General features: G+C 48.1%; 4 protein-coding genes and 1 pseudogene across 8 annotated transcripts; 3 read left to right on the plus strand and 2 right to left on the minus strand.

The window, feature by feature from the left end:
- The first annotated feature begins 25,218 nt into the window (after positions 1 to 25,218).
- LOC144110471 (FAS-associated factor 1-like) lies at positions 25,219 to 60,183 on the plus strand (annotated as a pseudogene). The gene is made up of 18 exons (XR_013309848.1): positions 25,219 to 25,376; positions 31,590 to 31,658; positions 36,503 to 36,635; positions 38,060 to 38,145; positions 39,644 to 39,735; positions 42,009 to 42,093; positions 42,721 to 42,810; positions 43,850 to 43,930; positions 44,968 to 45,106; positions 45,531 to 45,598; positions 47,699 to 47,779; positions 48,253 to 48,400; positions 49,903 to 50,039; positions 53,128 to 53,216; positions 53,925 to 54,005; positions 54,677 to 54,787; positions 55,705 to 55,926; positions 60,035 to 60,183. The product of XR_013309848.1 is annotated as an FAS-associated factor 1-like (transcript).
- A 2,443-nt stretch (positions 60,184 to 62,626) lies between these two features.
- On the minus strand, positions 62,627 to 88,766 carry LOC144110470 (tRNA pseudouridine(38/39) synthase). Of its 3 annotated transcripts, none has more exons than XM_077643383.1 (12): positions 88,483 to 88,766; positions 82,790 to 82,905; positions 80,574 to 80,775; positions 77,155 to 77,239; positions 76,021 to 76,126; positions 75,441 to 75,501; positions 72,231 to 72,394; positions 69,114 to 69,273; positions 68,384 to 68,447; positions 67,220 to 67,337; positions 64,122 to 64,307; positions 62,627 to 64,066 (listed from the first exon to the last, which is right to left on the minus strand). In XM_077643383.1, the coding sequence occupies exons 1-11, from the start codon at positions 88,558 to 88,560 to the stop codon at positions 64,157 to 64,159; spliced, it is 1,305 nt and encodes a 434-aa protein (XP_077499509.1). In that variant the 5' UTR covers positions 88,561 to 88,766; the 3' UTR covers positions 62,627 to 64,066; positions 64,122 to 64,156. The 3 variants fall into 3 exon arrangements, with proteins under 3 accessions (XP_077499509.1, XP_077499508.1, XP_077499507.1); XM_077643382.1 differs by having other exon boundaries at positions 62,627 to 62,737; positions 64,192 to 64,307; positions 69,114 to 69,249; positions 88,483 to 88,762; XM_077643381.1 differs by having other exon boundaries at positions 62,627 to 62,737; positions 64,192 to 64,307; positions 88,483 to 88,754.
- Positions 88,767 to 89,498: 732 nt separating this feature from the next.
- Positions 89,499 to 101,103, plus strand: Pgm1 (phosphoglucose mutase 1). The gene is made up of 7 exons (XM_077643380.1): positions 89,499 to 89,816; positions 95,778 to 95,940; positions 97,305 to 97,492; positions 97,968 to 98,533; positions 98,862 to 99,165; positions 99,776 to 99,910; positions 100,853 to 101,103. The coding sequence occupies exons 1-7, from the start codon at positions 89,580 to 89,582 to the stop codon at positions 100,940 to 100,942; spliced, it is 1,683 nt and encodes a 560-aa protein (XP_077499506.1). The 5' UTR covers positions 89,499 to 89,579; the 3' UTR covers positions 100,943 to 101,103.
- Positions 101,104 to 111,341: 10,238 nt separating this feature from the next.
- Positions 111,342 to 111,918, minus strand: Sf3b5 (splicing factor 3b subunit 5). The gene has a single exon (XM_077644801.1). It carries the CDS (start codon positions 111,682 to 111,684, stop codon positions 111,427 to 111,429), a length of 258 nt encoding a protein of 85 aa, XP_077500927.1. The 5' UTR covers positions 111,685 to 111,918; the 3' UTR covers positions 111,342 to 111,426.
- A 345-nt stretch (positions 111,919 to 112,263) lies between these two features.
- LOC144111488 (THAP domain-containing protein 2-like) lies at positions 112,264 to 119,392 on the plus strand. Of its 2 annotated transcripts, XM_077644799.1 has the most exons (4): positions 112,275 to 112,662; positions 113,429 to 113,551; positions 114,296 to 114,376; positions 118,634 to 119,392. In XM_077644799.1, exons 1-4 carry the CDS (start codon positions 112,510 to 112,512, stop codon positions 118,775 to 118,777), a joined length of 501 nt encoding a protein of 166 aa, XP_077500925.1. In that variant the 5' UTR covers positions 112,275 to 112,509; the 3' UTR covers positions 118,778 to 119,392. The 2 variants fall into 2 exon arrangements, with proteins under 2 accessions (XP_077500926.1, XP_077500925.1); XM_077644800.1 differs by lacking the exon at positions 114,296 to 114,376 and having other exon boundaries at positions 112,264 to 112,662.
- The last annotated feature ends 1,752 nt before the right edge of the window (positions 119,393 to 121,144 follow it).

Below are 121,144 nucleotides of genomic sequence, written 5' to 3' on the forward strand. Positions count from 1 at the left end.
CGCGTCATAGAGAGAGCGGTGCTCAACCCTGAGGTTGCTCTCTTGACAGAGCGGTTAGATCGCTTAGAAAAGCTGCTATCTCAGCAGGTGGAACGCCAGGTTGAAGCGCGCGCTCAACAGTGCCCATTCGCTGGAAACCGGAGACCGCCACAAAGCTACAGGCGCGGTATGCGAGATTTTGAAGAAATCGTATGCTTCGCTTGCCAGGGTCGCGGACACATCGCCAGGTTCTGCCAAAACGTGCGCCGTGGGGAGCCACAAAGAGAAGCAGGCGAGACACGCCCTAAGCAAGCCTACAGCGGGGCTCCAGATACCGAGACAAAAAACTAGTTAGTCCTCCCCAGCCTGAGGAGCGTGGGGAGGGAGCAGTGGATGATGAGGTGGTGGTAGTTTGTGTGGCCGACGAGGCATGCCCTGTTGTGCGTTGCAAGTTAAATGGTTGTTGCATGGAATTGTTGATAGATACGGGGTCAAAGGTGACATTGCTTAAGGAGAGCAGTTTTAACACGCTTCGAAGGAAGGGGGACCGCGAGGTGTTGGAAGCGTCTGGTGGTATGGCAACCAAATTTGTAGGCATAACGGGGGATCCTCTTGGCATAAGTGGACTCTACCGGTTACACTTCTCTCTCGGCGGAATTGCATTGGAGCACCCCTGCTACGTATGCCCGGACACGGTGTCTCTGCCAAACGGAGTGTCAGGTATATTAGGGCAGGATTTTTTGAGAAAAGGGAAGGTAGTAGTCTCATTCTCTGAGGAAGAGGTTAATGCGGGCGGCTCAAAAGTTCCGTTTTTGAACAGGAGAGGGGCTGAGATTCGCATTACCGATATTGACACCCGTCAAACAGTGGGATCATTGGAGAAGGTATATTCGCGGGTTGCCGTCCGGCTGGTCGAGGAGGCGGTCGTCCTTCCTTGGTCGGAGAACATTTTGTACGCGTTTGTGCCTTCAGATGTAGAGAGCGGCGCCGTGGGAGTGCTTGAGCCGGTCGACTCTCTCAGCAATGGCCTGAAGGCAGCCGCGTGCCTCGTGACAGTTAATGACGCCCACAGAGTGCCCCTACGGGTGGTTAACTGTAGCCAGCAGCCACTGAGCCTTCCCAAGAACAAAACATTGGCTTTCTTCACCTCTGCGATAGAGAAACGTGAACCCACCGATACGGTACTCGCAACTGTAGAGCATGCTAGTCCTCCGGCTGCTCCAAAGGTGTCATTCGATCTTTCTCACGTAAATTCCAGGGAGAGGGAGGCTCTGGCTGGTTTGCTGAACGACTACTCGGAGGTATTCGCCGCGTCCAACCTGGATTTGGGCTGCTGTGGCGTTATAAAGTACAGGATAGAAACCGGCACTTCATCGCCCGTTTACCAGCGTGCGTACAGGATTCCTTACTCCCAACGTGGGGAGATGGAGCGGCAGGTGCAGGACCTGATTGATCGCGGCATTGTCGAACACTCAAAGTCACCCTGGGGAGCACCAGCACTATTGGTGGAAAAGCCAGATGGCTCGTATCGATTGGTAGTGGACTACCGCAAACTAAATGCCGTAACTCGCATCGATCCATACCCCATCCCCAATATACAGGAGACGTTTTCTCAGCTGGGCTCTGCCAGGTACTTCACGGTAGTGGACATGGCGGCGGGATTCTGGCAGATAGCAATGGATCCGGCAGATGCCGAGAAAACGGCATTCAACACGCCCTCAGGGCACTATGAATGGAAAAGAATGCCGATGGGTCTGGCCAACAGCCCTGCTGTCTGGCAGAGAACCGCTGATGTTATCCTGGCAGGTCTTCTGGGGAGGCTGTGCTTCGTGTATATGGATGACATTATCATATACAGTGACAGTTTTGAGAACCATTTGCGCGATATTGAGCAGGTTTTGGTGCGACTAAGAGGAGCGGGTCTCAAGCTGAAGCCCTCTAAGTGCCAATTCCTCAAAAACGAGGTGAAATACCTCGGGCACGTTGTTTCAGCTGACGGCGTGCGACCGGACCCTGAGAAACTAAGGTGTGTCTCGGATTTTCCATCCCCGACTAGCGTCCGCCAGGTCCGGCAGTTTCTCGGCCTGATCGGTTACTACCGAAGGCACATAGAGGAGTTCGCCAAGCTCGCTAAGCCGCTCACCACCTTAACAGCCAAAAATGTCGCCTTTCGCTGGGACGAAAACGCGGAGAATGCTTTTGGGGCCCTGAAAGGGAAGCTAATGAGTGCACCGCTGTTGCGCCCCCCGGATTTTAATTTGCCCTTCGTTATGGCCACAGATGCGTCAAAGTTCGCAGTTGGTGCCGTGCTATCTCAGGTTATCGAGGGCAAAGAACATCCCGTTGCTTTTGCTAGCCGACAGCTGAGCCCCACAGAGCAAAAGTACGGAGCTACGGAAAGGGAGTGCCTCGCCGTTGTCTGGGCAGTAAAGCACTTCAGATGCTACCTTTACGGCCGCAAATTCAAGCTAGTCACAGACTGCCATCCTCTGAAATGGGTGATGAGTGTCAGGGACCCTAGCTCGCGACTCGCTAGATGGAATCTACACCTGCAGGAATACTGCTTTGAAGTTGAGCACAAGTCAGGAAAGACACATCTGAATGCTGATGCACTCAGCCGCACAGCTGCCGTGGCAGCTATAGATGAGTTTGTCCCCGTAGTCGACCCCGCCTAATTACGCACAGAGCAGTGCAAAGATCCTGACCTGAAGCGAATAATCGAAAGCTTAGAGGGCGCACCGTCTCACCCCGAACAGCTAGGTTATTTCATTGACAAAGACGGCACCCTGTGTCGGCGCACGAGGCCAACCAGGAAAGGGAGACCAGAGAAAACCGCTTGGGAGAGAGTCGTCATACCTCGGTCGTGGACAGAAAGGGCTCTTCGCGCGTTTCACGATGCGCCATGCGCCGGTCATTTTGGCGTAGCGAAGACACGCAGGCGTGTGGAGCGTTTGTACTTTTGGAGTGGCATGCGACAGGATGTTAGAGACTACTGTGCGAAGTGTCATTCCTGTCTCGAAAGAAAAACACCCAAGGGACGAAGACCAGCTCCAATTCAGCCGTTCCCTGAGGTTTCGGCTCCCTTCGAGCGGACAGGTATGGACATAATGGGCCCATTGCCCACGACCACTTCCGGAAACAAGTACATTTTAGTATTTGTCGACCACCTTTCAAAATACGCGGAAGCGGTAGCACTCCCAGATCAGAAGGCAGACACGGTTGCAAGAGCATTTGTCGAACAGATCGTGCTCCGACATGGACCCCCGAGGCAACTCTTGACAGATCGGGGAACGAACTTCGTGTCGCAGCTAATGAGGAGAGTTTGCGAGCTGCTTAAGATCGCTAAGAAGCAGACAACACCGTACCATCCGGCTTGCAACGGCGCGGTGGAGCGACTGAACCAAACCGTGGCCGGGTTCCTGTCGCATTTTGTTTCGCGCGACCAGCGGGACTGGGACTTGTGGCTCTCGTATGCAATGTTTGCCTACAATTCCGCAGCACACGAGAGCACGGGCGAATCGCCATTCTTTCTTCTCTACGGCCGAGACCCGGACCAGCCTAGTGAAGTGCCAGAGGGCCCCCGTTGTGTCCCATACGCTTCACTGGACGACTATAAGGTTGAGCTAGAATCGCGCTTGCAAGTGGCGAGGGACATCGCAAAGGAGGCCTTAAAGAAAGCGGCGAAGCGCAGGAAGGAGGTGCACGATCGCAGTGCTAGAGACGCGCCGTTTAATGTGGGGGACAGCGTGTACATTGAAAACTGCCAAAGGCAGAATGGGCTAGCTCGTAAGTTCCAGACGAAGTGGAGAGGACCGTGCGAGGTTGTCGAGAAGCTTTCTCCGGTAAACTTCAGAGTCCGAGACGTGAACCGGCGCTTGATAAGGATACACGCAAATCGCCTCAAGTCGGCACCGGTTCAGTATTCACGAAATGAGGAAAGGGAAAGCGCGGATTTTGATGGGGACAGAAGTGAAGCGGAGCGCGCAGATAGTTCGCAAGAAACGCCCTCTCCTGCATTTGTTCGGCAGGCGCCAGAGGTGACGGCCGGAATGCCACCGGATTTACTTCATGCATTGCTAGAAGAAGAAGCGCGCGAGGTTGCCGCGCAGATAACGCCAGGAGAGGCTCCTGCCACGAGCCCTCGCGAGTCCCAAAGCAGACAAAGGGTCACAGACTTACTTAGTATGACTCATGAAGGCCGATATCCGCTGCGAAATCGGAAAGCTAAGTCGGACTAATGGCGTAAACAGAGCGGAGTTTTGAACTGGTTAGAATTGTGTAATGCCACAGCTCATAACATTGCTATGTGCTTATATGTTAAGTTATCGGAGTTGGTAGTTAAACCTTTCTGTCATTAAGTAACACCTTCACAGGAGAGCATGCGGAGCGCATGCAGAACCTGCCCTACTTCCTTTCGTTATCTATATTTTTGTCTGTGCCGTGATCGTGCTAGAAGTGGGAGCTCCTTTGTAACTGTGGTAAATTTATTTCGTCCAGTTTGGACTAGAAAGGAGAGGCTTGGGTGCTGAGTTTCATGTTTATCTGTAAAAGAAGATCAGTGCTGCCCCTGGAGACGCCAGTTATGACAGCGGAGGCATATGGTGTTGTGCAGTGGTGTTGAGTGCAGCGAAAAGTGTTTTGTCGGACGCACTGTGCGAGGCGATTCAGAAAGACAAGGGGAGCTGCAGGGACTCAAATGTTCGGAGAACATTCTTCTGGAGGGTGAGCGAGTGTGACATTCCTTGTGTGCTACGAGGTACATTCCTTGTGTGTGCTACGAGGTACATTCCTTGTGTGTGCTACGAGGTACATTCCTTGTGTGTGCTACGAGGTTCCGCGTTCCACGGCGCGGCGTAGACGGAGACCCAGATGACAGCGGCATCATCAATTACCCAGCCATGCACTTTGAGTGACGACCAGAACGAAGGGGTTTAAGCCCAACCGGACCCAACCGGACCCGCCGCCGCCGCCGCGGGGAAACAGGCTTTATCCTCCCCAATTGGCGTGGCGGTTTCAGGGGCGGCCCTCCCGGGCACATTCCAGGACAAGGGAACTGTCAGCGGGCCAGAGCGCGCCTTACCACAGCCGACGCTATGCGCTACCTCGAAGTCAACCTTCTTTCCCTCGGACTCAACACGTGAGGGGGTCGAGACAATAAGTGCGGTGGTATGTTTGTGCGCCCAAGTGAAAGCCCTAGCCCCCCCTCCTTCCCCTCCGGCGTGGGCGTCCTCACCCTAGGGAGTGTGGAGAAGAGGATATAAAAATCGAGAAGCAGTACGGAAGAAGAAACGCTCAGGACGACATCGTTCGCCAAGAGGGCCTTCAGCGCCGAAGCCCGACGGCGTGCAGCTTCTGCCAGCAACCGCTCGAGCCCAACTCCGGAGCCACTCCATCGCCCCCATGAAGTCGTCGGCACGTAAGCTCGGACGCCCCAGCCTCTGATGTATAATCTTAATCATGTGTAATTATTGAATATACCTGTTTGTTTAAACTGAGCCATACGGTGTCTCTTTGCCTCTCCGTCCCGTGTGGACCTGCGCATTATGGGGGTCATCACACTGGTGAGGACGGTGGCAGAGCTGGGCTTGTTGGGTGCATGTTGGTCATAGAGCGGGCGGCTGGAACTCATAATGATGATGGTAGAAACAGGGGTGGGCGATTATGCTGGCTGGTAGCGCTGGATCTGATGAACGATATTGCGCACAACTGCCCGCATTTGCGCACCACGCGTGCCACTCGCAAAAATGATTCGTATGAGGTAGAAGAACAGCGAGTTTGGATCGGTCAATTATGAAACAACAGCGCTAATAAGGACGGGGACGAAGGTAAAGACGGCACAACGAGCGCTTACTCTCAATTAACTTTATTTGACATCAAATGATATTCATACGCATTAGCGTCTGGAAAATTGTATGAAAGGAAGCAGAAGTTCAAGCTGAGAGCTCAGTGGAATGTATATGTGGTTTGTTGTTGTTGTTATCTATGACTTCGCACTAATTCTTCCTTTTCCTTTCATGCAATATTTCCTGACGCTCATGCGTATAATATGCATTTCATATCAAATAAAATTAGTTGTGAGTCAGCACTCTTTGTGTCGTCTTTACTTTCGTCCCCTTCCTTATTAGCGCTGTTGTTTCATAATGGTTCGGGTGATATTTGAATAGGTTAAGGTATATAGTCTGCGAAGTTCCGGGCCATGCAGATCGGTAGGCGATCGCTACATTCTATCGGCGTTCTGACGGCGGGCATGTCAGAAGTATACGTAGCGTGAACGCCTCAGCATCGCGCCCCTTCGAATTATGGGCCAACGCCTTGGAGCATACCCTGCAGACCCAGCCAAGAAATGTACCCCGACGACAAACTCACCAGCTATGCCGCCTACAACCAACCGGTGGCGCCGGATCTCCGCCCGAGCACCGCCACACTCGTACACCCCAACCTCACCGCCAATCAGCTCGATCTGACTACGCCGAAGTCCCGCACACTTTTGTGAAGGCCCTTCCCAACAGCCGAACCCGATCCCCGCTTAACATCCTAAATCTGTACATCCCCCCAAGTGACAAGGGCACCAAGGTAGCCACTCTCCTCCGCAAGTCCTGTGCGGCAACGTGGAATGAGGTGCTACTTATAGTGGGCAATTTTAACGCATCGCACGCCGAGTGAGAATAGGTATATCCCTGCAAAGCCTGCAGTCGCAAAGTAGAGAAGCTGTGGGAGACAGCCCAGACGCTGGGTCTCACGCTACTCCTCAAGCCCCACCGACTCACCCGCTTCGGCAGCCGCCGCGGTGGATCAGTGGTTAAGGCGCTCGGCTGCTGGCCCGAAAGACGCGGGCTCGATCCCGGCTGCGGCGGTCGAATTTCGATGGAGGCGAAATTCTAGAGGCCCGTGTACTGTGCGATGTCATGCATGCTAAAGAATCTCAGGTGGTCGAAATTTCCGGAGCCCTTCACTACGGCGTCCCTCAGCCTGAGTCGCTTTGGGACGTTCAACACCCATACACCATAAACCATCACCCGCTTCGGCGACAACGTCACGCAATACAGCTGTCCCGAATCTCGGTATGAACGTAGGTAGCGATCACTATGTTCTCAGGACTACCTTTACGGCCACACTGAACAAGGCCCACCGTCGCACAGTCGCACACACCAACTGGGACGTTTTCTGGTACGTCAGAGCTGAGCGTCCGCAGAGCCCCACAAACGGCCTCGACACATGGAGAGACACTGCTCCACGGCGCCGCTAACGCCACCTACATGGCTACCCAGAAGGAGTATGGCGCTACCACCGACGTCATACTCATGCATATGTAGGAGGCCCAGCGCAGCCTTCACGCTCGCTGGCTTCGACGCAAAGACAACCGCCCTCTCAAGCTTCGCCTCACTCGCCTCGAACGAGAGATCGAAACCTGCTCTGCCAAACTCAGTCAGGAGCAATGGCACCAGACTTGCGACTACCTCAACAGGCAGTTGGGATGCAAGAACACGTGGTTTCTGCTCAAGCACCTGCTTGATCTAACACATGCCAGGTCTGCATCCAACAAGAATCTCAACCGCGTCATACACGCGTTTCAAGGCACCAATGAGGAACTCCTTGTTACATTGAAAGACAAATACATCGATACCTCCACCGACATTCCCATCTTATCGAAATACACGGGATCTAAGAACCCAGACATGTACAGATATATCACGGCGTCCAAAGTCCACGCCGCCCTCAACCACATCAAGACTACCGCGGCTGCCGGCGACGATCGCATCACCAAGAAGTTCCGCAACCTCGACGACCATTCGGTCAAAGCACTTGCGGACCATTTCAACCACCACTGGCATGAAGGTCGCCTTCCATACTCCTGGAAGCATGCCAAGGTAATCTTCATACCCTAGCCATGCAAACGACTCAAGCTGGGCAACCTCCGGCCCATCTCGCTCACGTCTTGCCTGGGGAAGGTTATGGAGTACGTAATTCTACACAGATTTCACACCCACATAGACAAGGAGGACCTATCCTCCCCACCACCATGAATGGTTCTCGGGCTAGACTCACCACCAGGAAATCATGTGGCGGATACAACACTACATACTCGACCCGGGTCCATCCGGGTCACACGTACCATTCTCGGCCTCTACGTTAGGAAGGCTTTGGACAACGTGTCGCACGTCTCGATATTGACCAACCTCTCCAAAATGAATGCATGCACCCGGCACCCGCACCTACGCCCGCCGCGGTGGCGCGCTCGGCTACTGATCCGGAGTACCCGGGTTAGAACCCGACCACGGCGGCCGCGTTTAGATGAAGGCGAAACGCAAATGCGCCCGTGTGCTGTGCGATGTCAGTGCACGTTAAAGACCCCCAGGTGTTTGAAATTATTCAGGAGCCCTCCACTACGGTGCCTCTTTCTTCCTTTCTTCAGTTGAGATGTTGAATGCTACAAGGTGGGGTTAGCCTTGCTTTATCTGCCGGCACCTGCTCCACCGTAGCGTCCCTTCCGTATTAATAATGTCCTAAAGCCTGTCGCATCTACCCCGCTATGCGCACAGTCTCTAATAATAGCACACATTCTCTCCCGCAGTCACCACCTGTGCACACAATCAACCCACACAGTCCACATCACAGTCCACTCCAGAAGTCACCATCTATGCACATATTCAGTCCCAGTAGAATATCTTTTACTCCCTTCTTTACCATTTCCCTTACGGCGCGGTTAAGGTGTCGCCAATATGTGAGACAGATACTGCGCCATTTCCTTTCCCCAAAAACCAATTTTCAATTTTCATAAATATGAAAAATGGAGGGAGAAAGAGAGAAAAGGGAAAGGATTTCGCGTTCAAGTGCAATCATGTAATTTTACCCCAAGGGTGTAAGATTGCATGGTCTGCAAAAATCATATAAAAGGCATGAGCTAAGATAGAAAAAAACATGCGGGATTGAGAAAAAAAAAAGCTTTAGATATCAAAACAAATTTTCTGCAGAAGTCGCACCTAAAGCCAGTCAGCGTTCTTCGGTTCGGGAGGGTATAGGTGCAGGTGTTTGGGGCCAAGGAGTGGATGGTTCTGTACCCAGTGTCTGATTCTTGTGCGAGTATCGGAATGAGTTCTCGTTCCCTGTTGAGAGGGACAACTTCTCCCCGTTGAACAATTCCAGATTATGTTGTCCAATGTGGCAGAAACGAAAATCAAAACTGGTTGGATGAATGAATGGAAACAACTTTTATTAGACGAAAAAAATCTTCCAGGGTGGTCCCCTACTGGTCCAGGAGCCGACGGGCTTGCGCTTCACATAAAGCCCGATCCACCAGCTATTTCTGGCCGACCGGCTTAGCGGTCCGTAAAGCAGCCTCCCAGGAAAAAAAATAATTGGCAGCGGCTTAGCCCGACTATGCCCGGATATACATAGCGAGAGGTACGTTTCCCTGGATGAGCTTGTCTTTCGGAAACTCGAATGGTGTGATCAGTCACACGACGGGCCTTCACATCATTTTCTGTGGGTTCCCGTTGACTGATGCCTTCCATAGGCTCCATCTCGGCGGCTATGCGCCGTCTATCACGCTCGGCAGCCTGGCATCTCAGTTTGGCAAGGCGTTCCTCTCTCTGTTCGGGTGTCTCTGCTACTCTCCTCGCTGTCTTACGCTCATGCTCTCTTTGTTGAGTAGCCAAGTGCTCCGCGGCAACCTCAGGATCGGAAGAGTTCTTCTCGGAATCTTCTCTTGTCCATACCGCCGTTTAGCAGCGGCTGGACTCTCCTTCTCTGCATACATGTAAAACGTTGTGAGGCAGACGCCCATTACATCTTCGCTTTTTATAATCAATGCTGCGCATGCTACGTGCGGTTCGGGGGATGGAGCGGTGTGCGGCGAGGCGGCGACGAAAAACGCGGCGCAGCCGTGGGGCCTCTCTGGTTACCATGGTATCGGCGCATGCGCACAACTGCTCAACCGCGTGACGTCACGCTCGGCTTTGACGGTGAACGGCGACGGCGAAACGCACGTCGCACGCCGCGGGAAGCTTCCCGCAGCGGCACAGCGTCAACGTCGACGCTGCCTCGCAGCTCCTCGGAATGACGCTCACACTGCGCGCGTTTTCTCGCTGCGGTTGTCTTGGAATGTGTAGAGAGGAGGCGTTGAGGGAGGACCCGAACGAGCAGAAAGAGAAGGGGATAGTCACGTGACACTAGAGAAGACTGGAAAGCGCACCCTTTTCTCGCGTCGTCGTCGTCGGCAAAGCAGCCGCCGAGTGCCCGGCCGGTCGGCCGGCCGGACGCGCGCAGCCTCCGCCTCCGCCGACGGGGTCACTGAACTGGGACCGACGTCACGGTTCACGGTCGGCGCCCATTGGCTGTTCTCGTCAGCGGCACGGGAAAAAATAGGTACCGAACCCATCGCTCCGCGGGACGGCACAGCAGGTTGTCCGCGGGAGAAAAACCGGCTTGCGCGGGAAGCGGCACGCGGAAAACGTCCTGCGTTGCGCGTTTTCCCGCTAATGTGAGCGCGCCTTTAGGTTCCCACGGTAACGGCGCGTGCACACAACTGGAGTCTTCCATGTACCGCGAAATGTTCGACTGGTAGCCCAGTGTAGCTCTCGCTACAAAATTAGTGGGATTGGGGTGGGCGTACTGCCTGTGGGGAAGGACATTCGCAAAGGTAGTGGAAAAGTGTGGATCTGAGCACGCCACAAGTGTGCAATGAGGAGGAAAGGTGGGGTGAAAGTATGAGAGAGGGTAGGGTGAAATAAAGCAGCCCGTCTGTAATTGCCGCCATGTGGCGCTGGATAAGGGCGACAAGGTACTCTGGGGTGGGGGGGGGGGGTCGTAATGTCTTGTGACTGTGTTTGTAGAAAGTGGTGATATGTAAAAGGCAGTGTTGGCGGTAACGCGTTACAAGTAACGGCGTTACCGGTAAGGCGTTACTTTTTTCGGTAACTTAATTAGTAACGTACCCGTTACCATTTCGGAACTGTAACGGGAAACGTACTTCCGTTAACATTTTTCGGTAACGTGAGGTGTCACGTTAGTAGTTACTTTTTGTTCCATTTGTGACCCACTCCACCCCCTTTTTTTTAGAAAAAAAGCGCACAGCACCTAAAGTGATGTAAATAAACAAAACGTACAGGTGCTCTCGACGACCCTTGTTGCAGCTCGCGTGCATGCCAGAAAACACCTGCCCCTGACGACGCACCCAACTATAAAAAAAAGACACAATAGATGCATTCAGCATGAAATAGGCGCAGCAACACGCATTCACACGCTTGCCTCCACCGACCTCCCCTTCCCAAATCACTCACACACACAACTATTAAGAGTGGAAGCATGCCGAGCATTTTGGAATATCAAATTCTTTAGAATTACCTTAAATTTGTGACAGTTGAGCGATGTTTTCTTATGAAGTTAGAATTGATGATGAAGCGTCATTTTCTGTTTAATGTCGCATTCAGAAAGTGGCTTCACCATGTGGCACAGAGTTACAAGCCATCACATGTAACTCTACAAGCAACTTTAGGCCATACATTGCTAAGCTGCTACATATTTGCGCAAGTATACTCGTGAAATCAGTATTTCGCGTAGAATCTTGTTTGGGTTCAAAGTTTTGTGAGAAATGTGAGCTTTATAAAATTGTTATCGTAAGTTCTTAATTCGAAGACAAATTAAAATTAATGGCCAAGAAGTAACGGCAAAGTAACGTGCGGTACTTTTTTTTCGGTAACGGTAACGATAGCGCGTTATCTTTTTTCTAGGTAACGTAGGAAGGTAACGCGTTCCTTTTTTTTAGCGTAACGACTAATGTATCTAGTTACTTTTTTTCGGTAGCGCCTACAACACTGGTATAAAGGGGCCTCTTGGGCACAGTTGGGTGCCGGTTCGTCCGGGGGGAGAGTTCTCGAGCCAACGCATGAACGCGCTCATTACCAGGGATCGAGCCATGCCCAGGGATCCGTAGCTACGCTGGTGTCGCCAGCGGCGCTGATGAAGATGAAGCTGCGGGGCGCGCCCTCGCTCGCGCAACACACAACGCATTCGGCAACCGGCCTGGCCAGCAACGTCGACAGCCCGCTCTGCCGGCTCACCAGCCGCGGCTACCGGGACCTCCAATAAATGTGGCTCACCCTCCACATCTGGTGGCCCGGACGTGATTCGAACACGCAACCTTCTGCACGCAACAGCCCCGACGCACGCAACGCCGCTCCCACCGGCTCTGCGCTCCTGCCCGTCCTGTCCCTCCACTTGGCCTTGCCTCTGCACGCCCACAGTGTTCGCACCCGGCTTTCGGCAGCTTTTCATCGCTATGTACGCACCTCCTATCTCATCCGGTGAGCTCCTTCAGCCGTATCACCGCCCCTTCCTTCCTTGGCTGCCCGGCCTGCCCGCGTCTTATGCCGGGGACCCCGTTTTGTGGCTGGTGCTGCTGGACTCGCACTTTCTTGTCAACTATCTGGGGGTTTACATGAGCCCGACAAAAGTCGGGTTAAGTCGGCTGTCGGGTAGAAAACCGGTTGTCGGGCTCATGTATACGCTAGGGGGTCGAGATAAGTGGTCGTCGAGTCGAGCTGGGCCAGCCCGGCTGCAGGGGGTGGGTTGACTCGTCCCGGCGTTGGCCAGAACCGGCTGAAAGGACCATGTATACGCTGCCGCATCGGCTTAGCGCCTCCTCTCCTGCCTCCTCTCTGGTATGGCGGCGCTGCGCAAGCCTGGGCGCTCCTCCTCTTCTTCTAGCATCCGCGCGTGGTTTGCTTGCTCGACGCTAGGGGTAGCGGCGATCTCTGCCCGACAGAAAATGGGTTCATATAAACGCTGTCAGCCCGACATCTGGCGTGGCCCTACTCGACCCGCCGCTGTCGGGCTCATGTAAACAAGGCTTATGTGTCCAGCCAGCTGCTGCGCTATCAGCACGCCAGCCGCGAACTGCCACGCAGCCTCCTGGCCCAGATATTTACGCCGACTACAAGAAGGGCCTGACGGTGCATTTTGGCCTGGAGCTCCCGCCCACACTCTGCCCTGCTGTTCCGGGCTCCGAAGCTGCGCCGCCACTCAACTCGCGACCACTGGCCGAGTCCCCCCTCATAGCTGCTTCGGTTTTCCTTCTGCCAGCTATATACTCCACCGGAGCCGCTCCCCGCACCGGTCTGTCCCCTATCGCCGCCACCGAATGAGCCCCCCACCCACAGTTCGGCAAATGGCACGCGTCGGTCTCTTGCCAACCTGCTCAACCAGCTGTCTCATCCTACACCCCGGTCTCTCCCAAGTTTTCTCCACCGGCCCCTACGGACGGCTATCCACCTGCGCCCTCCTGTCTATGGACCTCCTTCACCCCGCGACGTCACGAAGATGCGGTGGCGCTGATGTTAGCAGCGACTTTCGCATGGTAGGCAAAACAGGTTCCGCTTGCCCGTGCCTACCGTAGCTGCCGCAGCTACCGGCGGCTGCTTCAAGCCTGTGCACTGCCGAAGCAGCATGTATTGACCAGCTGCGTCACTGCTGGATCCGCGTAGTAGCATAAAAAATAATAAATTAGCCTTGATAGGTTTCTCGCGCATAAATGCCGCATTCGGAAACTGGCCACAGGCATTGGGCCACGGTAGTAAAGCGCGAAGTCTGGGAGTCGATAGGCACTGCCACCCAATGCACTTAATAGCATGCAAGTTACTGCGTTCATTCACCTGAACTGCAGGATAGTAGGCTGATAATTGCTCAAGGAAAAAAAAGACATATGCAGCTGCACACGTACTTGTCACCTTGAGCCGGAGTGCACGGGGCGCCGACAGGTTCACTCGCCCCCAAGGAATTCGTTTTTTTTATTAGTAGCACACCATGTTTTAATGGCGCGTTTTATGACATTTAATATTTACTTGAAACTATTTCTTGATATGACGACGTAATCATTTCATTCGAGTATAAAGAAGTCTGCTAAGTTGCGTCAATCTTGCGCGGTCGCATTGGTGTGCTTAGAATAGCGTACCTTAAGTGTGCTAAACGCCATATGCTTTTTCATTGCATCATGCATGTGTCATGTTTCATGAGGTAGTACATGATCGCGAAGCTTGTTTGGAAAGAAGCAGCCGCAGGCGTGCTACTAACAGACACGTGGCGAGATTGAGAGGGGACGCGGCAATGAAAAGTGTTTTCGTTATTCATGCATGCGATATGTAACTAAACTTGGTGCAAATATGAAATTCCTACGCTAGTTTCAGTAATTCCTTTTATTTATAGCTACACCTGGTGCAGTTCTGGGTATATATAATTAACACCGTCGTCAATCCCCCCAAGGTCTCAAATAATTGAGTAGATAGTGCGCAGTTTTTTTAAGCCAGCATGTACATAAAGCCCTGTTCTGTACGATGACGCGATTAGTTCTTTTTCTATATGATAAGTACTTATGCATGCATAGTTACATGAAAACGTTTCTTACAAGAAATAACTAACACAGTACTTACTGCACGTGTAGGGAAAAAAACGAGAGATTTATTACGCTCCTCAACGTCTCAGGAATAGTTTGCGACAAATGTAATCATTTGATTTTCATGCGAATTACAAAGGTGAGTGATCCAGTCGCAGAAAATGTGAGAGGTCACACAACGAACCTTAAAGTTTATTCCCTCGTTTATGGCATCTTCGCTTTCGCTTTGGTCAAAGAAATGCGGCACTGAAATCAAAGAAATTACCTCACAATTTTTGACGACCACACTTCTAAAAAGCGTAATTTATAAATTTGTACTCAATATTTTGCTATAATTTTTGGAGACGATACTACTCTGCCACGACGGCTCAAGATTTAACAATGAATAAAGGCGCATCTAGTGAATGCATTCTTCCGATGCAGAAGTCGCTGCAATTTCGCTACGTATATCCTGGCCTAACAGAACTAGGCCATCAGCAATTTTGTTTCGTCTAATAAAAGTTGTTTCCATCCATCCATCCAACCAATTTTGATGTTCATTTCTGCCACATTGGACTGCATAATCTCGGGTTGTTCAGCAGAGGGAAGTTCTCCCCCAACAATATCATCAGAGAACGAGAATAATAATAATAATTGGTTTTTGGTGGAAAGGAAATGGCGCAGTATCTGTCTCATATATCGTTGGACACCTGAACCGCGCCGTAAGGGAAGGGATAAAGGAGAGAGAACAAATTCCGGTACTCCCACAAGCCTTCCACACAAGCCTTCCACACTAGGTACAGAAGCACTCACTCCCACCCACTCCATGGCGCCAACACCTGCACTCTACCCTCCCGAAGCAAAAAACGCTGACTGGATTTATGTGTGACTTCTGCAGAAAATTTGTTTTAATATTTAACGCTTTTTATTTTTTCTCACTCCCGCATGTTTTTTTCTCTCTCTTAGCTCACGCCTTTTATATGATTTTTGCAGATCATGCAATCTTACACCCTTTGGGTAAAATTACATGATTGCACTTCATTGCAATATCCTTTCCCTTTCTTCTCTTTCTCCCTCCATTTTCATGTTTATGATAATTGAAAATTGGTTTTGGGGGAAAGGAAATGGTGCAGTATGCGTCACATATTGGAGGACACCTGAACCGCGCCGTAAGGGAAGGGATAAAAAAGAGAGTAAAAAAAGAAAGGAACAGGTACCGTAGTCGTGGGCTCCGTAATTATTTCGAACACCTGGGGATCTTTAACGCGCACTGAAATCGTACAGCACACGGGCGCCTATGCGTTTCACCTCAATCGAAACGCCTCTGCCGCGGTCGGAATCGAGCCCGGGTACCCTGGATCAGTAGCCGAACGCCTAACCTCTGAACCCCTACGGCGGAAAGCTACACTACGCCAGCTTTTCGAGCCGTCAGCGAGGCCGCAAGTTTGACCTTGAATGTAGCTAGAGGTCACGGGGGCCGCAAGTTTGACCTTGAATGTTGGTAAAGGTCAAACCATGAGTATAACTGGTGGTAGTCAGGATCGACACATGACGTCAGCTACAGCAGCGACACCAGCGGCTCTTACAGCAACTATCTTGACTTTGACCTTGACCTTCGGTCAAGCGGGAAAGCGTCTGCCGGAATCGCATCGAAGGTGGTTCTGCAAAAAACGCTGGCGCACTTTGATGCGTTCAGCGGAACGCTAGGTGTGATCGATGCGACGCCTGCCATGGAGACCAACACCCGAACCGCGCAAGTAAGGGTAGGAAAAAATGAAATGAAAATAGTTTTAATTTAAGAAATGAAATTTCGATATTCTGACATATCTCGGTGGACCCCCGAATCGAGCGGTAAGGGAAGGATAATGAAATAAAGTTGGTTTTAAGGAAAGGAAATGACAGCTGGCTCGCATATCTCTGCGGCCGCCGGAACCGCGCCGTAAGGAAAGGAAAGAGAGATGAACGTTGGTTTTAAGAAAGGAAATTATGTCCTCCTCACATATCTCTGTGGACACCCGAATCGCGCCATGAGGGAAGGAAAATGAAAGTTTGTTTAAAGAAAAGGAAAGACGCCTTTCTCACATTGCGCCGTTTTCTTTCCCGAAAAAAACATTTTCTTTTTCAATTTCGCTTTCTGAAATTATCTGCACGGTTTGCTCGCCTTGTTTGGAGCCGGATTTGGTTTCATATCTCCGCATACAACGAGAAATAATAAAGTTGGAAATATCACCCAGCCTATATTAAATGCATGCTGCCTTGTGTGAGCGCCTTTAATGTCGTTTCGAAGAAAGCAAGATGTTTAACAAAAAAAGATGCCTACTGCTGTGTGTCAGTATGGCTAACTATGGAAAGCGCCAGTCGCTCGACCACAAACGTAGCCAGGGAAATGCAGCTTATAGTTTTCTACCAGGGTTAACCAGATCTAGACCGCCAGCATTTTTTTTTCTTTTTAGAAGCAGCTCGCCATTCCGACGTCAATGTGCGTTCCCACCTCGCTTACGTTCGCGATGTCTTCCAGCACTCCGAAACTCGGTGTTCGTCATGGGCTTACAGGTGTTTACACGATAGAGCCGCCTCATTAGACCACCGCATTTTCGACAGCGTTTTTTTTCGGGGCCGCGGGGCATTTTATAAATCGACCTGCGGATATTCCGGCCATCTCTGTCGGTTCTTTGAACTCCGAATTAATGAGGTTTTTCTAGCCATCATGTTAATTTTGTTTCCAGTCTTGTCATGTTATGGATTTCATTTTTAATTACAGGTTAATAATAATAATTGGTTTTTTGTGGAAAGGAAATGGCGCAGTATCTGTCTCATATATCGTTGGACGCCTGAACCGCGCCGTATGGGAAGGGATAAAGGAGGGAGTGAAAGAAGAAAGAAAGGAAGAGGTGTCCGTAGTGGAGGGCTCCGGAATAATTTCGACCACCTGGGGATCTTAAACGTGCACGGACATCGCACAGCACACGGGCGCCTTAGCGTTTTTCCTCCATAAAAACGCAGCCGCCGCGGTCGAGTTCGAACCCGGGAACTCCGGATCAGTAGTCGAGCTCCCTAACCACTGAGCCACCGCGGCGGGTCTGAATTACAGGTTGGATACTGTTATGCTCTTCATTTAAGTAGTATACATTTCTGCGCATATCATGTTTTTTATACGGTGCTCAGGCAGTCTAGTTTTGTTTATTTCAGTTGCAAAGGCCACACATGATTTGAAAAAAAAAAATAGTAGCAGCAATGTTTGCTTGTTTATCTTTTCTGAATTTATTTTTGGGCTGACCAGATATTCGATATTCGAAGCCACTTTTTCTTCATATTCGTATTCGTTTCGTATTCGAAAATTTCAATATTCGCACACCAATATTGTGTATATATATGTGTGTGTGTGTGTGTGTGTGTGTGTGTGTGTGTGTGTGTGTGTGTGTGTGTGTGTGTGTGTGTGTGTGTGTGTGTGTGTGTGTGTGTGTGTGTGTGTGTGTGTGTGTGTGTGTGTGTGTGTGTGTGTGTGTGTGTGTGTGTGTGTGTGTGTGTGTGTGTGTGTGTGTGTGTGTGTGTGTGTGTGTGTGTGTGTGTGTGTGTGTGTGTGTGTGTGTGTGTGTGTGTGTGTGTGTGTGTGTGTGTGTGTGTGTGTGTGTGTGTGTGTGTGTGTGTGTGTGTGTGTGTGTGTGTGTGTGTGTGTGTGTGTGTGTGTGTGTGTGTGTGTGTGTGTGTGTGTGTGTGTGTGTGTGTGTGTGTGTGTGTGTGTGTGTGTGTGTGTGTGTGTGTGTGTGTGTGTGTGTGTGTGTGTGTGTGTGTGTGTGTGTGTGTGTGTGTGTGTGTGTGTGTGTGTGTGTGTGTGTGTGTGTGTGTGTGTGTGTGTGTGTGTGTGTGTGTGTGTGTGTGTGTGTGTGTGTGTGTGTGTGTGTGTGTGTGTGTGTGTGTGTGTGTGTGTGTGTGTGTGTGTGTGTGTGTGTGTGTGTGTGTGTGTGTGTGTGTGTGTGTGTGTGTGTGTGTGTGTGTGTGTGTGTGTGTGTGTGTGTGTGTGTGTGTGTGTGTGTGTGTGTGTGTGTGTGTGTGTGTGTGTGTGTGTGTGTGTGTGTGTGTGTGTGTGTGTGTGTGTGTGTGTGTGTGTGTGTGTGTGTGTGTGTGTGTGTGTGTGTGTGTGTGTGTGTGTGTGTGCATGCTCTTCGGCTCAGTGGATTCTAGTCGTTATGGAGAGCGCGAAAGAGGCAACGTAACGAAGCGGGGAAACGACAACCCGCTAAAGAGACCGCAGAAGAACGCGCCGCACGACTCTAGAAGCGTCGTAACGAAGATGCCGCTCTTAGATGAATTCGTGCCACGTCCAGGAGTTACTCTTCAACTGCGGTAGAGACCGGTTTGAGTTCTCGAGAGTGTCGGAATGAGACGCTGCGTAGACGATGGGCCGAGGAAACGAAGCTTTCGCAATTCAACTAGGGTTAACCAAAGCTAAACCACAGCGAATTTTTATTCCTACTCTTGCCATACAAAGTAACTAGTAACGTGACGCCTGACGTTACCGAAAAATGTTAACGTAAGTACGCTACCCGTTACAGTTCCGAAATGGTAACGAGTACATCACTAAGTTACCGAAAAAAGTAATGCGTTACCGGTAACGCCGTTACTTGTAACGCGTTACCGCCAACACTGCGCTATAGACAAGAGATTCACTCTTCCGATCCTGAGGATGTCGCGTGGCAGTTGGCTATTCAACAAAGAGAGAATGAACGTCGCAAGACTAAGAGAGCAGCGGAGACGCCCGAACAGAGAGAGGAACGGCTAAATGGAGATGCCAGACTTCCGAGCGTAATAGACGGCGCAGAGCCGCCGAGATGGAGCCCAATGTCTCTCATCGCTAAACATACAGTGACCACAACAAGCTCAGCCAGGGAAACGTACCTTTCGCTACGTATGTCCTGGCATAGCCGAGCTACGCCACTGCCAGATTTTTTAAAATTCTTCCTCCAGTCGCAACAGCTTGTCAGCCCTAATGCATGCAGCCCACATCTCTTTCACCATCGCCACGTACCTAAAAGCGCGATTGAGGCGTCCACTGTCCAGGGTGCGGCTACTGATCCGGTGTTCCTGGGTTCGAACCCAACCGCGGCGTCCAAGTTTCTATGGAGGTTATAAACTCAAAGGCGTCCATGTGCTGTGCGATGTCAGTGAACATTAAAATTAATAATAATAATAATAACAATAATAATAATAATAATAATAATAATAATAATAATAATAATAATAATAATAATTGGTTTTGGGGGAAAGGAAATGGCGCAGTATCTGTCTCATATATCGTTGGACACCTGAACCGCGCCGTAAGGGAAGGGATAAAGGAGAGAGTGAAGGAAGAAAGGAAGAATAGAGAGGTGCCGTAGTGGAGGGCTCCGGAATAATTTCGACCACCTGGGGATCTTTAACGTGCACTGAGATCGCACAGCACACGGGCGCCTTAGCGTTTTTCCTCCATCGGCTGCGTTTTTATGGAGGAAAAACGCTAAGGCGCCCGTGTGCTGTGCGATGTCAGTCCCAGGTGGTCGAAATTATTCCGGAGCCCTCCACTAGGCACCTCTTTCTTTTTCAAGACATACACCTGCATTCGGCTGCGCTACTACTGGCGCGGCATGTACACCATCATACTTAAATACGTACGCTCCTGCCTCGCCTGTCAACGTCGCAAGGCTCATCGTTCTACTGGAGGGTTGCAACCGCCCCCTTGCCCACCACATCTTTTCGACCGGGTTAGCATTGATTTCTACGGCCCGCTTCCGTACACTGCGGTCTGCAACCGTTGGGCTATCGTTGCGGTTGATCATCTGACGAGGTATGCCGAAACCGCCGCCCTTCCGTCTGCCACAGCGACGGACGTTGCCTCCTTCATTTTGCAACGTTTCGTCCTTCGTCACGGTGCGCCTCGTCAACTGCTCAGCGACTTGAGAGTGTTCACCAGCGCCACCCTCGTCCATAGCGGCGGACGTAGCACGTCCTGTAATACCGCGAGTGTGACGTGGAACGTCATCTAACGGTGAGGGCGGAAACTGTGCGAGAGCTCTCTTATACTACCTATGGCATCAAGACTGCCAGAACCGAGACCCTCGTAAAGCAGTTAGGAGACAAGTTAAAGGAAATGAGGGACTCGTTTTTGACAAACTTATGAAGGGAGCCAACAGTCACCGAAACGAAGGTGCATAGGGGAATGTTTAATTTTTAGCGCTGGTGAACACTCTCAAGGTTCGCTGACACCCGATAAACATAAATACCCACGAGAGCAGCAGATTGGACAGCCGTCGCCGTATACTCAGTTGGTAAGAGCACCGGATGCGATATTCGGAGGTCGTGGGTTCGGATCCCACCGGCGGCATGGTTGTTTTTTCTGCTGCTTTATAAATAATTTTCTTTAAGCGATAGATTAATCTAAGTATTGTTATCCCATTGATTAGACTATACATCGAAAAAGAAAATTAAACATTCCCCTATGCACCTTCGTTTCGGTGACTGTTGGCTCCATTCATAAGTTATATATATATATATATATATATATATATATATATATATATATATATATATATATATATATATATATATATATATATATATATATATATATATATATATATATACTGTGTCTGTGTGTGCGTGTGTTTGTGTGTCGTACCATGTCAACAATGCCCGCACTGCGGTTGTAGTCTGAGACCCGGAGTCTCGCAAAATATGCGTCATCACCGAAAGCACGAGCTCTCAGTACAAGGGTGCGTCTGCATTTCTCCTCCATCCATCGAAATGCGAATGTCGCAGCCGGCAGACCTCCCCCCGAATAGCCGAACGCCACATGCAACTGTGCCGCCGCGATGGCTCAGTGGTTATGGCGCTCGGCTGCTGTCCCGAAAGACGCGGGTTGGATCCCGGCCGCGGCAGTCGATTTTCGATGGAGGTGAATTTCTAGAGGCCTGTGTACTGTGCGATGTCAGTGCATGTTAAAGAACCCCAGGTGGTCGAAATTTCCGCAGCCCTTCACTACGGCGTCTCTCATAGCCTGAGTCGCTTTGGGACGTTAGAACCCCATAAACCAAACATGCAACTGCATGTGCAGGTTCGGGGCAGTTGACCGCAGCGGTGGTCAACTGGTTGAGCATCGGCCTCGCATGCGGGAGGGGCACGGTTCGATCCCCAGTGTCGCCGGGTGATACAATGGGTACAAGGTTTCCCCTGGTACGGTGCTCGGCTTATTTAGGACGAAATGCTTGGAAAATTGGTCTTTGACACCCCAACTTGAGAAATCGAAAATACCTTGTGTCATGGCGCTCTTTGGCCGCAGATGCCCTTGCGCTATAGAACTCAGTAATCGTAATCAGGTTTGGGGCAGTCGATCGTCCTGACCAGGTCAGGCTTTTATTAATGCCCTAATTAGATAATTAACGAAGTAATTATATTTTATGACTTTTTATTGCTAGTTTAGGGCATATTTTTAATGTAAACGCTGCGGATCATGTTCAAAAAGGTTCATTTCAGGTTTTTAGTTTTAACTGATGTGGGCGGTTCACGTTCAGCGTGTGGGGGTTTTGAAAATGCGGGACGAGGAATATAGGTGCATATTGTTCGCACGTCCGCGGCTGATAGTCAATCCGCCACCCCAGCCCATCACCGTAGGCCGTTCTGCTGCGAACAAAGGAATACGACAACGTGCGACGCAAGCGACAGTTTTGCTACTGAAGCAAAACACGCCTCCTAACAACGGACGAGGTGTTCCTCGGACAGGCTACGCCAGAGAGTCAGCGATGTGCGACCCACCCGCGTAATACAATGTGAATTCCCATGACTGGGCGCCGCCGATGATCCGTTCCCGCGAGCCTGCATTCCGCGGGCAAACAGCGGAGCCGACCGCGGTTCAAGTAACCCGGCCCTACGTCCAAAGATCAGCATTTTCTCTTTGCCGGCTTGGTGCCTGCCACCGTACGTGGCGCCCATTACGCGGACACAGGCGCCCTCTGTTGCTAGCTCGACTCCAGAACACGGCCGCCTGTCCCCTAGCTGTTATACACAGCGAAACGTGGTGCCCGACCCCACACAACCGGTGCGCTCTGGCAAGTTGCGCTCCGCTCCGACAAGTCTGACATCCAGCATAGTTGCGCAGATCACAAGTCTACTGAGCCGGAGCACGCTCAGTAGGCTTGTGTTGTAGGCTCAGTAGGCTTGTGTTGTAGGTGTTGTGTTGTAGGTGTTGTTCTATTTCTGCGTCATTGCCGCGGTTTGCCCAGACCGTGATGTCGTCGGGTAGAGGCTAAAATGAATGTTAGGGATCTGAGCTAGCTGTCGAGGTAGGTGCAGGAGTGCTATGTTGAAGAGAATAGGGGACAGGACGGCTCCCTGGGGCGTACCTCGTGCTCCCAGCGTGACAGCTGTGAGGCGGTGGTCACCGAAAGTAAGCGTGGCTGTGCTGTGGCTGAGGAAGCCTCGCATGTAGTTGTACATCCTCGTGCCGACTCCCAGGGTCCTAAGGTTTTGGAGAATAGCTGAGTGTGCAACGTAATCAGAGGCCTTAGTGAGATCCAGCCCTAGAATAGCTTTGGTGTCCGAGGTTTGCGAGTCAAGAATGGGATGTTTTAGCTGTAAGAAAACGTCCTGTGTGGAAAACTCATGCCCACTAGCATGTTTGGATTTCGTCCTTGGCTTTCCACACAGGACGTTTTCAATGCGGGGGGGGGGGGGGGGGGGGGCTTCCTGGCCCTATACGGGGTTGGAATCTAGGGGCTCTCGCACATGTGGCAGGACTGCTTGTCACCGGGGGTACCTGTTGCAAAAAACCGTCGTCGTCGCTTCAGATGCCGCGGTTGTTGCGACGGGCGTTCTTTCTTTATTTCAATCGTTCCTCTCGTATCAAAAGTCTTTTAAATCTCCTACTGCCTGCACGTGGCAGTGACTGTGTCTCAGTTTGAGCGAGTGGGAAGGCCCGTGCTATTTCCACTTCATTCTTTCTGCAGTCGCACGCAATACACACACACGCATACTTTCAGGGCACAGCCCCCCTCTAAAGCAGTCAGATTACAGCAGCCGCGGTCATTCGCGTGTTGTCCTGTGCAATTTTTTCACTTCAGTCTCACCTCCTTGTGAGCCATGATGGGGAACCTAAGCTGCCAAAGTGGCACTGCAGTTGTTCCATTCGGTGACTCAAAACTGCTTTTGTCAGCCGCCTGGGCCGCTGCAAACGCGAGAACACATTCTGCGCGATTAGATACCCGCGTTTGGCTGACAGCATTCATTGCCTAGCTTCTCTCGGCGTAGCCCAGATAGCTGACGCACGGCACGTGCGCCTTCGACAGAGTGCGGAGGCTCGGCGCGGAAAAGTACTAATAGTAGTACCCAAAACTGCTTGCTCTTCTCGCTAGGCAGTGTGTTATGGCGCTGCAATCGGCACCGCAAACTTCAGCGCAAGTTCCCCATATTCATTCCTTGATTCATTCCACGCTGTCACAGATTTACCGTGTTTTTTTTTTTTGTCGCAGTAATCTTAGACCGACATGGTCGCGCTCATGATACGATATCGCGATTTTAACAGATGAAACGACAACGCTCACTGTGAAATCATCGCCTGGTTTATATACGGAACGCCTTTGAGTAATTGTGTGCAGGTTTTAAATATGGCGGGTTTTAAAGCCCGTGAGATTCAAACATTGTCATGGGACAACGCGCTCCGGCCCCGCACCTTGATTGAAGAAACTCTTAACACAAAGCCGTGCTAACCAACTGAGCAATGAAATAAACTAGGGCATGGGTCATGTCGATGGTTCCGCAGTGAGCGAGGACGTTTTGTCTTGCTAAAATCGCGATGCTGCCGCAACTCGACGGCGTCAATCTTCGATTGGAGAGCCTTGAAAACGACAATCTTGTTGGTTTTATCAAGAAAAGAATTTGCAAAGATACCAGATTGAAACTGATTTCTGAACCTCATTACCAAAATTTTCTCTTCAGTCACTGAGCTTTATGCTTGCATTTGAATGCATTCAGCAGATATGTGAATAATAGGCTTTGTGCCTCAAGCTAGGCCATATGTGCATTTAGTTGTTTAAGAGATGTCCTTCATACGTGCGGATAGAACTTACGTATGTAGTTACGTGGACCTCCAAATCGGGGATGTTTCATTGAATAATCGGGTACATGTAGAAACAATATGAAAGGGAACACGAAAGCGCGCGCGTGGCCTCCGTACTCCGCGAAGCACTGGATGCCGCTACAGCGGGAGAGGATCGGCGACACCGGGCGCATGCGCGAAAAGAGTAGCCGATCATGCTTACTCGATCGGCATGTGCCTATGACGTCCTTCACGAAGTGTGGAGGCTACGCGCGCCGGTTCTCCCATTCATATTTCTTCTACCTGTACATCCACGTCATATGCATCGGGCAAGTGCACTCCCGGAGTAGACATTGGGATAATCATCAGATATCCCAGGGACGTGGTGTTACCATGGGCTAGTCCATTACGTTTCGCTTCTAACTTTACATTATAAGCTACGGGAATGCATTTCTGGACAAAGCGGAGGCTGAGGCAGAGCCGCCCAAACTCAGTTCTGTTTTCTGGTGGTTCTAGCTAAGCGCTTAGCGGGCTCTGCCACGTGTATTCGTGCTTAAAACGATGAGAAACTTCGTTTTGGAGCGAAACGAGTCAGATTTAACCACTTTGTCTCTGCCGCTCTGCTGACTGCTGGACCCCTGGCGGCGGTCGGGTGAGCCATAGAATTAATCTCTATCATTAATGTCGATAGGAGATAAGGTTATTCGCAGTGCGGGCTCTGTCGTTGTACGCGCTTAAGTGGCCATCCACTTCCTTTTCGATTATCTTTGTAGCTTTGCTTATTTCGTTCTTTTTATCTTGGGGGCTTCAAGATGAGAGCGAATGTCTCTCCGTGCTGGCAACCGTGGCCCGTCGCCAGAATGAGCGTTCACATCACACGGCCATGGTCGCAAGTTTCTGGTCGCAACAGCGGACCTCGGCACGGACGTGATGACTGAACAGCGAGACCAAATCCTGGCCGATTTTCAGGTGAGTGGCCCCACGTCACCGGCCGTTTATCTGGCTGCCGCGGCTGCACCCCTTCGACGCGAAACGACGCGCGGTTTCGCGTAGCGTATTTGCTCTTAGCTCTCCCCCGGCCCTTTAAAAACACTTGCTGTCCGAGCGCTGGGACGCGCCCGCAGGGGCGACCCTGTCAGCGTACGAGCGCGAAACTCGCATCGTCACGATCACCAGCTTCGGTAGCAGCTCGGGGCCGTCGCGGCCTGCGAACAAAGGTATGCGCGCACCAGGGCGGACGGACATCTGATCGCCGCCGCCGCCGCTGCATGGTCCGCGGTTGTTATAAGAAACCAGCGGAAACGACGAGGCTCTGGCGTGTTGCTGAGGGCGAGACGGCGGTGACATCGCGCGTTCGTCTCTGGTGGAATGCGTTTTGCTTTGTCGTTTCTGTCGCCGCAGTTTATTTCGGCGAACACCTACAAGATCTGACGCGACACTGTACCGCTTGTGCAATCGTCGTGTCAGCTGCGCCCGGGCGTCAAGCGTTTAAACGTCGGCTCTCGCCACCTCTTTGAGGTGCTTAAAACATGACCTCCGCCCGATTTCAACCTAGGCAGGCTAAATAAATGTCTCTTATCTGCCTCAGTGTTTGCTGTGATTTGGTTTACAAGCGAAAGAATGTGTCGCTGGTTTCGTTTAAGATGCGACAGGAAATGTACTGGACGGAGCGTCAATGGAAAAGTTGAGAAGGCAGAACCGTGTGCCACGAAATGGTATCTTCGAGCTACGCGTACGCCTGGTTTAGCATTTTGTTGTGCGCATACTGCGCCGTTTGGCGAGAGTTAAAAATAGTCAAGGACAAGGGACGTAGCACAAACCGAAGGAGCCAAATCGAGGGTGAAATACGTAGCTTGCTCAAGACGGGCTTGGTTAAGAACTATTGTTGGCTGACCAGATTTTCTAGTGCGGTTCTAATTATCTGCATGTCAGCACTCAGCCCTGGGTGTGAACTACTAGTTACATTTCCCTCCTCTTTGTATCTCAAGAAATCGCTGACATGTTAACAAGCAGTCTGAGCAATTGTGTCGGTATAGTGCTAGTTTAGTATAGCTGTCAGCCTGCTCAACTGGCATTGTGCACATAGCTCAAAAGTTTGAGCTAGAAGGCGGCTTGAACTCATATCATCAGGCAGATGTGGTCATTTTTACTAGCGTTAGTTTTAGTTATACATGTACACTCATTTATTTGCTCCCAGCTAGCAGCTGCAATATTAAACTTCCTATATCCTTTGGAAATTGAAAGTACCTGTCAAAAGCTTGAACTTCTTTAGCTCTGATTTTTTTCTTAATTTAGATGGAACGGCGAGTTAAATAGAATTATTTGTTCGTCATGCTAGTACTTGACATTTCATACTGCAGGCCTCCATTATGCTGTTCTCTGTCTGATATCCATGAGCTATCTAAAAGATAGCTATAACTTTGCAGCTCAAGGGCAGATATTTTAATCACTTGCAGGAGATTATTGCTGTCATTTTGCACCTTTCAGCAGTTTTTGCAGCAGTTTAGTGTTCAAATTTGACCTGTCAGACTGACATGTGCAGGCAGATAGCCAGCAGCAAGGCATCTACTTCCTTGAAGATAGCCTCTTAGTGTTAGTGGAGCTTGAGTGACACACATATGACAATCTAATCACAAAAAGTGCAAAAATGGCACAGAGATTATGGTGATAGTGGTTATGGCTACACCCTGTGTATGGATCAAGGGGGGGGGGGGGCTTACTGCATATCCAATTCAGTAAAATTAAATATACAGAGAAACACAAATTTTGAAAACAGAATGACGAGCATTCCACTGTTTTGGATCGACTTGACAAGATTGCAGGAAGCAAACTCTGGCATATCCTTTGCATCTGTGCACACCATGCATTCGGTTTGTTCATGTTGTTGTGCTGAGGCACTGTTGTAGCAGTCACATAAGACAAATTCAAGTTCTATGAGAATAGCAATGTTGACTTAAGGGTGGATTTGTAATGAAAAAAATATGCTGACTGTCTCTGATTTTACTATTACATGTGCAGCCATGCCAAATAGCAGAATACGGTAGCATAGCTTCCCTTTACAGCCTTAAACTAAGATGTGCAATTTTTACATGAGCAGTGAAGTATGCGTTTTCATATCTCTTAGTATTCTTGTTAGCAAACTTTGGCACATTTTTTTTGTACCTAGGAGTAGCTTGACAAACTTTTATTACCCTTGTTATATTTTTACTCTGCTTAGTTCATCGTTAGGTCCATCTTTGAGTTACAGGAATAAAAAATGCTACTATTTTTTTTTGGGGGGGGGGGGGGGTCGTTTTTACTGTTTACACTATTCAAAGTAGAATTTGTGGGGCACATTTAATATTGTGCAACATGTACAAGACTATAATAGATTGTATAATGAACTGTCCCTCATTTGCCTGAAAGGGGATTGTATTCAGTGTGGTTATGGGACAGTTAGGTTTGGTTATGCCAATGCCAGACACAGTGCCTCAAACTTGTCAATGCCATTGCAGCTAAGGTCGGTGCTGTATGTCCACATTTACTGCCACTTGCCTTGATGGCTGGGTTTCTTGTTAGTGGCTTTTGTTTCTTGGTTGGATGACAAGTTGCAGTAAGCCCCTATGTCAGCTTTTTAGCCCTGGTATTGTCATTCTGATATTATTAGGCTCCCCATCTCTCTAAAAATCGTGGATAACTTTTGAACTACTGAATGGGATGTCATTTGAAACAAAATTAGTGTGCTGTTCTGTGTAAGCTCTCGGGTGGAGAGTGCACGTTTCCTGGGAAAACGAGCGCTGAAAATGAGTTGAAAATTTTATGAGGGTGAATTTCATCCATAGTGCACTGCACCGCTCAGATGTAATAAAAGCATCAGTGCCTCAGGCGGTTGCTGTAATTTTCACTGCCTCTTGGCAAAGCTCACCTAAAGAGACCATTTTTTTGAGTCAAGCTCCATGTTTCTAATTACTTAGTGGCAGATTTTTTTGTGAACCTGACGCGAATAATGTTTCTCACTATGAACTCTAGCCTGATTATAAAGTGACTAGCACGGAAACAGACGACGACATGAGAAGAAAAAACACTGACGACAGGATGGGCACTGACTAACAACTCTTTATTTTCGAGGAAAACCCAGCACAATATATGCCAAAAAACCACGTGACAGTCAGGGTGCCAAAGATTACAACCTAAAGCAGTGATCAAAGGGCGGCCGACACATCTATGAACCGGAAGGAAAAAACCCAAGTATGAAAAAAGGGGGGTGGGAAACTTTATGAAGTGAACATATCAACAAGCACTATAACCAGCAAAAAAACCCAAGGAAAAAACACGTGCTAAACAACATCGTGGTCAAAGGGCGATGTCAAGACCTTTTTAACAGCAGTAACGAGCGAGTCTAAAAGGGCCCAAGCAAGCGAAGCAAAAGCAGAGTCAGAAATCTAAAATCAGATAAAACGTCATACAACCCTACGGATGCCACAGAAAAAGGCTAAAAACAAACGAATACAACCTATAATGGAGCAAAAAACTTGTCAACGCTAGGAAGGCGAAGAGGTAACAGTCCGCATGTACAACACAGTTTGGATGATTACAACTTATGAGCTGCACCAAAAGTCTGAGGGGAAGAATGCGCACCGGCTAACATAAAAAAACTCATGAGCAAACAAAACATGCAAAATCAGGAATCTTTAGACGTGGTCAAGGAAGCGCATTTCTTTCTCGTGCAGTGTAATTGAGGGCGTGCTTACGCAACTGTCCCCTGCCTTAGCAACAAAGTAGGCCTCAATGACATCCCTTTCTGTTTTGTTTTTTGATGCTGTTAGGAACCTTGTATCCTCTAATATAGGTTTACACTTGTGGCGAGGCTGGTTGCAGTGGTCTGCGAGATTACCTCCAGACCCTCTATCTACGTTGAGGAAGTGCACCCTGGCCCTGACATTAAAGCATCTTCTTTATCTGATAGTATCTGATAGACAACCCCAGTCCGGCAGTGTGTGTACCGTTCCTCGTGTCTTGCCCGCCCCGCCCCATCCTGTTGTCAGTGTTTTTTTTTTCTTCTCGTGCTTTTGTCTGTTTCCGCCTGGTCATTTCGAGTCATTTTCCACTAACTAGCCCAATCGGCAATTTTGATTGATTATAACGCTTTGAACTAGCAATGTAAATTTGTTCGGTTGTTGCAATGGCCATTCTGCAATGTCATCTTTCTGTGCGAGGACAGCATGAAATATGAAAGGAACATGCTAGAAGTTATAATGCAGAAATTGTGAAAGCTAACTTTCTGCTGAGACAAGTTCACAATATTTCCATTCATTTGTTTGCTACAGTTTCTACTTGTCAACAGTGTAATATTGGTAAAAAAAAAAAAAAAGCAGTATGGATTACACAGCAAATGTGAACGTGGTATGTTTTACCAAAGATTAAAAAGAGGAAACAGACATAGACCACGTGTGTAGTGCATGGGGCTGATGACCGGTGACCTTTTGGGATGACAGAGTAGATGTCCAGAGAGGGAGCACGTAGTTGCGAGTGGCAGAGTCTAACAGAGTGAATGGGTCAGTATAGCTATGTCTGGCATGCATGGCTGTGTCTCTTGAAGGCATTGCACTAAAATTTTCAGTTAAGCAGTGCTACCTAGTGGCGAGTGGGAGAGATTTCACGAGTATGGATGACCGTGCAGTTAAAGGTGTTTGATTTCATTGGTGCTGTGGCAGAATTTATTTGTGCTGAGTTTTAGACACACAGTGTCGCACTTAAACCCTTTCGGAGGAATAAACTTTCATTTCTGTTCTACTTTTTTTATGCTCAGAATAAACAATATGCCAGTTACTTTGATCTCTCACATTTTGCCTTTTAAACCAGACTTTGAGATGCTTTTGAGCCAAGATTGCCATTTGGAAAGGTCGTAAGATGAGCTGCAAGGCATAACAGGAAGTTGTGGTGCTGTACCCTTGTCACACACAGGTGTCATCATAGGAAATCGAAGAGGTTTTTGTCTTGCAGTGTATTTGACTTAGATTACATTGATAGCAGTAATGATAGTCTTTCCCTACCGTGGGGAAAATGACCATATTCTGAATGTTTCAGTACATTTTTGCTCTGTAAAAACTATTGCATTAAAAATTTAATGCAATACCCAAAAACAAAGCTAAATAAAGGTGCTTCCTAGTCATATAAGTTTAAACAGCAAACTGCATGTTGCAGCAAAAGATTATTTGCTAAAAGCGAGATTTTAGGAAAAATTGAACAAAACTTGTAAAGGTACGCTTGTATTTAAAATGAAAAAATGTTTAAAATTTTCTGAAATTGCAAAATGTTTATTTTATTGGGCACTATCTGTAAAAAAAAATCAGTTCTATCTTGAATAATATTCTTGCTACAAAATAGCTGGAAACTCTATAGTTGTGCATCGGAGCACGGCCGCCTGCGTTTCAGGCTGGTTTTCGTTGTCACCGATGTGAAAACTGCTTCATGTTCAGCATCTTCCAGCATCTTCAGACTCATTGTTGCGGGGGTTGTCAATTAAATCACTCGCGGATGAAACGTCCTAAGGTTTGCGATGTTTTACAGTGCACGGCGCGCATGCGAAGGAAGCCAAGCGACTTTGACAGTACCGCTTCTTCGGAGTGCGTTAAAAAAATGCCGCTTTGCAGGGAAGAAAAAAAAGCTATCAGAAACCAAACTTCAGTTCCCTGACTACTAGCCAGACGTGCATCATGCCTGTAAGCAATGCAGAAGGCTCCGAAGTCAAGTGGCGAAGTTGTCGTTAGTGGGGCAACATGGCAAATAATGAGCACGGTTCCAAGTCTTCACGTCTTTGCAACGTGTTAGAAAGTGCCGCCTCACGGGACAAAAGAAAACTACATCGGAAACGAGAATGCGGTTCCTTGGCTACAAGCTATATACGCAGTATGGTTGTAAGCAATGCGGAAGGTTCCGAAATCAGAGTGCGAAATGATCGTTAGTGGGCTAACGATATTCAATGAGTGCGGTAAGGAGACGGTTAAACTCATTGGTGCATCTGTCATTGAGAGGCTGAGGAGGCAAGGGTAGCAACATGGAGGGCTTGCTTATGATCTACATACAAAGGAAGGCGGTAGTTGTAATCTTTCATTTGTCACCCTGAGAGGGTTGTTGTTGCAGGCTGCTGTGTCTAGGAGGTTGATATTGACAATGAACGACCTGTGTGGTTTGACGTTGCAGGCCTGCACCGGACTTGAGGATGTCGGCGAGTGCTTCATGTTCTTGGAACAGGCCAACTGGAACCTGCTGGTGGGGTGCCACTTCGTTCTTTATACCACAATCCACTTGTGCTACCCATGTTGGGTCTTGTATATTTCAAGCTGATGCTCTCTCATTGTTAGTCGCTGGTTCTTCTCTGCCATATAGGTCTCCAACAGACCCATATCATGAGAAGGCGGTTGGGCTGGAGTGCCCATGTAAGTGACTGTGAAGTCCTGAGCAGACACTAACCAAGATCCCTGAAAAAAAAAAAAAATTATATGGCAGCTGTGTCTTGCCAGCACTGGACCTAGGGGTCAGGAACGCAGAGGCTAATGAAAACTCTTGAACCTGAATTTAGGACAGCACAACTGTCTGAAATTTTGAAAAATTGGTACGGATAATGTAACAGGGCCACTAGGGACAAATATAAACTGGCTTGCATTGATACGGCAGGAAACTGTGCTCTAATCATAGAGACCACTCTTGCCGAAAACGGAGATTTATAAGCTAGAAAAGATTGCAAAACGAAACACAGGTGTCGCCGTCATCGGCCGATTTCGCAAGTAAAATGCATGTATCAACACTGATTTCTGGCGCTGATTCCAGAGTCTGCGCTAAGCCGCCATTCTCTTCAAAACGGCGGCAACCCGAGCTTGTCAGTAAAGACGTCACGAGTATGAATCGACTGGCAGGGAATGTTATAAAATCAAATTTTTTGCTGATAAATGCATGTTTTGCTGCCGATCGAATCGGCATAGCCAGAAAGAGTCAAGGAAACAATTTTTTTCCAAGAAGTTGATTTTATGGGGTTGTCCTCGGTCTTCCTTCGAGGCAGGAAGAGAACAGTGAGTTGGGGAACTGTCTGGAGTTAAGGACGCATCCTAGTCGAGAGAAAAAAATGGGTGGCATATGTATGCAGACGAATGATAAGCGATGGTCTGTAGGTAATACAATGAGTACCGAGAGGAAGGAAAAAATAGTGGACGATTTAGCATGGTTACGCCAAATGCAATTACATGCACTCGCACTTTGGTTTTCACTTCATGGGTCCTCGTTGAATAGGAAATGAAAATGCTATGGGAGTAGATTTGACCAGGTGCCGCTACATGTGTGGGCCTATTGGAATGGCTGTGTCCCGTGCACATTTAAGGCGAAAAAGCCTTTAATGGCTCACACTCATGGTGACCGTCCGTCTGGTCACCTGACTTTTTGCCGTGTATGTCCGTTACATCCTAGGTCACGTGACCTTGTCACGTGATCACAACCTGCCAACTGGACTGTGAGCAAACTGCCCACTGTGGCGGGTGGTACGATCCGCCGCAAAGCAACTACTGCGCATGTGCAGCGTGTTGTCACCGCTCAAATTAAAACCAGTGCATGAGTCGCAAACGACTTTCGCCTTCCCGCAGTTAAAGGGACACTGAGGAGAAATTGAAGTTGGCTTGTATCGATAGAATACCAGCTCCTAATCACAAAAATGCCACTCTTACTGAAAACAAAGCTCTTGTAAGGTAGAAAATAGCAAGAACCAAAATACAGGTATCGCCACCACTGGCCAATCTCGCAAGTACAAGCGTAGTGACGCCATAGGACAAGAGACACCACCTTGGAGGAATTTTTGATCCTACTTGGTGTCGCGAATCTCTGAGGCTGACAAAGGTAGGTTGCGCAGATCAATATTGAAGTAAGTTTTGTTTTAAAACCAATAGTGCACTTTTATCACACAAGCAAGGCAGGCAAAAGACAACCTGAATGTTGGAAGCAAAGAAAACGGATGCTTGGCGGCGCCACAGGCGGTCAGGAGAGTTTCGATTTTTTATGGCACTTCGCGTCTATGAGCTTTGCGTGCCCCGTGGTTTTGGTTTTGACGCGCTTCGATTTACAAGCGCCGAACAGCAGAAGAACTCCAAGTACCGCTTCAAGTGCTAGTTAAACTTTGAAGGAGCCTGTTAAGGCTTGTCAGATGATCGCCACGGTCGATGAAAAGCTATGATGGCACGATGGTCGGTGATCGTACAAGGCAGCACTTGTGTATTCGCACGCTTGCCCGGCGAAACATTCCTGGCTGTGCCAGTCAACTTCAAACTACTTAACGGAAATCATTTATCATGGACGGGAGACAAGGTACAAGGCAGTTCAGAAAAATTGCTGATGGCCTATCTCTGTTAGGCCAGGATATACGTAGCGAAAGCGCGGAGATTTCTGCATCAGAAGAGTGCATTCACTAGACGCGCTTTTATTGACAGCTTGAGTCGTCGTGGCGGAGCGGTAGCGTTTCCTCCTCAAACGCCGAAGGCCCTGGTTCAATTCCGAACCTCGGCTCCGGACTTCTTTTCTTTTATTTAGTGAGTGGGCGGGGGGTTTCAGTGGCTTCCATGGATGCCGCCGCTGAATTCGTTGGTTAGCGGTTAAGCGCAAGCTCTGTTAAGGCGCGTTTATGCTGCGGCGAGGCGCGCGCGCGCGCGCCCTGCACGGCAAAGTCACGTCGGTCAAAGCGAGACCTTGAATACTCCAACTGCGCTTGACCGCCGACGCGTTCGGCGGCTTCGGCGCACTCTGACCGCATTGGCGGGGAGATTGGAGCATGTATCTATTTCGCGCCGAGTACGCCAGCCGCCGCCGACCCGGCCAGGCTGATTTGGCTCCGCGGCAAAGTGCGCGTTATATTCAATAGCTGCGGCAGTTCGGCGGAGCTGTTCTTTTCGAACTCGGCTATTTTAATCCATTCACAGTACATATCTGAAGGTACATGCAAGTTGGCGAGAGAGCCAGATCCAGTGGACCCGTTTGATCTAGCGGAAGCCGTTGAAGCGTCGTGCGCCGGCTTTGGTTTCAATCCGCCGACTTTAAACGCGACCGCCGTCGAGCACCCATTTGTTTTTTGTGGCAAAAAATAAATAACTTGGCCCTTGCAACCGTGGGAGACCTCGACGCTGCCTGCTGCGCCGTGCAATCGCTCCGTTCAAGGAATCACAATCCGTTGGCCCCAAAGCCCCGGCCAGCCTCCGATGGGCGCAACGCGCCCCTCGCGACTCCCCGCACTGGGGTTATGATATTTAGTTTGCAACGGCTGCTCTCTGAGGAAGGGGGAAACCACCCGCCGGCGCCTAACCTAACCGTGCTCCTTCAAAAACATCGCAAGCTCTGTGGGGCTGAGGTCGCTGAAATGCAGGCCAGAGTTTTTGCGAGAACTACGTCGTCGGGTTCGGGAACGGGATCCATCGTAACACTGGCAAGATGCCGGTGCAAACGTAAACGAAGCGACGGTAGCGACCCCCGATAGATGCCTTCAACGTGCGGTGGCGGTAGCTTTCATTTCGGCATCTGCGAGACCGCACCGCTAGCCACCAGAAATCACGGAGTCTCCGTTTACGTCACGTTTCACGTCACTCCGTTCTATGTCGTCATAAGAGTTCTCCGTGTCGTCATAAGAGTTCTCGAGTTTGAATCGGAGCGGCGGGAAAAAATTTTTCAACTTCGAATCCAAACTTCTTTGAAATAAATGCATCTTTCGCTCCGGGACAAGCGTCAACAAAGCCATGAAATGCCGAACTATCAGATATTGCTAACAAAAAAATTTTGATAAAGTTCTCCTCAGTGTCCCTTTAAGAGATATCTAAGTGCCTCCAACGAATTTTTTTTTTACCATCCATATAAAGTCAAAACGTGTTAATTGGCATCCATCTCATTACGGATGTTCTTTCTCACCGCACGCAGTAACTTAATGGAACGCCTTACCGTCACACGTCGCCATTGCCACAGAATCCGATCCAACTAGGTTTCATAAACTTATTCACACACGTGTCATCAGATGATCTTATTTCTTTCAGAGTTGTACTTTTGAGTGCGTTTCCCAGTGTTGCTTTTGTTTTTTGCTTTTTATTGTGCTGAAATGTTATCTATCCCATTGTTTTGTGTGCAGTGCTAATTTTTTCAACTTATTTGGTTAATTATCTATATTTCACTAAACAATATTTGTGTTGTTTGTTTTTGCTTTATTTTGGTGCAATACATAAATGTTTAACCAATGCCTGTGCACCCCACCTCCATGTAATACGCTCGCCATAAGCATCTTTTGGGGGTGTTTTGAACAAATAAAATAACTACATACATTTATTAGGTCAACGCAGCACAGATAAATAACCTGTCTTTAGCACTGAACGGTCGTTGCATTCACAATGCCCAAAATGTGCAATGCGGAATGTGAGAACAGGGTTAGGAAGAGACTTGAAGAATCTCCTGAATAGGAAGGGCAGTGGATAGCGAAGTGTTTGCTTAGGAAAGGTGTTTGTGTTGATGGTGTTTGGCATGATACATAGGCTGCTGAAATGACTTCCTCTTTGTATTTGCCAGTTAGCAGGGGGATACGCTGTGCTTTTAGTGTGCTGCAGCTGTGTCTCTCAATTGACCAGCGTTTTTTGTCAGTGGTCGTTTTCGAAATTGCAGTGCACAGTGTGAATCAGTTATCTCTCAAGCAATAACTCTAGCTTCCTGCGCACTGCTAACACGTTCGCTGCATCGTGGGTCACTGATGGTTCACAACAAGCTCTGTGACCATGAATAATAAGTCACTCTATGAGGTTGGTAAGTTTGAAAGAGCCCGTGAGAAACCATGCATGCAAGATTGCTATTGCCATCTGTTTGGGGCTCATACAAGCAGGTTTCGCCAGTGGCTCACTGGTGAGTCACAGTACACCCAAGATAATTTAAGGGTGGCCCACCACTAGGCCATGATGTGAAGGGAATAGGGCTTTCAAGAATTGCTCTCACATTAAACCGGTTTATGCAGTGAGGCACCCCTCAATAGTTCTATGTCAACACACATAATTCTTGTGTTAGTGGAGAAGCCTGCTCCGTAGTGTGACACTGTTGTTGCCCACAATGACATGCAGGATGCAGTGCACAATGCACTGCCCCGGGAGACTCAGTCACTGCCATCCGAGGAAGACTCAGTTCAACGGCTGCAGCTCATATTTCGTGACCGAGCAATAGCCCTCACGCTTCCACAGCAAGGACTCACATGTGGTGAGTTGGAAATGCCTTATTGTGTGATGTGCCTGCCTCTTCCCATCTTGCTGTGCTACTTTGAGCGCGCATGTGAACACAACTGCGTAATTTGAAATGATAGCAGTCATGACATTAGTGTCTTAGTCACCTTGGTGGGTGTGACAGCTTGTCATCAAGCAGCATATCAGGACTTGTTGTTAGGAAATGCTCTACTGTCTTCTCATTTCAATGTCTTTTTCAAGCACCGAGCTCCCCTCTACCCTCTACGCGGGTAGAGGGGAGCTCGGTGCTTCACTGAGAGCTCTCCACGTAGACCAGAGGCCCACAGTGACCGCAAGCTAAGGGCATAAAAAAAATGTATGCGTTGATGAAGCGCGGCCTTACACCAGTCATTACGTCTCATTCTCTCTCTCTCTTCCTTCTCTCCCCTTAAACGAGGAGAGGGGATTTCTCTCTGCCCACTTTGCCACTTGTGCACCATTGCAGGCGTAATTGAATTAAGTTTAATTCAGTTCTGTTAAATAAATTAATTCACTAAGTAATTAATGTCTTGCGGCTGTTTCCATAGATTCTACGGTAGAATACAGGGCTGTATGGCTTAACCAAAGCTACAACAGCATTCGCTGTAAATCCGTTCGCGTCAAAGTAAAACTATTTGGTGCGAGACGGGGCAGTGATCGTCTGCTTTAGAGATGAGGACTGTGCTGCAGCGACTGTTATTCGCAGTTTGATGCTTTACAGCATGCGTAAGCTGTCGAGAGTGTTGAAGCAGAACTGCTCCAAAATGGCAAGGGCCTACGTACTCGGCCCTTCCGTGGCGCAACGCGGCAGTGGTGAAGTCTAGTGGAGCTGCCTCTCTCCTTTCACGAGCGGCATGGTCGCCTGTGAGGAGACATCACCATGCAAGCAGCAGTATATGAGCACCTAAGGGCACGTGACAAGTGAGCAGTTTCGTCACACAGGAAGAAATACGCGAACAGGACATCGGAGTGGCGAGGAAAAAAAAGCAGCAGAAAAGGAAGGGACCAGTGACACGCCAGTCAGTGTCCAAAACACCACTCAGCTGGGCTCTATTACTTGCCGCGGTGGCTCAGTAGTTGGAGCGCTCAGCTGTTGAGCTGGAGTTTCCAGGTGCAAACCTGGCTGTGGTGGCCGCGTTTTGAGAGAGGCAAAATGCAAAAGGCCCCCATGTGCTGTGTGATGTCAGTGCATGTTTAAAGATCCCCAGGTGGTCGAAATGAACCCTCGTTGTTCATTGAACCCCTTTAAACATTCGTTGATCAGGAACTGCTGTCCTTGTTTTTTGGGCTTAGGTGCCTCGCCTACCTTGGCTAATACTAGTACTTAGATTGGCTTTACTGAGGGACTTTTTGGCTCGAATTTTGTGATGTTTTGTGTCGCGTCTACCCTGTGGGCTCACTTCTGACCCTGTTGTTGTCCAGGAGACGTGCGGCAGCTGATTGCCCAACATACCTGCGTGCCACCATGTCGACAGTCTCTCATGGGTTGGGACCACGTCACAGATGAGGTGGGCTGCCACTTGTCCAATGACAGCTTACATGGCCAGGGTTGCACGTAGAGAAGTGTGCAACCGTGCGTGTCTCAGTGTAGTGTGGTTGTGTGTTTATGCAATTAAAACCTTTGGAGAAGGCTGGCACAATCATCCCTGATGAGAGTTCCATTGAAGTGTTCCATGCACTCTAGATACGAATACGCCCATATGGGAATAAAAAAGGAGTATGCTGTCCCCTAGCATACTCTTCTATAAAAGGGAGTATGCTAGGGGAGACAGCTTACTCCCTTTTGTACTCCTTTCTGTTTAGAGTGCGTTAATGAAAAAGGTGCAGAGCTAGATGAACGGCAAAGAAGTAACAGGCACAGAACATGCAATGCCTCTGTACGGTGTGTCTGTTAGAATCGCAGTGACAGCTGCCTTCCACTTGGGAGTTCACAGCCTTCTGTGCATGTCAGTACACAACATGACCGTGAGAGAACTGACCTGAACCGCTCCTACCTGCGGCAGCAGCCCGCATCATGCTGCTTCCAATGCTGTGAGCATCACGTGAAGTATGCAGGAATGACAGGGAGGGCTGGCAGATGTCAAGGAGACAGTTACTCCTGCTTGTCTCGCTGGAATCTTCGGCTGTCGTAGAAAAAAGTAATGCTGGCTGATGCTTTTAGTCACTAGACTTAGTTCTCCTGCGGGCAACCAAAGCCACTGTGCTTTCCTGTTGTCTGTTCATGCACGATTCATGATGAGAAAACTTGTTTTTTTCTTCTCAACTTCTTCTCAACGTTCTCCAGGCCAAACAAGAAACTGCTATCCATCACAAAGATTAATTGATATGCAACACCTCTTTCAGAGGGGGTTGTAATCTTTGTTCCTCCCTCCATGTTTCTTTATGATGAACTCGAAGTGTAGTCCGGCATTTGCTGCATTGTAGCTGCTGCATGGGAATGCCAGTTCTGCGACAAGCAGATTGCGTTGTGGAGTTGTCTTTCCACCTTGCACCCCGCAGCCACCTCTCTTGCCATGTACCTGCACCACGGTTCTTGGGCAGATGTGTCTTCCTATGTGCTTGCTTACTCTGCACTTGTCGTTCAAACTGCAATCGTTCTGTTATATGCAGTTCTGCTCTGAGCTGTAATGGAATCGTGTGCTGTTCGGCTAGTTGGTTCGTGGCTGTCAGCAGACAGCTTGCATAGATGAAAGAAGACAGTATCGGCGCACCTGTGCCATCATCTTGTGTGCTTGTGTAAGTGCAAGCACATCAAGGAGATGGCTCAGGTGTGCTCATCCTGGACGTGTGTGTAGCCATGTGTGTGTTGCACTGGTTCATTTGTCAGCTACAGACTAGCCAGCTCACTGGTGCGCAAGCTTTGCATTGCCTACCCCATGTCCCTTCAAGTGTGAGTGCAGGTTTTGCTGCTTACTTCGGGGTTTCTTTCTTGGTGCTCGTGGTCCCTGTGTTGCCCGTCACTTTCCCCAGTTGTAGAAACGCTTCCCGACTGGCCTCTTCTCGCAGACACCTTTCATGGCCTCAGAGTTGGCGCCTGGGGGAAGCCTACTGCTCAGGACCACCTCCCCTTACCCAGAGCCAGGTGCACCCAGCAGAGGGTGAGCGCCGGTTTTCTGGCACCCCTTGCCACTGTTGTTAAGCGAACCAGTGTCACAACCCCCGTGGTGTAGCCTTATCTCAGCACTCTACTCTCGGCTGTCGCATGTATGCATGTGCATAGCAGTGGAGTGGGGGAAAACTACGGTGGTATTATGTGTGGAGTTGATGGCGGGTAGACATATTTCCCCGCTTAACCATCCAAACCGTTCACTTCACCCCATGATTGCGATGCTACTGAGCACATGCTGACCATGGTGGGCCATGCTGTTTGGAAACAAAGAAACAATGACAGCAACTGACACAAATAGGCATTTATTGTTGCTACAACAATAACGCCAGCTAGCAGCGAAATATTGAATTGAATTGTTTATTTGAGGCAGACAAGGCACAAAAGTACAAGTCTAAGAGGCTGGCAAAAAGACTCTCAATACACGCAACACCTCAGCATACGGTGAAGAGAAAAAATGAATACTAGGTTACGTGCACTAAAGAGCGGATAAAAATGGTAAACATAATACAGGCACTGACACAGAGCGGGATTGGAGGGTTAAACCAGTAAATATAATGCAGGCATTCAAAGCAACCGGGCATTAACAAGCCAGGTTCCTCCTAAGGTGACAACAAGTATGCATTCAACTTTTTTTGAAGACTGCTAACGAAGATGATTGATTTACTAAGGTCAAGATGGCAGGGTGGCAATTTAAAAAATCTAGTGTAACAAATTATTGTGGTTGCATGCCGTATTTACACTTAGAAATCAGTTGCTTAGGAAATACGCTTAGTCAGTCGCCCGACTCACCAGCAAGGTTATGAGCAAATGTATGCCCACTTTAGGGCGGGGGAGATGCTCTGAGACGCTTCCCATGAGGCCTCGTCCTGCAGTGGAGAGGAACGTCCACGTGCATTGAGTTCCTCTCCCGCCGAAGACCAGGAGGTGTCCCCCCCACCCCCACCCCCCTGATAGCAAACTGTAAAGCACGTGACATTGCGGAGAAACAAACCCAAGGGGACAGAGCAAAGGCGAGACCCTACACATGACACCCGCTGAAATTACGTGTGCTCACTCTGAACGTGATGGAAGCAGTGTTTTGCAGCCGCAGGTTGGGCTTGCAAAGTACAATTGCTGTTGAGTCTTGCTGAAGTACTAAATGACAATGTTCAAGGATGACCTGCAGGATTATCGGGCTTTTCTCGCTCACTTGAATGTGAGCATCGCGGCTGTCAGAACATTGCATTGCTGTATGCACATAAGAGGAATTATTGATGGCCTCAGTTTCAGCTCAGCTTTTCCTTCACACTAAGAACTGCTCACAACAGAAAAGACGGCGGAGACAATATATGAACTACCAAATACAGTGGAATGTGCAAAGCTGACGGGTAAGCTGCTTAAGCGGGAACCACAACTGAGTGGCACGAAAAGGAAGGCACATTTTGCGGTTGCTGAAACTTGTCACCTCATCTCTCTTTCCCTTAATCGTTATTTGATTTTTTTTCTCTCTAGTGGTAGTGATCCTTTTCCTTTTTTTTACACTTTCACATAGCATGCATTGTTGTTAGTTGTGAACCTTTTGATGATGATTGTGGATTTTTATGGCGCGAGGGCATCTAGGGCCAAAGAGCACCATTCCACAAGGTGTTTTTGTCTTCTCAGGGTGGGGTCAAAGACCCGTTTCTAAGCATTTAACCCTAAAGAAGCCGAGCACCAGACCAGGGGAAAGCTTGTACCCATTGTGTCACTGGTGGGCACCCGGTGGCACTGGGGATCAAACCCCGCCTCTCCCGCATGCGAGGCAGATGCTCAAACCACTTGGCCACCGCTGCAATGCTAGTCACGAACCTACTTTTCAGGAAACTGGAGAAGATCATATTGTCAGACTTGCCCACTATTTATTCGCCACCACAGTATTAATATTTTATTGAACTCTGTGATATTTATGCACATTGCTATTGATTTTGCATAAAAGCCAAAACAGTACCAAGTAGGCTGTGTAGATAAGCTGGAAAAATGTGCACTCTCCCTCGGTGTTCAAAAGTTCTGGACAGCCTTCGGCTAGTCCTGAATTGCTAGCTTGAAAACGAGTGTGTCCAGATACAGCTTGACCTAAAGGGCATTGTCAAAGTTGCATACTTCAGCAAAGCATTGGTGAATGCAAAGCAAAGTGTCAGCAAAGCATCCATGTAACCGTGCGCTGCAATTCTAAACAAAAGGGTATTGAATTGAGTTTTCTTCCTCAAGGAAACCTTTGTGTAGCTTCCACCCTTTTTTGTCCAGAAACCAAGTGCGGCTTCACATCCAAGACGACACTTCCGGAAACGAGTATGCCATCAACTTCCCTGGCTCTAAAACCATTCTAGAGGCAAGTGAAAGGGGTCATTTCTCACTGGTATACAGAGTCGTTGCGGAAAACTTCAGCTCCGTCACGTGGAAAACTCGCATGAAGCATGAGAACTGAAGGGAAATCTTTCTACTCAACCAATATTTCAACATGTGTGAGTTCAAGCTTAGTAGGGTTTACTGCGTTTGACCGTGTGCGATGCAGATTCCACTGGCAGCTTGCACTCAACACCAACTTGTACTTGCCTCTTCCTTTTTGTTTTTTGAGGCTTTACTCATTTCTACTATTTCTGCTGTGTTCTCACTGCCATGTCATCTCCGTCGTTTTTTTTTATCTGTGTTTATAATTACGTAAGGTTCAGTGCATGATCCTTGTGGGCGTTTGAAGTGGCTTGTGGCACAAAAAGAACAACTTGGGCCTTTAAGTGAGCTCTTTGAAGAGCGATGATGAGTGCTGCGTCAAGACATTGTTGGTTTGTTCATTCCAGTCATTGGTAGTTCTTCAGAGTGTTTGATGGCATACGTTAAACAAATATTTCTCGTGATTGGCAGTCACGTTCTTACCTGCTAATGCATGCCTGGGCTTGAGATTGGGTATCTGTAGCCTATTTTAAGTGTGCCATCGAAATTGTTGCCTCCTCCTTCACAGCTGAAGCAAGATGTAAGCGACCTAACGTCCATTCCCGTGCGACACCAACGGTGGAGAGGCTGGCCGCTCGGGACACCACCACGGGACGAGGTGGGTCCAGCCATGTGATTTTTCCTGATAGTGGAAGCAGTGCTAATTTGCAGTGATCAAAGAGCAGCCTTGGGAGGAAAGATTTTTTAAATCGAACGGGCTCCTACCAGTGATTACTGGATTTCTTTAAGAGCAGTGCACACAGAAGCAGCATTGCTTTTCAGGCAGTCTTGAAGTGCACTTGATGTCAGAGTATCCCAGGGTTTCTCAGGAACTGGTTGGCATGTGAGGCCGAATTAGTGCTAAAGGAGCTCATTTGGTGTGAATTAGAGCTGCACCTTTTTGTTGAACATTTTCTTTATTTTCCTGATGTGCACACTGCCTACATACACACACGTATTCAGAAAGAAAGCTGTGGTGTCACGAATTGATCAGCAGAGGCTGCCGCCGTGTTCTGAAATGCAAGACCACTAAGGAAATGGTAATAAGGAAGATACACGAGGGCACTGTTAGTGTAGCACTTTGTCATTTTAAAGATTGTCTGGGAGTAACTGCCAACAGCATACTCAAACAGGGTGCAGAGCTTTGTAAGTCTTTTTCTGTATTTGTTTCTGTTTTCAGCATCATGGGATGGCAGAAGCCTGCGTGGTGTTTTTTTGCTTCTTCTGCTCATTTTTTTTTTTTATCACTGTCTTGACTGGACCGCCTGGCCGAAACCCACATCTTGGTAGTCATGTTTGGCGTAAAGACACAAAGTTGAGAGTGATTCGCATTTCCACTGTGTTACCACTGGCAGTTCACTTTGAAGACAGTCATTCGCAGGTTTTTTCTGGCTTGTCTGTCCTGGAGACTGCACCATGTGGAGGCACGTAACAGGTTTAAAACCTTGCTTTGTGTTAGTGAGTGTCGTGTCTGAACAAGGGTACTGCTACAGGCTAGTTGGTTTGACTTGATAGACAGGAACAACGCAGACACATGATGTTTGTCATTTATCTTCACTGTCCTGTGTTGGCGTTGTTCCTTTATGTCATGTGTGAACGTGTCTTGAACTTCATCAGAACTAACCCAGATTCCCCTCCCCCATTTCATCCCAATGCAGACAACACTCTCCCTAGCCCTGGGTGGAATTGAGGAACACTGGCTGTCCGTGGAGAGCACTGCTGGCGCAAACACTGCCACGGTGAGGCCCCAGTTTTTGCTGAAGCTGCTCTGGTCTGCCTTGCCGATTCACAACTGCACGGCACGACATGCTTCGATTAAACAGGGTTCAGCGAGGTCACTGCACCCAGTTAACCTGGGCTGCTATAAATACGATTCTTTGCATTCTGTTGTGGCCTGCCTCTGTATGCCTTACGTGATCCCAACCCCAAATTGACAACCATACTCGCCATTCAGCTGCTGAAACCGAACTGGAACTACACCAGAGATGACATTATTATCATCATCAGCCTGTCTACGCCCACTGCAGGGCAAAGGCCTCTCCCATGTCCTCTCCAATTAACCCTGTCATTTGCCTGTTGCAGCCACGTTACCCCTCTCAAACTTCTTAAACTCATCCGCCGCCCATCTAACTTCCTGCTGCCCCTGCTACAACGGTTGTCTTGCCTTCGTATTACCTGCCCTGCCCAAGCCATTTCTACCTCTTGATTTCGACTAGGATGTCATTAACACGCATTTGTTCCTCACCCCTCTCTGCCCTCTTCCAGTCTCTTAACGTTGCGCCTATTATTTTTCTTTCCATGCTCGCTCGCTCCTTGCCCTTACTTTAAGCTGAGCCCTTTTCGTTAGCCTCCACGTTTCTGCCCCCGTAAGTGAGTACCGGTAAGATACAGCTGTTGTATACTTTTCTCTAGAGGGATATTTGTGAACTGTGGTTCATGATCTGAGAGAATCTGCCGTATGCGCTCCAGCCAATCTTCTAGTTATTTCCCTCTCACGATGTGGATCAATGGTCACTATCTGCTCTAAGTAGACGTATTCCCTAACCACTTTCAGCAGAGAAGGCGTTCTGTTCTAACTTATTTACTAGGCAAATGCAACTTCCATGTCGCAATACATATGCTTTCCGCATCATAACAAAGGAGCAATCCGCTACAAAAATTTAGTGTCTTCACCCCTCTAATGGGGAGCTTTTGTCGTGATGACAGCGCTTTCCACACTTTTTTTTTACTTCTACTTTTACATCAATGGACAATGTGACTGCATTTAATGGCACAGGCGGAGCTGGTGTCGAGCGACAGCAGTAATGCCGACGAGTTCGAGGACGCCAACGAGTGCCTGATTGCAATCCGACGACACCGCGACACCCTTGAGTGAGTAGCGTCCACTGCTTCTAATGTCCATTGGGTGCAGCTCAGTGCAATCCATTCCCACTGCATAAAGGACCGGCCGCATATACTGAAAGCTGGGACTTGCCTCCATTTTTCTTTCTTTAAATTTTGCTGCAAAAGCACACAAGAATGTTTGAACCCTTGCCTTTGCGCTTGTTTCTAGATAGTCGCCGCATCTTTCTTCTCTTTGTGACTTCCTCGTCTTCTTTCTTGCTTCTTTTGTCCTGTCCTTGTCGCACACTGCACAGTATATTGTAAGAATGCTGGTGTTGCCCCCAAGAAAAACTCATTGTTCTGACAGTTGTAATTGCATTGTTTGCATTGGTAACGAGCTTCAGTCATATAAAGGCGTAGGAGTTTTTTCTTTTTGTCGGTTGAATCACCTGCGCTGTGGAAAGCTTCCGCACTGTGAACCAGTGTAGTTTAATGCTTTCCCGCCTTCTCCTGCAGTGCCCGAAGGCATCGTGGATGAAGCAGAAGCTGTGGCTCACTTTTCACGGGCATTTGTGCGAAGGTAAGTTTGCTCGTGTACCAGATTGCTCGTGTTCTGGCGAGCAGTCTTCTCATTTTCCAAACTATTTTCAGGGAGATACAGTGCCAAAAGGTGGTGGAAAAGTTGCAGCAACTCCCATAAACGAAATGTAATGCCTTATGTTGGCATTGAGCTATGTTTATTTGGTGTTGTGTTGTCTCTGTGGCCTGGACTGTAGTGGCTAAATGTGCACTTAAAAAGAAATCTGTACTAGTCTTTTTACCGCGGCAACTCTATCGACACGTTCTGGACATTCTTCGAAACTTCGAATTATTGTCCTGTGCGGCCTATTGCCCTAATTAAATCGGATTAAACGTCCTGGCTCCTGCCTTTTTTTGAACTCTATGCGGTAGGTAGGGCAGTCAACCAACGCATGGAGTGCCTTTCAGCCAGTCTAGTGGCGGCTTCGCTTTCACTTTTATTTAGTTTTCTAGGTTTCTGTGAATAAATAGTTTGTCACAGACAATATAGCAGCAAATTAGGCCCACGGAAATCAAAATACACGAGGGAACTCTTCGATTTACGTGTCACTCCGCCGATGGCAGAGCGGCAAGCCGCCACGCGGGACTGGCTGATGCGTTGGTTGACCCCTCCTACCTACCGCGTTAAGTTACAAAAAAAGGTTGGGAGCTGGGAAGTTTAATCCAATTTAATTAGGGCAATCAACTGCACAGGACAATAATTCCAAAGTTTCTAAGAATGCCCGGAACATGTAGATAGAGTTCCCGCAGTGAAAAGACGAGTTCAGATTCCTCTTTAGTGCACCTTTAAGAGTTCAGCATGCAGTGGCAAATGTGAGACCTTTAGGGGCCCTACAACACTATTCAATAAAGCTGCAGTGTTAAAGGATGCTGCTTCACAAATATTCTCTGGCAAGAATTTGTTCGATCCCTGGCCACGGCGGTCCGTACTTCGATGAAGACAAAATTCTAAAGGCCCGTGTGTGCGATGTCAGTGCACTTAACCCCAGCTGGTCAAACTTTCTGGGCCCTTCAATACGGTGCCCCTCATAGCCTGAGCCGCTGTGGGACGTTAAACCTCAACAAACCAAACCATTTTTTTTTTACCAAACCACTTTGCATCGATCGTTGGTGATTGAGGGATTTGAAGCATGATTTCAGTGTTACTGGGGCTGCCGAGGACCATCTAGTGGATTGTTTAGAAAAAAAAATGGTTTTTTGAGGAAAGGAAATGTTGGAATAACTTTCTGACCTATCTCTGTAAACACCTGAACCATGCTGTAAGGAAGAGATGAAGGAGGGAGTGACTCTAGTTTCGTTTTTCATGTAGTTTGTATTTTTGTATTTTTCCTGTTATGCAGCAGTTTTAGAAACGGCACATGCCTGGAAAATGCCCATTTCTCACAATTTTGATGCATCTGCAGCAGTGACTCTTAGATGATATTGCACCATCAGATTTTGATTCCGACAAAGAAACTGCACAACCTCAGTGCGAAACCTGGCACCTGTTCACCTGTAAGTTTCATAGGTTTCATGATTCGTTTCTTGTCTTTTTGTTCATTCTTTGCCTCGTATTGACACTCTGAAGTAGTCCAAAGCTGTTCTCTAAAGCTGTGGGACATCTTCTGACTGGTCCAAAATCATCCAAAATGTCTTCCGAAATAGCTCCCCCTAAAACGGAAATATCGAACTGCCGAGTGCAACCTTGTATCCGCTCGGATGGCAGGTGGCAGGCTTTGCCTCATTTCTGTTGCCTCACTGAGCTGTTTTGCTACTATTGCGTGATGACGGCAATGGGGGCGTGGGGCTTTGTCAAGTTGTCCTTGAGACAGCTTTTTCCTCGCATTTCCAGCGTCATGTGACATGATGCAAATAAATTTGAATTCAGGTTCATTGCAAGAATGACAAGTGGTGGGTGCGGCAGTCATTAGCACCACAGTTCACGCTTTGTCGCATTTGCTAGTGGCACCACAGAAAATATATCGGCGAGAACAGCTGGCCATATCTTGTGCCACGCTTGAATGTGGTGGCAGGCATTGAAATGAGCAAAATACCGGTGATCAGCTGAATTCTGCAGAATTAATTCCTGGTTTCACTGACGTTCATTTTTACTACGTATTGCGCAGGTATGGGAATGCTCACCAGCCTTCTTTCAAGGCACGCTAGCGCAGGCCATCGAGGCATCGTGTTACAAGCCCATTCGAGAGGTAAGCTACACGAGTGCTCTGTGCCTGTGGTAGAATTAGCCTTGTTTTCTTTGTTGTTTTACAATGCTTTTCGCATCTTTTTTTTTTAATGAAAGCTTTGCCTGTTGCATCCTGGGCCCTTCAAGCTGTGCTGAATTGAGAGTTTCATGCTTTTTAAGATGTGTTTCTTAAGTCGTCTTGACAGTTTGTTGCTGTTTAGAGATTGCCATTTCAGAACTTTCTAACAGTGGTCTTTTAACTGTCTGGAGGCTGTTGTAGAAATGGAAGGACATACCTGGCAGCACTATGTACTCAGTGTGCTTTGTGATGAGAATAGCTGGGTTTTATATTTTGTTAGTTAAATGACATGGGCAGCAAGTGAAATACTACTAGGAGAAAGATAAAAAAAAAATAGCATGTAGATTTTCTGCCCCTTTATGGTGTGAATAAGCCATCCTCATGTTGGCTCCTGTTGACTGGTGTCCGTGGCGCAGCGGCGGCCATTGGTGCTCTACCTGCACCAGGAACAGGGTGCGGGCCTCTTCTGCGGGCAGCTGCTGTGCTCCGAGGCGGTGGTCTCCTACCTGGCGCTCAACTTCATCTCTGGCCCTGGGACCTCACATTGCCCTCCAACCGGGACAGGTGGCGTCACCTCACTCCTTCCTCGGCCCGCTTTGCCTCCGCGGCCGCAGCGTTGCACCACACAGAGAGCCACAACCCTTTAGTCATTCCAGTTACAAAAAGCTCTTAGGTGATTTTCGGTGGATCGTTTGAATGCATTAGCAGCCAGATGTTGTTCGTTATGTCCGAGGTTGACTCACTTAAGTCATTATATCCGAGATAGTACACTTAGGTCGCTATATCCGACGTCAACACACTAAGTTCGTTACATCCGAGATTAACGTGAGAAAGTTTATTATAGCTGAAGTGGCATACTTAAGATTGATATGTCTGAGGTCAACACATTAAAGTTTCAATATGGTGTTGTCTGGGCTTAGTCGGTACATGGTTCAAACTGAAGGCACAGCACACGAAGGACGGGACTAAGAACGAGACAATCACAGTGCTGCGTTTTGTTTGTCTGTGTTTGTCTCTTTCTTAGTCCCGTCCGTCGTGCGCTGTGCCTTCAGTTTGAAACATGTTCGAGGTAGCATTCTAAAGATTTCGGTTATGGGCTATGAGGTTTAATGTCCCAAAGCGACTCAGGCTGTGAGAGATGCCGTAATGAAGGGCTCTGGAATTCGACCCCCTGGGGTTCTTTAACGTGCACTGACACCCGCACAGTACACGGGGCCTCTAGCATTTCGCCTCCACTGAAGTTCCACTGTTGTGGCCAGGATCGAACCCGCGTCTTTTGGGTCAGCAGCCAAGCGCCATAACCACTGAGCCACCGTGGCAGCTTAAGCTAAGGTTCATTGTATACTAGAGTTAGTATATTAAGTTTGTTGATAGGCTGGTGGGCAGGTTGCCACCGGCCCACTGTGGCAAATGGGCTGGCTGCCTGGCACCGGCCACTGGCAGACGGCAGTTGCCATTTCCTCTTGACGCAGGCTTGGGATGTGTCCACTTGCTGGAAAGTTGATGAGCAGATGGAGGTGCCAGCTGTAGTGTGCTCAGCCTGCACTTGGTAATGGCCCGCAGTGGGCTTCTTTGGTAAATCTAGGTTTCGGACTAGCCGTGACCGCTTCGCGCAAATGCTGCAGCAGGTGGCATGACAGTCCACTAGCCTCCGAGTTTTGGAGCAGTCAGGTTGCCTTATGGGAGAGTAGTGCAGGTCATGCCACCAGTGAGCTGAAATTGAGGAGATGGGAGCAGATTTTATTTTCCTTTTTTTCTTCTCGGGCACCATTTGTTTGTCACGTGCAATCTCGCTGCCAACACGTGTGCAGTGGCACTTTCGCTGCTGGTCTCCCTTTTTGTGTAACTAGTCCTCTCAAACCGTAAACAGACAGTGATCGTGACAACGCCATCAACTCGTCAACCACGCAAGGACCACTTCTTGCCTGTCAGTCAACTTGCGGGATTCATATGTTGTTCATATTTGAATAAATCTGCAGCAGCCTTGGAATCTGACAGTACAAATCACCGGTTTCAATTTCTGGGAGGGAAATCCTTTGACCCTGTGCCGGTGGCTCCTTTCGCAGGTTCCTGGAGTCCATAAGCCGGTCACTAGGGGCCGGTGCCGTGAGTGCAGTCCGCAGCAGCGCCCTCGACTGCCTCCCAGCGTTGGTGGTGCTGTCACGAGTGCGTGGCTCCCTCGAAGTGCTCTCACTCATCCCCGGTGAGCAGTGAATTAGTTTGGACCATCCTTTTGCAATGCACTTGGCCTCTCGGCTGAAAGCCATTGCTCTTTCATTCTTTGAGTGCGACATTGACTGATGAACTCTCAGCGCACAGTGGCATCAGAAACTAATTGGCAGGCAAAGATGTGCGCTGAATGACATAGCCAGTCGCTACTGTAAGTGGAAATGCAGCTGATGTGTCACATGCTGAATGCTGATGCGAAGTGCACTAGGCAGACTGAAACAAGTCGCAGAGAGTAATCACAAACGTTGCGATCACCCACATATTAAAAACAGCGGCACATACTTTCTGTTCCTTATACAAATGCTCCGTGAAGCTTCATGTGGCCACCGTGGCCATCTAGCTCTGGAATTGCAGCTTGTTGTGCTTTGAGGGCACCAAGTGTGCTCTGGGAAAATGTGAAACGAGGAAAACCTTGCTCTGGAGAGCAGAGCACATGTTGTACTGCAGTCACTGTGTCGTGCTCTGTCAAGAAAAACAGGGATATGCTGACAGTCGCATGGTGCACTTCCGTGGAGCTTGCTTTACAACGGCATGCGTTCGTCATGATTTACGCTACTCAGTGCATTACCTTGGCATGGATGTGGGTGCAGATTTTGTAAGCCTTGTGCATGCTAATTAAGGTGGTACACCTGTGCATTGCTTTCAGAGCAGAGGCCGAGCGACTGCATTTCTATCTAGACTATGTGCAAACACCCCTGTGCTGTGCATTGCGAGTGCACATTAGCTCTTTTCAGTGTTGTGCAAACATTGAAATATTCTAATACAAATCAGATATGAACACAGAAAAACTGCCTTCGAATATTGAAGACATATATCTGCTCAGTATGAGAAAAAAAAACTATTTCAGAAAATGAAAAACAGGTAAATGCTGTTCCCCCATCTCCCCCCCCCCCCCCCCCCTTTTTTTTCATAACAGTGTGTGGTCTTTGCTACAAAAATAAGCAGAACTAGACTGACTCAGCATTATACAAAAAACGTGTAGAGAAATTTATACTACTTGATAAACAGCAGTAACAGTATCCAACCTGTATTGTCGTGCAAAATGAAATCCATAAGATGATACGTGACTGATAACTAAAAATAACCTGATGGCTGGTAAAACCTCATTGATTTAGAGTTCGAGGGGCCAGGAGAAATGCCTGGATTATGCAATGGTCGATTTATATAACCCCCAATGCCCGCTGAAAAAAAAAAAAAAAGCCTCCATCCCACAAAGATTGAAAACCTATGATGAGTGCACAGTTTCATCGTTGTGGAAAAACGGCGCAGATGTAAACGAGGGGAATGCACATTGGTGCCGGAAGAGTGAGACTGCTTCTAAAAAGGAAGAAGAAATTATCTGCCAGGGGTGGCCGGTGCCTGCATTGTCATTCACTTCATTCTCCTAGAATCAAAATTATCTCCTAGAATCAAAATGTCTGCCTTCATAGGCTTTCGTACTGCCCATACCATCATAAGCTTTCGTATTTGGGTAACTACTTTTTTCAATTCCTATTCTCTCTCTCTCTCAATCTCTTTTTTTTTAACTGATTCCCTTACCTAATTTTCAGTTTGTTAGGCCACCCTAACCTCCTGCAACCTCCTCTGCTATGGAAACAGAGTTACACAATTTTTGTTAGGTCATCCCACGCTTGCCATATGCAATCTGCAATTTAAATAGTCACCGCCTGGTTATGGCCAATCCCCCTTGTGGGTATGTGCCATCTTGTGAGGGGAACAACAACAACAACACTTCATTCTTTTCAAGCGTGTGCTTAGAATAGTCCTACAATTGCTATGGCAAAGTACTGAGTCCGGAGAGGTTTGTCATCCACAGGTATGTCTTAGTTGAGATTTTCCAGTTATTGTTGCTCATGCTTTTTGTTAAAAAAAGAAATTTAGGGCCCCTGACAAGTTTTTTTTAAAAGGGCAACTTTATGTTAAAGAGGCCCCGGCAAGGGGTTGTCGATTTTGAAATATGGGTAGAGGAAGAAGAAGAAGCGCCAAGCACCATGTGCGGGGCAGTTGAAGAGAAGGAAGAAGAGTGGCATGGCCGCCTTGGCTGGCGGCACACGCCTGTGGTCTGTAAGCTGCTGCCAGGTCAGGCAGGGAATTGGGCATCCAGGGCTGGCCACCACCAGGATTCCCTAGCCTCCTAGGCCACATGGAAGCGTAAGCACAAGCATTGCAGCTCTACGCTGCCATTTGCCGAGACCCAGTGGCCACGATGCTGGACTGTTCACTTGGGTACCAGCTTTGTCTGTGGTGGCTTCACCCAGCAGCTAGCCCTTGTGTTCTGGAAGTGCAATACAGTTTGTCTTGTCAGAGTGTTTACACGTTTATTTGCTTGCCCGAGGCCCAAGACTTGGCATTCAGGAGTGTGAATTGAAAGAGCCTTACCAGGCCTTACCGCTACTCTTTGTCTAGCTGTGCTGACTGCTTTCAACTTTTAAAATGCAAAGTTGTCTAGCATTTAACCATTATGTCGAGTTGTCCCCCAGTTGCTGTTGTCAGGATTGTTATGTTTCACCTACTGAAGCCGCTATCCACTAACTTTATGGGGAGGAGCTCACTCATTGCCCACTCGAGCAGACCTTCAGGAGCTTTATGCGACACATGAGACTTAAATTCAAGGTCACAGAATTTGAATTCTTTTTTTCCGCTCCGCAGCCTAAAGCTTGGAGCGGTGCAGGAGCAGTAGTTATGGATAGGAGTCATAAAGATGGAAAGGTGGTGGCAGGCAGGGACAGCACATGTCTGAAGTACAATTCTTTGCTGACATAGGCAGACACACTTGTTAGTCCTAACTTTAGCAAGGCACCGCTTGACTTGCCTCTTTCTTTTAATAACTGTGCCTTGCCTGTTTCGGGAGTCTGTGACTAGACCGGAGTAATACTTGCATTCTACTGCTGTCACATTTAATGTCTCGTACTGAAGAAGTTCTGATTGGCTAACTTGCAGTATCATGTGGTCAGGGGCGCATGTCCCCCCTTCAGTGCCTGGAAGGGCACTGAAGTGTAGCCTTGCAGACGATGTGTGCATAGTTTAACATTGACCCCCCCCCCGTTCCTCCTCACCCCCAGGCACTGTGGAGCTAGATGATCTCATGACCCGGCTCATGCAAGTCGTCGAAGTGTTCACCAGTGAGATGGCCAACGAAAGCCGGGAGGAGGTGAGCTTTCGTCTGCCGCAGTTCTGTGCGCCACTGGTGTAGCACCAGGGCATATTGCATTCTTTGTAGAATTGCAAGATAACTTAACAGGTCAACAGCTGTTAACAATAGCAGTCGCATTATTGTACTAAGTTAAATTGCAACAAAACAGGAGCATAATAATCATAGGGTGACGTGGCTGGCGGGAGTAATGTTTGGAAGCGTTGACTGGCAAACAGCTTTTATAAATAGATGCTATACTCCTGCGGATTGCTTGCTGGCTTAGCAGTAGAAAATGAGGTGATGCTCTTAGGATGAGCTTTTTTTCCATGCCTTGACTGCATTTGAGCAGTGTAACCTGTGACACTGATGTACAGGTTGGGACGCGTTTTCCAAATGTAAATCCAGAGCAGTGGCTCTGTGCCTGTGGCTTATAAGCTGCCAAATAAGAGTTTGCAAGTTCAATACCAGCTGCACCTACCATATGTTCTTGGAGGCATGGTGTAGAAACAAACATGCATGTATGTAGTAAAAATTCAGTCCATGTCGAGAAAAACAAGGTGGTTAAGTTAATCTAGAGCATTCCTCGAGATTGCGGTATGTCTTTGGCGTGTGAAAAGCCCATTGACCTAGGTGTGTTTCAGTTCACTGATGTCAGTGAAGCTGTTGTTCAGCTGCCACTGTTGTGTTTTAAAGAGTTGTGACTTAACTGAGCCCTCGTCCTTGCAGCAAATGCGGGAAGCCCGAGAGCAGGTTCGACGGGAACAGGATGCAGCGTACGATGCCTCTCTCAGAGCTGACCAGGAAAAGGTGGGTGTCTGTCTGAACCCATCAGTGCTAGCTGACAGCCATTGGTGTGCTGGGCCTGGAGGATGGGGCTGATTATTAGTTACTGATAAGCCATGTCATGCATTCAGTTCCAAGACGCCAAGATTTTATTGTGCATGTCAGAATTGAGTTGTATCTCCTTAATGCAGTTTAGGGGAATTCCCCAAGATCGAGTAGGTTTGTAATAAGGGGGTAATTACTCATTAACATCCGCCCAAGTGCAGCCATATGGCTACAAAGGAAAGCTATACAGCTTCTGCAAAAACTTTATAGTTCAAGAAAAATTCGTCCCTACTGTCTGGCATTGCCACCCCCTTCCCGTTGACAGCATCAGGAGCAGGCTGTCTCTGATTGAAAGATTTAAGGTATTTTAAAGGTTTCAAAGGTACAGCTTCTTTCGCTTTGGCGAGTGGTTTCACGTGACAAAATTCGACATAACCAGGCAAAACTTATTCTCACTTGGTGACTGAGTGCACAAATTTCTGTCCACTTTGCGTGGCACTTTGTTCATGGTGTTCCAATGTGTCTTGGTCGATTCCAAGCCAAACAGCATCGCATTTTCCTCATTGCCGTAGTATTGAAGAATGCACCGTTTTGTAAGCTGTGTGGCTTGTCGGAAGACAAACATTCTGTGTGTGTGCATGTGTGCCCAGGAAAAGCAGCGCCAGCAGGCGGAGCAGGAGTTGCTGGAGCGAGAGTCTGAAGCAGAGCGGCAGAGGGCGCTCCAGCGGGACGAGAAGCTCCACCAGGAGGAGCTACAAAAGGTTGGCATCACACTGTCTCTGTGTCACCGCATGTCTCTATTCGTGGTATGTACCACAGTGCTCCAGCAAAGACAGCAATTCTCAGTCAATGCCTGCTTCATCTACATCAGCTTTGACTGTTGCATGTCTGAGTTGACTCACCCGAGAGTCGTTTTCCGAGCTAGTTGGCCTTGAGCTGTCTTTCACAATCTTGCGCGATTTTTCAACATGCATGCGGCACAGACGGAACAAAAAGCCCCCAACATTTGTGGCTTTAAGTCTCAGATTCATTCGTTGAAGGGACATCGAAGACAACTCCAAGCAATTTTTGTGTTTCATAAAAATGTATTGTGTGGCTCCTTCTGGCTATTTGTCGTCCAGAAAGACACATTTGTGGGTGAAAAAAATTGAATTTTAAAATTTTCCTGCCATTCGATTCATACTCATGACATCTGCACCGAAACGGACGTCGTGATCACCATCATTGAGAGAATGGTGGTGTAGCCTAGATTTTGGGATTTGCACAAAAAGAAGTCAGATGCACCACTGTTCACCTGCGAAATTAGCCGGTGGTGGCGACACCTGCACATCGTTTTTTGTCCTATTATTGCTTATAAAAGCTCAGTTTTCGGTGAAAGTAGTGTCTTCGTCACTGCAATGCTGTAGCCTGCCGATACAAGCCAGCTTCAAATTATCTCCAGAGTCCCTTTAACTTTCACTAGAGTGATAGGGTCGGGGAACAAATGCAACTTGATGATATCCTAGCTGAGATCAAGAAGAGTAAATGGGCATGAGCAGGGTATGTCGTGTGGAGAGCAGATAACCAATGGTCCTTTGGATTTCAGTGGAAGGCAAACATAGCAACAACGCCAACAACGGCCTTTGTCTTGATATGATAGTGATAGTTTTTCACCGCACCCACCTGCGTGCACGTGCAGGCCATGCTGGAGTCCTTAGCAGCAATGGTGCCTGCCGAGCCCCCCGAGGACGGTGGCACCGAGGGTGCCGTGACGCACCTGCGGGTGCGGCTACCCTCGGGCGAGGTGCTGAGTCGGCGCTTCCTGGCCCAGTCCCCGCTCAGCCAGCTGCTGCTATACCTGGCGTCGTGCGGCTACCCCTCGCAACGCTACCGTCTGCTGTCCGCATGGCCCCGACGAGACGTGAGCACGGACTCCCCTGGTCCCTTTGTTTGCTTGTTTTGGTAGAAGGGTTGAAATGCAGGGTAGTTGTTACGTTGCAACATGAAAAAAACCAGTCACAAAAGACAAGGGACAAGAGAAGTAGTGTTCACGCCACAACGTAGGTGGGTGTTATCCGTTGTTCAGCAATGCAACGATTCTTGGTAGAGGCAAGGGAAAACAAGAGCGAGAAACCATGGAAGCCTACCATATCAGTTTGCAAGGCCATGATTGCATTAGCACAACCTCGGCGCGCTTACTTGAGAAAGAATTCGCTTTTTTTAGGTCGGTCACGGTGGATGTGATCTCTTGTGTGGCCTATGCACTGTGATTTGGGATGCGGCTGTTGCGCATGCTCTGCTGGCCTTGCTGGGACTATGTTTTGTCTAACAAATCTCGGTTGATAGTCCAGTCGTTGTGGCGTGAACACTCCTTCTCTTGTCCCTTGTCTTTTGTGACTGGTTGTTTTGGTACACAGTAGAATTTCAATGGTACGGACACGGTTGATACGAATTTCGTTATGATACAAATTCGTAAAATGCCTCGGCCGGCGTGCATTGTGTCAATGTGCAGAAGTTCAGATGTTCCGAACACTCTCCCATGCCACTGCGGATAATGTGAATGTGCACGCCATGACCGCAGCCTCAAGCACTAAGCACATCACCAGCATCAATGCATGGGTAGCGCCAACATAAATAAATCCCATCAGCCGTTAACAGATCTGCGTAAATACATCTCCCATGGTTCTGCATACGGATGTTGCATGTTCCGAGTGATACAGATTTTGTCATGTCATGAACCCCCCCCCCCCCCCCCCCCCCCGTGAGATTTCTACCATCAGGGTTCTACTGTATATGCGTGTCACGTTCATGTGCTGCCCGTCGTTTGAGGCTGCAAAAGCTACACTGTGCTGTTGTTGTAGCAGCTTGCCACAAGCAGGGATAAAAGGGGCAGAGAGGACACTTAAGCATAATATGAAAAGATGTATGTACAGTAAAAGCTTGTTAGTTCTAAGTTCAAAGGACCGGAAAAAAATGTCTAAATTATCGAATGACCCAGAAAAAAACTATTAAGAGCTGCTTGCATCGCGGTAAATTTAGCTAGTGAAAGACTGGGCAATTGGTTGTTTCTGAGATGAGAAAAGCGCGACGATGACTATTTTTAGTCCTGCGGCTCCACCGCACAAGCGGGGTCGTGATGAGCACACAGTTTTGTTGCACTGGAAGAATGGAAGAACTACAGCGGTGCCGAAGAGGCAAGAAAAAAAAATGGGGATAGAAAAGACTAGCGACGTGCTAATTAGCATCCGAAATGGCGTGCAGCTAGGCTCGGTTGGCTGGCTGATGTGGGCTGGCACGAAGTTCAGAAAAGCGCAACCTAAACTGTGCAATGCGACTTCTTGGTGATGGGGCTGTCTGCTTGTCGTCATGCTTGCTATTGCGCACGCTTCGTACGTGCACGAGTGACTCTGCAGCATGGAATTCAGGCTATTTGTGTGATTGCTTGCCCGCGCCATTCATACCTAGACATCCTCCCTTCGGTAGCCTGTTGTAATTAACCAGTGTAAGACCCATAGTGTTCGAATTAGCTAGCATGAGAAGCCTTACACTTACAGTCAAACCTCGATTTAACGAACATGGATATTGCGAATTATTGACTATATCGAACTCTTCGTAAATATTTTTGACAAACACATGCAATTTCTACTTCATATATCAAACGCGGTTGGCCATGAAACAGATATATTGAACTCCCCAGCGCCAAACTGTGCCCGTTCGGATGGCAGGCTTCGCCGTACTGCGCAAGTGACTGGTGGTGATGTGGCAAGCGTTTGCGCCAAGGTTTGCACTTTTATCTCGCACTCGCCAACAGCGGCTTGTAGGGTTGCAGTCTCGCAGCCAGCACCCGTTTACGCCTCTGGCATCCGTCGATAGCACCATGGAAGCAGCAGCACAGGTGGTTGTAAGCTTGCAGTAACAATCCTGCGCTCATGTCAGCTCTCGCGGAGGTGGTGAAGACGTCGATAGCTTTCGCTTTGACGTACGGCTTTCCACGCGACATGGCTGTGATGCGGTGAAGCCACCTTAGCAGGCACTTGCGATGTCGTGCGGGAAAGCCAACGTAACTGGCGCTCGGGTTCTTTGCGGCCTTCGGAATAGCCGCGAGCGCCTTCGAAACGCCTCCAAATCCTAGGAAAACGTCCCTCCGTTTCTGTAGTCAGGATCGCCAGAACTGCTGACCCTTGAGTGGCTAAATTTCGCCGTTGTTCCGCGAATTTCTGACGAATTTTTTTATTACAAATTTTGGCTATAGCAATCTAGTTTATGATTTTTTACTTGTTCGCTATAACGAGGTTTCAATGTACATGGGCGTCGGCCGGGACCACGCCAGAAATTAGAACTATCCGGACATTCTAATTAACGAGGTTCAAATTAATGAACTTTTACTGTAAAACTCCCAAGCAGCACTAGCCTTGTGTCTGGCTGCCTACACTGTCTCCTACAAGGGAAGCTGATAGTGATGATCTTGAAGTCATACTTTTCACTTATGGAACAAGCTGCGGCATCTGACAGGGTCTGTGCATGGCTCAGGTTCATTTTTATTCAGCACCAATTTGCTTTGACTCATCTTCGTGCATATCTGCAGCAGCGAGGATATTGGCAGTGTGTGTGTTTGTATTGCAACAGGGTCAGTGTGCAGTAAGTTGCCATTTTTTTTTAGTTCTTGTTCTTTATCCTTTCCATTTGTGTATTTTGTTATAAAATCATACACATTCTGGCAAACTGGCGATTTTAGTTTTTGCTTGAAATTAGAAAAAATTGTGCTTAATTTGCTATAAAGCAAAGAGAGTGACACTGAAGGAAATTTGTGTGCCACTATTTTTTTTTCTTTTACTGTGTGTGTGAGAAAAAGGTTGCACGTCATTGTCCCAGCCTCTCCAATGAGCATGCTTTGTGGGCACTTGGCTGCAACCGCACTTGTCCAGTACATCTTCCTGACCGCACAAGTAGAACCACATCAAAGTACAAATCTCTAGAGGCTTTTAGCCGTTTGTAACGAAGGCATGGTGTACGAGTGTTCCTTTGATATTCGTGGCAATGGAAGAAAAAGGGTGTCCTTCCTGGCCTGTGGTCAGTGTTGTAGGAGTTACCGAAAAAAAGTAACTAAATACGTTACTTGTTATGCTGAGAAAAAAGGAGCGCGTTACCACCCTACGTTACCTACAAAAAAAGTAACACGTTACTGTTAGTTACCGAAAAAAAAGTACCGCACATTATTTTGCAGTTACTTCATGGCCATAAATTTTAATTAGTATGTCTACGCCCTTAAGAACTCACGATACCAATTTTACAAAGCTCATATTTCACATAAAAATTCTAGCCCAAACAACCATTTTATGTGAAATCCTGATTTAACGAGAATACTTTGCACAATTGTGCAGGGGCTTTGCAATGTCATAGTGGCTTAAAGTTGCCTGTAGAGTTACATGTGATGGCTTCTAACTCTGTGACACGTGGTGAAGCCATTTTCTGAATGTGACATTAAACACAAAACGACACTTCATCAATTCTAACTTCACAAAGAAAACATTGCTGAACTCTCAACAAATTTACAATAAATCTGAAAAATGTGATGTTCCAAAATGCTCTGCATGCTTTCACACTTTAGAGAGTTGTTTGTATGAGTGGTCCGGGAAGGGGAGGTAGGTGAAGGCAAGTGTGAAAGCAGGTTCGTGCACGTGTTTCGAGCTTTATGGCTACTCTTTTTTTTGGGTGCGTCGTCAAGAGCAGGTGTTTTCTGGCATGCATGCGAGCCGCAGCAAAGGTCGTCGAGAGCACCCGTTTCTTTATTTACCGGTAACGCCATTACTTGTAACGCATTACCACCAACACTGCATGTGGTTAACTTCATTTGTGCAATCAGCCGTACTTTGCCTATAAGTGCGCACCGTGGCCTCTGGCCTCTTTTAATATCAGCAAGCATGTGCTCAGCTGCAGACTTCATTGTGTGCCCACTTAGCTCTGGAGTCACATTGTCAAGCTTGCAATGCGGAATTTCGAAACTTATGGCGCTGTCGTTCTTCCCGCAGCTGTCAAACCTAGATGGAAACAAGACCTTGGAGGAGCTCCAGCTGTTCCCCAAGGAGACGCTGACCCTTGAAGAGCGGCCCTCTGTCAGCCTGGATTGAAATTAAATGCACCACAGCACTGCACTGTGCTGTTGCCTGGCCTCCTTGTAGTTGCACCTCTGGTCGCCCGTGAGGCTGCGTGCACTGCTGGGGCCTCCAATCCAGATGAAAGGGCGCAAGCCCAGTTACCAACATCCCCATTTCTGCAATTAAATTTTTGCAACGCAGCGAGAATTGATAGCATATGGTCATCTCTATGATAGTGTCAGTACTCCATGTGCTGACCATGGAGAGATTGTTTCATAGTGCTTTATGATCGTGGAGGAGCTGTTTTGCCCCTTTTTTGTATACATTGGTTGGTTGGTTTTATGGGGGGAAAGGAAATGGCGCAGTATCTGTCTCATATATCTTTGGACACCTGAACCGCGCCGTAAGGGAAGGGATAAAGGAGGGAGTGAAAGAAGAAAGGAAGAAGAGGTGCCGTAGTGGAGGGCTCCGGAATAATTTCGACCACCTGGGGATCTTTAACGTGCACTGACATCGCACAGCACACGGGCGCCTTAGCATTTTTCCTCCATAAAAACGCAGCCGTAAAAACCTCATTTTAAGGCTTGCTCGCCCCTGCAGTAGTTCTGCCTAAGGCACAGTAGCATGATATTCCCGACTTTGCTTCTATTAAAGGTACTGAACGCTGTTTTTTAACAACCCAATTTTCTTTAGTGCAAGAGAAGGCTTGCTAGCAACCTTAACGTGCTGGACTCTACTATGTTTTTTTTTAAAACAAAGCTTTTACAGAGAATTTTTAAAACCTGTGCATGCACCTGTTTTTATATATCCTGATGCTGGAAACGATGATCAGCAAGCGTGATGGCGATTGCAAAAGTGTTGTACCAAAAGCTAATATGTATAAATCATACGCACCAGACAGTAATTAGACATTTTTAATATAGAGTATCATCCATTTCAGTTTACACACCCAAAGCTGTTGCAGCAAAGTGATGTACGCCTCGTTGATGAAAGTTTTGTGGTTGCTGCTCAATGCAAGAAATTCAGAACCCTATGGCGCGCCGTCTAGATATAAAAACTGGCTGACCATCAAAGAGCATACTGGAGAGAGTGCGAACTATAATAAAATATGACGAACACTCCTGAGAAATAAAAATATTCAAAAGGCGATTACGGTACTACCCAACGCAAAATTTGAGCACAGCTCTGTCTGTCTAGGCAGCAGGAACGGCAGGGTCCTCTCAGCGGCGGTGCTGAGCCTCTGCTCTGGTAGCTCGCTTAGCAGCAGCGGCAGACTAAAAGCATTTCCACTGGTTGCGTCGCTCATTCTTCAGAAAGAAATGGCTACGACTATTTTGTATTGTGTTATGTAAGCAGACAGTTTACCCCAGGAAGAGAACACTGAGTGGCATGGCCGACGCGAACAATCTATCCACGTGCAGCACATATCACACCTCCACCCGCCAACCGAACGGAGCAGAGCATGGCCAGACTGCGAGGAGGCAGCGCGTGGGCACGTGCCACCGCAAACAGACCTCCCCTTCCCTAGACACCCTACCTCAGCTCATGCAGGGGTGATGGCACCATCTATGAGTGAGCGGTGGTACTCTTCGTTTGCTTGGCGATACTTGCGAAGGCAACGAGATTCAACCCATGAACGGGCCCTTGAGAGCCACGTTCCAAGAAACATCATGCGTTTAAAAAGAAACAGGCGATATTTTGCTGAGGTGTGGTCACGGTGGGCTACTCTGGTGGGTGTCACCACAAGATCGCTTTTTATGCAATTTTCAGTGCCATATTAAAATTCAAAATCATTTCTTCGATACTCACTATCGTCAGTTATGAGTTGCAAATGGGTCCAAACATGGTGCAACTGAAGCTCTCTGTAACAGATGCCCTTCCCACATTCCTGTAACATCGTAAAGCCAACAAGGATTCTGTCCATCAAACACACATCCAGTTGGCATTCTGTTGATATTCATTCAGCACAATGTAGTCGCCAACTACTCCCACACGGATTGAACAGTGGAGTGGAAAAATTCGTAAATTGTGGTGTTCTAACGTCTCGAGGAGACATTGTCTGTGAGGGATGCCACAGTAGACTGCTCCGGTATAATGTATACCATCTGGGGTTTAGTGTGTGTCAACATCACTCTGTACCCGGGCTTTTTTCTTTAATTCTGCCTCCTATTGAAACACAGCTGCCACCAGGACTGTCGTTTCTCACAAGTTTACTGAAAAACAGACTTGGCTTCATGTAAATCGGGAGTGCCTCTCCACTGGCACTTCAGTTTGCTCACAGCTTTAAACTCAATTAACAGTGCAGTTCAACACCACCTCTGAGGGAGAGTGTGGAATTGGCTAGTGCAGTCAGACTGATCAAGTTTGTCGTGTTCAACACAATGTGCCTGCTGAAATTTGAGGGTATTAATAATGCCCTGCTGAAGAGAGGCACTGCAGTATTGTTGAGACAAGGCAAAGCAGAAAGTACTGCACATGCATTTCCTTTTAAGCAAGCCCAGGTTCAATGCATTCATGGCATGGAGATCTCGAGTGACACTCTGCTTTATTCCATCACATCTCCTTGCCCATCTTCCTGTCCATCTGCAAAAATTTTTCTTCGCTTGGCAAATGATGCCATGCGCTCTTCTAGGCTACCTGAAAGACAAAAATTGCTGTTACAGCACTTGCCACTCGGGACACTCATTTTTGCAGCAGCCACAGAGCACTGGTAATGTGCAGCATTTGAAGCTCACTTTCATCCAGCCCTGCATGCTGATGGCACCTCTTTGAAGCTTGCCAGGACTAGTATCTGCTGACAGAATGTCAGCTCCAAGCATGAAACTGCACATCTGACATCTTGCGTCTCAAGTGCAGCAATGCTGGCAGTCTTCAGAACTCAAAGTACAGTAAAATTTTGTGAATTTGACCAATTAATCGGGAAGCTAGATAATTTGGACACCCTATCCCATCCTGTCAAAAACTGTGCTATGAAACTTGTTAATTTGGAGGAATTTGGCCATACTCCGGTCAATTCGGACATGCAAAGGGGCTCGCATGTCCACAGAGCAGCACAGATAAAGAGATGATAGTAAGTGAGTGATTGCAAAGTGCAGTCACTACAGCATGAGTGGCGCTAATGCCCAACCAAAATGCAAACCCATCCCACTTACTGCTCTGATTATCAGTCGAGAACGTACAATGGAATGTTTTTTGTTATGTGCCGCATTTCACCGTATTCTTTGCTTTCCTCGCGAGCACGTCACAGAATGTTCTATTGGTGTTCTTCGTGCTATTGCAGAGCCTTTAATCATTTTACATATTGCCATGTGCGCGTACGCAAGGTGTGCTATTTCTTGCAAGGTGTCTGTGTGTATGTTGTTCAAAGAGGCTGTTGATGCCCTGAATGTCCTAAAGGACGTGTATTTCGGTTCACACCAACAGTGCATGCTCTGCACCATTGGGCAGAACTGCAAACAGCGATGTATTTTCCATGTAAATTTTTTTGCACATAGCAATGACAATTGCAGGTTTAAAAAAAAGTAAGGGTTGGTTGATGACAGCCTCTGGTAGGGTAGTTTGTGGCTCCTATGATAATTTGACATTCAGTTAATTTGGACATTGTCTCCGGTCCTGCAAAATCCAAACTATTGGGATTTTGCTGTAATTTTATGTCATCGCCTCACTGCACACATGCACCATACATACAACTCCATATTTGAAAAACAAGTAAACATCTATGTGAAATCTGTGGAGATGAGCTCGCAACAAACCATGTGTTATTCTCATGCACAAAACTTTGTAAACTAAGGAAAACACATTTTACTCTCTTTTACAATGAATGCATCCCTTTTCACCCAATGTCACTCTTAGAAGAAAATGCACTTCATTTGTTTTGTGATTTCAGGGTTTGTAAAAGGAATATCTTGAACAAACTGTAGGTCTGAAAAACCTCAATCTATTTAACAAAACAAACATATTTCAATTCTATGTATGGCGCAGATAGCCTTTGCTTCTTGTGTGCCGTGAAACCCAACACAACCTGACAATAGATGTCCCTCACTGTGAACAGTGGACTCAGCACAACAGCAAAAACCAGCATATACACGCACCGCACATCGGCCTCTCCAGAAGAGGCCTGTGGCTACGAGCCACAGATGGCAGTAGGCAGCGTGGCTGGCTCCGGACGTCGGGCAAGCCCACCAGCATGCTCTCCATCAGGGCACTCCTGCAAGGGGACACACCATGTCCGTGTGACGGTCATGTGCCAACTGCCGCCATGCAAACTTCCAAGCAATCTGCTGCCCTACATTGCCACGAAGGCTTGTAGTGCTTTTTTTGTTTATACCTCAAAGCTGCTGGCACGTGGCTTTTTCACTTTGTGATGCAAGATGTGACCAGATTTATCTCGACACGCAACTGCTTCTATGATGTTCCAAGACTGTTGCGGTTACTTTTCGTGCTTTATCGTGAAAGTGCGGCCAAGAGCAATGGTGATTCCATTCTTCGATGACCGCCGAGCACGTTTGTTGCTGTCGCTACCTGCCACCGATTAACTGAGTTCTTTGTGGGCGAGTCAGCCCAATAAAGAATTTGAATTCCAGGCCATTCTGCTCATCCACTGTCCACGGCGTTATCACCACCATGTGAAAACTGAACTTCAGCTAGACTTGAGGGCCATGTACAGTTGAATGTAGCTTATTTCACCAAGCCCACTACTCATGTATGCAATCGCTGCTGGAGCTGTAATTCCCACGATTTCAAATACCACCATGACACGTTTGAGCACTGCAACCATGGAGGAAGGAAACGGTGGTAGAGGCTCCCTGTGTCCCAGACGGATTGCAAAAATCTTTGTGGAAGTCGCGTGCCATTCCTAAGCCTGCTTTTCGGTGCAAACAGCGACAATGTTGCCAAGTCGCAGTATGGCGGTTGGCACTCGCGGGCTGTTGCGGCCGTGTGCAACAAAGAGAAGGCAGCTACCTCTGGTCGGTGGCAGAACCCCATCTTAGGGGCTTCACAAACAGTGCTGTCGCAGCCTCTCCCCTAATTTTTTATTCCTACATGGCCGCAACCTTGAGCTCATGCTAAAACTGGCTATGCCATAGGTTTTGCTGTTGCATTCAAACGGTGCTGCTCCAAATGCACATGTGCTGCACTACTGTTAAGCTTATTTCATTTTTTTTTATCGCGAATGTGGGAAAAGAAAAGTGAAAGATATTGAAAAGCTTGTCACTCAGAAAACCAAAGGCTATCAAACAGTGGTTGTCACTCAATATTCAATATAGACCAACACGAATCTGGGGGGTAAGCAAGATGCAGTGGCGCTGATGTCGCCGGCTGAGACGACTGCGGGTGAAAAGTAGTGCTGGCACCCATAGGAATACATTTAAACAAAAGTTTTCGAAGTATTTTTTTTTATTTCACAGTGAATCTATGATGTTAAGCGAGGGACTGCGCAAAGCAAATATGGGACGTGAAAAGCAGGACAATCCTTGCTAACCTGCCCAGCATCATGCGGTCTTCACCTTTCGAGTCCTCCCTTCAGGAACAATAACCAAGTGCATCCTAGAATAGATTGTGGGAGTGTAAAATGTCATTTCAAAGGAGGTATATTTTTAAAAGCATGGGAGTTGCCCCCAGCTTAGGTATGGGAAGGGAGTGCAACGCATCGAAACTCACGTAAGCTTAGCTTTCCAAAATATTTTTCTCGGTTTGGATTTGTTTATGGGGGTTTAACGTCCCAAACTGACTCCGGCTTTGAGGGACACTGTAGTGAAGGGCTCCGGAAATTTCAACCACCTGGGGTCTCGCACAGTACCCGTAGAGATGGCCATTTGTTAACCGTTTATGCTGAAGAGAGTTGAAGGAATGCCATGATGAATGCGTGTTGTGAAGACAGAAAAATCCCCAAAAAGCGCTCTTAATTGCTCGGTGTTTTTCCAAATCGTGCAAGCTTTTTGTGCATTCTGACAAGTTGCCTTGAGCGCTACGTTTTCTCGCAAATACTGCCCTTCAAATTAGACACCCTAGACAGCATTACAAGGAAAACCAGTTCTCAAATGCCATGGCAAGTGAACAAAAGACAAACGCACACTGTTGCAGACACCGGCACAAGCAATACCTAAGCTGCCTCCAGCTCTGGCGTCCCCAAACGCCACTATGTGTGTAAACACACTGGCCGTCTCCTACTGCACGCGGTTCTTTTCTCGTACTGTTTGAGGACTATCTTCAATGTGAAGCTATTTAGGATGTCTAATCTGAACGGCAGTATTTGCGAGAAAACACAGTGCCATGGGCGCCACCATGGGTACTTTTTGATATGAGAAAAATATTTCGGAAAGTTTTGCATACACATGTTTCGATGCGTTGCGCTCCTGCCACATACCTCATTTGGGGCCGACTCAAATGTGCACTTATCGCAGTGGTTTAGAAATGCCTCGCCTTTGAAATGCCATTTCATACTTTTCCAATCTGTTATGGGATGCACTTGGTTATTCTTCATGAAGAAACGACATCATAGGTGCACTGTGAAATAAAATAATAGCTTTTAAAGCTTTAGTTTACATGTATTCCTACGGGCGCTAACCCTACTTTACACCACCAGGTGGCTCCGGCGTCTACGAGCACATGTTTACAAACATGGTGTTGGTCTATAGTAATATCATGTGGCTTTGGAGACAGGTACTGTAGACGATGGGCAGAACTCTAACAAAAAGAAAACGACTCGGTGGCAAGGCCATGCAACAGTCATTGGAGAATTAGAATGGCCATCACTTTCAGCCACACTCTCTTTAAAGGTGACTGGGAACTTTCCAGATAACATTCCCTCATTGTCCAGAAGAGAGGTAAACGCTGACTCTTCGAGAGTGATCCGACTGCATCAAGTGAGCAAACAAACAACTAGCCTTGCGTGGCAAACAATGACAAGGCACTGGACTGTTTAAAAACAACCATAACAAAACTAGCAGCAATGTTGCAATGGGCATGTTCCACTACACTAACAATGCACTGGGACATACATGTAGGAATTATGTTTAGCATAAGAGTAGTCGGGAAACATCACCAGCGTGAAAGGGCACTTGTGTGGACAGCATGAGCATCGTGTCTACAGTATGGAGGAGAAAGAGAAAGACCCACTTGATGCGCGCCTGTGTCCACAGTGCCTGCAGGTGTGTGGCAACGGCCTCTGCCTCGGCTGGGCCCTGCTGCCACTCCAGGCCCTCAAACTGGCAGTCATAGAGGACCAAGGGAAGCTCTGCATGCATGCATGCATGCACACACCGCAGTCACGCACGCATATCAAACACGTGCACACTAGTGCCCGAATGGAAAATGAAAGCAGGGCCTTTGCCTTTTCTAAACTGAATACTGTGAACTGTAGCGATGACTCGCAGATTCATAGCTCCTTAGCTGAGCATGAGACATGAGTACCCAGTCTGAGTGGCCCGTTGGAATGCAGCAGAAAAATGCGAAAACCTCATGTTAAAAAATAAAAATGAGCACCGGATATTATGCCAGTGTAACACGTGAGTCGGCACCATCTTTTTGTAATGCTGAATGCGCCATTTAATGTGGTATTGAGTGACACCCTCTATGTACCAGGAGGCAAATGGCGGAAGCACTAGGTCACGCCACTGTGCACAGGGGATGCCACAAATCCATGGTGTGGCCAGCAGTGCCACTTTTCTTTGCTGCTTGTTTCTCCTTCGTGTTACGCCACCAACATCACGGAACCAGGGAGAGTACCCTTAAACAGCTGTCGCTGTAAAATGCATTCCATGGTTTGCAGCACTTCCCACAGTGCACACCTTAGGTCACGAGAGTGCACTGTCTTTCTGACTAATGACTTCCTTGGCCCCTTGCTCACAAACGGTAATTTTCAGAACGAAGAGCAGAGAAAGGGTCCCTATAACCAAACAACTGCAGTGCAGTAAAATTTCCCTGGTAACCCCTAAACTGCTTTGAATGCAACCTGCCGCATTCAAAAGGAAAATATATAGATGCACACAAAAGAGAAAAACAACATGACCTTCCAGGGTCACTTGCCTCACTAGCATTTTTGTTTTTTTGAGAAGTAATTTCATTTCGCCCGGCAACATCGCATACGCACTTCACGACAGTGTGCCGTTCTTTAAAATGGTGGGCAGGCTGCACTAAGCTTTGCAGTGTCCATCTTTCAGAAAAGAATCTCCACAGTTACTGCATACTACAATAGTGCAAGCCTGACATTAGCACTGCAAACTCTGACTCACTGACTCATCACATCACAAGCACATGTAACAAGAGTGGGCCTGCACTCACCCGATGCCATGGTGTACTGTGGCTTCCGGGGATTTTTCTCTACGTCCAACAACTCCAATATGACCTGCAGAAAAGCAGGGCATGAGGCACAGAGACAGGAGGAACTTTTTCTTTTCTTTGAGCTACAAATAAGTATAATCTATGCAGCATTCCTACCACATTCACTAACAAGTCAATCCTTCTGTTTAAAAAAAAAAGAAAAGAAATTTCGGGGTTTAATGTCACTGAGTAAAACATGGGCTACGAGGGACGCCGTACTGGAGTGGAGGGTTCCAGATTAATTTAGACCACGTGAAATTTTTAACAGGCGGCAAGATCACATAGCATATAAGCGCCTTTTGCGTTTTGCCTCCAACAAAATGTGGGGCAGGGCAGAAACTAATTCATGGTTAGTTTTAGGCAACAGCCTACTCTGGCAGGCGGAAGAACGCTGGAGCAGACACGGCAAAATGAAATGCGACAGCAAAAACAAAAAATAACACCTGCTGTAGACGAAATATGAGCAGTGTCCACTAAAACTTCCACGCAACCAACTTTTGGCAATCGAAAATCAAATGCACTAGTATGTGTTCTTCGTAGATCAAGATTCCAATTGACAATGATAGTATGTGGCAATAAAATCATAGGACGCCTAGCCTTCAAAGCTTCCTGTTGGGGCTCTCCCTAAACGGACTTTCACTGCAACAACATAAAGATAGTCCATGCAACAGCATCGTCATTGTCGGCCCACCTGAGGTTCCTCCAGCCGCTGTCCCACCAGCAACAAGACGGCCACGATGCAACGCACTTGGTGCCACAGGAACGCCTGGCCTACTATCTCCAGACAGAAAAGTCGATAGCCATCTTCGCAGCCATCTGCGGGGACGCTGGTGGGACACAAGCCATTCTCACTGCGCAATAAACAGCCGTCATCAGGGCCATCATTCAGCCAGTGCAGAAATATGGTAAACTGGTTCACTTCCGTCAGAAACAACCACCCAGTGGAGCCCTCAAGGAAGACAGAACCCACCTCTGAATTTTCCAATAAAATTTCAGAAGTCGAATAAAGCGTAAGTGGAACCAACTAGACTACATTACAGCGAGGAGTAGCTCACTCTGGAGCAACATGCCAACAACGCCTTTATTCAACTTCTGAAGTTTTCAATAAAATTCAGAAGTCGAATAAAGGCGCTGTTGGCATGTTGCTCCAGAGTGAGCTACTCCTCGCTGTAATGTAGTCTAGTCGGTTCCACTTACTGTTCTTTGCTGTACACTCCCTTCTGTGCAACCTGCTCTACACCCTACACTCATTACCGCCTGCCTAGAGTTGATCTATTTCAGGGCATCTGATACATACACAACTTCGCCTAGCTCCAGGAAAATTGTGGAGTTGAGCAGAATTTGCCAACGACCATGACCACAATCCACAACTCTTACCACGGTTGGGTACAACGCAACTCTGCACTGAAGCTCCACCCACGTTAGGGACCGTCACACAGAATTCCTCCAAACAAGTAGTCAGTCCTTAAAGCTTTTCTTGCTATGCAATTAAGCAGCTAATCTAAAGAAATTATAACTTCGAGAATTTTGTTGCCCATGGCTTGTCTGACGCCGTCAACGCTAAAAAAATATGGCGTGCGGTTTAGCGTTGCTAAGCGCGAAATATGCGAAAGCACGGTATTTTGCAGGTGGACACCACCGGCAACATGCCTCAAAGTGCGATTCAGGTGTTCAGAGTTACACTTGCTACTCAAATACTTCACACAGACACACACCGCTGAAACCAGGGGAGTGCAGCTAGAAGTGCTTTTGCACTAAAAGTTTTCATTTACTGCTGTGATTGATCAGCACAGCACCAATACAGGATGCCATGGCCCATTGTTGCCAACCGCTCTTTTAGGTTGCACCCTACTATAGTATGTTGCTCTCACTGGAAAAAGCACGCTGTTCTTCACTGACAAGACCATACTCTTCTTTGGGCCACCAAAGGTTTTTCTTACATGGCACATGTTGCACAGCACATTCTAACCACATGTACTCTAAGCATTCTAAATATCGTCATGTACTAGAGGTGACTGCAGTCCACGGCAAGCAGGAAGGCAGTGAAAATAGCTTCCAAACAAAACTCTTTATTTATGCTGACTTGCGCCCGCAAAGAACTGAACGACTCGGCAGCGGCGTAGCAACAAGCATGCCCGGTAATCGTCGAACAAAATGCCTCCTGTTCTCAGCACCCCCAATTTAAAGCTGAGAGCGAACTTTCAAGATATGCACGCAAAGTTACCACAACATTCTGGAACAACATAGAATTGGCTCCGCCTTGATGCGATCAATCGAGGTAAATTTGATCACGTCTTGCATCACAAACAAAGCGATAAACTGGCGTGCCGGCAGCTTTAAAAAATGAACCAACAAACACCACAAAGATTCGCGGCAATATGATTCTTATTTCAGTTTCAATTAAGCTTTCCGCTATCATTCTAATAGGCGAGACATGGAGCCAGAATATAGAAGCACTACTATTGGGTGCAGCAATTGGGAGCAGAGACCCCTTCCAGCAGCTAATACGACATTCACCAGAACCCGACAGCAGTTCAACTACATCGTTTCTTTTTATATATAAATGCATTTTTAACAACATAGCCAAAATATCGTATATTGCCATTTCATAAGTCGACTTCAAACAGCAAGCCAACCCCCCCCCCCCTCCCCCCTCCCCCGAATTTGCAGCCCTTACTGACTGAAAAATTGATTCTAAATATGAGTTGATGAGTACACCCCCCAACCCTGGAGCAGCGGGAGGTGACGCTGGCACGCTGGAAGACCAGGATGCTAGTCGCCATTGCCATAGCATCGGTGGAAGCTACTGGAGTCCTGGAATCACGACCCCATCCACAATCCACTCAGCTCTCCTTTTACACAATAAATGTTAATTCTCTCTCACCCCACCCCCACCCTTCGTGGGATGGCATCACAGCACACGCAGCTAAAGCAAAAAATGTGTAATGATGTAATCGCAAGGCCAGCAGCCGGACAAAAATGGAGATCAAAGCCAATAAAACGGCATCCCGCCCTGCCTTCCATACTTGCATGTGACCAGCTGACTAGCGGCAAACCAAACAGCTAGAGAGAGAGAAAGCTTTGTTGGTTTTAAAAATGTTGGATGAGTCATGTAGGCGGACTTCATAGTTCAGGACTTCGGTGGTTTGTGCTCATGCCTGGACCCATCGGATGGTCTGTCGATGGTCACCCATACCATTGCTGGCCATGGCTGCTTCCGACCGCTCGGGTGATGTCGGTGATGTTCCCAGGTGGGATGGCTCTCTCATGCGGCTACACAAAATGTGGAATAGCATGGGCTTACCGCCACAGCAAGGACAGGTGTGGGGGTATCTGGAAAGGGTGGATGAGGCTGTACATGCAACTCTCCTGTAGTAGGGATTCCGACCCGATGCACGCTCCAGAGGTTACCAGAAGTTTTGTCCTGCACTTCCTACTGCTCTATCCGTAAGGGAAAGCAACTGCTAGCGTAAGTGAACAGGGTAAATGGCGCGCATTTCGAATTTTTGTAGCGGTATCGATTTATAAACAAAATGGCAACTTTTCTTTTTACAAATCGAGCTCAATGCATCCTGCCGGGGAATGGGCATTGGCACAAGGTGCATACTACCCATGGATCAGCCTGCAGACTTCATGAAAAACTCGACCCCCAATTTCGGAAGGCAACTTTTGGAAAAAAAAATGTCAACTTATGTGCGGTAATATGCGGTACGTGAAGAATGCCATTCATGGCCAAGTCTGATAAAGTTATGTCACAAAATACAACCCAATTATACTTTGTGCCCCCGTCTAAGTTCTCGCTGCTAACCTTGTGCTTTGCACGGCAGGGCTTGGTGAGGCAGGCGGCCAGTGGAAGATGTCAGTCCGGAGGATGCACCGCACGTAGTTTGTGACGCCGTTGGCCACGTCCATCTTGCAGAGGTTGCGGAAGTCGTGCTCCCCGACCAACAGCGCAGCAGCCTCGCGCATTCTCTGCAAGCAAGGGTGTCATGCGAGAATCACTAAAGAAATTTTGCCCCGAGACATTTAAAGAGGCACTGAGGACAAGAGCATTTAATTTTTGTTCTCAGTAAAGTTTGATTGCTTGGCTTCTTGTGATTCTAGTGGCGTTCGTTCTGTAGCAAAAGATGTAATTTAGCGCTGAAATTTGGATCTGAAAATGGAAACCTTTTTCTTCCCCCTGCAACTCAGGAGTCAATTCATGACAATGACGACGTCAAGGTTAGTATGGACTCTGTGACTGCTCGCTGGAAGTTGATGGCACGTTGGTGTGGCCTCAGAGATGTCAAACACACTTTGCTGGAGAAAACAGCCAGTGGCGGCATTATCTGCATTTCGTTTTTTCGGCCTTTTGCAGCTTATAAAAGCTCCAGTTTTAATGAGAGAGGAAGATCCCTTTTTTTTCCTCTACTTGTTTTTGAAGGTGCACATGCCTGCAGCACATTACAGTAGAGTGCCGACCGCCAACAAGCGCACCGCTGCGAGGTGGATCCTGGTACTCAAAATATCTACAACCCGGGGCTTTGCATGGCACACGACACATTGGACCGTATCCCATGTAGAACCTCGATGAGCTGAGCCGAAAACAATTCAACAGTGATGTGGCCCCTGGTCTCTAGGGATAGCTCTACTCACAATCACCATACAGGGTGGCGCTTCAGTAGCCAGAAATATGGGGGTCATTAGGCGAGCACGCTGCACATGGGAAGCATGTTTTAACGCGACAGCATTAAGGGTCCCGCTCGACGGCAACCCCGACATCGACGGCATGTTGAGCAAAGCAGGTGGCCCACCTAAGTCACGTGACCTTATGACGTCATCACGACCTGCCCACCATGGCAAATGGCCAGCTGCAAACTGGATTCACACTGAGCACACTACCCACTGTGGTAGGTGGCAGTTAAATTAATAAACTGGTTGCAAAAATTTGCTTGGGGAGAGCTACCTAGGTCGCACAAGTCCCACCAGTGGCTGCTCCTGCCACGCAAGGCAGTGACTCATCGCTCAACCAGTGCACCACCCCACCAGCAGTGGTATGAGGACTTCCCGCGACCTATGAGTGTAGGGAATGACCGATCCAGCATACATGGGCATGTAGGCAGAACCTAGGCAGCAGAAAAGGAGTAGTTGCATGGGAGAGATCTCTGATCCTATGACATTCTACTGTTAAAAGCAGGTTAAGCGTTATGTGACGGTGAAAGAACAGTGTCCGTGTCTGGGAAGTGATACACAATGAGTACCACCCCAGGCAGCTGAAGGGATACATTAAGGCTACCTAATCATACCCTTAAGGTGGAGCTTAAAGGAACCCTGAAATGATCTTGATGGTCACATTCTAGTGCAGCAGGTCTGAAGAGGTGGTCTTTGTGAGTACTAGAGTCAAATTTAAAAGCTCTGTGTGGACCCTATAATTTACAAATATTTTTAAGAATTACTGCTGGCGGTAACTTGCAACCAATTAGGGTGAAACCTTGCCAAGCATTTTTAGCCACCCCTATCGTGATGATGCCAATGGGCAGTCAGGAGGTGCACATGTAGTAGTATAGGCGGGATGGGGCGCGGAGGTGTACAGTGCAGACCTGTTTCCTTTATTTCTTTTTTGCTGCCGTGTTGGTGTGTATGAGTTGAGGGGGGCGAGGAGTAACATCATTTTTAATCAACAGTATCCTAGGTGTTAATGAGGCCGTCTTAAAAATTTTTGAGGTTTGGTGATGAGTGATGAAATACCGGTCACTCATGTGCTTTTCGAAACATCAGTAAATACCATTTCATGGCCCCTTCAAGTGTACTCTCCAGATGTTGGCCAAGCTAATGCTTGACCATGCCTTGGAGCAGTCAGTAGCAGGTCAGACTGGCACCCAAACTGAAAGAACACTCCCGAGGCACACAGAGAGATGCAAGGCTGAAATATGGATAATAGTATTTCGTGAAGGTTTTTTTTTTCTTTACGTCTGTCATCTGCAGCATGTGCATTTTTTGTTGCTTTTCGCGAGCTATCACAGAGTTTATGCGACCTCATGCTAAGTTAATGTGAGCTCACTAACAGTAAGGAGCCGCCCTGTGAAGCATTAAATATTACTGCAATTAAAAGTGTCATCAGCATGGCGTCCTCAACGAGCACAACTGAAACGTTAAACCACACGCACCAAGCAGCCGTGAATGCACCCACAGTAGAGAAACTTTGGCCACACAATTGGCCATGTTCAGCCTCTGTTGAAGAACGTGTGGAATGGAAATGAGCAGTTCTTCAATAAACCACAAGGGGTATGCGACCAAGACTGCCAAGCAGCACAGCCTGACAACATGCTCCTGTGTCCACAGCCCAGAGCTGCTCAAATGGATACCTGAACATAAGACTGCCAGCTGCTGAACACAAGGTCCATTAAGCTCCGGCATCAAATCTAAGAAATAATGTAACCACCTTGAACTGAGTTCAAGAATGGAATGCAACACTAACAAGGGTAGGTAGTGCGCATTTAATCCTGCACAGCGGCTTAGTGTCTACTGCATGCCTGTTGAACATGGGTTCAAGCCATGGCAGCTACACACTCGTGGAGGTGAAATACAACAACGTTCATCAATTGAGATTCTGCACATCAAAGAACCCGAGGTGGCTGGAACTGATCTGCAGCCCTCCACTATGACATGCCTCCACATCCACACTGTTGCCTTGGACACAGAAATCTATTGACCAATTCACAAGCTTCCCACACCAATTTATGACAAAGCCCTGATAATACTCAGGTTAAGTATGAAAACAAAACACAAACCCTGCACAAGCGCGCTTTAAGAGATTGTGTAAGTACTGTATGCATTATACAGTCCGTGCACAACTTGCATGTGCTGCCAGGAAAAATACAAGAGATTTCTATCCCTGAACGACAGAGTACCAACAGCATGCAGCTAAGCAGTCATCTTTGACAGCACGCATTCAGATGAAGGAGACCCAGACCACTTCAGCATCAGCCCAGCACAATGCACTGCCAGAAAGGCTGAAAAGGAACCTAGAAATGCTCACCGGAATGTCCAGGTTGCCTTGCGGGAAGAAATACCGGTATGTGCGCTGCCGGCAGTCAAACCTGAAAGTGCACAATCATTGGTCTCCACTGTGCAAACAGGTGCCTCCGGAAATGCACATTAAAGTTGTCCCGAATGCCACCTTTGTCAATTTGGAGAAATGCCTCAGGGACTGTGGAACACCCTGCAAATGATGCGGTAAAAGAATCTTTCCTAAACACCCAATGGCACAGATGTATGGATAAGTTGACTACAGGAAAAGGAAGTGATGAGACAGCCTGGCTGTGGGGCAGGGATGGAGAGTTAAGGAGGTGAGTCCTCTTCATCATCTTCCTCATGCTAGGGCGTGGACATGAGAAACATTAGATAATACTGCATAAATTACACTGTATTGTGTTGGGTTGTATGGCACATAGGCAGCTAAGGTTGCATAAATTACACTATACATAATTATAAATCAGTGCAGTGCACAGTTCAGCATACATAAACAAACTGCAAAAACTGCACATCACTCGGCCAGGAAGTGACCCTGACCTGACCTTTGAGCTTTTCCAAGCAGTCAGTGGAGCTGCAGCACCCACCGTGCGCTGAAGTCTTGGTCAACGGGTGCCCAGGCCAACACACGGATCTCGGGTGGCAGGACTCCATTGAGAATCTTCACATAGTCCAACTCCTGAGTCCGGGACGCTGAAGAGAAAAGTGACAGATGAACAACACTATTTGCCAGCAACTACACGCATCTTTTTGCAACTGGCACACAACTAACTGCGATCCCAGTCTCATCATAACACCAAAACATCACACTGACACCGGTCAAGGGTCAAGCAAATGGCTTAAATGTTTATTGGCCATTGTTTCAACGGATTACCACACACTAAAGGTTAAGCAGAGATCTGAATGCTCAATAACCATGCCCAACATTATATATGTATTTAGCCATGCCCACAAGACAGTATGCTGTCACACTGACCCTAACATTTCATGCAAAGCGCTAGCATGTTTTACAGAATGCACCCATTCTGACAGCACTGGCAATATTCTTTTCAAGCTTCAATGAAACAGGGTTTACCCCTTTCACACCTTCCAGTATGCTGATGATGGCAGACTTCTAGGTGCATCATCTGCATTCTGTAACAAGTGTGTTGTAGAGCAAAAGATGCAACAGACAAATGGAGAAGGTACACACACCACTGGCATAAATTCAGCCAGCTGACACTGTGTGCACCTTCCTTTTTTTGTCTGTTCTGTCTTTCAGGTTACAACATACTATCGGAGACAATAGTCACTAACCTGCCCACCAAGTTCCGAACTGTGCTGCACTATATGCAGGCGCCATCTGATAATGCACTCCTGGTGTCGAAACCACAACAGCAGTGTGCTGGCCTCAACGCCAAGAGTGCATCGTCAAGTGGCGGCTGCGTGCAGTGCGGCACAGTTCGGAACTTGGCGGGTGGGTCAATGACTTTTGTCTCCGATTGTACATGTCTGGCATGCTGTAAAGGTTTGGTCTCACATTGGCCTTTCAATCCTGTTCCCACTCTCCCATCTGACACTGCACCTGGTTGTCACCCACTTGCGGCAGCATCATCACCACGATAAGTTTGTTTCCATTCCAGTGTAGGCTATCTCTGCTGTACATTCAAGCAACAAATTGACAAGTAGCACGAAACAAGTGCTCACAGCCAAGCCAATCCCAAAGCCCAGCATGGCCATACCTGTGCTTGGGTCTGGCTGGTAGCCCTCCTGGGAAAAGACACCGGTGCCCTCAGACAGATTGGTCCGCAGGTCAAGCGAGATCACCTGCATGTGGGCAAACAATCAGCTCTCCACTACTATGTCACTGCATGCCAGCAGCAGATTACACTCACGGCTTTATCGAATACTGTGAGCCGAAACATACAGTGCCATGAAATAATGCATAGAAGATGTCAAAAGCACTGAAGCGTGAAATTAGTGCACCCGCCGTGGTGGCTCAGTGGTTAAGGCGCTAGTCTACAGAGCCGTAGTACCCGGGATCGAACCTGATCACGGCAGCCCCGTTTCGATGGAGGTGAAATGCAAAAGGCGCCTGTGCGATATCAGTGCACTTTAAAGATCCCCAGGTGGTCGAAATTATTCTAACACACCTCTTTCTTCCTTTCTTCTTTCACTTCCTCCTTAATCCCTTCCCTTACAGCGGGTGTCCACCGAGATATGTCACACAGTTACTGAGTGATTTCCTTTCCTCAAAAACCAAACAAAAAAAAAATAGCGACTACACTTGTCTGTAAACTTTGGAGAAGTATGACAAGCTGAATCATGAGCAGCAGAAACATGATGACCATTACTGAACTCCAAATCACATAATTCAAGCCTCTGACTTATTTGAACTAACGAATGCTTTGGTCAAATGAACGTCGAGTGCAATAAAGGTGCTAGCCCCAATTCAAAACTATGCATAAATTAAACAAATTTTCAATCCCCTTTGAATTGTAATCATAGAGCCACCTACATCAGAAACTGACATATTAGGTGCAACAGAATAACAGACAATTAACACCTCGTTTAATTTTCACCATGTCTGTTTCATTATGTGGTATATTCAGTACTAATATCAGCATTACAGAAGAAGTAGTGTTGTGATTGGCTGAAGACACTTTGGAGCAGTGTTTGGAGCAGCCAAAAGTGCCTTTTGGTGGCCTAATGGTCTGAGCAGCTGCCTCGCATGCGGGAGGTGCGGGGTTCGATCCCCAGTGCTGCCAGGTACCCACTAATGGTACAATGGGTACAAGCTTTCCCCTTCCTGGTGCTCTGCTTCTTTAAGGTGAAATGCTTGGGAAATGGGTCTTTGACCTGCAGCCAAAAGTGCCTTTTGGCTTCCGATTAGCAGCTCAATTAATCGCAAGAGGCTGTTCGGGAAGAGCAACCTGGGTCGCAACCCAACCCAAGCACCCCCAAGTCCCACCGGTGGAGCGCCTGCCATAGAAGAGCAGTGGCGCATCGCTTGACCGCTTCACCACTGCGCCAGGAGGGGTAGAAAGACTCCCAGGGATGTAGAGAATGACCAATTCCGCATATGTGGACACTAGCCCGTTATCGCTATGTGAACAACTGCCATCCGTGAGGACTGGATGTGAACACCGGAACCAAAGTGAAAATTAAAACTCTAGCATACCAACTCGCATTTAGCCTAACTAACGAAATCGACTATCATTTCCACCACGTGCCATCGTTTACCGTTTCTAGTACTAACTATGTTTGAAAAGAAAATCAATGAGTAAAAGAAAAAATGATACTTAAGTAACAAGTCCCACAAAGCCCCAACTGCAAATGAAATGCGCTAACACCACATGTCACCAAGGACAAGGACACTATTCTAGTTATATATTTGCGCAGGTTATCATCATCATCAGAATCAGCTAGACTACGCCCCCTATAGGACAAGGGCTGCCCCATTCTCCTCCTATTTGACCCTGACATGACCCAGCTGTCGCCACTCCATCAACACAAGCCTCATAACTTCTTCCGCCCACGGGACTCCCAGCCGACCCCGCTGCACCTTCTCCTGGGACCCATTCCATTACCTTAAAGGTGCACTAAAGAGGGATCGGAACTCGTCTTTTTACCATGGGAACTCTATCTACACGTTCCGGGCATTCTCAGAAACTTAAGGAATTATTGTCCTGTGCGGCCGATTGCCCTAATTATATCGGATGAAACATCTGGCTCCCGCCTTTTTTTTTTTTTAACTCAACGCGGCAGGTAGGAGGAGTCAACCAACACATCAGCCAGTCCCACGGCGGCTTGCCGCTCTGCCATCGGCGGAGTGATATAGATCAAAGTGATACGCAGATCAAAGAGTCCACGCGCATTTTTATTTCCGTGGGCCTCATTTGTGGCTATGCTGCCTGCGACTGAAACCGTTTATTCACAGAAACCTTAAAACTAAATAAAAGCGAAAGCGAAGCCGCCACTGCACTGCCTGAAAGGCACTCCACGCGTTGGTTGACTCTGCCTACCTACTGCGTTGAGTTCAAAAAAAGGCGGGAGCCGGGACGTTTAATCCGATTTAATTAGGGCAATCGGCTGCATAGGACAACAATTCAAAGTTTCTAGGAATGCCCGGAATGTGTAGATAGAGTTCCCGCAGTAAAAAGACGAGTTAAAATTCCTCTTTAGTGCACATTAAAGAGACCATCAGTTATCTCTTCGCATTACATGCCCTGTCGGCACTCATTTCCTTTTGCTGATTTCAGCTACGACATTGTTAAATCTTATTTGTTCCCTAACTCACCCGACTCTCTTTCTGTCTCATTACGTTACTCCTACCACTTGAAGTTGAAGTTTATTTCTCGCTCTTAGTGGCACAGGTATCACTGGGAGAGAGAGGACGCAGGGAAAAAAGCTGCTTGAATGCAGCTTGAGAGGCACCCTACGCCCACATTTCTGAGGCAATGTATTGCCTCAGTTGTTCACAAGACAGTTACAGGTGAGGCAGTCAAAAAAAAACTAAAGTATCAACATGAAGGAAATATTTACAGTAGCATTTCAACATTTAGCATCACAATCGCAACAAAAAGCGATATAAATACTCAAAACAAAAGCATCACATCATCCAAGTGCGCAACATAAGCAGAATAATAAGCAGTTCTAGCTAAACGTCTTAAAAAAGGTACAAAATGGTTTTTAGGCTCTTCACTGTGGTGTCTCTTAGCGACATGTTGTTATTTTCTATAATAGGCCATAGGTCACTGCGTGGTCCTCAATTTAATTTCCAGCTTTTCGTTGCACTCCAAGAAGTTTCCCGCCCCAACCCAGTCATCAATCGCCACACACAAAATGGCTGCGAGACAACTTTATCATGAAAAAAAAAACACAACCTCAACTCATCAAGTCATGCCATTATTGCAAAGGAAAAATTTTGACTTGATTTGATTTATTTTCACAAATAAGGTTGTGCAAGGTTTTGGATGAAAATGGGGAAAAAAACTGCACAGGGCAACTTGGCTGGCTCCAAGCTAAGTTAAATAGTTGCAGCAGGGCGGAAACAAAATAACTGACCAAAATAACTGACCACATTACAACATACAAAAGTGTTGGCAATTGTAGGTCAGAATACATGGATAAAAAAAACGAAAAGACAAAAAACAAGAACCTGCGAGAATGCAGAGACGCCCTTGTCGGTGCGCCCGCACCGGTGATAGTGGGCCTGGGTGCGGTCCTCCAGCAGTCGAGTGCGCTCCAGGGCTTCGAAGAGCGCCGCCTCCACTGTGCGGCCGGTGTCCTCCTGCAGCACATAGCCATCGTAGTCCCAGCCCAGGTAGAACAGACGCAGTGCAACGTGCCGCCGCTTGAACCTACGACCAGGGAAGTGGCTACACTGTAATGGTCATCGTCATCAGCAGCCTTACTACACCCACTGCAGGGCAAAGGCCTCTCCCATGTCTCTCCAGTTAACCCTGTCCTTTGCCAGCTGCATCCACCCTTTGCCTGCCCGTAGGTGAGTACTGGTAAGATACAGCTGTTGTACACTTTTCTCTCGAGGGAGATTGGTAAATTGCCATTCATGATCTGAGAGAACCTGCCATATGCGCTCCCCACCGTTTTTATCCTTCTAGTTATTTCCCTCTCATGATCCGGATCAGCGGTCACTACCTGCCGTAAGTAGACATATTCCTTTACCACTTCCAGGCCCTTGCTGCCAATTGTGAACTGCTGTTCCCTTGCTAGACTGTTGAACATTACCTTGGTTTTCTGCATGTTAATTTTTAGACTAAGCAATCTGCTCTGCCTGTCTAACTCATTGATCCTGATATGCAGTTCACCTCCTCAGCGACTCAGCAAGGCAATGTCATCAGCGAATCGCAGATTATTTAGGTATTCTCCATTTGCTCCTATTCCCAACTGTTCCCAATTTAGGCCTCGGAATACCCCCTGTAAACAGGTGGTGAATATCATTGGCGAGATCGTGTCTCCTTGCCTGACGCCCTTCCTTATTGGAATTTTATTGCTGGCTTTATGGAGGACTATAGTAGCTAGGCAGTTGCTATATATATCTTCCAGTATTTTGACACAAGGCTCTTTTACACCCTGATTACGCAATGCCTGTATGACTGCTGAGGCAGCCATGGTGAGGTCATGGTAGGCATTCGCATCACTGCAAGGCACGGCTATAGACTGCGCTGGCTGGACCAACAAGAGAATGTCTCCGTTCACTCAAAACTCGTTCTGGGTAAACAAATGCAGAGATGCACCTGGCCTTTAATGCATGAAATACAGTATACAGTTACATTCAGACTTTCCTGCGTTTGCTCATTTTTGTCTATCTGTAGGTCTGTCCATCCACATGGGTGCACTTGTGCAAACGTGGACCTACCCCTGCTCTGCACATGAGCTTATCATATGCAGCTAACACTACAATATGTAGCCTTCAGTGGGAGCCCACCTCACCAGTGCAGGTCTGAGATCACCAGGACAACAGAGGAACACGCATACATTTGCAAGGGTACCTGCACCTCTATGAGAGCTCCGCATTACACACAGTAGGGCAATCTAGGCATAGCATGGACTAACTTGCTAGGTTTTATGCTTTTACTCCTATATTTTGTCTTCCTTTAATTTTCTTTGAAAGTTACCTTGGCACCATGGTACGTTTGAAACTAAAATTGGCATTTTTTTCTCCTGCAATACAGTAGTGATGTAGGAAGGGGCAGGTGATGTAGCAACACTATGCAGTGATGCAACAACATTATGCAGTGATGTAATGACAACATGCATACCAGAAAGAGTCCTGACACAGCTAGTCCTCTAAGAAAGCTGAGGCATTTCGTTTTCCTTGAGTTAAGCTTCAGAGGATATGGGTGTGTGCGCATTTTAAGGCACCCATTAGAATATTGGGCATTGCCTAGTTAACTACCCTGCCTTTCTGTTCTTCAATTTTTTTTCTCTCTCTTGAGCCACCCATGAACCTCACATTGATGTAATGTGCGTTTCACATCAGCCACATATTTGATGTGAAATATCATCCAGGTTATGAGACCTGATACCCTAGCAGAGACGGGTTTTGGACACCCTTTTAATAGGATTGCTGGGCTAAGCTATTTCGCTACTTATATTTTTATTTTCATGTTCAAGCCACCAGGATGTCATCTACGTGTGCCGCCATGCCTCTGTACATAACACAAGTCGTAACAGACATTGCGGTAAACCACACTTGATCCATATGGGCATCCTTGTTTTTTATGACGCAGCACAAAGTACGAACACACCAACTCTTTTTCACCGCACCACTGCCATGCTGCACCTTACAGCACAACAAAGCAGTCATGAGGCGTGGCAGACAACTGCCCTATCAGAATAATTCAGACCAACCGTGTGAAGTCGAATGGCCTGACTGGTCGCACAGTCTTCTGCTTGTCCCTGGCCTGCAGTAGGTTCTGCAACTGCTGTACATGTACCTCCAGCTTTCGAATTCGTTCCACCAAGGCCTGCAAACAAATGTGAGCCAAACATACAATTGTGGCTTCAAGCGAAGCAAAAGCTTGGCTGGCATTTGGGAGTCCAGTAATGAGATTGACCATGCCCTGTTAAAGTGAAAAAACACTTTAATGACACTACCACTGTAGCCTCCAGATTATGCATTTTCCGACAGTTTAAAAACTATAACTTTAAAGAGTAAACGGATATTGTATACGTTTTTATTGAATATATGCTGTTCATCTTCCCCTTTCAGACGAGATAGAAAAGTTGCTTGTATCATTCTGTTAATGTTAAGCATCTGTTGAGGTTACATAATCTTATTCTGAATCAAGCATTCACATTAAACTCATCTAGTCCGATCACCCGCTCTGATGATTTCAAGAATATGTCTCGGATGGTTCACATGTTTAGCTGCTTATTTCAATTAAAAGAATGGCGGTATGAAAGTGCCACCAAACAAAAGCCATCACTGAGTGAGAGCTGTTTGCACATGGTATAACAAGCATGAGAACAATGAGTCTCGATTTCAGCAAAGAAATATTACCTTGGTATCTGCTTGAGCGCAGTCATACAGCTAGAGAAAATTGCTGTACAGCATCTTCCGGCTTACATCCTTCCGCTGGAAAAGCTGTGTATGTTTGCTTTGAAGTCATGCACTCAGGTAGGTGCTATAAAACAATTGGGGAAAGTAAAACTCCACTTTAAAGGTATGATGCGATAGCATTAATGGGTTAATGCCCCTATATGTGGAATCGGTCAAGCTGTACTTTACAGTCATAGATGCCTAGAAGTCTTCATACCACTCCTGGTGCACCGGTTAAGTGATGCGCCACTGCCTTGTGATGGCAGGTGCTGCCACCTGTGGGGCTATAGGCTCCGGGCGCTGCAGTTTGGTGCGCGCAAGTGGCGCCAACTGGTTAACAGCGGTGGCAAAAGGCGGATGCAGCCGACGCAGCTCTCTGGTTCAGTTTGCAGTGAGCGATACGAGCGGTGAGGTGTTTCGTTCGAAGGCGAAAACAAACTTGGATAATTATGGGTGCTCGACCTACTGCTCTGTTTAGCAATGTCACAACAGCTATAAAAACGCTGCAGCAAAAGGTACCGAATATATTGTTACGATGAAGTGGCAGTGGAAGACGAAGTGGCCTCTCGCGTGAAAGGACGAACGAAGAAGAGGTGGTTAATGCAGCTCCCTGTTTATGTGCCATATACCTGGGGTGAAGAAGAAGAAGCTCCCTGTTCGTGTTGGCGCTCCCTGCTAAGAACTTTTTATTCTAACCCCCACCACTTGTAAATAAATGTAAATAGTATTTCCCCGTAACAATATTTTAACACTTTCTTTGGACATCGTGCATGCTCGCTCACGCACAGAGCGCCTGCTGGAAATGAGTACACTGTGGAATTAAATTGATGAGTGTGAACTGGGAAAGGGTTGACACTGACTAGGGTGTTTTGAACGTGCCATCATTGGTAGGAGTTGCTTTAGGTCTTTATGTAGAGGGAAGGAATACGCTCAGTCAGTCACAGGAAATGGTCTACGGTGAAGTTCTTGGAGCTAGCATCTGAAGTTTGAGTCTTCGTTTGGTATGCTCATCTGTGGTTCAGCGAGTCAATTTTGTTCCTAGTTTTTTTTTGTGCTTGTGTGTATGCTGTGGGAGCGACGTCGTATTTCTGAGTATACTTATGTTGTTTTACATTGTTTCGCCTAAGGTTTTGTGTATTTATTTGAATCATTTTATTTCCTACAGTGGTTTAAAATTTTGTATCCTTATTTGTTGCATTTCTGAGATCTCAAATCCTGTTCTGGACGAAGGAAAAGAAAAATAGAGAGTGGTTCAAATTTCCCTATATATATTTCTTGGATTTCACAACGTCGCTAAACCCTTAATTTCTGGAATTAATATTTTGATTTTATTGAAGTTTATTGTCCCAATGCAAATCAGACTATAAGAGGCGCAATAGTAGGAGGTTCCAAATAATTTGAACCACTTGGGTTTTTTTAACGTGCACTGACATCGCGCAGTATGCGGGCCTCTAGAATTATGCCTTCATCGAAATGCGACCGCCGCAACCAGGATCGAACCCGAGTCATTTAGGTCAGCAGCTGAGCACCATAACCACTGAGCCACCGCGGCGGCCTTTCTAGAGTTAAGTATTTACCAAAAGAAAAATACGACCGAAATAATTCATGTAATTGGTGCCTTCACGAAATCCCTGAAATGAAAGTCCTCTAACTGTGGAAGATACTTAGCAAGAAATCCGTCGTATTTTTGTATGCTTAGAGTTATGCTTCTCTGAGGGGAATACACAAAGTAAAGCAGTGACGATCCTGCAGGATGTAGAGCATTATAATCTGATATGCGTAGTAAGTGCGTTTTTCGCAATTCTAGCCGACCATTCACATAGTGGATGTCACAGTGGGTGTAAATTACATAGCTTATTTCATTATCTGAGTCAAACAGAGAGTTGTTTCTCAAACTGTAAAGGTACATAATTAATCTCAATAAGGTCAACTGCGCTGCCAAATATTGCAGTGCCATCGGAACTGCAACACAATCATGGCTACTCGGCATCGGTGATCAGCACAACCTGAAAGCAATTGAAACTAAATGCAGCAGCAGTGGCGCCAAGGCTTTCAATGCCTTGAAATCCGCAGGGAAGCAGGCGTTGACTTAGAATGGCATCGCGGTCAGTGCGTGTCTGCTATGCGGCCGGGCTGACGCGAACGCACCGGCATGGAGGAAGGCGCAGGGCCACCACGGCCAGTCTCGAGGAGAGCGCAGGCTCTCCCCTCGAGAGGCTGGGCGTGACTGAGCATCCGATTAACGCCGCGAGTGCCGCGAGGCGGCGCTGGCGATGTGGTCGCTGCTGGCGCCACCATACCAGCGCACGGAGCCCATAGCGCGATCCAAGTTGCTCTTGCTGAGCAACCTCTTGTAACCAGTCAATAAATGAACTGACACCTGCCACAGAGGGCAGTTTGCTCACAATCCATAGGTAGGTTGTAATGACGTCACAAGGTCATGTGACCTAGGTGGACCACCTAGATCACCGGCTTTTCTGCGACGCGGGACCCTTAACGCTACTGTGTTAAAAGAGTAATTATACTCTTGTTTAAAACCTACTCCTCCTTGGGGATAACGATGTCCGCTTTTGTTAATAAGCAAAATTAAAAGAGTAGCTTACCGACTAGTGTGCCAATGTCACACACCATGTTTAACTAAGTTCAAAATCAGCCAGCAACAGCTTCTGCATTAGTATATCCCTTTAAGGTGCATTAAAGAAGATTCTGAGCTCGTCTTTTTATCATGGGAACTCGATCTACAAGCTCCAAGCATTCTTAGAAACTTTGAATTATTGTCCTTTGCAGCCAATTTCCCTAGTAAATCGAATTAAACATCCCGGCTCCCCGCCTTCTTTTTTTAACTCACCTCCGAAATTGGGAGGAGTCAACCAACTCGTGCAGTGCCTTTCAGCCAGTCGCGTGGCGACTTGCCGCTCTGCCATCAGCAGAGTGATGCATAAAGCAGAGTCCACACATATTTTTATTTCCGTGGGCCTAATTTGCCACTGTGTTGTCTGCGATTGAAACTATTTATTCACGCAAGCCTAAAAAACTAAATAAAAGTGAAAGCGATTGGCTGAAAGGCACTCCACGCGTTGATGACTCCTACTTTCAGAGGCGAATTTAAAAAAAAGGCAGGAGCTGGGACGTTTCATTCGATTTAACAGGGAAATCGGCTGCACAAGACAATAATTCATAGTTTGTCAAGAATGCCCGGAGCATGTAGATCAAGTTCCTGCCGTAAAAAAAATGGCAATGGCTTAGCTCGGCTATGCCAGGATATAAGTAGCGAAAGCTAAGGCACAGCTTGGTTAGCCTTGGTTAATCTTGATTGCAAGTCCAGGTTAGTCTGGTTGTCTGGCTAGTGGTTGCCACGTGGTTCGTCACATGGTTGGTCACGTGACCACTCACGTGGTTGGTCACGTGGTGCGGTGCGAGCACAGTGAAACTGAGAGTTCGTGGCCAATGTAGCTTTCGCTACAAAACATGAGCTCAGAATCCTCTTTAGCGCACCTTTAAAGTAGCCAGGTGGGCTTGGTTGTTGCCTGGAACATGGTCAGACACACTTCCAGCATTCAAAGAGAAGGAAAAAAACATGGCAGGTGGTCGCCATGAATGTTAAGCACCACTGAACTGCGAATGCTGAAGAAGTATATTATGGTCACATCTTTTAGTGCCGGTGGCATTTCCCGCCATGTTTCTGCACCAGAACCTGTAGATGAGCTGGTAAGTGCGTCTCCGTTCCAGAAAACAACACAGAAAGCTCAACAATGTCATGTCTCTTCATTCTGCTCCCTCAATTTCCCAGTAGTTTGCTAAAATGCAGTAGTTCCTATGATCTGTTTGAAAGTCTGTGGAATAAACAAAGACTGGAATAGCACTGTTATTTGGATTGATGCCAACCAATCTACAGCATGTAAAAGGCGTGCTGTTGAAGCAGGGAGCACAATAGTTGAAAACTTATGCCAGCTGTAAGGCACGGCAGTAGCATCATGTGCAACTTGTACGTCAAACTCAGCTGTAGGGAGACGTTAAATTTGACATCCATCACCTGACACTGTCAACTGTTTTAAACCAGCTGGACTCCCAGCCGTTCTCCGAGGTGAAGATGCTGGGACCATAGCCTCATCGATCAATGGCAAAGAAATCTATGTGGTCTCTGCTACAGTTCTTGTGGTCTAAATGTCTAAGTGATTGTGAGAGAGCTCTACATGTTTTTTTTTTTTTTTGCCAGTTGTGGGTCACCAAACCGTGCACGACTATACTATTGCACAATAAAAGTTTCTGAAAATGAGAACGCGGGCTGATATCGCCTTTTTCGCGCAAAAAAATAATTCGTTTTATGGGGTTCAGCACCCCAAAGCGACTCGGACCATGACAGATGCCGAAGTGCAGGGCGGCAGATAATATCAACCACCTGGGGTTCTTTAACGTGCAATGACATCGCACAGTACACGGGCCTCTAGCATTTCACCTCTATCGAAATCAGACCGCCGTGGCCAGGATCGAAGCCGCGTCTTTCTGGTCAGCAGCCAAGTACCGTAACCACTGAGCCACCGCGGCGGCTCAAAACTGAATTTTCCTCACGTTAAGCACGAGGGCAAAGCGAGCTACGGTAGCCCGAACACCACCGCAGCGCACTTATCAAGTTTCAGACACTGGCCACGACTCAGTTCAGCAAACCACGGCCAGCGCCGCGTTCACGAGATCAGTCTCCTTCAAATTTACGCACGCGTGCGAATCGATAGTGACGCACGAAATGCGGTACGTCTTCATACGTTTCTTTCAGACTTGTGGTTTTCATGCGGCATCAACATTCATAAACACCGGACATGTGACGCTTCCGCTAGCCAAAATTATTCTGTCCGAACAGCGCCGAAACACCGGGGGAAAAGCAAAGCGCGTCAAGATTTTACCGAAGAAGTTGGCGCGGACAAGCGAGACAAAGTTTTTCCGCGCCAACTTCTTCAGTATGAACATCAACCAACTAGCTCAACTTTTTGCTCTCCTAAGACTTTACCGATTTGTCGAGCTGCATGAGGCTCTCTTCGGACATTTTTTCTTCGCGGCGTTTACCGTGATCTTGGCGCACTTCCATCGTGGCGAAGAATGATACGATATGCAATGTTTCCACGTTATCTTCAGTCCTGTTTAAAACAAAGATGCCTACACGATGACATTTAACGAACGAACGACTGCGTTCACAAGTGTCATGTGCGCGCAATCGTAAAACGGCACATAGCAATGTTTATAGTGTACTAGATTGCAATGTTGTCGAAAACGGCCATGTTTAAAAAATTGGCTACGTCTGGCTCTGACTTTGACAATAGTCAAAAGAAGTCGTAATAAAAACGGTTTTGGTTCTGGTTTTTGTTCAAGTGTGCTTTTTATAATATCTTTCATAAAACTCAGAAACTGCCACGATGCCTGAGCTAGAAAGCGTAACTGCTGCCTGCATTATCTAGAGCGACAGATATATTTTCTTATTTTCCGCGTGGAGTGTCTCAGTCTGCAAGCTTGTGAAAAAAACAAAACAACGCAGCTGACTATGAAAGGGCCATTATAGTATCATCAGCAACATTAAAACATGTATTCTCATCTTGGGCCATAAAGGAAGTTGCGCTAATGTTTTGTTTCGGCACGATCTTCAATAGACGCCGCTCAACTGGCAATCGTCAAAGAAGCAGTACTTCAAAATTTGGGCACCTCTATGACAACTTTTTGTGGGGCACGGTAAAATTCTACCTTAACAAAATATTTGTTGTAACAGCTACAGAAACAATTTATATTTCTGCTCAAAGGTCGCACGACAACCGCGAAGCTGAATTTTATCGTTTTGATTTAACCTAAGGATCCGCGAAGACTTTTAGAACTAGCGGCATTCTGGAACCTCTGAAAGGGTTTGTGTGGCAAACATTAACTACCCTCAAACATAGCTCAAGATCAGGCTCAAGATTCTTTCCTGCGCGTGCCAAAGCTGCAAAAACCGTCAGAGCCACGCGATCGAGGCGCCCCCAGACGTTGGTCGTGCGCGCACGTTCGGAACGAGCGAAAACGAATGAGCGGGAGACGCTGGCAAGACGTCCGCATTGACCCTCAAAAAGACGTCTGCTCGCGATGCCGGTCGAGGTGGTGCAGACGACGCCCTTCGAGGGCCAGAAGCCCGGCACCAGCGGGCTTCGGAAACCCACCAAGACGTTTATGCAGCCCAACTACACGGAGAACTTCGTGCAGGCCATCTTCGACTCGATTGGGCCCGACCTGCAGGGGTGCATGCTCGTCGTGGGCGGTGATGGACGCTACTTCGTCAAGGAGGCTACGATGAAGATCGTTCAGATGGCCGCAGCGAACAAGGTGCGTGTCTGCCGCAACTTAGCTCGCCCTCACCTGACGCCCGCCGGCGTTCCAAGCTGCGTGCGTTTGGTAATCAGCGCGCCGACCGGCTCGCGTTGTCGAGTTTGTTTACAAACAGAGCTGTGGTCTAATCGCGCTGCGGATATGACAGATAGGCTGGGATAAGTATGCAACAATGTTGCGCGGTCCTATATTAAGAGAGCTTTCTCGTTCCGAGTGAACGCACAGCTGCCTGTGTACGTGAATCTTTGTCGTGCTCGGTAAAAGGAATTCGGCTCCGCTTTCGTCAGCTGGCATGCAGCGATGGAACCGGCGAAAAGCGTACGGAAGCGCGCTACGTGATTGGAGAGAGGTCACGTGACCGCTTGCCGGCGCGCCCTTATCGAGTTGTCAAGACGCGACGGACGCGTAATCAACTGCGCGCGCCGGCGAAGTATGTGCTACCATATAGCCTCCTCTATTGTGCAACCTTTGTCACAATTAAGTTAGAGCCCAAGCTAGGGGATTCGCTTCTCGGCCAGCGTTTATGTGGCTCCTTATACATCCCCAAGATATTAAATCTCTTGAATGATGGAGCAATTCCGGTCCACCCCTTTGTATGCTGCAAGACGGCTTCAGTGGACTGCTTAGAAGCAAACCCCAATGGGCGCGGAACTTTTGAAAAAGGCTGTATACACGCATGCTGTACGCGATTGCGTCAGTGTTTATTAACGTGCGTATACACAGATGTTTTGTTTATGTGAACACCGGACGTGGGTTTGCCTGTTTTACTGACGCAATCTGTCCCGGTGTTCGGATCCTGAAGGATCCAAACACCGCAGTGGAGGGACGCCGCAGTGGAGGGCTCCAGATAATTTAGACTACCTGGCGATCTTTGACGTGCACTGGCATAGCGATGTACTCGGGCCTCTAGAATTTCGCCTTCATCGAAATTCGACCGCCGCAGCCGTGAACGAGCCCGCGTCTCTCGGGTCAGCAGCCGAGCACCATAACCACTGAGCCACCGCGGCGGCTGCCATTTAAATTTTTGCGGATTAAGTAGAACGACGCGTGAGCGAAAGGTGCCTTAGGGACAGCGGTGGGGGATTTAAGTTAATTGCACTCTTTTGGCATAATGGTGGATGCACATATGACACAGAGCTAGGCGACGGGATTGTCGTTTGGACAAGGCGGCACACGTGCTAAATTTAGATTCATTCGAATACGCGAACGCTAACTGCGGACCATATCGAATCGCCTCGCGAATTCGGGATACGCGCAGCAAATGTAGTACCTTAGACGGAAATGGAGACTGTGCAGGCTCTCGATAGTCAGTGCTGCCCAGCTGGAGCGATTCCACTTGGGTTTCCAGTTGGACACGATTTCCAGTTCATTCGGCCGTATTTGTGCTGAGGCCTGCTGAAGCCCTCTGCGAGATTTTGTAGGGACACCACTATGCGTGGCGCAAATTGAACCGACCCCCAAGAGTCGCCCCTAAAAATCCGCCGCTAGCAAAGGGACTCAGGCTATGAGGGACGCCGTAGTGGAGGGCTCTGGAAATTTTGACAACCTGGGGTTCTTTAGCGTGCACTGACATCGCACAGTACACGGGCCTCTAGAATTTCGCCTCCGCCGAAATTCGAACGCCGTGGCCGGGTTCGAACCCGCGTCTTTCGTGTCAGCAGCCGAGTGCCATGACCACTGAGCCACCGCTGCAATAGCAGCCTCTCTCGTGATGATTGTGTGCCTACAACAGATATGTCACCCCCCCCCCCCCCAGCTGCAGATAACGCCGAACATAAGAATAATCTGCTTAGATAAGTTACAGTAACGTTATATGTTAAATTGCAAATATTTGTGTAACGTTCACAGTAAACATTAAAAATTAACAAGCAACGTTATGTGTCCTATTTATAAACATTAGTTTAACGTTCCAAATAAACATTGTTTGCTTTGATGATAGTATCCTAAACTTTATTATGTTTGAACCATAATTATGAAACATTGCAAATTTATTTCAAGCACTGGGTGCCAGAACGTTCTTACACTGTTCTTACAGTGCGGACATCTTTCAACTAGCAATACTTTGCAACATCGTACATTGTGCCTGCATGCCATAGATTTCATGCAGCCCGATTATTTTGTTGGAAATCTTCGCTTATACCCATTCGCCACTACGACTAACGGGACATCCCTCAGCAATGGCAGAGTGGTACCCTTAATTGGTACCCGTTCGGAGGCGAGTTTGTGGAGCTCGATGTCGCCATCGCTGTTGGTCCTTGTAAAGCGTGAAGTCGGGTACCTTAATTCACAACTGGCGAGACTGCTTGCTCGTGCGGGGTTTGCCATTTTCTATAGAGTATTGCATTTATGCTGTGGACTTGTTCAGTTAATGTTAGGGAAAGGCTTTATTTCTGACATTACAAAAACGTAAGGAAAAAGGGATAATAATTAATGTTTGACCCAACACGAAAAAATGTTATTGTTGTAATCTCTCGGGACTACCACCTGAGTGATTGCATCAAAACCGTTGTTTCGTGTGTCATATCGAAAGCCGCCTCATCGATTACGCCCACGCTTTATCAGTGGAGCGTCTGGAGCGCACAAGAGTTGTTTGGACGGCCTTCGGCAGACCTGCACAACACGCGCGTATCTTAACGGCAGCGCAGCCGCCTCTGCGCCAGCCACACGAAAGTACAAAGAAAGACGGCAACACTCGGATTTCTTGCACAAGGGCAGAAACGGGAGCGCGGGTGCTGCCTCCTGGCGTCATGCCCTGGCGCCGTTGCAGTTGGCGCTGTCTCTCTTTACGACCAGCTAGGTCGCATTAGGAAGCCGAGGCGCTGCCGGGTCAACAGTGGTGCACTGCCACTCTGTTCTTTCTCTCAAGCCATCATTCTGAAAATCTTGGAACACCTTTCGCCTTGGCTTGAGACTCTTTTAGGCTCCGGTCGGGGAGAGAAAGCAGGCCTGGTGGATTGCCAGCGCGGAAGTTTTATCGCCGTGACTCCGGGGTGCCAGGGGTATCGGGCCAATGACCTTTAGCAAAAGCATTGAAGGACTCTGCCTATAGTGTATGAACGGAAGCTGTTAAGTCGTGAGCGTCTCACTTTAAAGGGTCCCTGAAAGGGGCCTTCAGTAAAGTTGCAGTATGTCTGGGATGTTAAAGGACGCCACTCCACGAATATCCTCCAGCAAGAATTCCTTTAATGCGCTTTCCAGAAGCTAAGTAATCTGTGGTCAGAATTTGAATTTCAGTGTCTTCCCGCCTCAGGCCCGTTTCACATGCCGCGATTGGACCGAAAATATCCGGTGTAGTCGGTGAGGCCGCAGTGCGATTTTCGGTCACTGCTTTCACATGCGACACCGACACAACTGATTCGGTCGGAGGGACAGGCAAATTTCCTTGGTGTTTGCATAGGCAACCCATTATTAAACGCGACAGAAACGTCACACGGAATGTGACGATGATTTTATGGCCAGCGTATTTTTAGATGCAAGGCGTTATTTCGTATGTTTTCATTAGAATAAACAGCTTTGCTTCCGCCGCGGCAACAGCTCCCACGTGACCGCACGTCGCACGCCGTCTCGGCACTCCCCATTGTTCAGTCGCAGAGCGAACACACCGACACTGCGACTGAACACCAACCGGACGGAACTCGATCGCGAGCCGTCTGCGACTAGACCGACGGCCCTCCCCAGTCGCAGATCGACGGTGTTCGCAGTGTCACGGGCGAAAATCGCATGCACGTGAAACGGGCCTCACCTTTTCCCGTCACTTTTCGCACGCTGAAAGGTCGGTGCTGCTCCGTCGACTTCACCACCGACGCGCGCGGGAATTCCCTAATGGGGTAGAGCTTCCTGACCCGTCGAAGGGACACGGTTGGCTGGCCGCGGTAGCTGCGTGACGTCTGAAATGAAATGACCTTTGTGCCATCTCAACCGGCATACGCATGCTATAGGAGCGCAAAACGGAGGAGGGCGCGAGCATGAAAAACTCGCCAACTTTCGTTCGTGACTGTGGGGTCTGTGCGTGTAGAAGTGTGATATTGGGTTGAGGTGTTCATGACAACACAGTGCAGTGATTGAGCGAGTACTGTACTCAGAAGGCGTTTCAGGGACCCTTTAATGCTGTCGAACAGCCCCTCGCAGTTATCTCCCTGTTGGTTTGACAAGAAAGATGGCGGTGGTGGTGGTTTCAGTGGGCGCCGCCTAATGGCGCTACGTGCGCGCCAAGCGAAGAGGAAAGGTACTTTGCTACTCCCATAACTGCGCTTCTGTAATTTTCAGGCTCACCATTACTAATATACATCACAGTACATGCCTCTAAAGCACCCTCCTAAGACAACACCGTATTCACTAGACGCGCCTTTGTTCATTCCAAACTATCGAACTGGCGTAGCGGGATGGTTAGCGTGCTCGTCTCGCAATCCGGAGGGCCTGGCTCGACTCCCCAACTCGACCAATTTCCTACTCGGCTTTATTTATTAATGCTTCTGGAATTTTTCGCTCACGACCAACGCCGCCGCCGACGACACCGGCTTTTCTGTGACACGGTGCCCTTAAAGGTGCACTAAAGAGGAATCTGAACTCATTTTACCGCGGGAACTCTATCTACACGTTCCGGGCATTATTTGAAACTTCGAATTACGGTACTGTGCGGCCAATTTCCCTAATTTGAATCGGATTAAACGTCCCGGCTCCCGCTTTTTTTTTAACTGAACGCAATAGGTAGGAGGAGTCAACCAAAGCGTCAGCCCGTCCCGCGGCGGCTTGCCGCTCTGCCATCGGCGGAGTGATACGTAAATCAGTTCACGTGTATTTTTATTTCCGTGGGCCTAATTTATGGCTATATTGTCTGTGACTGAAACGGTACAGAAACCTAAAAAAACAAAATAAAAGCGAAACCGAAGCCTCCACTGGACTGGCTGAAAGGCACTCACGCGCTGGTTGACTCCGCCTACCTATCGCGTTCAGTTCAAAAAAAGGCAGGAGCCGGGAAGTTTAATCCGATTTAATTAGGGCAATCGGCCGCACAGGACATTTCGAAGTTTCTAAGAATGCCCGGAACATGTGGATATAGTTCCCGCGGTAGAAAGACGAGTTGAGGTTCATTTTTAGTGCACCTCCAACGAAAACATACGCGCGCTCGAGCGGGGAGAATGACAAAAAAACAAACGAGAACGAGCGAATCACAAACGTCTGAGTGAACAAACGAATGGGGTTGGGAAGCGGGCAAACAACGGGACGAACCAAACAGCCAACGGTCAAGAGATCAAACGAAACTGGCATTGGTTACTGCTTGGTTATCAAGGCGCCCACTCATGTAGCAGGTTCTATTTATTTACAAAATACTGCGGACATGTTGTATAACACGCCAAAATTCATCGCTTTCAACTAAGTCTGTACGAAGCCGCTGCTTCATAAAGCATGGTTTTAATAGGGAGGCTATGCGGAAAAAGTATTTTCTTGGGAGGCTATGGCTACTGATCCGGAGTTCCCGGGTTCGAACCCGACCGCGGCGGCTGCGTTTTTATGGAGACAAAACGCAAAGGCGCCCGTGTGCTGTGCGATGTCAGCGCACGTTAAAGATCCCCAGCTGGTCGAAATTATTCCGGAGCCCTCCACTACGGCACCTCTTTCTTCCTTCCTTCTTTCACCCCTTCCTTTATCCCTTCCCTTACGGCGCGGTTCAGGTGTCCGCGGATATATGAGACAGATACTGCGCCATTTCCTTCCCCAAAAAACAATTATTATTATTATTATTGAGAGGCTATGGAGAGAGTGGAGGAATGCGCTGCCGCGGGAAGCTCCCGGAGGGTGGCTACCGTGTAAGCAGGAGGTTATGTGACGAAGGCGTACGACCACGGCAGAGTGCAGGGCCCTGCGGCTAAACCAAAGCTATAACAGCTTTCGCTGATTCATGTGCCAAGCCGGCGAGCCCGGCTTTATAAGTTGTCTTCCCTTTTTCTTACTGCGCAGGTGGCTCACCTGGTGATCGGCCAGAACGCCATGTTCTCTACGCCCGCCGTGTCGTGCGTGATCCGCAAGCGCAAGGCCCTGGGCGGCATCGTGCTCACCGCCAGCCACAACCCGGGTGGCATCGACGCCGACTTCGGCATCAAGTTCAACACCGCCAACGGAGGTATGCGTACCCTGCGCGGCCCGTCCATGTAAATCGCGGTATTTCCCGCTGTACTAGAGTTGTAGCGACGTCGTGGAGCTTGTGCCGCTGCTGTGGTGGAGGAAAAGAAGAAAGTTTATTTCAAAACATAACGGGAAATAGGCGTCGGGGGAAAAGCTACAAGGGTAGCATGAGAGATGCTCGAAGCTCGGTAAAAGCAGAGCAGCATAACATGTGCACATTCAGAGGAAGAGGGGATGCGTACATTTTGCATATTCAGCTTGCGCAGCACAGCAGCAAGCCAGTGAACGTAAGCCACGCGATGTGGGAATAGCCCTTCATCCTGCAACACACATGCAACATTGAGCAGCCTGAAATCCAACGTGGTGCCAGGACACACACTTCTGTGACGTCCTTATTGTACGAGTGATGCACTTGGCGTACTGTTACTTGGCTGCTTCTCAAGCTGAACTGGGAAATGTGCCCCATGATAGCAACGTGTCTTCGTCAGCGCCGCGCTTGGGGCAGAAGTAGTGTGAATTGAAGCAGTTCCGCAACACTGAAAATGAGGACAGTCGGTAACCTTTCGTTCTCAACTCGAGACAGAGGACGGTGGGTAAGGAGTTGGTGAGGTTCGTCCGGCCTTCAGCTGCGCTGAATCGTCCCAAATTGGGAATGAAAACAGCCGTGCTTCATAACTAAAAAAAAAATAAAGCAGCCCAGCGTACCCGCCGCGGTGGCTCAGTGCTTAGGCCGCTCGGCTACTGGTCCGGACTTCCCCGGTTCGAACCCGACCGCGGCGGCTGCGCTTATGTGGAGGCAAAACGCTAAGGCGCCCGTGTGCTGTGCGATGTCAGTGCACGTTAAAGATCCCAAGGTGGTCGAAATTATTCCGGAGCCCTCCACTGCGGCACCCCTCTCTTCCTTTCTTCTTTCACTCCCTCCTTCAACCCTTCCCTTACGGCGTGGTTCAGGTGTCCAACGATATATGAGACATACTGTGCCTATTCCTTTCCCAAAAACCAATAATTATTATTATTAAGCAGTTTAGCGTTGCCCTGTTGTGGTAGAGGGCCTGCCTTGCTGACTAGCACATGATAGTCCAGCTCACTTATAACGGCCGCATATATAACGAACGCTCGCTTATTATGAACGAGGGCGGTGCGACCGTCAAAATATGCATTAGGGCAGTGGCTATTCCTGTTGCATACAGCGAACAACTGTGGCTTCAGCAGTCCGTTATACAACGAACTAGGAGCCATAGGGAACTCGCCTATACATTTGAAAATCTCGCGCTTGCTCGCTGGAGATATATCGCTGACGTAAACGCCATACAATCGGGACATATCTCCGCGGAATCGCATCCCCCTCTCTCTGCTCCGCAGGTCCCGCGCCGGAGTCTGTGACCAGCGCCATCCACGTGGTGACCACGTGCATCCACGAGTACCGCATCTGCCCCGAGGTGACGCCCGACCTGGGCCAGCTGGGCTCGCAGACCTTCGACGTCGAGGGCCGCCCTTTCACCGTTGAGGTGGTCGACTCGGTCGCCGACTACGTCGAGCTCATGAAGGAGGCACGTACCTCTTCTGCACAAATATGCCTTTGCCACCTGTAGAGTGGAAGCCGAGTGAATAGGACTGGGGAGCTGCATGGATGTCGCTCACTTGTTGCGGAACTGGCCTAGTGGAACTGCGTTTCCTGGGGAGATGTATCCAGCTCTTCCAGACGAGTGTTAAACACGCTGATCAATACGTGGCAGGCATCTAGATTCCTCTGACGAAGACGGAGAAGGAAGACTAGTCACCATACTGCTCATATGAGAGCAGCCCGTGGGCGCTGAGCCGTCAGACTTCCCGCGGAGGCTGATTTCCTGTCAACTATATTCAATATTAGTCAACCAACCTGCTAGTTAGCACGGCTTAGTGTGTTCTGACGTACTACACCCCCGACGATGCTACGCTGAAGAAAGCGCTCTTCTAACTCGAAAGCCTATTTTCAAAAATTGTGTGAGGTCTCGGGTGCAACGCTCTGTATGTGCGCTGTCGCAGGTGTTCGACTTCGACGCACTGCGCAAGCTGATCACGGGCAGCGACGAGCGGCCCCCGTTCCGGCTTCTGCTGAACTGCATGTGCGGCATCACGGGGCCCTACTGCCGGCGGATCTTCTCCGAGGAGCTGGGCGTCCCGCTGGAGGACGTGCGCAACAGCGAGCCGCTGCCGGACTTTGGGGGCAAGCACCCGGACCCGAACCTGACGTACGCCAAGGAGCTGGTGGACGACATGCGCCAGGGCACCTACGACATGGGCGCGGCGTTCGACGGTGACGGGGACCGCAACATGATCCTAGGCCAGGGCGCCTTCTTCGTGACGCCCTCGGACTCGCTGGCCGTGCTCGCGGACCGCATGCATGCCATCCCCTACTTCCAGGCGACGGGCATCCGGGGCCTGGCACGCAGCATGCCGACCGCGGGCGCCGTGGACCGAGTGGCCGCCGCCAAGGGGCTGCCAATGTACGAGGTGCCCACCGGGTGGAAGTTCTTCGGCAACCTCATGGACGCTGGACGACTCTCGCTCTGCGGGGAAGAGAGCTTCGGCACTGGCTCCGACCACGTCCGGTACGCGCGCAGGCCTTGTTGCCTTTCTGAAAATGTGTACCACAAACCATGAGCCCCGTTTAATGTTTGCTATCAGTTGGCTGTGGCACGTGGTTGCCTCCAGGGTTGTGTCCATACGAGGCGCATACCGTTAGGCAAACAAAGCAAGCTAACAGACCAAGGTAGACACGTGACTGTTTTCCAGTCCTGGCTAGCAAGGACAATGGAAGGATCTAGTTGGTGCATCCCGACTTCAGTGGATTCAATGTGTTCTACACCTAAACGTTCCTGCCGGTAACTCAATGCCTCGATCGTCCCCCCGGAACTACCGTGTCCCCTTGAATCGCAGGGAGAAGGACGGCGTGTGGGCGGCGCTGGCGTGGCTGTCGGTGGTGGCGCACGGCGGCCTGGGCGTCCGGGAGCTGTGCGAGGCGCACTGGGCGCGCTACGGGCGCAACTTCTTCACGCGCTACGACTACGAGAACTGCGAGACGGGCGCCGCGCATGAGATGATGCAGCACATCGAGGGCCGCATGGCCGATCCGGCCTTCATGGGGCGCCGCTTCCTCTGCGACGGACGCGTCTACACCGTGGGCCGCGCCGACAACTTCGAGTACACTGACCCTGTGGACGGAAGCACCTCCTCCAAGCAGGTATATATGCGCCTCTGGTGGTGCCGCGTCACTCAAGCAACGCCCCGGGCTCGGAGCAAGACTATATAGGAGGTGAAACTCCCGTCAGCGCGAGCGAGCGCAGGCGACCAGATAAAGTCACAGTTGTATGCGCCGACGGGGCCGCATGCAGTGGCGGCGCCATGCGGCGCCTCGTAGAAGCAGTAGGGGGGGAAAAAAAGGCAGCACCCGGGCAGGCCGCTGCGGCGCTCAAAGCAGACGACATTGCAAGCAGACGACACGGGTGTTTGCTTCAGCGGGCACGCCGTGATGTTGTATTTCAGTAGTTTCTTTCCAGGCCGCGAGGCGCCGCCAGCAGGATAGTGGCGCCGCGGGCTTGCGACCTTTTCTGGTCGCCGCAGACGGGGGAGTTTCCACTCCTATATAGTCTTCCTCGGTGGCCCCGGGTAACGTTATAGGTGCTACAGCACCATTCGAGCCATGCGAGCTGACGTTCATTGCGGCGGAACATCACGTGATGTACAGTCGCACTCGGCGGGACCTGCAACGCCGCAGCATCGACCGCATTGTGCTTCTTGGCGCTGTCATCTTAGCGCAGTTGATTACCTACCCACTGCCTTGTGCTCTGCAGGGCCTGCGCATCGTGTTCCGGGACGGGTCCCGCGTCGTGTACCGGCTGAGCGGCACCGGCAGCTCTGGGGCCACCATCAGAGTCTACGTGGACAGCTACGAGCCGGACCCGGAGAAGTGCAAGCAGGACTCTCAGGTGATCCTTTCGTTTGCCTCCATTGCGAGGCACAGTATACGCGTTACGCCCTGACGAAGCCTGTCTCGTACACCGGTAGACACGTACTTTGATCGGAAAACATAGCTTCTGTATCGTGGCCTTGCGTAGCATGCAGACAAACGGTGTTATAGATGGCGAACGTTTGTCGGAAGGGATGGCATGCATGGTAGGTGGAATTTAACGTCACAGAGTTACGCGTGGCCTGTGTGCGATTTTTAACGTGCACTAACGTCGCGCTGAACGCTGGCTTGTATACATTTCGCCCTCATCGAAATGCGGCAGCCGCGTTCGGGAACCGATTCCACAACCTGGGATTCGGCAGCCGACGGCCGAAGCCACAGAAACAGCGTGGAGAATCATTTGCCGTAGCGATAATTTTGTGGCAACAAAATGGAAGCTGTAGATGATTTAATTGAGCGGACATCGTGGGCACCGTGATGGAGCGCCGGCTGGCCGTATGCCTTCCAGTGTGCAGGCCGGAGCAGGTGGCAGTGGATACATGGGAGAAATAAATAGGTCTTCGCCGTGCTCCTCTCCAACATGACTGCCACTGTGACGTCAGTGCTAACCGTATACCTTGTATGTATTTACAGTACTGTCGATCGGCAGCTCGTGCCTTAAAGCTGGGCTTGGTTTCTCGTTTCTTTTGATACCGCACGGCGGTTAGTCGCAATTCGACATGCGACAGTTGCGAGCCAGTCGTCAACCTTATGTCTGAGACTCTGAGTTGCAGCTTATTCGGGTGCGCGAGCCGTGGTTTCCACAGCACACTCAAATATAAGCGTTCCTCTTTTTGCTCGGAAACTCGAGGGACATGCTGGTTCGGCAAGATTTCTGTGCCCATAGACACGGCGCCGGCGCTCTTTGCGGTAAATTGGAGACAGACCGCCATTCCAACCTTAGCACGTGTTTTTCTCGCAGACGATGCTCCGACCCCTGGTGGCCGTGGCGCTGCACATCGCCCAGCTTCGCCAGTTCACCGGCCGCGGCAGGCCAACTGTCATCACGTGAACGCCGCCGTCAGTCATCCCGCCTCACCAAATGTGCCGCTGAAGCTGCCAAAAATGAGGGACACCGGCGCGCAGGGAACCAGCAGCAGTGCCTGTGTGTGCCCGCTCTTCTCCCTTCCTACACTCCTTTTAGAGGCAATAAAGTGTGGTTCTTGCTTTGGACACACGTACGCCTGGCCTGCCTGACTACCCCTGCAAGTCAATGGCGTCGACCGACTGTCGTACGACGTCGTACTTAGGCCTCCAGTTGCACCCGCTGTAACAGGGCAGATTGTATGGCGCAGCATAAAGAGCAGTGCTCGTTGATGAGGCATACGCTGCAGTTCCAACTATTCCTTGGTGTTTCCGCTGACTGGGTATCAGCGTTACCAGAGGGGGTTTTGTGGCGTCCACTGTTCGTTCGGTAGACGCCATTTTTTCGGGCGTGCAGATTGCGCAGACCTGTGGTATGAGGGTTAATATGACATCCTAGTCGAAATTCAAGAGGAGAAAATGGGCTTGGGCACAGCATGTAATGTGGCAAACAATGTTTTGTATCTGGAAGCGCGGGTGCCGTCTCACGGCAAGGTTTCGCCTTTTGACAGTACAAACGTTTTTAAAGTTTTGCGACTCGGAGATCTTCCTAGGGCAGCGAGCGGAGTTCATGGGTGTCGGATGGTCTCGCCTTCAAACTCCCAAAATCTGTTTCGTTGAATCTTTGCTGGGCCCACTCAACGTGCGAATACCTGAAATTGTTTCGGTGCGGTCCATCCCCACAACTGTGTCTATCATCTACGATGACATTTATCCATGTAATGCAAAATTACTGCCTTTCTCATGGTTAAAAGGTATGTTGCAGGGTTATTTGTCGACCTTCAGCTCATATGTTGCAATTGCGACTGACGGCTCGGTGTGTGCAGAAAAGGCAGGTGTAGGTATTTACTCCCAGTCCCTTGACTGGTCTTTTTCTCTCCGTCTCCAAGATTTCACTCCTATCTATCTGGCTGAGTTTCTAGCAGTGGTTCTCGCTCTGCTCAAGGTACCAATTTCTTTATCAGCAGTAATAATAATTACGGACTCGTTATCTTTATGCACTTCCCTCTCGGCGTCCACTGAATCGCAGCTCTTTCGGATACTAAAATTCCTGATCCCTCCACACATCACATCAATTCGATTTCTTTGGGTTCCTGGGCACAGGGGTCTTCTATTAAATGAATCAGCTGATGCTTTAGCGAAGGCAGCCCTGAGTGGACCGATTGTTGACCCGCTTCCAACAACTGCTTACATCACGGCGACACGCTTTCGACGGTACACTGTAATGAACGAATTGGGCGCATCAGCGCTTACTTCCTTGGACGACTTCCAGCACCTACTGTTCCCTTGGAAAAGCTCAGTCTGGCGATCGCGCAATCTTGAAGTTTCCTTCACGAGGCTTCGTTGCCGGGTGCCGCAACTAAATTTTTACCTCTACAGGCCTGGTCTGGCGATCTCCCCATTGTGTCCGTATTGTGCGGAGCCGGAAACAATAGAGCACTTTCTTCTTTTTTGCCGTCGCTACTCATCGATTAGGAGACGACTATTCGAAGTTCCAATACAGAATCTCAGTTTGCGCCTGTCTTCTGCGGTTGTTCTGTCTCTTGGCGCTTCTATGCTTGGCCATATCAATGGGAATGTTTGCTCTGCCGTTCAAAATTATCTCCTAGAATCAAAACGTCTACCATCATGAGCTTTCGTCCTGCCCATCCCATTATCAGCTTCTGTATTTCGGTTTTTACAACCACTTATAGTAATCCCTACCCCTTCTTTGCCTAAATTTTAGTTTGTATGACCCCCTAACCTCCTGCAACCACCTCGGCTACGGAAACTGTGCGATCCAAATTTTGGTAGGTCATCCCATGCTTGCCACATGCAACTGGTCATTTAAATAGTCACCGCCTGGTTATGGCCAATCCCCCTTGTGGGTATGTGCCATTGTGTGAGGTCAACAACAACAATAAAAATAGCAGCAGAGCTAGCGGAGCTGCACTCTATAAAATTGCCGCCGCGCTCACTGCATGATTTCATCGCATCACTTTCATGCGCATACACTACTGCGCGTGCACAGCATCTCGATAATTCTCTGGCGCGTCGCGATATATGGCGTTTGCAGCTCTGCTTTCAAAATATTTCACACTCCAAATACGCAGTTCAAAATTACGCCCGACACCACATATCACGATTCGCGTCAGGGCTCCTATATATAGCTCCCAGACTTACCACTCGCACAGTCAGCGTCATCTCGGCACCCGCACACTCTCCGCCAGGCAACTCAGCCCATAACGCCGTCCAAAGATTAACATACCGGGCAGCGGGAGGCAGGATAAGCGGTTTTACCTTTTACAAGGATGTATTCTGGCCACGTAGCAAGACACTGTCCACAGGCCGTGGTGATCCTGTCCACGCCACTCATGAGGTAAGAAATGCTTTCGCATTAAAAAGAATGCTAACGCGTGAGAAAGGACGTGGTCATCCTGTCCACGCCACTCATGAGGTAAGAAATGCTTCCGCATTAAAAAGAATGCTGACGCGTGAGAAAGGCCGTGGTGATCCTGTCCACGCCACTCATGAGGTAAGAAATGCTTTCGCATTAAAAAGAATGCTGACGCGTGAGAAAGGCCGTGGTGATCCTGTCCACGCCACTCATGAGGTAAGAAATGCTTTCGCATTAAAAAGAATGCTAACGCGTGAGAAAGGCCGTGGTGATCCTGTCCACGCCACTCATGAGGTAAGAAATGCTTTCGCATTAAAAAGAACGCTAACGCGTGAGAAAGGACGTGGTGATCCGGTCCACGCCACTCATGAGCTAAGAAATGCTTCCGCATTAAAAAGAATGCTCACGCGTGAAAAAGGACGTGGTGATCCTGTCCACGCCACTCATGAGGTAAGAAATGCTTTCGCATTAAAAAGAACGCTAACGCGTGAGAAAGGACGTGGTGATCCTGTCCACGCCACTCATGAGGTAAGAAATGCTTCGCATTAAAAAGAATGCTCACGCGTGAGAAAGGACGTGGTGATCCTGTCCACGCCACTCATGAGGTAAGAAATGCTTTCGCATTAAAAAGAATGCTAACGCGTGAGAAAGGCCGTGGTGATCCTGTCCACGCCACTCATGAGGTAAGAAATGCTTCCGCATTAAAAAGAATGCTGACGCGTGAGAAAGGCCGTGGTGATCCTGTCCACGCCACTCATGAGGTAAGACATTAAAAAGAATGCTGACGCGTGAGAAAGGCCGTGGTGATCCTGTCCACGCCAGTCATGAGGTAAGAAATGCTTTCGCATTAAAAAGACTGCTAACGCGTGAGAAAGGCGTAAGCCCGCCCAGCTCACTTCGTGGACGCAGTCGCGCGCGTTGCGGTGTGATGTAACCCGATACCACGCAGCTAGGCATTCTTCCTATGTGTGGCTCTACGTATAGCCACCGCCGCATCCTTTCTGATCTGCGCATGGTCTTCGTGAAGGCACTCGCCGCCGTACCGCGACCCGCGCTCAGCGGGTACGCCTATATCACGCAATAGCTGGTGGTTTAATGCCATTAATTATTAATGCCCATATATATAGAATTGTCATGTCTGTAGATTCCTGGGAGTCGTCATGCTATGTCTGGTGCAGCGACTGAGCATTAAAGTGGTGCCCCACTACGCTGGAATGGGATGGCAGGTGCTGCTACCGGTATAATTATACGATCCAGGCTGACCGGAGAAACCTCGCGCGACCAAAGAAAAATTTTTGGGCAAAGGAAATGGCGCAGTATCTGTCTCATATATCGTTGGACGCCTGAACCTCGCCGTAAGGGAAGGGATAAAGGAGAGAGTTAAAGAAGAAAGGTGCCGTAGTGGAGCCCTGTAGTGGAAGGCTCCGGAATAATCTCGACCACGCACATGGGCGCCTTAGCGTTTCGTCTTTATCGAAACGCGGTCGGGTTCGAACCCGGAACTCCGGATCAATAGCCGAGCGCCCTAACCACTGAGCCTCCACGGCGGGTCGACCAAAACTGAAAACTGGTTTTTGAGGAAAGCAAATGGAGCAGATATCTCGCATATCTCGGTGGACACCCGAATCGCGCCGCAAGGGAAATGATGAATTGGTGGTAGTGAAAGAAGTGCCATAGTGGAGGGCTCCGGAATAATTTCGACCACCTGGGGATCTTTAACGTGTTCCCCGCCGCGGTGGCTCAGTGGTTAGAGCGCACGGCTACTGATCCGGAGTACCCGGGTTCGAATCCGACCGCGGCGGCTGCGTTTCGATGGAGGCGAAACGCAAAGGCACGCGCCCGTGTGCTGTCAGCCGTGCATGTTGTTGTTGTTGTTGCCTTGGTCACATGGAACATACCCACGACGGGGGATTGGCCAGGGTTCAGTGGGGAGACCCCATAGAATAGGGTAAACTGGTGTCAAGCTAATGATTGTGCCTTGGGTGAAATTTCAGAGTAATTTAAAAGAAAAGGCAGAAACAAAATATCGGGAGAGAATATCTGAGAAGGTGGGACCCAACTTCAAATGGGAATTTCTAGGGGTACTCTCCTCTCATGTGCAAAACTCCGGCAAGAGAGTAAGAAATGCTCCGATGTCTCTACTTCACCACAAGCCGCACAAAGGTTTGTGGGACTGAACGCGCATCTACATAAGTAAATATTTAAACGGGGAATCCTGCACCGCATGAGTGTCATCGCTACCTCAGACTGCCGGGTTTTAAAAGCACGAGTCTTCCATGGGTAAATGAGATGTTGGTAGTCGACAGTAGAGAGTAAGGGATCGTTGCACGCGGCGGTTATAAACTGAAAACGCTGAAATCGAGTCATACCGAAAAGAACAAGATGTTAAAGATCCCCAGGTGGTCGAAATTATTCCGAAGACCTCCACTTCTTCTTCCTCTTAAAACATGGCACATACACACGCGGGGAGATTGGCCAAGCTGTAGTGGCATAAACAAGGAAATTTTCGTAGCTGATTACGACAAAATTTGAGCACCAAGCGTGAATTTTGAAAAATGTATAAATAAAAATGACAGAACATTTTAAGTAAATTAACAGACATCATTTTGGTTTAGAAGAACTAGCAAATCAACCTACCAGTTGCAATTATGTAATCATGGAGAATCCCACATATTGAACACAATGCAACTCCTTTGGCGCTCGCACCGAACGATAAGACTGGCAGAGATAACGGGTGACCTAGCATGGAGAGAGGGACCTCCAGGTAAATCCATCTCTGAAGTGCGAACTTTGGACAGTAGAGGTAACTTGATCAACTTCCCCGCATGCTTCACATAGGTTTGTCGATCGGTGTCGACCCACACCTGCAGATATAAATTCAAGCTGGGAATCCTGCACCGCAACCGCGTCATTAATACGTAACCTGGCTGGTATGTGCTGGAACCGCTGAAACCTGGAAATCGCCAGCAGGCTGAAATTCGGGACGGGATGTGTAACTGACGCGTCAAGAGCCGACCTTTCTAAGTAATCATCCACCTCATTTGAATGAATACCTGCATGGCCTGGGATTCCCAGACAAAACGGACCTCCTCCAAAGTGCATGGAACAAAAAATCGAAGGAAATGGCTTAAAAAAATCTTTTTGTGAAGTTCCAATAGGGAGACTAAAACGGACAATCAGCGAGAATAATAACGTGAGACAGATGACATGAAATTTTGTGCAGGGCCATTTGTGCCCTCCACTACGGCACCTCTTTCTTCTCTCATCCCTTCCCTTTTGGCGCGGTCAAGGTGTCCGCCGAGATGTGAGAAAGATACTGTGCCATTTCCTTTCTCTGCCAAAACACCATTTCTTTTTCTTTAACGTGCACTGACATCGCACAGCACACAGGAGCCTTTGCGTTTCGCCTCCATCGAAACGCGGCCGTCGCGGGCCGCGGTTCGAACCCGGGAACTCCAGCTCAAATAATTAATTTAACGGCCACCTTCCCGGTCGCATGAAGACGCTATCTTTCATGGGTACCATCGAGTGTTGATACACATACACACATACGTGATTTCACCCAATGGGACAAGTGTAAAGCTTGCCTTAAAATTCCCCACCAAAACTGAGCCCTGCGGCCTGTATATCGGAAATTATGGTAGTCGCCATTCCCGCAGGAACAGCAGCTTCTACACTGCAAGCACAAATTGTCCCTATGGAAGCAGAAATTATGGGGGGCACCTAAGCAATGTGTGTGTAATGCGAGATGTGTAAATGCGAGAGCAATTGGAACTGGCTCACTGATTACAGGTATGCTGCGACGGGGACGCCGGCGGCCTATTGCTCCAAGAGGGGTGATCGCGTCATCTTTGTGCCGCGTTTCTGCCACAGGTTTCTGATGACGACGAGGTTTTCGCACAATGAGCCAAGTAATGCCCTCCAATTAAAACGGGCTAAGCTGTCTGCCAGCTATCGCATTCACCTTTTATGGGCAGGGTATGCTTCCCAAGTCCCAGGGTAGACTGCTGTCACTAAATATACGGAGCTTAATTATTCTTGGCAACGGAAGCAATTCCAACCACAAAGCAATTAAAATGATGCAGTTAGCAATGGAAGGAGGCTTTTAAAAGCGGAAAACCTGAGGTTATCAAATAGAGGCAGTTGAAACCTCACTTAAAATCTTTTTACTTTGCATGTTCTGTCGAGGGAATCTGTTTCTGCTGTTGCTAACCGTATTTCGTATTTTTAGTGATGGAAATCTGCCCCAGGGCTTGGGCAGCATACCCCGCCCCTATTAGGAACTGCATTACAAGAGCGTTTACTTCCTTATAAGGTATTTTGCAAAGTGTCATGATGAACGCTTTCTGGTCGTGTCCAACAAATGTCAGTAAAGCTTTGTAGGGGGCTAGTTGGTCGTACATACTGAGACTGGGGAGCGCTACAATCAAGACAAAGGGACAACGCCACATAAGAACACCACGAGACACGAGCGCTCGTGTCTCGTGGTGTTCCTATGTGGTGTCACTTTGCCTTGAATTTAGCACTCCCCAGTCTCAGCCAACAAACTCATATAGCGCTGCATGGTGCTAATGGTACTGGCATGCTGCAACACCTTTGTGGAGGGCTCCAGATTAATTTAGACCTCCTAGGGCGATACCATTAGTGCTGCTACCTATGAAACTCACTCACGGGGACTGGGTTGGGTGCATGATTGTGCACATCACACATAAATGATCCGGAGTGCCCGAAACCGAAATCATTTGTCTCATGCAAGTCTTCGTCATCTGTCGGCTAATCTACGCGACTCCTTACCCAAGGCTCATAAAACCCTATATGAAAAACCTAGACATTACCATTCAGAAAGCTGTCAAGCATGCCTATAAGTCTCCCCATTTCTACATCCACATAACGGCTCCTTCATCTAGAACTCATTGAGGCCCACCTCACAGTAAAAAGGGTTTGCCTCTCCACCACCAAAACAGGCAGGCACATCCTCAAAAAACTCCATCTCGCAAACATGCACACCACCATGAACAGAGTGGACCTCCTCATACCATGATGCGATAAACTCATGACCATTCTGCCACCCGAAAATCTGCACCCAGTCTTCCACATGGGCTGCCGTTTGGCAAGAACCAAAGCCATCCAGCAGGCTTATGCCCAAGTGAGGGCATTTTCTATATTGATGCTGCCGGCCTGGAACGGTGCCTTGCAACAACTGCAGTTGTTCATGAACCCGTTGTACCCCCTAGGTAGGATGAAGAAATCACTATTGCTATGACGGCTACCCACGCTGTCTCCCAGGCAGCATACAGAAATCACACTACAGGGGGATCACCCAACTTATGGCACGCACCATCCGCAACACACACCCAGCACCTACAGTCAAACACCTGGTGTGGCTACGCAGCCAACAGGAGGTGGTGAGGAACCAGTGTGCAAACACTGTCGTCTGAGCGTTAATTTTTACTGCGGGAGCCTCTATGGCTTCCTGACGAACACGCCTACTGAAATATTCACACCACCTATATGGATATAACATAACGCTATAAACTAGCATGCCACAAATATCTTACTCTGGATAAAGGCCTTAACAAAACACATGAAGTACACTTCAAACCCTTACAAGCATACACATTACAAGCATAGACATTCCTATATCCATCAAAGTTACATGCCATAGAACCGGGCTTCTTTCATCAGGAATGCCGCTTCTGTGGAAAATCTCTAAACTATATCATATATGGTCTGGACCTGTCAGGTCAATCCCATGTCAGTGCGCATTTGTCAGCCAGCGACCATGGAGTGGGAGGCAGCTATGATTAGCGAGCAGCTTGAGGACCAAGCCTAGCTCCTCGACCAAGCAAGGGCGACAGCATCAGCCAACGGACTCCCAGACTAGGAACACTGACCACACCAGTCCCTCACACCTAAACATGTCAATAAACCATTTTTGCCACCACCATCCCAACCTAGCGTTCTTTAATGTGTGCCGACATCGCGCTGCACGTGGTACCTAGCTATGGTAGAATAGCGATGATGCAAATATCATGGGTTGTAAAAATACTCGTACCAAACCAATACTCTCCCAAACCCGGTCAGAACGCACCACATCAACCCAGAAGCATTCAAAACTGACTACTCAAAATGTGGCCAAAGAACCATGATGGAGCACATCTTTTGGAACTGCCCCACGGACCCACCGCCCGAAGAACTCCAGAAGCTTGTAGGCTCGCAAATGTGGGAGACCCTACCGGCCAGATCTGATCTGGAAGTGCAAGTCCAGGTCACAGCATGAGCACAGGAGGTCGCCTTCAGCGCTAACTGAGGGCCTCTTGGCGGGGTCAACAGAACCCATCACTCCCAGTACCGATATTAGAGCTTTACAACTGACCGATGATCAATTATGGAAATGCATGCACGCAAATCAGTTTACACCTTGTGGGATCTATTACGACCGCGCACCACCGCTCAGTGTTCAAAGCACATACTGCATGACTGATGATAAAAGCCTTCACTGTTCGAGTGCAGTGCTTGAAGCTGTAGGGCAAGGTCACAGCTCCTGCATTTGTATCATCCATAGTTGTGCGGGTAGTTGCATTAAGAGACAGGACAGGGTTATTGGAGAAGTATGGGAAAGGCCTTTGGCCTGCAGTGGACGTAATCAGGCTGATGTTGATGTGTCCGGAACACCTGAAATTCTTCACATTGTACACAACGTACTTCGGCTAAGGAATTTTATGAATTCGTATCAGCCATGACTGTAATTATCGAGATTCCAGGGTATACCAGCAACTGCTGCAGGAACAGTTTGGACATGGTAGCACGCACGAAAGCAAAGTATTGTTATATGCTCAGGGAGCTGTCAGCTTGCTTTGCCATTTTTATCTCTGTTGGTGGCAGGTAAACGTAAAATTAATTTACAACCATAGATTCATGTGACAGCTTCCCTGTGGTGTGGTCTCTTGTCCCATCACCAGTCTCATTCTCTATTCTGAGTCTACTTTTTAATTTATGTAATTTCATGCCTTCTATCATCATTTTGGTGTCTTTTATAGCTGATGACATGACGTTTATCTCACACAAAGCTGTTAGAGGGTTAATGCTCATTCTGAGCTCCAAAATTCAAAGGTTTTGAATGACTGCCAAAGGACTTGCCAAAATTTACTCAAGAATGAACAAACACAGTGGCTTACTAAATCAACATTTTCTACAAATCACAAATATAACTTACTGCACAAGGAGCTTCTACCAACAAAATCACACAAGTTGCTTTTCAGTCGCAGCTTTCTTGAAAGCTCAGCATCCTCTATTTTCCAGCTCCACGTTTACACCAAGCGTGTCTTATCCTTTCTCTTTAACACACTGCTCAAACTGTTGGTCTTTTATCACCCATGCCACGTCATTAGTAGCTTCTGTTTTGTTACTGAAGTCATTGAACTATCCAAGTCAAAACAGCTCCTTGCAACCTTTTTTTTGTTCGTCCAACCTTCGATTTCTTCACCCAGACAATGCTTTTTATGCATCTGCTTCTTTCTAGCTTAAAAAAAAATACAGTAATGATACCTTGCTGAAGCCACAGAAGGCCACAGTTCCTTTATGATCTGCAGATTAAGGATGCCACCTGCTCCGTTCACAGCATCACAAAAAATCCACTGTGATAAGCGAGAAATTGGCTTCAAAATTTTCATGGTAAATTGCTAACTCTTGCTACATTCCTGCTCCCATGCCGTTGGCTCAGAACTTTGACAGGATTTGATGCCACATATCAGTTTCGAACTGGCCAAGTCAAGTTCAATGTTTTTTTGCTAAAAGTTTGAAACAGCTTGAAATTTGCAGAGCTTTCGAAACAATGCAACATCACAAAGCTGACCGCATGTATTCAGCTCCGCGTGCACGGACCTTTCAGGTATTGGACAACTGAGCGGTGACAGACCATCCGGCCGCGAACGTCAAGAAGACTCAGCTGTGGGGCGCGTCAAACTCTTCACACTTTATTGCAACATCGTGATGAATGACATGGGGGAATATTTACAAGCCCGACCGGCACTGCCTCAGTCTTCGGCCTTCTCGGGCGGCGGTCCGCACGGCTGCAGCATCTTCTCCATGATGTTGAAGCGCACGCGGGCCTTTGTCTCGTTCTCGACGACCGCGAAGTAGTTGAGGACGTCGAAGTGACCCAGGTACGAGGCGTAGGTGTCACGGTGCTGGTTCACCAGCCACTCGTAGCGGCCCGTGTCCGCGTGGCCCGTGCCGATGTACTTGGACTGCAGGTGCTCCAGCTGGCTGTGGATGTTGTACCGGTCGCCCATCTTCGCTTCTCGTGCGCCCGCTGCCGATCACAAACTCGGCACAAAGTTTTGAGGGGAGTTCACGACACGCAACGCAAGGCTGGCGAAGCTCACAGCTCACAACAACACGGCACCGATCAAGCGATCAAGGCACGAATATGACACAATGGATCGAAACGCAAATCAATCGTCGACCGCGTGTACACACGAGCTGCAAGAAAACTGCTCATAATTATGATGATGATGATGCTAGCGTAGATGATGATGAAATTGATGATGGCGAGCTTAACGCTCGTGCTCAAACGTTATGTCAACGTCTTAACAACGGTCAATTTAATTTCAACATAAAATGTCTCTAAAATCAAGTTTTTTCTTTCATTAATAAAACAACGCAGCGCCGAATATGCGTTACAGTGCTGCTTAAAAAAAAAAAAATTAACGTATGTGTATCCAAAGTGTTCACGAACACAGTTTATTATAATCAGTTATTTTTTAGTAATGTGCAACAAAAAACTTCTTCGCAAAACAGTAATTAATAACTGTGCATCACTTTCACAGTTCAACAAGTCCAGCCAACGGTCCAACACCAGCCGCACCCTTGCAGCCGTAGCCCCGTTCCCCATAGCAACAGTTGATAAGAACGCCGAATGGCCGCCTAGGACAAGGAGGAATGACGGCTTACATTTCGTTGTTCGTTTAGCATACGTAGTATTGCTTGTGCGCGTTATTATTTGGCACCGAAGTACTCAAGATAGAGTTGATTCACCGATCGCTGCACTGGAGCGGCTGCAGTTCTAAGGCAGCAGGTTCAAAGACTCGGGATCCGTCGGGTCGACAAACGCGGCGATGGGTGGTTGCTGCGCGGTCGGTTGCTCGAACCACAGCAAAAACGGCGTGCGTCTCTTCCAGTTTCCTAGGGACCCTGAGCGGCGCAGGATTTGGTGTCTGCGCATCAGCCGAGCTTACTGGGTGCCCTCTGCAAGAGCCGAACTGTGCGAGGTAAGTACGCCGAAGCGCCGCTCTTACGCTAAAGACAGAGCGTTTAACATGCCAACGCAGCACTGTGGGCTGTGAGATAGGTCTTACCTAGTGGAGAGCCACCTCGTGGGGCCACCATAGTGCAGGACTCCAAACGTCATAGTCTAGAGCGAGGTGCTCATATCGAACTCTGCAGTCGGGAAAGCCCGATTGGAACTGGCCAAATACAACCAGTTAGAAGAACCAATAGAATTTCATTTGGTTCCAGATGTGTTTTGGACTGTTACAACTGCATTTTCGACTTCGGTTTCGTTCAAGAACGGCCTTCAGGGAAGGTGGTACTGTTGCTGTGTATGGAGGTATGAAGCGCCTCCTTGGGATACGGGTTTTCTGTAGCTAGTTCCGACATGCCACCTCCCTAAACGGCGAACACTGTTACCCTTCCTATAAGTGGCATTGCGGGCCAGATGACAGCTGTAGTGATGTGGAAGATGCCCAAAGCACCACGGTGTAGTTGAGACACTGAAGCGAGCAAGCCGCATAGCCCTAGTAGCTTTGGGACGTTAAGCCCCCATAAACCAAACCAACCATTGCTGGACTATGTCCACTGGTACTGTACTCCTCCTGTATAGACATTCACTCAGCTGTGCTAACTAGGCTTTGCCCACATGCCAACTTGTACGCATGCATAGGTCTAAAAAGCAGCTCTGTCCGAGGTAAACACTAAAGTTAACTCATACTCAGCCGAATGAACCTCACTAATCGTCTGTAAATTTTTTTCTTGCAGGCACACTTCGAGCCATCTCAATTCGAGCAGCACAGAGCAGATGGCTGGAAAAGGCTGAAGCTGACTGCTGTTCCCTCATTGTTCCCTCACAACAAAATGCCACTCAAGCAACTGACAGAGCAGGTGAGCCCATGCTGCTGATGTTCTGAAAAAAACGATTAAGAACTCAAATGTTAAAGCTTCACATGAGGCTCTAACGCTGAAACTGAAAGTCGAACTTAAAGGGACACTGAGGAGAACTCTATCAATTTTTTTTTGTTAGCAAAATCTGATAGTTCGACATTTCATGGCTTTGTCGTCGCTTGTCCGGGAGCAAAATATGCATTTATTTCAAAGAAATTTGGATTTGAAGCTGAAAAAGTTTTTCCCGCCGCTCTGATTCAAACTCAGGGAACTCTTATGACATCACGGCAACTCTTAGGATGTCACAGAAGGGAGTGACGTGAAACGTGATGTAAACGCAGACTCCGTGATTTCTGACGGCTAGCGATGCGATGCTCAACCTTCCTTTGCCAGCCTCAGAAATTCGTGGAATCCATGAAGTAAGGAAAATTCCTCCAAGGTGGCGCCTCTTGTCCTAGGAAGTCATCACACTTGTACTTGCGAGATTGGCCTGTGGCGGTGATACCTGTATTTTGGTTCTTGCTATTTTCTACATTACAAGAGCTTTGTTTTCAGGAAGAGTAGCGTTTTTGTGATCAGGAGCTGCTATTCTATCGATACAAGCCAACTTCAATTTCTCCTCAGTGTCCCTTTAATGTTAGGCTCAGTGTTGTACCTAAAATATCGTTGCCCAGATGTTGAAACTGAGTAGATCAGCTCTGAAAATGCTGCTCAAGAAACCAATCGACACTTTTCTATATTCAGGAGCAGAGCTCAAGGCAATGGCGAAAAAGGCAGCCACCGGTTTCTCCTTGTGACGAGATGCCTGATGAAAAACACTGCAAGGTGGGTCCCACTAAGACCATGTTGCTCAAGCAGAAAGCCTGAGCAACATGTTGGAGTTCCTTGTAACCTCGTAAAGAGTCCTGTATTGAACTGGGAGGCTGTTGTGAAAGTTACACCGTGATCTAGAATCTTGTCTGACCTAATTCACTCGTTGAGAATGTCCTTGCAGTACACACCATCCATGACATGTAGGATCTGGCTAAAAGCACTGAAAATATCACATCTTCGGTGGTTTTCTCAACTGATGGGATGTTTTGCTAGTCAACGAAATGAAGAGAACTCGTATGTACTGCTTTGGTTGAAGCACAGCCGTACTTTATATCTTACAAGATGAACAACTATTGACAATGTATTCATGAGAACAGGTTGTGTTGCATCTCTTCAACACTTTGCGATTTTCACCCCCTGCATAGAGCTTTGCCCTGTGCAGTGGCCAGTCTTTTGCGGTACTTTTGGGGAAAAAAAATGGTGATTAATGACAATTTAAAGGCCAGTAAGTGATGAGACATGCAGTCATTCAGGCATTGCAGAATCAGGGTGTAGAAGAGTCTTATGCAAAAATACTGTTAGATATCTATAACAACTGCATAGCTACCATAGTTCTTCATAAAGTCAGCAATAAAATTCCAATTAGGAAGGGTGTCAGGCAGGGAGACACATTGCCTTGCTGAGTCACTCGGGAGGTGAACTGCAAAGCATGATCAATGAGTTATACGTGCAGATCAGAATGGTGGGTGTAAAAAGTAACATGCAGAAAACCAAAGTAATAATCAACAGTTTCGCAAAGGAACAGCGGTTCACAGTTGGTAGCGAGGTGCTGGAAGTGGAAGGGAATAAATCTACTGAGGGCAGATAGTGGCTGCTGATCCGGATTGTGAGAGGGAAATGACTAACAGAATAAAAAAATAAAAATGGGGTGGAGTACATATGGCAGGTTCTCTCAGATTATGAATGGCAGTTTACCATTATTCCTTAAGGGAAAAGTTATACAGCAGCTATATCTTACTGGTACTCACCTATGGTGCAGAGATCTGGTGGCTAACGAAAAGGGTTCAGCTCAAGTTAAGGACAACGCAGCGAACTGTGGAAAAGAACATGATAGGTGTAACGTCAAGAGACCGGAAGCGGGCAGAGTGGGTGAGGGAACAAATGTGGATTAATGACATCCTGGTCAAAATCAAGAGGAAGAAATGGGCTTGGGCAGGGCATGTAGTGCGAAGGCAAGATAACCGCTGGTCCTTAAGGGTAGTGGAGTGGATTCCAAGAGAAAGTAACCGTAGCAGGGGGCGGCAGAAGGTGAGGTGCGCGGATGAGATTAAGAAGTTTGCAGGCAAAGGGTGGATGCAGCTGGCAAAGCACAGGTTTAATTGGAGAGACATGGGAGAGGCTTTTGCCCTGCAGTGGGCGTAGTCAGGCTGATGATGATGATGATGGCGAGTGACAAGCTTTATCCTCACTCTTTGTGTACTGACATTCAACAAGGTAACTTTTACATTAGCCAGAGCATTTATGTACTCTGGCCATGGGCAGCTCTAGATTGCACAGTATTGCGGCCTGTTACCATTGTACAATAGGTGATATGAATGCCTTTATAGTCAACGACAACTTTTTTTGCCAATGAAGAGAGAGAAAGAGCTACAGCGTCTGTGACTTTGCCACTCTGCCACACGTACTGTGTCACTTCAGCCACAAGATGGCCACCTTGTATGCTGCTCGGTGCGCAGTTGCTTTGCTTTATCGCTGGTGTTAGCTGGCATTATCCATGGAAGTTTCTTGTAACCGGACATGCCAGAACAATTTGTTGCAATCAGATAAAAAATGAAAATTGGTTTTTGGGAAAAGGAAATGGCACAGTATCTGTCTCACATATCGGTGGAGATCTGAACTGCTGGGTAAGGGAAGGGATAAAGGAGGGTGTGAAAGAAGAAAGGACGAAAGAGGTGCTGTAGTGGACGGCTCCGGAATAATTTCTACCACCTGGGGATCTTCAACGTGCACTGACATCGCACAGCACATGGGCGCCTTAGCGTTTCGCCTGCATCGAAACGCTTCCGCCGCAGCCGGGTTCGAACCCGGGGAACTCCGGATCAGTAGCCAAGCGCCCTAACCACTGAGCCACCGCGGCGGGCATGTTTTTGGCATGACTGTCTACTTCGAAAATGTGCAGTCATGTTAGAAATTTACGAGAAATAACTAGTCTAAGAGGAAACTTAGCAGCAACCGGCGACTATATTCTGCGGCATAGGAAGAGAGGGCACATTTCGGTTCTGAAGCTTTGCCTGCATTGCCAAGAAAAGTTCTTACGTAGTATAATGTTTCACGCAACTTGCTTTGCGTATATATTTATGCCAACTTATCTTGGGTATTGGCAGATATATTTTTTCTGCATATTTTTCATGGCAAATGTAGTGATTGTATTGAATCTATGCTATGACAAACTTTTGTAAAATGCTAATTCACTTTGCTGCTGATCTTTCTTTTCTTGTTGAGCAGAATACAGTAGCAGTATTTTCAGCAGCTAAGCCTGCATGTTCATGAGGTCAAAATGTTTGCTTCTTCCATAGCAGCTTGTGCCACGACCTTTTTAACTTCACGTCTTTACTGCTTCATCCAGCTGTTGCTTCAGCTTTGCTATCCTTTTCTTGTTTCAATACCTGTGCTATGGATCGCCTTGTCATAGGTGCTTTTAATAAAGAGTATCATGCTACTCAAATGGGCTGTCCATCATGTTCTAGTTCTTCATTCTTTCATCCATGTCAAATTTTGAAAGAAGATTGAATATTTCTGACAGTAGCTTAAGTGGCAAGGCCCAGACAGGCATGTTAATTGTGTGGCATGATATCTTTACCTCTCAATAGTTGTGTTGGCCTCAGGCAAGGGGATATACCATTGTCTAAAAAGAAAACAAAAGATGCCCGGAAGCAGTTGATGTGTTGTGCTTTCACCTGTAATGGTTGGCAGGTGGCCAAATGGAGAGAGGGAAATCCTCCTCTCCATGTTTACGGTAGAGGAGGGATAAGGAAAGTATGAGAGGGAAGAGAGGGTAAGGAGGTTGAGATTAGCCTAAATGGTTAAACCAAAACTAACAGCTTTCTCTGGTTAATGGGCAAAGCCGGTGAGCTCAGCTGTACAAATTCTTTCCTCAACCTCAGCTAGGTCATATCATTTGCCAGAGTTTGTTCTTCAATCTATTTGGCAAACTTTCTGCCTCTCAGTGTTACCTCTACCAGTTCTCTTTCCATAACCCACTGTGCTGACCTCACTCGCAAGCCTTTTAACTCCCCCCCCCCCCTTCCCCCAAAGTTCGAACTCTGCTGCGAGTCTTAATACCTGTGCTACACGAATACGTTGAAATGACATTCGAGTCGAACGGCATTCGAAACTTCCAATGGCATTCGGACTGGACGGACCCGCACAGTGCTACACGACTATTCCAAAAGCATTCGAAAGCTTCAGTATTCTGCCGCCAAGCTACAGGGGTGCTGCTGCCATCAAGTTTTGTTTTAAACAAATATAGCAGCAACAATTAATTTGTATAGTTACAGTCCGCTATAAAATTGCTACGTTTAAAAGCAATATGTCATTTCTAATAAATTTTACTATTTATTCATTACTAAACGCCTCTGTTCTAACAGAGGCCCAAGCCCATAGCCCAGCCATTTTTTGTGTGCGGTCTGTTGGCTACACTGGGCTCTATCTCCTGCGTGTGTCGCAAAAAACGAAAAAGTGCAATAAACATCACTGAATAGAAAAAAGTTCACTTAAAATGTACACAAAGACGTACACGCACACAAAATAAAAAGACAAAACACAGCAAAAGCAACAGCACAAAGTGAAAAAACTGGCACCGGACCAAAATGGCTGCTTTTCTTTCCTACGATGGGTTCCAGAGTATGCGGTAAATATTTGCTTGCTAACAAAACTTCCGGAAAAGATCCGTGTAATGTATATAAATAGTATTTAGAATTTCATCGTTTAACGAACATATTTGCTCTTCAAAACTTATGCTGCCACCTATGGCGCGAAGACGCTGCGGTAGAGAGTAGTCGTGCTTGCGCCTCGAAGGCATTCCAAAATCCCGAATGTCTCCGCGGAGCTCCGTCGACTCGAATGTCATGTGAACCGAATGCCGTTCAAAAACGTCGTGTAGCAGCCCAGGTTTGGCAGTCGAGTCGAATGACATTCGTTTGGAAGGCATTTGAAACGCCCGTGTAGCACAGGTATAACGCACGATTCTGAAGCGTACTTCTCGTACAGGTTTTACAGGCTGGCTATGAGACGGCGACTACAAGGACATTCGATGAGGGTGCCCCCACCAATGAGGACTGCAGTGGTGACAACAATGCCAACACCAGTGACACTGCTTCATGCTGCCATTCAGGCAAAAAGTTGACACACTGACTAACTGGGATGTCTTCATGCCTGTCCAGCATGCTTGGGTCTGAACGCCTGCGTTTGTGCCCACAGCCTACGCATAAATACTGTAGTGTGCGGCTGGGAACAGACACTAACACGTGGGTGTGTGTGAGACTGCGAGTGTATGACACCTGGGTATGTACAGGAAAAACGCTTTTGTAGCGATAGCTACATTACTGTAGCATTTCAAGCCTTCAGCATGGTGGCGCCACCACCCTATGGCTGCGCTGCCACGCTGTCGCATGGTTGGTCACGTGGTGCGGAGCAGCTGCCGGCGGCGCGGCACCGTGGCTGATCACGTGGTTCGTCACCTGGTTGGTCACGTGACGAGCCACGTGGTGTGGAGCAGCTGCTGCTGCCGGCGGGAAACCAAGCTGCCACAGCTGTGCGCATGCGCCGTGTCAAGTGGGACGAAGATGAAGAAGGAACGCCCAGCGAAACGGAGAGGTGAAAGACTGACTTTGCAATTCAACTGAGCAAGTTCCACTCGGCCAGCTGTGGCTATTGCGTCATTCCAGGTTTAACCAGAGCTAAACCACTGCCAATTTTTTGTTTCTTCAATCCCTTTTCACCAAATAAACTTTCAGTTGCGAGTCAGGGCCTGTCCTGTTGTATATTTGTATATTGTATATTTTTCTCTTGAGGATATTGGTAAACTGCCATTCATGATCAGAGAGAACCTGCCAAATGCACGCTGCCCCATTCTTATTCTAGTTAATTTCACTTTTGTGATACGGATCTGGCAAAGCATTGCTGGGCCGGACTCCTCCTTTTTGTTTTATGTATTTTTTTTACATTTTCTGAGAGGAACAATAAAAAGGGTGAAAAAAGGGTCACTACTTGCCCTAAGTAGACGTATTACCTTGCCACTTCCAGCACCTCGCTACCAATTGTAATAATTAATCCCTGAGAGGGATTTACACCGTTCACCAACTGCTGCTCTCAAAATTAAATATGCTTGTTAACTGTACTAGCATTATGTTTAAATGTCTTAGCATGTGTTTTTCTTGTCCTGCTAGTGTATGAAGTGTTTCTGCACATAAGCTCAATTTTCACTGCAATTGTAACCCCCCTTATACCCACTTCCACAAGCAAAGGCCTGCAAGGTATTTTAGTAAATAAATGTGCTGCAACTGCCATTACGTCTTTTAGATCGTGCTACTGTACAGAACAGTTTCACTAAACATTACTTTCCAAAGGATGTCTAATATGCAAGTTTCACCAGGAACAGAGCTTTGCTGTCAAGGGAAAACTGAACAGAGGTTGCTGAAATGTTCGCCCTGTCGGACCGTTCAGCTCAATAAAGTTTGTCTCAGAGGCAGTCCTCTCTACTGTACAGCTAGGGCCCTTAGTTTTTGGGCAAGACCAATTTTAACAGATTCTTGCACCCAGAACACGTTTCTTAAAAGTCTGCTTAAACCCACTTTCTCCCCGAAGAAGAGCCTATTCCGGAGAGGCGTTTTCGGTGAACTGGGGATCTTAAACCTCTTTTAACGTTAGTTTTCATAAGGCGGATGAATTTGAGGCTAAGTTCGAAAGGGTGATGTAGAAACAAGAGGCCAAAACATAGCTACCAATCAGATGTCTTATCGGAGTCAGTGTATTAAACGCTACCCACACTAATCCAAGGACCTCGCGCTACTGTGATGCTGAATGTTTTCGTACTGTAAAAATAAATGCATGCCGGTTTTGCTCAGGCGGGTGAATGCTCTGTAGGAGATTGGCAACGTGCACAACAAAATATTTGTAATAGGGTAGGAAAAACAATTTTAATTGGTAGACAATTTTTTAGCAGACCCTGCGATTTTCATGTTGTTTATGAAAGAATGAGCAAAAATAGAGCATATTACTATGTATAGCGGAAAAGCTAACTGTTATAGTAAACTGTTACGATTTTACTCGGTGTCTGTTATAGGGCTCCACATAACTCTCGTGATTTTTCCTGTCAGCTTAATAATTCCGTAAGTAAACTTATCACGAAGCACCCTAACGCACACATCTTCCTCTTTGGCGACTTTAATTTTCCTAATATTGATTGGCAGCACCAGCCCGCACCGACAACTAATAATGGCGAAGCAAGGGAATTTCTAGATTTCTGCTACAATTTTAACCTTACTCAAGTAATATCCAAACCTACGCGCGTAACACAAAACTGTGCGAACATTTTAGACCTATTACTGACTAATTGCCCAGATAGCGTTCAGCCCATTACGTACCTCCTTGAGATTAGTGATCACAAAACTATGCATGTCAACATCGACCTTAAAGCAATTAGGCGCCCAAAATACAATAAAACAATCCGCCTTTACAACAAAGGTAATTATGATATAATGAATGCCGAACTGACAATGT

This window comes from Amblyomma americanum, chromosome 11 (assembly GCF_052857255.1).
Source record: "Amblyomma americanum isolate KBUSLIRL-KWMA chromosome 11, ASM5285725v1, whole genome shotgun sequence".
Lineage (NCBI taxonomy): Eukaryota > Metazoa > Arthropoda > Arachnida > Ixodida > Ixodidae > Amblyomma > Amblyomma americanum.

Excerpts from the sequence above, each read along its gene's own strand:
- LOC144110470 (XM_077643381.1), bottom strand. The coding sequence starts at position 88,560 with ATGGAAGTGCGCCAAGATCACGGTAAACGCCGCGAAGAAAAAATGTCC. Across the intron at positions 80,776-82,789 it reads AGGCCATTCGACTTCACACG|GTTCAAGCGGCGGCACGTTG; the intron begins GTTGGTCTGAAT and ends CCCTGGTCGTAG. Across the intron at positions 67,338-68,383 it reads ACAGTACACCATGGCATCGG|AGCTTCCCTTGGTCCTCTAT; the intron begins GTGAGTGCAGGC and ends GCATGCATGCAG.
- Pgm1 (XM_077643380.1), top strand. The coding sequence starts at position 89,580 with ATGCCGGTCGAGGTGGTGCAGACGACGCCCTTCGAGGGCCAGAAGCCC. Across the intron at positions 95,941-97,304 it reads GTTCAACACCGCCAACGGAG|GTCCCGCGCCGGAGTCTGTG; the intron begins GTATGCGTACCC and ends TCTGCTCCGCAG. Across the intron at positions 98,534-98,861 it reads ACTGGCTCCGACCACGTCCG|GGAGAAGGACGGCGTGTGGG; the intron begins GTACGCGCGCAG and ends CTTGAATCGCAG.
- Sf3b5 (XM_077644801.1), bottom strand. The coding sequence starts at position 111,684 with ATGGGCGACCGGTACAACATCCACAGCCAGCTGGAGCACCTGCAGTCC.
- LOC144111488 (XM_077644799.1), top strand. The coding sequence starts at position 112,510 with ATGGGTGGTTGCTGCGCGGTCGGTTGCTCGAACCACAGCAAAAACGGC. Across the intron at positions 112,663-113,428 it reads CAAGAGCCGAACTGTGCGAG|GCACACTTCGAGCCATCTCA; the intron begins GTAAGTACGCCG and ends TTTTTCTTGCAG. Across the intron at positions 113,552-114,295 it reads TCAAGCAACTGACAGAGCAG|GAGCAGAGCTCAAGGCAATG; the intron begins GTGAGCCCATGC and ends TTCTATATTCAG.